At 35.7% G+C, this 105,203-nt stretch overlaps 5 protein-coding genes across 14 annotated transcripts; 3 read left to right on the plus strand and 2 right to left on the minus strand.

Moving 5' to 3' along the window:
• Positions 1-305: 305 nt before the first annotated feature.
• On the minus strand, positions 306-1,449 carry LOC110384031 (huntingtin-interacting protein K). The gene is made up of 3 exons (XM_021345060.3): positions 1,124-1,449; positions 754-861; positions 306-486 (listed from the first exon to the last, which is right to left on the minus strand). The coding sequence occupies exons 1-3, from the start codon at positions 1,280-1,282 to the stop codon at positions 391-393; spliced, it is 363 nt and encodes a 120-aa protein (XP_021200735.1). The 5' UTR covers positions 1,283-1,449; the 3' UTR covers positions 306-390.
• A 614-nt stretch (positions 1,450-2,063) lies between these two features.
• On the plus strand, positions 2,064-54,126 carry Rdx (roadkill). 8 transcript variants are annotated; one of them, XM_064037348.1, is made up of 9 exons: positions 2,064-2,243; positions 17,178-17,211; positions 29,845-29,880; positions 44,035-44,213; positions 46,710-47,047; positions 48,519-48,760; positions 49,899-50,077; positions 51,829-51,971; positions 52,448-54,126. In XM_064037348.1, the coding sequence occupies exons 4-9, from the start codon at positions 44,211-44,213 to the stop codon at positions 52,599-52,601; spliced, it is 1,059 nt and encodes a 352-aa protein (XP_063893418.1). In that variant the 5' UTR covers positions 2,064-2,243; positions 17,178-17,211; positions 29,845-29,880; positions 44,035-44,210; the 3' UTR covers positions 52,602-54,126. The 8 variants fall into 8 exon arrangements, with proteins under 8 accessions (XP_063893418.1, XP_049694840.1, XP_021200535.1 ...); XM_049838883.2 differs by having other exon boundaries at positions 44,035-44,203; XM_049838881.2 differs by lacking the exon at positions 2,064-2,243 and adding an exon at positions 2,483-2,663 and having other exon boundaries at positions 44,035-44,203.
• Positions 38,757-63,411, minus strand: LOC110384041 (odorant receptor 13a). 2 transcript variants are annotated; one of them, XM_064037350.1, is made up of 9 exons: positions 63,263-63,411; positions 61,464-61,712; positions 60,745-61,013; positions 60,306-60,507; positions 58,683-58,782; positions 58,256-58,360; positions 57,070-57,231; positions 56,810-56,866; positions 38,757-38,766 (listed from the first exon to the last, which is right to left on the minus strand). In XM_064037350.1, the coding sequence occupies exons 1-8, from the start codon at positions 63,409-63,411 to the stop codon at positions 56,813-56,815; spliced, it is 1,290 nt and encodes a 429-aa protein (XP_063893420.1). In that variant the 3' UTR covers positions 38,757-38,766; positions 56,810-56,812. The 2 variants fall into 2 exon arrangements, with proteins under 2 accessions (XP_063893420.1, XP_063893419.1); XM_064037349.1 differs by lacking the exon at positions 38,757-38,766 and having other exon boundaries at positions 56,804-56,866.
• Positions 54,875-56,672, plus strand: LOC110384042 (uncharacterized protein). 2 transcript variants are annotated; one of them, XM_021345088.3, is made up of 3 exons: positions 54,875-55,139; positions 55,467-55,650; positions 55,985-56,672. In XM_021345088.3, the coding sequence occupies exons 1-3, from the start codon at positions 54,975-54,977 to the stop codon at positions 56,110-56,112; spliced, it is 477 nt and encodes a 158-aa protein (XP_021200763.3). In that variant the 5' UTR covers positions 54,875-54,974; the 3' UTR covers positions 56,113-56,672. The 2 variants fall into 2 exon arrangements, with proteins under 2 accessions (XP_021200763.3, XP_021200764.2); XM_021345089.3 differs by having other exon boundaries at positions 54,999-55,139; positions 55,472-55,650.
• A 1,278-nt stretch (positions 63,412-64,689) lies between the features above and the next one.
• Positions 64,690-88,279, plus strand: LOC110383985 (probable cytochrome P450 304a1). Its single transcript, XM_049838654.2, has 9 exons — positions 64,690-64,912; positions 66,952-67,200; positions 70,946-71,118; positions 71,928-72,200; positions 74,563-74,680; positions 77,515-77,695; positions 81,916-82,033; positions 82,373-82,514; positions 86,563-88,279. Exons 1-9 carry the CDS (start codon positions 64,819-64,821, stop codon positions 86,745-86,747), a joined length of 1,533 nt encoding a protein of 510 aa, XP_049694611.2. The 5' UTR covers positions 64,690-64,818; the 3' UTR covers positions 86,748-88,279.
• Positions 88,280-105,203: the final 16,924 nt, after the last annotated feature.

The raw sequence follows: 105,203 nt of genomic DNA on the forward strand, positions 1-105,203 counted from the left end.
ATGTTTCTGATGCTCAAATAAAGCAGTCAACAATAATGAAATACAGAAACCCTGCATAATTTAAGAGAACTACAGAGCCAAAACGATTGCGTCCAACTATTTTTCTCAATCAAGAGGTTTTAGCCCCAGAATTCTTGCAAATGAAGCTTATAAATAGCCCTAAGAGGCAAAATTGCATAATGAAATCTGCCTTTGCAGTTACAGCCTTTTTATCGTCCCACTGCTGGGCACAGGCCTCCTCTCACACAGAGAAGGATTGAGCATTAATCTGCCTTTGACTGATAGATAAAAATAACAATCCATAATCTTTGGATAGAAAATTCTATTCACATAAGTTCAGACAGTTGTTTGTTTATGAACATAAACTTATAAATTAGTATAATATTCATGTTAGTTTGTGAGGGTTGTCAGTGCTGCTACCACATCTCCCCGATGTTCCCTTAGAGTTCTTTCTGCTAATGTTCTGGAAATCTCCATCTCTTTTACCTGGAAGTTATAAAGTTTTATGTTTATACGTTTTTGTCAAGCAATGCAGTGCAATAAATTGATGTAGTAGTGTGTATTTAGTTTTACTAGTACCAATGACTTGCATTTGTGAGTTTAGAATTCATAATTTAATAGAATGTCTCTGGAAAAATAATTTCCTACAGTTTCAGTCTACAGCCATTTCAAAAGGAAGTTGTGTTGATACCAGTTTAGACAAACTATGATATGATAACTTTGTTAGTGTTTTTAACAATTCTGCAAACTTACAATTAATTCTATGTCATCCTTTTTCACTGAAACTTTTTGTAGTTCCTTTTCCTTTTCTAGACGCTCAGCAGCCTCCTTGTTTCTCCTGTCGCCTATTAATGACAGGGCCTGAAATCAAATTGTTTTCTGTGAGAAATTTATTAGTTGTACTTATCAAACCAGTCCAATGAATCACAAATTTCAAGCAACGCATTTCTTTCGTAAGTAATAGTTATTTTTGAATATCGAATTTAAAGAACACACTAGCAGATTTTATGAGTTCCAAACTCAAGAGCACTGTACTGTAGTGATAACCTCAATAGAACAGACAACTACTCGATGAAAAAGTAACCTTCTACGCACGTACCAATGCTAACAGTTAGATGCTTACCCCAGATATGTCCTGGGAGGATATCTCCTTCTCTTCGGCATAGTCCGTAACTTTCTCTAAGTCTGCTACTCCACTATCATGTTTGGCAGTCTTCTTCTGAGTTTTATCTTTATCGTGCTGGATATCATCAGTATCCCCGTTAATTTCTTCGTCGGCCATCCTGTCCTTTATATATACTTATACTATAACAGGAATTCTACTTGAAATTAATTATTTCTACACAAATTTCAACTAAATAAGCATTTTACAGACAAACAAAACTGTCATGTAAATCGAAAACGAAAATGAGATTGTATTATTTTGAGGTTATTTCGTTCGGAAACTTGAACTCCAACAGCAGCAAGCAGAATGTTGCGATTCTCTTTGGTTTCATCGTGATTCATTCTATTTATAAAATCGATGGTTGGTACAGGATAAAATAAAAAACAAAGTGGGATATACTGCATTAAATAACTGAATGTTATTTTATAGTATGCCGCTTTATTGATTACCTACTCCTTTTTGTTTATCAAATAGGATACAACAATTAGAAACTGAAGGAAAAATACACTGCCATAAATAATTTATTCCATACAAATGCATGGCAGGAAGAGAAGTACGCTTGCCACGAATGTCGAGATTAATCACTATATAGATTTTTGCTACAAATAACGAAATAAATAAAAAATACTTCCGAACGAAAACCATAGAGATTATTATTGTCGTGATGATTTCCACGTTTAATTATTTAGCCGATGTTTATTTTAATTTGGATCCTTATCTACCAAGACTTTAACACAGACAAACATTTTAATTGCTTTCAAAACTTTATGTTTGTCAAATTCATCTAATCTAAAAACTGAAAATTATCCTGTAGATAATATCTGTACAAAAATACATTTTGATATTGCTATTCACCCTATTTATAAATATTTATTTGACTTGAATGACACTCTTGACACTTTGACAGCTTATGCTGTGCATTGCGTTACCCCTTCCATACTACTGTATATTTCTTCTTCTTTTGTTTTTAATTCCTTAATTTTTAAGGTAGAACGTAATTTAAAACAATTTTTCTTTTGAGTTTATAATTTTAAGTGTTTGGTTACCCTCAAAAGTGCAGCGAAAACGGCAGGAATTGGTAAGTGTGTAATTTTAGATTTCGCGAATTGTCAAACTATTAATGGTATTTCGCCCTTGACGTATGATTTTTTATAAATTTTTACGCAGAAACGAGCCTAATCTTTAACATTTGATTCAAAATTAAATACATAGATTGCGATTCGTTCCATAAACCATTGTTTGGTATTTCAATGTGACGTCAAGGCAATATGGAGAACGTTTTCATTTGCTCGCGATAGCTCGTGTCTATTTCATACACCATAGCCTTTCTAGTAATTTCACGCGAGGCTATATCGTTACGCTGATACAATACATGTAAAAAGGAATTACTGTGTGTTATTTTGACTTCAAACATTAGTTGTGTGAGTGAAGTGACCTTGAACCATGGTGTTTTGAGTGTAGATTTTGCCATGTGTTAACAAGCTTATGAACTACCCAGGTAACTACGTATAATGTTGTTACAAAGTCTCTAATAACTGTGATAAAGTTTATAATTTTCTCAAAACAGTACTTTGTTGAGGAATCTTTTGACTAACATGGGTACCCATAATAAGGAAAGATCCCTCTATTGTTCTGGGTAGAAAGGTTTATGACTGTGTTTTATATGTTCATGCTTTGCTTGGCTACTTCATTCTAATTGGGTTTCTATGTAACAATACAAACATTTTAAGTCATGAGATTCTGTTTCAGAGTAATAAAGTCAAATGCAATCATAAAAGTAACTACAGTTAATTTAATTTTTAATTTCAACGCTAAGTAAATAGATAGCACTAATATTAGAAATAATGGTGGTATTTAAATATTATACTAGTCTCTATTATCCATATAGACTTTTTCAGAGAAGGATAATACTTTAATAATGGTTCTGCAGTGTTCTTCAGACATCTCAAAGCTAACTGTGGATTTAATATCTGCTAAAACATAATGCACAAATTAATCCTTGGACATAAATTGAGATTGCATTTCATTTTAGTACTTGAAATTAATAAAAAATTAAAATGGATCATAAAATGGGCAGACTTATCGCTATAAGCGCTCTCAGGCAGAAACTTGCTGTTTACTGCAGTTTCTCCCACATCCTAAGAGACTATCCGGGTATATAAAATACCAAATACTAGGTATATAAAATAGAGGATTAAACATAGCCAAAGATCCTAGTTATTTCTGCAATTTATTTCCCAATTTAAGATTAATGTGCCTGGCAAGCTTAGTAGAATCTAATATAAGTACTTGTATAAATAATATTCATAACAATGTAGGTGGTTCAGCAATGAGGCACATTTTGCAGTTGTGTGCAAGGCACATTGTACCTTTTTTTCAGAAAGTCAAAAACGGTATGAACATTGTTTGACCATAGATTTTATATGAAAGGTAAAGACATTACCAAGAATCTTGGTAAGCGCTTTATATGTATAAAGACAAAAAAATATGAAATCTTCCTCAGTTACAATTATTTTCAGCGATCATAACAAATTAAGGTCAGCTTTTAATAAATAAAAATAGACTATTCAGCCTAATGTAACCATCAACCTACATAGATCCCAGTACAATAGTGTTCATGTGGCAATGTCTGATTGCTCCACCCTGACCAATTTTCATGTGTCTTTTATCATTGTTTGTACTCAAGAAGTCTTGACACTATTCCGCATTTTCCTTGACCCAGCTCCTGGTGCAGTCATATATACATTTTAATGTTGGCTACACTGCATCTGATTGTATACTATGAATGATTTAATCCTTCCATGACATATATTGAATTGCAATTATTTTTCTGCATTAAATTTAACTGCACTGATTTTGAATTTACTCAATAAAGTTTACCGATTCCCCGCAAGTATCAACAAGTAAAATAATTCTACACCTATGTATTATTTTACTATGATTTCATTAATTTTTTTTTTTTTTATTGTAAATGATATATAATACATATTCAATAGTTATATGTAATACTGTTTACTTTGATATCAAATAAGCATTTGATAGAGATGGCTGTGCTAGTTAATCATAATTTCCTGTAGCTATTCTAATTCTCTGTCAATAGATGCATATCTATTGTTGTATCTTAACAAGAATGCCACAGGGTTCATTACTTGGTCTCATTCTTTATTATTATGAAATTATAATATAAAAATTGTTATTTCATGTTTACTTATTATTTTCATTGTAACAGTAGTAAATACTAGTGTTATTTTTTAATGATTTACATGCGATGTGATAAACGCATTAAAATTATCAAAAACAAAAATTAAGGTTGAATAAATGCCCTACCAAGTAGCAAATATTTTTTTTTTGTTGCTACTACAAAAAAAAATAATGATAATTATAATGATAAAATAATGATACTATCTTGAACACTTCTTCTTGATATAATTTAATATGGCTGACAGGTGTAAAGTATGAAAATCACCAAACTAATCTATCAAAAGTTAATAGCTTCGAGGAAAATATAGACATAAATAAAATCATTGTACAAGTAGCCACATAAGCTGGTGATACAGATATTTTTCTACCATTTTTCCTGTGACGTCGTTAGGAGGGAAATTATTATTATTTATCCTTGTTGGAAGTTTCCGTTCCATGTTATCGTTATGCAAATATTTAGGCAAAGAGCTAGTATGAGGATATTGTTGAATAAAAAGGTTCACCTCATTAATTTATTTAATCTATAGATTTTTAAATAAGCATTCTTCAGCTTATTATACTATTAGTGTATAGTGTACTAATTAGGTACTTAATGAAGAATTTGTTTGCTTGAACGCGCATATGACAGGAACTACGAGTTCGATCTTAAAAATCATTCGGTGTTAGATATCCCACATTTCGAGGAAGGCTATAGGCTAATTGTTGTCCATGTGCGTGAAGTAGTACCCACGAGACGTAATAATTAAAGCCGCTGCTGGCAGAAACCATTCGCCTATAAATGTGATCCTTGTGCCTAGCTACGGTATTATTAATTTATAGTTCGTTCAACAGATGGCGCTCCTTTTTGGTAATATAAAAAAAAATACACGAACTCAATGATAGGTAAAGTTCCCTGTGACATGGCAATTTATTTGTTGGTCGAGTGTCATCAGAATTTAACACAAACGCAATTTTTTTTTGGTAATTTTGAAATCTACGAAATAGGTACTTATTTGGGAAATTAAGCAAACAAATGTCCTCCTTTGGTTCGTCGTTACGCAAAGACCTCCTTAGGGAACTACTCCTAAAGACTACTATACTATAAGTAGCTTGTAGGTATGTTATTTTGATAATATATATAACTTATAGGCCTACATAATCTCATCAAAATCTGTTACTGCAACTAAAATACATCCGTTTTTACATCTACTAGTAGAAAGTAAAACGTCCAACTTTATTCCGATGCGGAAGCGACAACTGTTTAGCAGACAGGGGCACATTCAATGCCGTGGCTTCTAAACCATTACTCATACAATTTTACCGAGAAATGCGTGATGTGCTGCTGACTTTGTAATTTCGTTTTTAGGTCACAAAAGTAGTACATGTGTTTGTTATCAATATCGTTCACGAATGCCGCTTCATTAGCATTTTTTTTTAAATTATATGAGACTCTTCTAAACGGCAATACGTCATCATCCAAAGAGTACGCAGGATCATACATCTTTTGTACGAAGAATGATATCACTTATCTTTTGTACATATATTTTAAAAGGTCGGGTACATAACTTCATATTTCCTTAGAATTTCCCCCAAACAGCTGCAGTTAGGGACTGCCTTTATTATCGCTAGAAGATTAATTAGATCGTCCTCCCTTATAATCCGCTTACATCTCAGACGTCCCCTCTGCATATTCTCTAAACGAGATTAACAATTAAAATCGTGCATCAAACAGAACTAACGAAACTGAAAAAAATCTGCTAACACCTGTCCCAGGAATTCAAGGTGTTTTTAATGGCCATCAACGTGAACACAACAGGTGCGTTGTTGGCACAGAATGGGTAAAAAAAAGGTCTAATGGTTTACCAATCATCTGAATATTTCGGGATTGGGCCATTTAAAAAGCGGAATTTTGTCTATAGCTAACGCTAAATACTATAACCGGACTATTTTTAGAAATGTATTCAGGGAAAATCTCGAATTGCTAAAATGATATCTGAACAAAAGCTCAGTAGCTGTTTTGCAACATCATTCGATTGTCTCGATTGCCGCTAGATGGCGCTAAACAAAATACAAGCGCACGCATAAAATACTTTTTTGATACAAATTGACCTCGCTCCTTATCCTGGTTGATTAAAAATCGGTTATAGCTTTCCATATTTTTGGTTGGCCTGATTTTTTATCATATCCGCTGAATACGGGAAAATATATTGAAACAATGTAATTACTTACCTTGACACAATTTGGTTACCAATTGAGGAAATCACTGTATGGTTTCAGCTTTTCGGTACATCAGCTTATTTTTTACATACAGTATCATTTTAATTTTATTACATTAACAAGCTTGTTTGTCTAAGCGTAGTTAAGTAGCGAAATAATTAGAACGGCCTCGGTCCATGAGTTTACTCATAAATTAAAAATAACGGTAAAAATACCATAGCGTTTTGTTAGTTAGGGTGTTGAAAAGTAACGGTCAACTTGGGACTAATAATAATATGCATACCTTTTCTAAGAAACTGTATAAATCTTCCTACACTAGTTATCTTCTCACGAGAATTGTGTACCTAATTACTATGCACTGCTTCTGGACGAATTTACATAAGTATATTTAAAAGAATAATATACAACACAGAACTAATATAAAATATAAAATGTTTTTACACCTTTTCTTGTAATATTGTGAGTGATCTTTGGTAGTCCGCTATGTTAATACCTAGAATTTAAATTAAATGTATAAAGGCGAAGTTAAATACCGATTAAAATCATTAACTGACAGATTGATATTTAAAAATATTATTTTCACAATGCCAGTCTTCGCCTGTAAATGGCAGGATACCAAAAAAAAATATATTCAAAAGACGGTGTTTTTGTTGACAGTCCTGCACGTGTCTTTATATTACATGTAAAGGTCTAAAACATAAATAGCTGTCGACAGTACAAAGAACTTTGGAACAAAACAACAAAATACTGTTGCAATGACAACAGACAAACAAGAAGTCAAATTGCAGTTTATTGACCCCAACTTCTATATAACTACAAATAAATATGCTAACTGCGACTTTTATGAGTGGTAAGTGGGGACGTAGGGCATACCAGGGATGGTTGGATCAATCCCGAAGCCGGGATGAGTGTCTCGGTATTTTTCCATTAAGGAATTCTCAGTAACTGAACTGAGTTTGGATCTGTGCCCGTTGCAGAACAATTTCAGTTCTTCTCTTCGCCTATCTTACCTGGTGAAATGTAAATCTGCACTTCATGGATTCAGCGTTTCAGGCAAGTAACAAAAGAAACGTAGCTAAACTTCAGTAGGTAATAAATTGGCTTACAGAAATTCTGAAATGGATTTCGGGAGTTTGAAGGTGATATGAATAACCTCGCCATAACCTTGGTCCTAAAAGCATAATAATTTGATACACTATTAGCTTTATATACTTTCTAAATATCAAATTATACCTGAGTTAAGTTTCTTAGAATAACAATTTATTGAACCAATTTGCCAGTTACCTTTAACAAAATAATCACTTGAACGGATCTAAAATATCAGATAAGTCACAACACGTAGATACAGTTCATTCAAAGTCGATTAAAAAGAAACTCACAATGTAAAAACCTTGTGTTCTCAAGTAAAATAAATAGCCTCAGATATTTATTCACGTTCTATAAACTTGAAAAGTGCTCAATGAATTTATCGTTAAATCCCGTGCCTACCGAAATATTTTTCTGTAACCTTGTTACAGTAAGCTGAATCCATAGACTGATTGTACGACTAGTCGGCCACATCCGTAATGAGGTGACCTTGTATTCTGTATCTCCAAGGACTTTCCCGCTAGAAGGATATTTTCGGGGCTACCGGCCTTGGGTAACTTTTGTCTCAAGGACTTGACGCTCCAAATGATAAATGACATCATTTCAGTTTCTAGGTCGGTTCACCCACTACCCTGAATACAGAATTTTGGTGTCACGCCCAAAAGTCATAATTATAACTAGATTTTGTAAATATCACACATATTTTTTTTATTTTTCTGGTTCCACCGCAACTGGGCATTCCTCAAAATCTAATTTCTAATAACATTCGTCACGTACCTAAATAGTATTCAGGACGGGAATTAAATAATTTGTTTTGACTAAGTTTTCTCGGCAACTAACAAAACTTGTAAAAAAAAAATTCTAGTAAAGGCTAAAATTGAATAAGTAAACTGATTAACTCGTAAGATTATAACAAAGACATTGACGTAGAAATTATGTTCAAAAGTCGGTATAACGTACAATGGTAATAAATAATTATTAAAATTAAAATACAATGTAAAATTGTTACGTAAAAGTGGCAAGCTAACGTGCTTAATGTTATTTAATAAATCATTACGTTGTAATTGCACTTTATTAAGTCAACAAAGAAGCACCTGAGCTTGAATAAATACAACAGATACTTGAACCTCCATTTTGATTGTAAAGGCGTCGACTGACTGGTGTCATTTTCTGCCAAATGTTACATTACATGGTACTAAGTAAGTGAATGCTCGAGTCTGCCTGCCGTGCCGCGCTACTTGCTGTAACACACCAACCTAACAACACCCGTTGCGAATGTTACGTTATATCCAAATGAAACAGGTCAGTGGCCACCTTAAAACTGTGCTTAAACATTACGTTACAAAACAGTTGAAGCTTTCAACAGCCTCATGTCATGATTACCTACTTTTCTTAGTTGAAAATACTAGAAACTTTATGCAAATAAATTCTTGTCGTGTGGGAAGAACCTTTATATTCTCAAACTCTCGAATATGCTGTTAAAACAAAAGATTTTAGGACGAAAACAAGTTGGTTATACGTGCTTACGTCAATATAGATCATTTCCTGAAATTGTGTTAAAATGATGAACAATATTTACTTATTACGTACAAAGTAATTAGATACTTACAAAGTGTTGGGTCACACGGTCATGGAGTAGGTTTGTGGTTTCATATGTATTTATGTGTATGAAGCAAAGGAAAATAGGGCGGCGATCGTTGTCTTCGTTTACAGAGTTCCTATTTGCCGCTCCCATAGAAACTGCGCCACTTATTCACTTACGTATGAATAATGACCTGTATTTTTATCTGCATCCAATCGGTCCACTTCAAGAAGACCTGGATAAAAACGGTCTCTTATGAAAATAAGTTCCTGATTTAAACGACAAAAAAGAACAGAAGATTTACATTAATTTGTGTATAATATTACATAACTAAAAACCAGAAATAATAATTAACATGATAATAAGTAACTATCCTTGTCACAGACATAAAGGCTAAACGTAAATCATAAGTTTTAAATATTGATTCAATATCAATTCGTGACGGCAGATGACCCTGTAGAGCGTTCATGTATAACAGATAACAATGTTAAAACAATACTTCCTTGTATACTTAACTGGTACTCGTAAATACCATTAAGTATTTAGTACCTTATTGTTGAAGCGGTCCGTGGCAAACTACCACAGCGTTAGTACTGATAGATAACTTATCTATCACGTTAGCTATCGCGTTGTTCATCGCTTTACCTCGATCTAATTCGGTACAACGGCACTACATATCTAATAGATGTTTTTAGTTTTTAGGGTTATCATTCGACTAGCGGTTAACTGAGACGTCATTTTAACTGTAAAATTTTAGCGCGACGCTAACTTAACCTGAAAGACAAATGATGCTTACGAAACAGTTAGCAACTTTTAACTATTGTCTAAAGTCAGCTCATGCTGCGCTTTCTGGATTGTCATAGAGCGTAATTGCGCTTCACTTCCTACACATTTCTCATAAGAAGTGTAAAATGTATTTGTCAATTTTACTGTTTTCAACGGTTTTCCCCATAACAACAATGAATGCGCAAACACCATACGCCAGAGGCATGCGGCAAATTACAAACAACGCATATCTACAATTATTGATTTCACAGATCTAAACTTTTTTTATGAGAAATATTATTTTTGCTCATGGCACGTGTGTTAAAACAATAGTATTTGATGTTATTAATAAATAGAATAGGTCTTCAAAAATGTTGGATACGCACCACGTACTTCCTGTATGAATATGCCGTTGATATCTGCTCGTATTTGAACTTACAAAGTTGTGGTTATTCTAACCGGTAGTTGGGACGTTGTAAAACGGACTTTATCCTTATGTGTATCGAGTCGTTAGTGTATTGTTGAGTGTATGGTGCGAGAGGGGTCAGTATTCCGCGGTTAACTCGTCCGCCGGGAGGGCGTCGACCTCGGATTGCACGCGGACCAGGCTCTGGACACTTGCATTGTCCCATCAACTCGCATCGCAATAGGCCTACATATAAGTACATGTACAATGACATCAAAAAACTCTTTACAGATTTTAAAGCTTTGCTTTGGCTTCCGAGAAAAAATGCTCGAACAATAAACCAAATATTTCCTTTACTGTTCATGGTAGATGCTTTGAGAAATAACTCCATATGAGTAATATGGCCAGACATATTCACAGTTCCCCTAATTGAGAATATGAATAAATTCCTATGAATTCAGATAACACCACATGCGACACCACATTAGGGATTGATTACTCAACCGAGTTAATACCGGTGAGTGCGAGCAGGACAGTGGAAACGCATCGAGAATCGAGATAGGCGTGGTAATTAAACATTAGTTAATTCGGTTATATCGGGTGAATCATGGCTAGTGTTGTATGAGTAGTGCAAATCAGGTTATCGATTGGTAGTGTTAGCGACACAGGCCGGGCATCGACCCTCGTGACTGCAAGGCATGGCACTCGTACTGAAGAGCATCGTGACCCAAGGAGGAGCGATGATGCCTGTCTGGAAAGCATAAACAACTTCGAAGGTTTTACTGAAGTATTCATTGTGGCGACGTGCATTCACAACTATCTTTTGATTCAAATGAGGATTGGATTACAAAGCATTTTGCAGTGTTCTAGGATTGTTTGTGTGGTTCTGAAGCGGCCTTAAAATCTGGATATAGGTAAACGGAATTGCAAAATAAAAATAACCTTTTGATGTTCAATCACAAAGCATGTAGGGCTATCCTGAAAAGGCTTGGTAAAATTTTCACTTTAACATTTAATTTAATTCCGCTTTTCGCTTTATTAATCTTCCTACATTTCTACAAAAATGTACATGATTAAACGAATAATCTGCTTTGCTGTGTAACCGCTTCCATAATATTGCTTAATGATTCCTCGATAAACGATAACCACTTCCGATTCGATTTTAATTATGTAAAGTATTCTCTGGAAAACTGTAGTACTACGTCGTTCAAAATTTATGAGACCACAACCACGGTAAACAAACTTCATTGAAAATTGAATACCTTTGTTACTGATAGAGTTCACTTCAACGAAGCGCTTGAAAAGAGCTGAAACCGACTAAATAAGTAAGCGAGCATGCAGCTAGTAGGTAGTCATGCAAAAAGTAGAACCTAGAAATTTGTTATCTAACACGTTTGACGTAGCGGGGACCTCAAAATACAACGAGAGGTCGGAAGGGAGGGGGCTGGGTCACGAATTTTACGGGTCCGGGTGCTCTCGACCCCAACCGAGTTGGTGTAAGTGTGCCAGCGATGTATGTAGGTTAACATCAGACGCGCTCGATACGCCACCGCTGCTGCCGCCGATGTCGACCACATAACCTAGATCAGGGTGCGGAGAGAACGCTTATGAAATCTGGCGCACGTTGACTGCATAAATGAATAGCCACTTTATATGTCCGTTTGAGTTAATTTGATACGCCATTAATGTATTACTGTTACTGTTGTTGCATTTACGATCGTGACGACCTGACACGTGCATAATTTATTCATTCTCACAGAATCTGTTCATAATTTATTTTATTAACATGGATTTCGTTGGTTGAGATTCCAAACCTCATTTTGCAAATTCTGTTAAAATGAATATTATAAATGTATCGAGAACTGAATTCATCGATCTCATAAGTCATCCATCATCAACTCATTTTCAATTTACGAAATAACTTTAAAATCAACTGAACCGCTTTTTGTGTGATGAGTTTTATTTGGTAACACTTTTTCTGTGCCAGCAGTGTACCAGTCAAATTATGTCACATTCTCCTTGTGTTGGTGAAACGCAAATTGCAAAAGTCGTGGCTAGGCGCACTACGTATGCTTACGGTACAAATGAAATTCAAACCCGCCACATTCACACGAATTCATCTTGAAGAGAATTTAGTCAACCTTCAAATAATTTCGTGGTATTAATCTCTACATCTTCTTCGCACAGATTTGCAATAGAAATTAGGACAAACTTTGAACAACATCGTCATAACGAACTAATTCTTAACACTACAATTAGACTTACACTATTAGCTGATGATCTATGCACTAATTCATTGGCAGCGTTATGTAACTTTCAATTATCTTCTAAATACACTTTTGAAAGTTGTCACGATCATCGATCACAGTCAGTAGAAATTCTTTTCATGGCTAACTTTCAATAGTTTTACTAAAAAGTATACAAACGAAAGTTTTTACATGGTTAATTTTATTTTAGCAATCTCTTGAATGCCTGTTTTTATGTTTCGGTAGTAATCGAATGCGCTGCATGAAAGTTGACAAAATGCTTTTTTATTTTGATGAAAGTCTGTTTTTAGGTTCTTTCTAGACGAATCTGAATTGGTTGATAGTTAAAACTATTCTGCGCGAGTTTGTAATTTAACCGATTTCACCACGCCTTTACGCTTCAAGCGCTTTATTTTTGATACTGGGACAGGGGGATAGGTGTGGCAGAAATAAACGACCTATATAAGCTTTATTTTATGATTGAAATAATAAAGTGTGGGCGAAGGGTGTGCTCGTCAGGCACAGGAATGCGTGCGAGCTGTGCTCAGTGCAGCTGGTCCGCTTCTGTCTCGATACGGCCAATTGTGCGCGCCGATTTCAAAACGAAAGTACCGCGCATCTAGGACGGTGAACGTATTTCTCGCTGAGATCTCTTGCAATTTACCAGCGAGGTAGGCACTTTGTCAGAGAATGCGGCATAGCCAGATTGTTAGATATTCATAACTTGCAACATATTACAACTAATCAACAGCATTAGAAACTTGCAAAACAAGCTAGTTTCTAATCTAGTACGTTTGTTTATTTAATGTGTGAGCTTTTAGCCTTATCGATGGACCAGTTAGCCGACCCTAGAGACAATCGTGATAACTACCTGCTCTATCCCCGTTTCGAACGAGTTTGGTAAACATTTCTAAAGTCGGCTGTTACTGTGGCAATATTTACACTTGGAAGGCGCTACGATTTATATTATTAAATATACGGACTGAGTTGCCACTTCCTTATCGCACTAACAATTAATTGAATACATGATACCTATATAATAAGAATAATAACATCTGATATGCATTGAGCAATAATCTCAATGAAAAGCTCAAAGAAACGGAACGGCGAGTTAGCATATAACTTGACCGAAATATTCGTGGCACAGTCAGTGGCCTTTGTCAGGCTTAGCCAATCAACTGGACTGTGTAGGCTGAAGCAGTTAACATGAAGTATACTGTAGCCACTAGCGGAAACTATGCTAAGGTCCGTACCGATTTCTGTAGGGTCATTTATTCAAATGTTATTGCATACTTCTGTGTCAGTGGTATAGGTGGGAGCTTTTTAGTTTCACAAACACAATCTGTTTGGATACGCTTTTTGAAACTTTCGATAATGCTGTTGTTTTCTTTATTTTCAGAACAGTAGCCTGTAACAAGCAGAAGAAAGTTTATCAGATTATGAAAGGGAACTATATTTTTTGTCACCAAAATTTATATTTGTCATCAAATTGTATCACCTAATAAATAGATCTATCGCCACGAAATATTTTCGTTCTCAGATAAACAAAGAGTGTTCCCAGGTATGAATTACCAAATTATTGTCAATATAATGTGTAAAATATGAGATGGATTACCAATAAAACTGTAGTGCATTACATGAATATAAACTTCGTTCTTATAATAATAGTTTTATTACTGAAATAATAGCTTGGTGCTCAAAATGGTAGATCTGTCACCAAATAAATCGATTAATCGATCCCTGACTGCGACTCCTTTTTATTTGTTATTTTGTCACCAATACAGTAGTTACATTTTATTTCGTTCAGTTATTAAAATAATGTATTCGTTACCAATTTAATACATCAGTTTATAATTTTAATGAAAATATGTTCAAAGGGAAGAGGAAGGGAAGGGAGACAAATTGGCGCGCTTTCGGGCCTCAACGAATGGGTTGTAGGTTGGTTGTAGGTACGATCATACGATGCAAGCATATTATCGGATTAGCCATAGGCGTAAAGGTGGCCAACCCCCCACCAGAAGCAAAAAAAATACTTATCGGCCAGAAAAAAAAAGAAACCAAACCAGCGCTGATTATACAGTGATTGTTATTTTTAACAATAAATATTGATTATTTTGACTTTAATTAAGTGTTTTATTTACTATTCAGCTAGAAATTTAATTTAAATATATTTATACTACCTGTGGAAATTAAGACCCTTGGGGGAGGCACATGACCAGTTAAGTAGTAGACTCTTTTGGTTGAAAGGATGATGACGACCACCCTACATTTTTAGACCTTCATGAAATTTTCTAGTGATATAATATATGATTTATTGGTGATCTCTTTAAATTAGTTTGCTTAAAAACTATTAGGACAAACCTATTATAATACATAAAAAACCATTTATTTGGTACTTGAGCCCATATCTCCATGATTTTCGGTAATTTATTGTGGAATTGATTTTATATTGTTTGGTGACTACATTTGGTGACAAACCTACTATTTTGAGGGCAAACCCTATTATTTAAGAAACACAAAATGAATTAAATTGGTGACAGCTTAAATCATACCCATTATGAAATGGTTTCGTTTAAGTTTCTGTAGATATGTGCGTATTTTAGAAGGGTGTTATGAAAGTCGAATGGGGCGTGAAATCGCTGTATCGTTCGGTTACACGGCAGTGTACAGCGACTCGCGGTTATATCACACGAGATATCGTAACTTTTGTTCCATGTTCTAGTAGAAAGTGCACGAGCCTCTCGCCTTTCTTATACTATTTATTACCTAGGCATTAGATCGGTACATTTAAGAGTTTATTGCGCTAGAACACCTGAATGTTCGATAATCATGATTTATGCAGATTCAGTTGAATTTATATGGAGTGTAATCACTGCACTTAGTGCAATTTACACTGTATAGAAACATAACAGCATAATTTATGTAACACTAGATTAAATTATAATTTATACCTAATAAACCTCAAGTTTATCAAGTTGTAAGAAATAAAACTTATTTTAATATAAAAATATAAATGTCAAAAAATTTTTTTTAGTACTAGGTCAGTCAGAACAGTCTAGTCCTATTCATTAGATTTTTTTTTCAATAAGAGCGCAATGGCTTGCCTTACACAGTGAACAGAAATAGTATTCTTTATGACGTAGTTAAGTAAATAATTGTTACATTAATTAATAAGCCGATAGTTGCGCCATCATATTGAAGTTTTTATGTCATAAATCCATAGAGTCCATTATTGACAATCACAACACATCTTACACCGATGAGTTAATGAGTCTTTGTGATATACGAGTGTACTAGACGTGCGTTCTCTCAACCTACTTCTTGAATGCCGCCATCTTGTAAACAGAAGTCGACTCTATTTTAGAGGATATAAAGATTAAAACATTATATATTCACTAACGTTCTCAATCCTACATTTAGGAACTGCTTCTGATGTGCCATCGCATTTTAAACCTTGCGATGACGCGTCAAGGTGTATAATTATACGAGGCTGAGTGTTTGAACACTGTACATGTTCCATTCAACCATGAACTCCTTTGAGGAGCGTCCCGCGTTGAGACCTCAATTTTTTAACTCTCTCACTTATTGGTCAATCGGCGTGACATTTGTATGGCATGGTATTACTATTATGTGCCTATAAAATGGTTATTGCAAAAATACCTTTACTCATCATGTGTACACTGAGTTTCTATTTAGCATTTTGAATTTTAAGAACTGGTTTTACAGGGTTTTGTGGAAATCCGCACAAGCTATTTTACTTCCACCTATATTTTTGTACATAGTTTGTATATGTTCGAATTTGTTTACTAAAACGACATTAAATATTAAGAGCCAAAATACTTTGTCATCTACATGTACTAATAAACAAATAATCCATGTTTTGAATTATTATTTATCATTGTAACACATTTTATACTGACACACGCATCCGTCCGTCTGTAAAAGCAAACAGTGTCAAGGCGGCTTATATTGATTTCAAGCTTGTAATGAGTACAAAATGACTACACAATTGATTTCATTATTGTATATCATTCTCTTTTGATCTCAACGATAGTGTGAACTATAAATATTAAATAAATTAATTATAAAGAATGACTAATGTGCCATGGAGATCTGTATTTACAATTTCGATGGTTTATTGACGGATACAAATAGGCGTGAGAGAAATATCGCATTACCTCCATTCACCTCCAGCATAAGGTGTAGAATTTGAGATTGCTAAAATCGATTCCTGCTGTGAAATCCTGGCTTTAAACTAGACGATGCATTTTCTTGTACCTTATTTATGTGTTTTGGTACGGAATAAAACTTTTAGTACTTGCCACGTTCAGACGTTGAAGTATCTACTTATTTAAAGCTATTGGCAGCAGCAGCAAAAGTTGTCTTAACCGTAGATTACAATCTTCAATTACCTTATAACCATTAGGCTTATCCAATTTCACTGAACGCTTCCAGCTAGAAACTATTAATATCGTTAGAAACATTAAGTTCGTGTCAAATAAATCTAAATTCGAAACGTTTTCGTTACAGATACTTCTGCGGGGGCCGTAGAGCGTATTACACTGTAAGTACAAATATCTTTAACATATGCGTACCTTAATATCTGAGATGCGTTCATGTTTACCGAACGTAGCACCTCGTCCGCAGTGTCAGTGGTTGTGCAAGCGCATTGTAAAGTTGATTGCTCAATCAGATGCATCTTGTTTCGTGTAGCCATGCGTGAGAGTCGAATTTCCCAATAGTTAGATGTGTAGAGAAGTCGAGTGCTTGTCGCGGCGGTTTCCCAATAGAAAGTCCTCAGATGCAGGAAGCGCAGCAGTGCAGCGCACGTGCATTTGTTCGGCCGCGGCGCCTGGTGGGGCGCCGGGCGATGCACTTTCATGCTGGTGACGTCATACCTTACCTTTCGTCAGCGTCACACCGCAGCTCGTAAGAGCGGTTACGCAATGGACGCACGCCACTCAACTTTCCAATTTCGACAACGCGCTATTGTGTAGCGCTTTCAAATTTTACTATACCATCGCCCGCTTGAGCGGCGCTTTCTTGCATTTCTCTCTCTTTTTAATCACGACTGAAAAATGCTCTAAACTCGGTGCGCGAGCGCAATGTAGAGATGCACTTTCACTGTTGCGTTCCGCCTCTCGTCTCTAATAAATAATATGTTATTAAATTATTAAGATTTTGCTGCAGTAGGTATTCTAATGAATTGGAGACCAATTAAATACTTTCTTAAAGTAAATTGATGTTACGAGATGAATTTGAACGATATGGTATTCTCAATTTATATTTTTAGAAAATATTTATCTACGTAATAAAGATGTAGCTTGATAGTATCTGATTTAACAATTGACAATTTAAATAAATACAAAGCGTAATTGGCACACCGTGAAACTGTGAACTAAATGCAAAGGTAACAACGACCATATTGTAGGATTTTCACCTAGACGAGATAGCGAGCTTTCCACGCAGCGAGAGTCGAGTTGAGAGTGAACCACTGCTCTCTCCTTACCTTAATATCGCATACATATTAATAAAAACATTTAGAACGAAAACATTACATATCGATAAACAACGCGGTAGGTATATAACATCGTTCATGAACTTAGTGCTCTCTATAAAATACTTATTTCTCAATGGCCTCCTTTCGTTTGAATGTAGGTTATGAACTAAAAATTGAATTTCCATATTAATCAACATGATTATTCATTACTTAAAATCGATTATCAAATATGTGGATCACGCAAAATGACATTAATATAGAGTACATCACGTCATCAGGGTTAACTGGATTATGAGGCAACTATTAAAATTTCACTTTTCAGCATTAAAAAGTTTAGTAAAAATATTCACCCTTTTTTTGGAGTGAGTGCGATAGAAACGAAAGGTCAACTCGTATTGTAAATGAGAAAGTTAATCGTGGAAAGTGCGATCTGTAGCACCTGGTGCAGTTTCTAAAAAGAATATTATGTCGGTATCGGGGAGCCTTTCGCCCCGCTGTGCGGTTTCAGTTGTTCGTCATCCTTATCTAATCCGATAAGCCTTTCAAAAGGTAATAACTAGGTAAAAGGTTTTCATAGGTTAAAGCCCTAGCTTTACTAACCCATTATCGTTTTCGCCCTTCATAAATTAAATCTGCATTGACGCAGAGTGCATCGAATTAAATGTTAACTGAACAACAAAAGAGTGATTGATAAAAATAAAATGCCACTTGATTCAATAAAGGAAAGTCAATTCAATTATCGGCGTAATATCGTTTATTTGCTCTTTGCATATGTGTCATTTGTCGCTAAGAGGACGTGCAAACTTGGCGATAAAGATATATAAAATTAAAATATCCTCAATAAAAACTATAGTATAATTAACGGAATTTTTTACAGATCTGTTTACTTACATGGAAATTGGTAGGTATTAAAAACTAAATCGGGTAAATTCCCAGTATTCAATGAATAAGAGAGATACCTAGTAATAAAATACAGTTTCTCAGCTTAATGATCAAAGGTACAGAGCAATGTATCAATACTTTCGCTTTGGATGTTTAGTTTTATTATTCATAGTGCTTGTACATGATTTTGTAATCGTAAGTGTTATAGGGTTGTCATTTATTTTCAAATTCCCGTAACTTCGAGTATTTTTTTACATAATTAACTTTTCTGTAGCACTTGGTGATCAATTATATGGACTAACGAATACCACACAACCGAATATTATGCAAATTGTAGATACGTGCTATGCACTATAACCATGAGAAGCCAAAATTAGAAAATTGAATTAAATTAAAATGCTTCATAATAATTACAAATCATTTTTAAGTTTTTCTCTTCATCAATAATTTAACTATGATAAAAATATTATAATCGTTTCAATATTTCCTAAAACTTTTTCTACTATTGACAAAAACTTGATTTGAGATTGATTCATGGACATCATATTTTTCTCAATCGTCAACTCAATTGATAGATATGTCACGTATCCAATCAAGGCCTTATTTTACGCCAAATATAATAATTTGTAAACTGCCAACTCAAGACCGATTTTCTGGGTCTTGCACTTAGATTTTATTTTCCAATGAAATTGTCATATTGCTGGTATATTTTTTGACTTGATAATAATTTATTTTTTATAAAAAAATCTCGTCAAGCCATGCCTTCAAATGTGTACTTTCTGGAAGTTAAACAAAGTAAGTCTAGCCTATAAACCCTTCACCATTTTGTTTTGACTGTCGTTTTTATTATTTTTTGTTCTTTATCAGACACCTTCTACGCCTCTTTTGCACATACACTTTCATTTTGTTTTCTTTTTTTGCATGTCCCTGCCGAATAACCTACGTATCTGTCTGTTTTTATTCTCCATGAAAATTATATCCACATGAAAAGCGTCTATTATAAAATTGTAAATGCTGCAAATCCCAAAGAGGTATTTACTAAAATTCGCAACACAACACTATAATGTGAACTAACAAGAACATAATGAACCCAACTTATCCCGAATAATTTCTAAGAAACACAACACCTAAACGATTCAATTCAAACAAAGGAACAAATAATGTGAGCAGGTAAGGTGGGTTGTGGCATCCGAGGCCGAGGGCTTTTTCCCTTCGGGAGGTTAACCCTGAAGGCTCGCTTCAAGGTCGACGAGTGTTTGAGACGCCTTTGAGGGCGAGATGACTCGATGACTTTGACTAACCCTTGCGGTCATATTATTTATATATTCTGTTGTGGCAGCCAATGCACGCGTTATTGCTGCAGCTAACCTCCCGGCCTTACCAATCGTCGTCTTTCATTCGCATATCTCTCTAACATACCCACATTATTTATGCTCTCTGGCGATTCAATTTAAATTTGTTTTTTCTTTGGGCTCAAATTCAACGCTTTGAAGAGCAACGAATGAGACTAATCAATGCGTTGTCCCCAAAGTCAAAAGAGCAAAATTTTATAAACAAAGGTTGACTAAGTTTAAGCAGAATTTATTTATGTGGTGTTTTATGTATGAGAACATATAACAATTAAGCCATCTGAATTTGCGCGTTATTAATATCTACTTCAAACGTGGCTGAAACATGGATGAGCCTTAATTAATCAGTCATTCTAAAAAAATCGCTAGAAACTAAATATACTTCAACCTCGACATTAAAAGTTATAGACCCTTTCACAAAGTAACCGGGCGAAGTAAAACTAAGTGAAACTTTTAGTGTAGCATTACTTTCTGTTTTGTCGGGCCAATATTACACGTGATCTTTATTCAGAAAATTAAGTTTATGTAAAATAAATATTAATCGAACTACTTTCATGGGTATAAAACCATTATCATTTGAATGTAATTCACATGCATTTGTTTGCCGGTCGAACAGGGCGGCTCAAGGCTCTACTCGGGGGCAACAACTTCTCCCTACGTGCACTGAACAAAGCTGCAGTCAATATTCAAGCTTGATATCTCATTGTTCTGCTGTTATTTACAATTTATTATTATTTACACTTTGAGACTTATTTATCATAATGTGCTGCTTCTGGATTCTTTGTTATTTTCATTCAAAGACAATCACCTTAATCTGCATCAAATTTTCATATCATTAGCTCAAATAATAATCTATAAGTAATTCAAAAATCCATTGTCATACTGGTTATGTCTGCAGCGGATGCCAAAGTTGAACTTCGTAATCTCACATCCGTCAAAAAGCCGTGTTAAGCACATGGGCAGGCTAAAGCTTTCACCAATACAATGGAGACTGAACGGAGAAAGGGTCTGTGGTGCGCAGCTGTCCCGCGGGCGCCCGTTGTCGGGCGCTCCGCCCTCGCTGACCCCGCGCCTCCGCTCCGCTCTCCGCGAGCGGCGAGAGAAGCGCTCACATTCACATTACAGTCGACTCCCCGAGTCGCGGCATTTGAGAGTCCAGTAGAGTCACGGCAGTCGCCCGTCATTCGTCGAGCGCAGCGTACGTCTGTCACGTCACCGCGCGCAACTTACCAGCCATGTGGTGAAGTGAAACTGTCAAACGTGATACACTTTCGCATACCGGTGTTATTCGGTTTTAGTGGACTATTGCACTTTTTATTTATAATTGACTTGTGGTTGTTTGTGATAACGAAGTGGTGCAACTATTTTGGAAAATTGGATTATACGAACGTATAATGGCCTTAGCCAGGTGAGCTATTTTGGTTGTTGGAGTCAACGCGGAACTAGTTTATTTTATCATGTTCATCGAAGGACTTTTCGTCGGTTTGGTCGTTACATGATTTAGAACACTCACGTGTACGGTCACCAGTTTGCAGATGGGCAAGCGACGTATTTGGTTGAATGATGTATTGAGCCTTGACACTGATGAATTAAATATTCTCAGGTATGCTTTCATGATCTCCTTAGTTACAAAATTGTGTTGTTTTCATTTAGTACTTACTATCTCTACAATGGGCGAAAGTTGCTTTGCCCCGCACGCGCATTTAACTTTCCTTGTTGTGTAAGCTGAACGTCAAACGACAGGTAGAGGGAGCAACTTAGAAATCGAGTCACTTTTACTGCAACCATTATCATTAGTAATAATGAGTATTTTCTAAATCGTTTTATTTATTGCAGTAACAAAATTATTGAAAATCAAACATTGGCCTGTCATTACTGCAGCCCCTCGAGCGCGTTCAGTTTATGGTGTTTCGATGTTATCTTTTATTCCTTGGCACCCTCATTCGTCACGGTTACCCCAAACAGTCGAACCCCACCGTTGCCTGCTTGTCGCCGTGTTTTATTTGGAACGTTGTACGCTTCCAAGCAACGTTGTTTGAAAATCGATGCAATTATTTACACTATAACGAAATCTACAATAATGTCCTCATCTACAGGATCCATTCCTATCTTTGTATGATTTGGTAATCCTTTTTAAGCTGAAGCAGCTCTTTGTTTATATGGATCTTTGCAACAGATGACCAAATGATTTGGGTGTGTTATTTTACCTGTTTTATTTATAAATGACCCCAAACAAGATCTGTTCCAAAGATAATATATAACAACGTTGCTATAATACAGTGTCATAACGCATGGGTTCGTTTCTTTCCTTTAGCAGGTAGTCAGCCAACCGAGGCCGGAAAGCGCTCACCTTCTGATGTTCCAATAGCCTTTTTTTTATTCATTGATGTTTCTTTTTTGTGAAAGCAAATGTAACGCTCTAGCTTTTGTTAAGATTGTAAAGAAATTGAAATTCAGCTCTGCGAGTTTCTGTTCTAATGTAATTTCTTTAATTATGTCTAGTCTCCCCCAAAATATTGTGATATCTAAAACCATCAAGTTATTATCTCACTATGTGGACAGCTGTCGCGCTAAAAAGAAACGTGTTAATTTCATAAACACAAACTTTCATGACCAATTCCTCAATAACACCATAATACTTCATGCGCTAATGAAATTAGCGTATAAAACACAATACGTTATAAATCGAAGTCCTACAATGTACGCTATATGTATAAGTAAGAAGTCTTTATAGCGTTATAATAACATTAAAATTCGTCGCAACCATCTTAAGTCTCCCCCAAATCGTGGCGTCTATACAAAGTTAGACTTGTATCTTGGGCAGAAAATAAAGATTTGCGGAGATGCTCCTCGGAGCGGGTCGACGACCTTCTCCGCACAGAATGCACGGAAGAGCATACAAGTGTGGATAGATGCCTTCGTCTCGACCCTCTTTACTCTTATTTGTAACGAACACCTCGGAGCCCTCCTCGCACCCCATATTATATTTATAACCATCCTCTTAAACTTCAATTTAAATCACATTGACTTATCGCGGTCTTCAGTAATCCCTCTACCCTGTTAAAATTTTGCTTTGCTTATGTTGGTATTCGAATACTGAGTTGGATATAAAAACTTTCATTTTGATCATTCTTTGGCCCTTCCTGACAAATAATTACTTTTATGGTCTCAGAAATCTCCATATTCATATACAATCCAATATTGATACCAAACATTATCGTACATGTTAGCGAAATTAACATATTTAGCATACAAGCAGTGGCTGTAGTAATGTAATTGGTTATCAGAGTATGTCTTGTATACGCCAACTAATAGGTTGCTTAATTTAATATTAATTGATATAGAAGTCGATAGCAATATGTATAGATACCGAATCATGACCAGTCACCTCAAAATTCGCTTAAATTGTATAATGCGACAACCATTACCAATGTAACTTATGCTAGCGCATTAACCAGTGAACTGGCTCAAGTTACGATATCATTGTTGTATAGAACGTGAAGTATAGTCTAACAATCTAGTATGATTGTTTGAATAAATTGGGCGAGGTTATTTCGCAAGAATGTATCAATTTAGTCCGAGGGCCGGTGAGCGTTTACAAAGCGAAAGATTGCGGCCGAGCCCGCACTCGGTGCTCCTGTTTCGTTGACAGCGGAATGCGATAACTAACTGGGTTTGCAGCACTGGCGCTGAATTTTGGTTACGATAACGCCAGGTTAAACAGAACTGTCCGTTACCCGAATAGAAATGGCGTTACGCTCAAATTATGAAACGTAAATTGTGAAGAATCTACTCATTGAAAAGATAAGCTTGTTAGCTCTCTGGCTGTAATCCAACTTGTTTTACTGTCTTGTACATAGTGTTGTTTATGAAATGATTTACGGTATATTGTATAACTTTTGACGTAGTCACGTGTACAGCTGTACTTATTCGGCAAAAAAGAAGGTTATTTACCTGACAGAATACAAATGTTTATCGGTATTAGTTTCTTAATTTTAAAGTGTCATTGCCATATCATTGACAGTCTGGAGTAAATCATGCAAAGGTGATATCAGTTTAACTTAGGTTTCGATCCTGCGCCCTCAAATCAACCTAAAGAATCTTAGAAACTTGCCTTAAATAGCAATTTGTGACCAAAAGATGGTTGACTACCAAAGAATTATGTTTTAAAAATGAGTTTCGTACTGGAGCCACGCCTAGTTACATAATGATGTTGATATAAATAGCAAATTTATTGATACAGCGATTACATACGTATTCAAAGTCTTCCTTATTATCGTGATGTATATTACACAAGGTCAAGGCTATCAAATATACACGGCTGAATCTTGTTTGGGAAATCAAATTTATTCTTTTCCGTTTTTATGCCATCGTACGAATTTTACGGGGGCAAACATAGAACATTTCCGTTATTAATCTTGTTTTATACTCGGATTATCTTCTCAAAAGTCTGGTCAGGGATCTAGAAAAGGTTTACTACGTACTATATGGCACGAAGCTATAGAGATAAATGATACATTCTTAAGCCAATAAGCAAAACTTCAGCATACTAAAAGCCCAATATTGATGAATAAAATGGAAATAGAGCAGATACCCAAACATTATAAAGAATATCTACTATCCAAATAACTTTGAGGGGGAAAATTGTCGTAACGAAATTCATGACATTTTAATGAATTGCTAACAGTTCCTAGAATGGCGATAACCCTTATTTGCCTCTTACAACACCCACGAAAATGATGAGGCCATATTTGTTGTAGATGCTACGGCAAGAGATTCTATTGTTAACTGGTGTTTCTCTTTTGGAGAGAATGGCTGTAATTTGTTTTGTGGCCATTTCTCAGGTGAAACCTCATAATTTGAATATAGCGTCTTTGTCGATGGAAAGTACGCTGCGTCTTTCGTCGGCACGGTGCGTCGCGCTCCTCTTTGTACGATGATCTCGATAGTTTCACCAACATACGACTTTGAACAGCTCACTGCTCAGATTTCTTTTAATATCGCTCATGTTATGCTATGTTAGCTATGTGGTATTGTATTATTGGCTGGTACTATATTGGACTTGTTGACTTTATTTATGATAATCTAGAGATCATTATTATAAAATATGTGCTGTTAAATAGAGCAAAGGCGTATTTATAAAATGTCTTCATTCAGTTGTTTTAATAACATGAATCATCATGCTCTCTCTCTCCTATATTGTTGTTACGTCTCTTTAATTTAACGGCCTGGAAACCTCAGAAGATTGTTAGGTGAATAGTGTCGCAACTCCACCGTAACTCTCGACCGATGTCATTACTCACCTGAAAGTGGTTCATGAAACTATGACAAGACCCACTCACGTAAGATCTAAATTATGTGCCCACGCTGCTCTACATCGCTTTCGAAGCCTATTAGTTTCATGCATAATATAAAACAATGCACAGTTATAGTAATTGATCATTTGTGTGTGACCAAAAAAACATTGTTAAAATGTTACATGAATAAGAAGAGACTATGGATGAAATGAGGACAATTCGCCAAGTAGATGTCAATAATGAAGTATCAGGTATATAGCTGTTATTTATTATTTTATCCGTTGCCGATTTAGAGCACAGTAGCGTGAGGCGTTAATTTGCCGAGGGAGCAATTCGGAACGGGGACATCGCGCGCTCTCCAACTTTGTCGAAGAGCCGCGCGCGTTGACCCATTTTGTGCGTAAAGCGGTATGGTGCGTAGAGGAATCGATGATATAGCAACCGAATCTCGAGGCCTTCGCCGCTTTACTGATGAGTTTGGATCTGTGTCAGGGTCCTCCCCCGCTCGACGTCCCTACGCCTTCTGCGCCTCGGCCTCCCTCCGGTAGGCAGCCCCTGCCTCGGTTGACCCGTAAAACTCTAGTGTTTGCGTTATACTTTCCGTGGGGCCCTTTAATGATTTGGGGTCATTCGGAGTACCATTAAGCGTACCTGCGAAAATGTACGATAATGTTTTTGAGAGATTTGCTTGTCCCACATTTTTGTACTGCGTGTTAAAAATCTGGTTGTCATGAGTACCTCATAAACAGTAACATAATAGAACAAAGACAGTGATATAATCCTCCTATATAAGTAGGTGTAACGGCGCGAATGTTGCGTTAGTATTGTTTAACTATACATAAATTGTTTTTGAGAAGCTTGAGCTAACAAAACTGAGGTCACTTATTTTGGGGCGACGTATATACTTGACCAAGTTTTTGTTATTCATAATTCTACCATAAAATACATGGTACAATCAGTTCAAAAGGCCTTAAATCTGCACGTGACCGTTTATTTTCTTTTTCATTAAATTGTTATATAATAGTTTGAAATCAATTAGTAATCATTGATATAATTGAATAAAAATAAAAGGCTTTATTACCAAACATTCTGAGATTGTTAGAGTCATGGTTCAATAACTCGATCGAGTCTAAATAGAAGCAGTGTAGTGCACTCAATGAAACAGCTTCGGGTTAGCGATGGAGTGGTGATCGACCTTTGCAGCTCCGTCACCTTCGTAGCAGCCGCCAGCGTTGGCATTGTCGCCTCGACGCCAATAGGAAGCAACGCGGCCGCAGATCGCTATTGGGCTTAAGGCCATTTTCAATGCACCATCTTTTACCTTGTGCCCCTTACTGTGTAGAATGACCCGAAATCAACTTCGGCGGTTGTAGAGCGCGACGAAGATCATCATGTTGTATCTCGATTTATCGCCCAATATAAAACAAGTTAATTGTAACCCGTTTTATCATCGAAGACCCCATTTATTTAAAGTACTGTCTGCTTATTATCACGTGTGCAGATATAGCATTGGTTCTGTTAAAGCCAAAGCGCCATGTAAACGATTGCCCTACAAAATAAAGCCGTATAATACACACGTAGGCCTTGCCCAATTTTTTTCAAATGCCACTCTTTTACCATGTAGGTCAAATGCATTACGATGTCAAAATTGACCCGGTTCTTTTTGTGCTTAGAAGAAGGTTTTTTGAAAGTCTTGAAAATGTGATATAACGTTTTGGGAATAAGTTAATGAAAGTTGTATGTTGTTTAAAAAAAAACTTATGCTATTATTCGCACCTGCGCCAATTTGTAGCTCTCAGACATATGGTGATTAACGATTTGTTAAGATGTAGGAAAGTAGAACGGGGGCATCAATTTGAAGGTCGAACACATCTGAATATTTTTTGTGCACGGTATAATTCAGCGTTTACATTATAACAAATAGATGGAATACAAACAATGTGACACAGGCATTTTTTGGCATAATGAAGGTCATAGAATTTTAGGAGCGACACCAAAATTTTCTTTGTATTTTTGCAAATATCCGTTACCTTGCAATATCCTCATTCTGATAGACATAGAGGATAAGTATATTTTTTTCTAACTTGGATTAATGAGTAATCGTATCACGTGTTAAAATGTATCTGGAATACACCACGTGCATATATGACTCATAGATAATTTCAAAATTATGATAAAAATTATAATATGACTGTGTAGAAGTAAAATCAGAGGTGTTTATTTAAAAGCGCCTTTTCGTAATTGACGGACGGTTTATATCGTTTTTGTCTAGTGTTTCTTAATATACACACGGTGCGCATACGAAGACTGAAAGTGTACGTCCGCCTGGCTGTGTGCGCGGCCTCAACCGAGTTTTGTCGATGCTTTCTCGAGCGGCGAACCGGGTCGCGTTCTCGATGCCCCGTGCTGAGCTGCCTCGCACCAACTGCTGCCAGAGTCTCGCCGAGCTTGACACACGCACACACTGACACCCGACCATCTACATGCACACCTACATCTAACCGAGATGTATTGTGTCAGGGCTAGTAAATAATTTTAATAAACGTGCTGAGCGAGAGCTCGCAATAAGAATAATTCAACCTACCATAGATAGTTTGTGCAGCACAATAAAGTACTTGGTAAATTGCAAAAAGGAGGGCACAGCTGCATTTGCATATTTTAAGGTTAAAGGTAAAGATAGAGTTTACCTGTAGGTGCTGATAGATTGCTATTGTATGCTGTAAGATATGAGATGAATATATTTAATATCTGATGTGTTTTATAAATTAGACATAATAAATAACTAGCGTTTTATTCAAGAGATTCTGTAAGATGACCCTGCTTGTGTAATAGCTTGTATTTGCTAAACAAACCACAAGGTTTCAGTTTGTATTCCGGGTCGGCGTATCATGTGTAGACTTACCGACGCTCAGCCGGCCTTGTCTTCTCCTTGCCGATATTTAATCCCATTGGATTCAATTTAATTCTGCCCCATTACACTATTTCAGTATCTAGTAAGGAGCTGAAAGAATTACCATTTCATCTTGAGATACAGCCAACATTTCCTGGTTATCAAAAAACAAAACAAGACAGGTTTAACATAAAAATTAAGTAAATATCCGTTAAACCACATAATCATGTATATCAGATTCTAAATGACCATCAAAATGTTAGATAAAATTAAAGGCAATCGGCAGTGACGACCCTCGCTGGTGTAGGAAGTAGGGTCATGCAATTTATATTAGGCTGAAGTCAAGGTCTCGCCAATCATTTTGGCCATCTAGTAATTCATAGGACAATAAAACTTGAGGCCAAATTATTTCAGCCTTCTTTGTCACTTTATAATGAGACGAAAGGACTCGGCGCGCTTCCTGGTAAACTCATTTGTCAAGTAGAACAAATTGTTGAAGCAAGCGTCAATAAAATTAATTCTAATCTTTATTATCTATTTGCGATTGCATATTCATGGCAAAACAATGTAGAACTCGTAGGGCCGAGGTGGCACAGTTTCTTGTTAGAGTTATAAATCAATCTGTCCTAGTTAGATTAGCGTCTGCATGTGGTGCGGCGTCGTCCATGTCTTCGCTTTCCAAAGCGATGTTGCCAAATACTCGATGGTGTATGGTGGCTGGCGGGGCGACCGCGGTCCGTGTATCGGTTTCGTTTCCCATTTGCCTGCCTTTGCGTGCGTTCTTACATAACCGGCTTCGCAAACTCCTGCTCACGTCACTCTTTGTATTTAAAACGTGTTAAGTGTCGTTGTAATCATTTCAAAATGATTTCCCCGAGAACTTGTAACTTTCACGCTTTGTTTGGAACTGGTGTTGGGTTGGAAGCGGTTTTTTGCAATATGTGGACAAATCATTTGAGTATATGCACTGATATTAACTTGAATAGCTTTAACAATATTAAAAACAATATTGATTAATTAGCACCCAAATATAAATAAGCATTGTGGGCTTACAACGGAACGGTGGCAAGTAAAACCGCTTCAGTGTTCATATGCGAGGCATTCTGTTTGATTCAGAATTGGCCGTTCGTCCTCGGCCTCGCTCGACGCTTCCGCCTTACAGCTTATCCTCGCCCGTTGTGCCCATGATAATCTTTTGTAGTATGAGCCTTGATCCTAGGTCTCTTCCAAAGTCACCCGTCTATTTATTACTATAACAATATTGTCATTTCCTTTCTAGGTATAATCAGCAAACCGCGCGCTCCTCTTCGTTGAAGTACGTAATAATTTTTAAGTCATTTATTTATCTTAACAACTCTGATAATTTGGGTATTAAACGTATTTAACATCTAACATTTAATTTTAAAATAACGTACCTCAAAAGTTGGGCTGTGTATCTAATTTTAAAATCTTACAACTAGCCTTCAATTGTATAATCGTTACAACAAATGTGCAGTCTGAAAAAACTATCAAGTAAAGTTTCTTTTTCATTTGCAATTTCCATGTGAACAGTTTCAATAATAACGTTGGTTTTATTGTGCCACGTGCAAACAGGTAGGCGTGAGTGCGTCTACGTCACAGCCCAGCCTATGAAGGTCATGACGTAACGACGAAGTCTCACCATTATTCAGTTTGTCGATCCATCGCTCGATTCCTCACGAGGCCAAACGTTCTATTACTCGACAGCAGAGGTTATGCGCGCTTTTATAATTCTGTCTCGTTTCCTTAACTTCAAGACCGTCGGCGGGCGGCAGTGGCTCCCGACATTAAAGCCTAATAGTCGCTGATTTACAACCAGGAAATGTATAGTGGCCACGAGTCGCGACATAGTGACACTAAGCCAATATCAGCTTGTTATTGTAGTTAGACGATTCCGCTATTCGATACGTCGTCATATACAAAGTATGGTGTGAATTAAGCTAAAATATAACATTACTAGCTTTTGCCCGCAACTTCGTTCGCGTGGAATAGTGACTACCAGCAGATTTTTGATTTGACCAATAGATGGCGCTATATGTCCGGAATAATTTTTTTTTTATTTTTTTTTTTGTATTAAAAACTATCCTATGTCCTTTCTCAAGTTTCAAACTATGTCTGTACCAAATTTCACACAAATCGGTTCAGTAGTTTAGGCGTGAAGAAAAGACAGACAGACAGACAGAAAGACAGACAGACAGACAGACAGACAGACATACAGACAGAGTTACTTTCGCATTTATAATATTAGTTTGGATATATAATATTATATTCCCTAGCTGATAAGTTTCGTAATAATTGTGTGTAAGAAGCGCTCGTGATACCGCTCTGGAAGGCCGCCAAGTCTTTACTGACGCTGCTCTCTGGAGAGGGTCCGGAATCTTATATAAACACTAGAGATTTAGAGTAAATTGTAGGTGCTTACATTCTTTGCAAATACTCTATTGTTTAAAATTATTTGAACAACCGTTAACTTTATTACTAATTTATGACTCCTTAAAATCATTGTAAATAATGTTTTTGCAGAGAGAATCCTTGCTAAATGACAAAGGTAGGTAGGTGTTTTCACAGCTGAAATTTTTCAACGTTCCATTTGTATAAACATAGTAAATAACATTTTGCGTTAGAACCACTTCAAATGTACCAATCTAGAGTAGTTTATTGATTACATCGCGGAAATCGTCTACGTATAGACTTATCCGATAAAGATTGAAAAACGATGCTTATATTCTTGGTGGAATAAAATTAAATTATTGGTGACTTTCATTGATTAATTTTATCTTTCAATGTCAAAACGATAAAGCCTTGTTCAAACAAGCCCGATACCGCCTCTTGGCACACAATATCAGTATTTGTCTTTGCAGAACTAAACAAATTTTACTTGCGAAGTTTTGTTAGCCAAATTACATATTTATTGCAGTTGGCTGTTGATCTTGCAAAAATGTGGTTAACGTACATTATCTTTTCGTAATCATTATGTCCATAAGATTTGTGTTTGGGGTTTATTGTGATTCGCTGTTTTTTTGGGCAATCCCATTTTCTCGTCCGTTGCGGTTTTGGGTCCATGTATTGCTTTTATAGGGGTTCTTTATGAGGGTTTAAATTAAATTGGCCAATTGTTCTGTTCATAGGGTTATCTGACGGCATTCGATACGTTTCGATAATATTGTGGACTGATTGCACAACTGTTAGATATCTAAAGGTACAGCTCACCACATAACTGTCTATGTATCGCGCTTGATCGCGGAAGGCTTAACGTTTTACACTATAGTAATTAAAACTTGTTGTGTAGGCACTGAGTACATACATCTTTGTAAACACTTACATAGTTTTTTATGGCAATAATTACACATACTACGATGTTTTATAGTATCACCATCATCTATTGTGATAACCTTAACTATAGGATTCATTTTCCGGGTATCGTTATCTGTATACGAACTATTTATTTCCTTATTCTTATCAAAATATAACAAAATACAACGAGTAATGGTCGATTTAACAATTTAGCTGGGTATTTTAATAGTGAAAAATATGAAATTATTCGAGAAAACTCGTGCGTGCTACGACTTGCCTATTGAAGTGACATGACGTAGCCCGTAGCCGCGTAGCAACAGAACATTTCTCTTGTGCCTAAACTGCCAAGAAGTATAAATGATACGCAATTATCGAGCTCTACTTGCGGCATATTCCATAATTGTCATGTTGCCACATGCATTTGCACACGTACTACCATCATCTATTGAGATGACGTCGCGCCGTAGCACGGTCACCTTGCGCGTCCTCGCACATCGCGGACAAATAAAGGTGGTGAGCATTTAGTTCCGCGTTCGCGTGCACGCTCCAACTGCGAAATATTTTAATTATGTAATACCGCTTCACATCTCACTACAATACTATAATAATCGTTACACCTTCCAAACACATTTGTCATACATTTTTAAACCTAATGACCGTCTCCGTTTATCGCATAGACCTGCCTGTTTGTTTGTTTTATCATCACAAAGACGTTATAATGTTATTGTCTCCAAGTTTACAAAATCGGTTCTTAAATGCGTCTACAATATTATACATTTCATTATGAGTGTAGTCAACAAAGGCGAATAATAACAAATAATGCGAGGCGCGACCGCGGGAGTTGTACCAACATTGAACTAGCAGTTACATTTTACAGTGGCACTTATTGCTTAGGGAATAAGAATCATTTTCACGACAGCTAATATTATAGTTGTTTCTAGTGTCTCTTCAACCCCTCTGACTATTGATGCTGCAGAGTATAGCTATCCCTTTCCAGCTCCATCTTCCATTTCTGCCCCACGTAGCGGCGGAGATAACCGGACGAAATTGAAGTAATATTTTATGGAGTTATACTTTGTAGAACATGCACTTCCACAAGTCATTTGTCGTCGCCGCTTGAAGAGGTTTACTTTCCCATATCGCGCGTTATATTACACGAGCCTCGCTTGCAAAAGCGCTTTAGGGTTGCGTTGCATGCGACAAATTAAATACTTTTTCATTCGCACTTAACAATGCCTCGTTAGTTAGCGTAAAACAATAAAGTACTTATACAAATGTGAAAGAACATACATGTTTTCGAGTTGTCCTTACAAAGTTAGTTGAACAGTTCATTGACAATGGTTTAAAGTGAAAGTCACGCTACCATTTCGATTGGCAGTAACATTGCTAAAAGGTTATAATGTTTCAGTCACAGTAAACTAATTACGTGTCAATAAAATATGGTAGTTATTCGCTGAAGTCGGGTGGCGGCGGTTTTATTGTTATATTTACAACGGCTACAAGACGATGACGGGTACCGCAACCTTGAATACATCATGTGTTTGATTATTCCACGCGTCACGCTATTCGAGCTGTTTCCATCTGCATTGTATGCCATAACTCAGCTATTTTTGATACATTTTTCCGCGAACCAATTATTGATTTGAAGCAATTGCGTTTTGCTCGGAACAAAAATTTCAAGTGATCTCGACGATTGCAGTCAGTGATTTTCTATGTTTCAAATCGTTGCTATATTTTCACATACGTATAAGTATTTTCTTCTGTAAAGAGGTCGAGTGTTACAAACATATATAAAGCTAAGTTAACGTTTACAAACACCTCTACTCAAATACACCACATAATTATTTATGTAGCTAATAATATAGACATAAACAATTACTTTACATATATCACGGACTCGTAAAGAATAATAATGCCGGTTTATCTTCCATCGTTGCATCGTTTGAAATGGCTTATTTACGAGCTTATCCACCGCAGACGGCTTTGAGTTGCCTGACCACAACGTCACTGAAAATTTAGGACAAGAACGGTTTAGTGCACACATTGTTTTACCTATAATTTGATAAACATATTCAAATAAAAAATGTAGGTCTGCACGTGTGGACAAAGGATGCTTTTCATTGTCCGCGGGGACTTACTCAACACCAAATTACTCACACTACCTCCGCTGCTGAATTTAGGCTTTGTCATTTGGAACACTAGGTTTGTTGTATATAAGTAACCTCGACATCTGTACTTGTTGCGTCACCACCGGACATGATACAATACCTCTATTATTAAAATGTCACATCACAGAGAATCGCTTACTCGCTTTGTGTACAAGACGGAGCGACCTCGCCTCCACTTAAACCGTCTTCAGTTCGCAGACGAGTCTTCTGTAGGAAAACTGGCACGAAATCAATAGACGTAGTGCATGATACGCCCCTTCCTGGCTCCTACACTACGTAGATACAGTACTAATAAAATCATTCTAGGAATTAAAGCCCTGTATAAACACTGTTGTTATGTGAGTCATTTATATAGACGCGATAATTTTTCCTGTTTACCTAATGTGGAACGTGTAACTATAACGTAATATATTTTTTTAACACCATACATTCTATGTTTATTGCAAATAGTTTCCCATTGTTACATTGTCTTAGCAAGCGATTGCAAGTGTGCAATACATAAGGAGGGCGATATCGTAGGACTATTTGCTCGCTGTAAACACGCCGTCCTTCAGATCCCAGTCGAGGACCCTATAATGTCGGGTCGTCCTCAGGGCGTCTGAGTCACAACACGCAGTCATCGTTAAGAGGGCATTGCTCACTTGGTTACTCCCCCCTTGGCACGCCCGCTGCATCAGCGAACCACCGCATGAAAAATAAAACCAGTCATATGCGTATCACTGTATTCATTGTTCTATCGTCCTTATTCCGATTCCATTGTCTCGACAAGCGTCCGCCATTATTAATATTGATTGCAAATTTATGGTTGTGTAGCCTTATTGTAAGCCTTTTCAGGGTTTAACATATATAGGACAAATAGCTACAACTAATTGTAAATAACATTGTGCCTAATGGCCACGGAAAACCGCAACAGTTGTTGTTTAAGCTAAATAAAATTTAATTTTAACGCAACCTTAATTCTATATTACCATATTCCCACTGAATATTATTTATGCTCATAAATCAGAAATAATATCGAAAATTTAATTGCGTATGAAAATGAAAACGCTGCTACTGCGCTGTGATTGTATATTGCAATATTTCTTTGTTATGCTAATAACAAGCTTTCACATGACCGTACCGTATTTGAAATACGTAGATGATTACATAGATAGAGGTATTTATCTCTTAATGTAAACTCAGCGGCCGTGACACAACAGAAATTGATGTAAATGTGTCGAACGTCACTGCTAAGGTAGCAATAATTCAGTCGACTAAATGCAACAAAGTCCCCGTTTTTATGGCACCTACTTACGGCTTGAGATTTACCAACCGATCCCAATAATGTAGTGAAACGACGTCGGGAGGACTTAAATATAGAAGAGGATGCGAGCTGGTCGGGTGACATCTATAATAAGACCACGGGAGACCGATGATACGTACTACGTAGATTGCTCAACATTTCACGGGTTGTTGACTTCTTAATTCCATATCAAAGTTATTTATTTTTAACTGTAATTTACTAAATTTTATATACCCAGCATCTCAATATCTTATGCCAAAACCTGCGCTTAATTGTCATTGTAGATCAAAATATTGGTTTGTCATTTTTGGTTTTATTTAAATAATGAATTTATTAACTAAACTCCGCCAAAGCGGTTTTTGATATTATGACTATGTAAATTCCATAAAATTGAATTATTAAATGCCACTAAGACATGTGATCTGGTATTTGTTCATATTTGAGAGAATAATAGTAACTCACATTAAATCAATTGATTAAAAATAGTTTAAAAAAAAACATCCAGCTCATCATCATAAATCGTTTAAATTACATTTTGTTAGAAATAAATCCGTCTTGACAAAAACGCTATCGTTTACGATTCATAATAGTTTTTTTGTGTCGTTAGCAAGGTGGTCCCATCCGTGGGTGGTCTACCGCAAGGGCCTGCGACCACACCGCAACCTCACCATCAATATCCTACAAATCAACGTGAAATCCTACTCGTCTTACACCATGTGTCACGTGAGCGAGATTATGGTCCCAGTTAAATGTAGGCCAAAAGTAATAGATGAGTTGATATGATGATTCACCTATTGTTAATCGTCATAGGAGCGGTTTACTGAAGCTGAATGTAGGTCGGTCGGGCCGCTCCATTTGCCACAGTGGCAAATTGTTGATCGACCTCGGAGTGATCGTTGCGCGTACGATATCTTATCTACAGCCCAGCGGTATGAAAACTTATCCACCTAGTTAAAGTTGTCATGGAACAAATATTTAATTTGACTACATTGTAATGTTTTGTTAACACATTTAAACATTTGATTTCATATTTGTCGATTTCATCAGCCTTCTGATAGGGCGTTTTGCAACTCTGATTAGGATATAGATAATGGAATTTGGTAAAAAGAGAATCCATAACTTCATAAAAACAATATTGTTTATAATATGTTAAAAATATTTGTCATCTTTAACATCCGTAGTGAAGACTCGGCTCTCGACAGTCGACAGTTTCTGGGTCGTGCCGATTAATTCACTTAGCCTACTTTTATTTAGTGCTGTGACACTTTTTTATGTTTGACATACTTCGTTTGATTGCTCGAATGCAGACCAGAACTGTCCATTTCATTCCAGCTCTTCCTATGTAGGTTCAGCAATTGCCCTGTTTCTTTGTACTCAAATTCTGCTCTAATACTCTTAGTTAGTCATAAATGCGAATATCTGGAACAGGGTATGTTTGTTGAATATTCCTGTCGAACAGCAAACCAACTTGTTTGGTTACATGGAATTTACAATGGAATGATTATGCAGAGTTTCCTAGAAGCTGAGAGCATCTATCAAGCCAGTATTCAGTGGTATGCGTTCAGGAATAACAATGTACGTGATGAACGATGAAAGGCCGATGTCACGATAAACTGGGGGCTCGATTCAGGAAATTAAAGACCAGAACTGCGTTTCTAAAAACCGTAATAAAAAAGAGTCATTGCTAACTCACATTGTTTACACTTTTCTCTTCGTTCCAATTGAAAGAGGATGGAAATCAACTGTTGCTTTTATTTGGAAACCGAATCCAAAAGTAGTGTTTAATTTATAATACAAGCAGAAAAGAAAGTGTGTATGTACGGCACGTTGATTTCACGGTGCAAACAATAGCGGTGAGTACAATTCTCTATAAAATTACTGACCAAAATCAAACAAGTTCCTACTTTGAATAGATGTCGCAATTCATATCATCTGAAATTAAATCCTCTCCAAATTGAGTCCAGCTGACAAAATAAGTATCAGGTTAACTGGCGTGATACGATTATACGTTCACAAAAAGCGACCGCACGCGGACTGTGAACGGATGCAGTGCGGTGATGAAACTGACACAGATTCTAACGCGTATTTGGTAATCGAAATACAGTTCGTGAAAGTCTCGCAGGACGGTCAAATCTCGCACATTGTAAGTGTCCCACTTTGACATACTCTCGACATTTTGACGGCACCGAAACCCAAAAGCCGAAAGATACAAACGTGTAACTCTTCTTTCGCCGGGTCGTCATTGTTCAGCAACCGTCCTCGGTGCGTATAGGAGGTATGGGATTAAAAGAAATAATATACTAATTTGATATTGAAATATTTATTCTATACTTTAAATTGTACTTGGAAGCAATACGTCCGTCTAACAAGATCCCGTGACGCAGTGTGTGTAGAGTTAAATAAACAGTAGATTGTTCAGATAGAACAAAGAACAATGTTATCGAAAGTTAGGGGTATTAGTTTTTGCTTTATATAATCCAACACGCCCCCTCAAAAATTAATCCCTAACTTTTAGTCATTCGTTAGTTTACTATACAGTATCTAGTCTACAATTCAACATTACAAAGTGAATACCAACTTATAAATACGACGTAACATATTATACTTCCAAGTAAGGTCTGGGACAACTGTACAATAATGGTCCAACATTTGCTGCACAGGATCAGGGAAAACCCAGAAAAACCTGATCAGACCATTTCATAATGAAATTGTACTTAAATTAAAACTTATTCTATACCCAATCCTTTTCTCAGTCTTATAAAAGACACGACTGGTAAAGGTTTTGTCAACAAGTCTGCCAACTGGTTACCTGTGGAAATATAATTTAATTTTATTACATTTTTCTCAACTTGTTCTCTAGAGAAATGATATTTTATATCTATGTGTTTGGACCTTTTATGACTTGTTGGATTATTAGCTATGCTAATACATCCGTTATTATCTTCATATAAAATAATGGGCTTATTAATTTTAAGTTTATGCTTTCTGCCAGAGACTTAAGCCATAATGCTTCTTTAACAGCTTCATATAAAGCCATATATTCGATTCAGTAGACGAGACCGCTACTGATGTTTGTCTCTTTGTACACCATGTAATTGTATTTTGATCAAATAATTTAAACACATATCCAGTAGTGCTTTTCCTATCATTACAATCGTGGCCACCCCAATCTGAGTCGACATATCCACTTAGGATGTTATTGTAATTATTTCTTGTATATGTTAACTTCAAATCAATTGTGCCTTTGATATATCTTAAAACTCGCTTTAAGCATAACCACAATTCTTTATTGTTCTTATTTGTGTACCGACTTAAAATATTTACGCATGTACTTAAGTCCGGACGCGTACAAAGCATAATGTACATTAAACAACCGATCAGGTGACGGCATGGTGCGTCACACTTCTTATCAGCGTTAAGAGCTTCATAGTTTAATTTAAGCTCCATCGGTGTGTTTATAGGATTGCAATCACTCATATTAAATTTATTCAAAACGGTTTTAATGTAAGCACTTTGGTCTAAAGTAATTTTATCATGGTGTCTCTCTATTTTAATGCCCAAAATAATTTGATATCGTGTAAGTCGGTCATTTCGAATTTAGTCATTAAATATGCTTTGAAATTATTCATTGTTTGCAAATCTGCACATGCTATAACTAAATCATCGACGTACAAGATTACGTAAATATTTTAGAAATGTCTCCTTTACCTTTCATATATATACACCTATCTACTGGGGAGTTCTGAAAACCTATTTCTTTGAGACATTGTTCAAATGTTTCGTACCAACATCTAGCTGATTGTTTTAAGCCATAAAGAGCTTTGTTTAATTTGCATACGTAATTATCTTTACATTTTACACCTTCAGGAACTTTCATGTAGATTTCTTCCTTTAGTGTACCATTTAGAAATGCTGTTTTACATCCATATGATGAATCAGTAAATTATATTGATTTGCGTAGCTAATTAAGAATCTAAAGCTTGCTATTCTAGCAACTGGTGCAAATGTTTCATTATAATCACTAAGATATTCTTGACTGAAACCTCTAGCGACAAGACGTGCCTTATATCTTGAAGGTTGACCTGAAACGTCATTTTTAATAGTGAATATCCATTTACAGTCTACAATATTTTTATTTAATGGTTTTGGTACTAATGTCCATGTATTATTTTTCTTAAGAGAATTGAGTTCTTCTCTGACTGCTTTTTCCCACTGATTCCTATCGTTCAGAGATTTAATTTCATTTAATGATTTTGGTATATTACTTGTGATGGATAACGCACTATAGACATCATAGTCATTTTCATTATATGATTTACGCGAACATGTTTTCAGTCTTTCACTTCTTCGTAAATTTAAAAATTCATCAGGTTTATCCTGATTTTTGTGTTTCAAACTACTCTCAGATTCATTTTCAGGTTCATTCGGTATTTCATGACTACCGATTTTTCGAATTTTACTTGTACTGCATTCATCAGATTGAGAGCTATCTGATTTAGGGCCAGAACTATGAGACTTATAAGACACTGATTTTGTTACGGAGTCATTATCAGTTTCGTCTTGGGAATATGTATTATTACTCCGTTCAGGTCGTAATGAAGGCCTAGATTCGATAAAATTAGTCTCATCAATTACAACGTCCCTTACAGTTTCATATTTTTCGAATTCTGTATTCCAAACTTTATAACCATTGGGTTCATAACCTACCAGTATTCCTTTCCACGACCTATTGTCAAATTTGTTTTACTGGTTTTATTATGAACATATACAGTTGAACCGAAAACTCTGAGATTTTTAACGCTTGGTTTCCTATCATGCCACATCTCGTATGGTGTCTTTGATTGACTTAAAGCTTTCGTAGGCGTAATATTTATTAAATAAACTGCAGTTAAAACTGCATTTCCCAAAAACGTTTTGATGCTTTAGTGCCATTTAACATAGCACGAGCTTTTTCTGTTATTGTGCGAACCATACGTTCTGCAACACCATTTAACTGTGGGGTCCTAGGAACTGTTAAATGATAGCTTATGCCTCTTCTCTACAGTAGTTTTTCATTTCGGTGGATAAGTATTCACCACCGTTATCACTATAAAGATTTACTACTTTGAAATTGAATTTAGCCTCACTTTTAGCGACATAGTCTTTAAAAGCTGTAAACACTTCTGATTTGTAAGTTAACATATACACCACACAATAATGTGTGTATTCATCAACAAATAAAACAAAATAATTTCTGTTATCTATTGTTGGAGGTGTTATAGGACCACAAACATCTGAATGCACAATAAACAGAGGGCGTTTAATGTAACTTTTGTCTTTAACTTTATTAAAAGGCAGGCGAGTCTGCTTCCCATTTATGCATGCTTCACACAACTTATCATTTGGAGTTACGGTATTTATTTCATCTAAGTCATCAATCATATTATGACATTTTAACTGCAGGAATTTAGTTTTACTTATATGTCCTAGGCGTTGATGCCATAATTCATATTTATTTTCATTAACATAACATGCTTGGGAAGCGGATTCCCTTTATTACTGGTATTTTAAACTCTAGAACTATAAGATTATTCAATGTCTTACCTTTCATGATGATTTTACCTTCCTTTGTAATTTGTGTGCCTTTGTCATCAAATATTATGGTGAATCCTGCTTGCTGCATCTTTGATACCGATATTAAATTATATGGTACTTCGGCACAGAACAATACATTTGTAAGTATTCCTTGCACTCCTGTTTGACTGATAAGATTTATGTTTCCCCTTTTAGTTGCTGAAATAAATGTATTGTTTTAGCTACTGAAATTTTAAAGGAGGATTTAAACATTCAAACGATGTGAAGAGATCATCTCTATTTGTGATGTGATCAGACGCTCCTGAATCTAATAGGAATTTAATTGTCGAGTGGTCTTTTTCATAATGGTATGCGCTTGTCATGAACGCAAATCCTGAAAAAGAAGAATTCGAGGTCGTTCCTCTTGCAGGGCAATAGTTTGGACTTGTCTTGTCCTTTCTGGGGCATTGTTTTGTATATTTGTCTGTCTTTTGAAATAGAAACAATCCTGTTTCTTGTGTCCTTTGCGTCCACAGTAATGACATTTCACAAATTTTGTTTGTTTGTTTTCTTGAATGTTGTATTCTTCAAATAGTTTTGTTTTGTGCGATTGTATCTGTTTTATTATATTTTTCTTCAACATGGAGTATCTTTAAACTGGTATCACGACTCTCGTTTTTTAATTTTACTTCGTGATCTAATAGTCTAGTTTTTACAAAACCGAGAGTGATATTTTCTTCAGATAGTGTCTCAATTGCAGTGATAACGCCATCATATGTATTCGGGAGAGTAAGTAATAAATGAGCTACTTTGTCCGTTTCCTCTAATTTAGCTCCAGCAGCTGATAATTCTGTCAGCAGATCGTCAAATGTTGAGAAGTGTTTGATCAAGGGTATATCGGCTTTTAATTTTAATCCCAATAATTGTTTTCTCAGCGCTAATTGAGTTGCTACACTTTTCCTTTCATAGATCGCGTCAAAATGTTTAAAAACTGCTTGAGCAGTCCCATTTTCATTAATATAATTAAGATATGAGTCCGCCAAATATTCGACTATAATACTTTTGGCTGCCTTATTATTCTTTTCCCACTCAGCGGATCGCGTTCCAGGAATTTCTTCGTCAATAACACTGAGCAAGTTTAACTCTGAAAGCAGTGTACGAATTCTAAATTTCCATACACTGTACTTTTCTCCATTAAAAGGCTTAATGTTTCTTTTCACTTTTTCCATTGTCACAACTTTATTTTTATTTACAACTATGCACTTTACTGTCACTACGCACTACTGAATGTTCTCACTACTAAATGTCCTTTTTCGCACTGGGCCCATAACCTATAGGAGGTATGGGATTAAAAGAAATAATATACTAATTTGATATTGAAATATTTATTCTATACTTTAAATTGTACTTGGAAGCAATACGTCCGTCTAACAAGATCCCGTGACGCAGTGTGTGTAGAGTTAAATAAACAGTAGATTGTTCAGATAGAACAAAGAACAATGTTATCGAAAGTTAGGGGTATTAGTTTTTGCTTTATATAATCCAACAGTGCGCACGTACCGGTACATACATTTATAAAGTGTATAATGTATTGTGTTCGCGTCCCAGATTTGGGAAGCGAAACTACGATCGTTGATTGGCGTATTACGACGTTGCTACATTTTCGCCTTGCATTCAATTCTATGAGAATTTGCAGGTATTGCTTATCGGCCACTAGGTCACTCGTTAGCGTATTGTATTTGTTACATTTGGCTATCTACGCAATGTACTAAAATACTACAGCTTTTTATCAGTCTTAGAAATTACTAGAACACCAACCCGTTTTATTCTCTGATCTGCCACACAATGTATTGGAATTTGCGGTTATAAATTAAACAAGTCAATATTCTGCTGTGAATACTGAAGCATCTTAAGTGTCTAAAGTGTGTGACATTAAAATCTCATAAATGTTGACTGTAAAGGTATTCTGTCTATAACTTAAGTTTTACAGAGCTATATCGTACATAACAATTACCTTCAACAGTGTAATGCATATCTACTAGTTCTGCTGTGCCTAGCCTAGGTGATGATACAATCTTAACAAATGCTGAATCGATCACCAAACGAAGCCTAAATGCCAAATTTCAAATTAATGACATCATTAAGCTTGTCCTCTTTGACTTACCGGTTTCTTGTTTTAGTCTATTTAGTTATATTATTCACGTTGCATCATCAATGTCTTATTATTTCGTGTGTAAAGGTAGATCATACATCACTGACCTAGAGGAAAACGGAGTATGTTTTGATGTTATCATGCATTTAGATTTTAGGACTAAACAAACCGCTTTGTCGACTTCTTTGTTTGCTATTTAACAATCACGTAGTTATCATTCAGTAACAAGCTCATTATAGACATTGCTTATTGACGATCACATTAAGATAATAAACATATTAAATATCATACTGTTAACTTCCTTGTCGCTTTAAATTCTAATAAACGTCATCTATTATAAATCTGTCTCATTATTTATTACTGTTCTGCCAACCCTGAAGCCGTTTAATGATATGGATCTCGTTAATTTACAATTGTAGCATTATTAAGTGGTTCATGCCAGCTATTTAATTGCTAAACTAATTAGGCTGGACATATACTCAGGCATTCCGCGGCCGGAATACTAACATGAGCAGACCAAATCATTTGTTTCTGTACGTAATTGCAGCTATTGTGTTCGAAAGTATGTATTTTCATTTGTATGGGAAAAGTTGGCAGAATTGCTATCCGTGTACCGTCTCTCCTCCCTCTTTATAGAATCGATTTTCACCTTCGTATTTATGGTCTGGCATTTCTGTGTCGCATTTATAGTCCTTATAGACTAGCGTGTTATAGGAGTCTACAAAAGGAATACCATCATATTGTTTATCATGCTAGTAATCAGCATAAGCTTCTTTCATATTTTGCCCTTTGTAGAGATTATTTCTAATCATTATTACCTACTTTCCCCAAGCAGTTTCTCTAGTTCTATTTGACATACTGTAACGAAAATAATTTTTAGCGTCTCTTACGTCCTGAAACCTTCTGTATCAAATGTCTTTTGTTCGAGGAATTTTCTCGTTTAGTATAAGCTGTGTGCAGTTGGGTGCAAGTAGACTTATGTGTGGCTATGTATTGTTGCAGGCTCGGGTCAGGCAGCGAGTGCGGCGGTGGAGGGTCGGGCGGCGGCGCGGCCGCTCCGCAGTCGGCGCGCGTCTCCTCCAACGGCGCCGGCGGGATGGCGGTGAGCCGCGTGCCCAGCCCGCTGCACGACGGCAACACGCCCGTCGCGGAAAACTGGTGCTTCACACAGGTAATGTATGGTATCTATCGAACCTACACCTTCACGTCATCCATACGCGAGTATTCTCACTGGCTGAGTAATGTTTATCTTTAGTCCACATGTGGATCAAATGGAAAGTCCCATTGGGCGGGTGAAGTAGGTATTATGGCAAAACAAAATAAGCTTTAACCAACCAAAACCTGAAGGGCGACATGAATGGCAAGGGCAATCCAATGCCAACTAAGCTTAGCTGTAATCGGAAAACGGGCCTTACCTATTCCAGTCACGCAAAACAGAAAAACAACCTTATATAACAAATGTGTCAAATAAACGTCTGAAACGCACACATGGATTTGTTAGTATGAATACTCGTCATCTGTTGGTGTGGGGCGAATAGCGATAATAATTGTTTACCAAGGCCGTTATCGGTGAACTTGAAATATGTTGCGCGCATATGCATATATGTAGTGTTAACGTGTACATACATATTTAAAGCTACTAGGAAGAGCAGTGCACGTGTCCGCTGTTCAAACTACAGAGGTGACTCGTGCGTCACGTTGCGCCGCTATACTATACCTATTGCTCGTCGCGGCATGCGTCTCGCGGCATGTCACCGATTCACAGATGTATTAAAATTAAAATTCCCACTTCTCAGACGTCTCCGATAAAACGTTGACGTGATAACTTAGCAATGCCAAGGGAAACATCCAGTAACGTCATACTCAGCATATTCTCACACGTTACATAATGTTCGTTTGTTCGTACAGACGTCAATAAAAAGCATTAGTAACAGTATAGTCTGCAGCGATAAGAGTCTAGCTATGCGATGAAGTTTTGTTTCTGTATTGAGTAGGTATCACTATGAAAATGCTATTTTCCCCTCGGACGAACTTTAAAGTAATTGGAACGACCGTTGTGCGACATAGACACACCGATCTGGTATTACCTTTTTTGATACTTTTTGTCCAAAAAATCTATTTAGTCTGCTGTAACGGTTATTTTTTGCTCACTTTGTGCGAGGCTGCCGCACGTACATTTATTAAGATCTGTCTCAAGTCTTAATCTTTAGGAATCGTTCTTCTTTATGTATTTGTGCCGTTATTTAACGGTGTCGACATAAAAGTTCGTAACGTTAACGTAGTAATGAATGTCAGATGTAGACAGTATGTATTGCATCGATCCTTGTTAAAGAAACAGCTGTGCTTCCGTTTGGGATTGTGTAGGCAGGATCAGTAGTGAGTTGGACACGTGTTAACGCTCGGCGCTTCTGCTTCTCTGCTCGATACACGTGCCGCCCGCCGATAATCACGTTCTTCATTAGTACTCGGAAACGCGTCAACAATAAACCTCGCATGTTATCGCTTCAATTAGAGCTCCCTTTGAAGTGAGCCATACACAAACGACGATACTATGAAACCATTATGTACCTATTGTAAATCAGTTTACTTCGAAACGCCTATTAAAATTATGCTGCAGTTAACTTGCATTTCAATAAACTAAGGAGTTACAACACGGATATCGCTTTTAACAATGTAGTTGTTATAAATATACTTTTGTGGTCACAGCATCATTTGACTTTAAAACACTGTCCACGTTCCTGATTTGTCATGATGATTTTAAATAAAGCCCACATATTTTCCTCCATATTGTTATTAAAACAAAACATGTTTCTCTAGAGCTGGTTTTATAAAGAGCACACATATAAGGCTTTTATGTGGCGGTAGAATCTGCAAACGGATGTTATCTATGTGTCCGCGAATGCGCGGGGACCGGGGATGATGCGGGCGGCCTTGGCGCGGGTCGGCGACCGGGCGAAGACCCCAGCAGCACCGCAAGCCAAGCAACGGTCGAGGGCAACGACCAGCGGCGGCCAGGTTGCGCCCGCCACTTGTGCGCCTATCCTCCTGGCCGACGTGGCCCAAGTGTCCACCCGTGCTCAGGGCCCCCGACAATGCGCCGATCACGTTCACCTCACCGCACCACGCTAATTATATTCTTATCGACGAATTATAATCGCAAACGCTCACAAACCTACCATAAGCTTACACAATAGCTACCAAAACTGTATTATGGGCTCCGTCATTACCTGAAACCGCCGTCAAAGATGGTCGAACTCAATAATAAAATAAATACAACAGACGACATCCTAACCTTGAATCATGAATGAAATAATGAGTGTTGTTGATTTTGTTCATGAAAATTTAACTCGCCATAAATAAGTCGTTAAACTGCTTGTTTGTTTTTCATGGTGGATGTCAGCAAGGCAATTAAGGACAATGCACAAGCACTAAGCTGTATAGTTAGAGGTCCGTCCCGAGGAAGATTTATTGTCACCCAACAGGGACACCTTGTGAAAGTGTCCGCTCCCTTCACTGACTGATTTATACCCCTAAATTATTTTAGCTTTGTTCAGTCACGTGATAAAAGCCGGGATTTAAGACAGTCGCTACTAGATTTATTCTTCTCGTAAATCGGCCATATCCGCCTTTTATTATCTATTTGAATATTAAACTAATTATTTTTTTCTTTGTTTCAGGTCAAAGTGGTTAAGTTCAGTTACATGTGGACAATAAACAATTTTAGTTTCTGTAGAGAAGAAATGGGTGAAGTGTTAAAATCATCGACTTTTTCCGCTGGTGCTAGTGACAAGTTAAAGTGGTGTCTTCGTGTTAATCCTAAAGGACTCGATGAAGAGAGCAAAGACTATTTATCGTTATACTTATTATTAGTGTCGTGTAATAAATCAGAAGTGCGGGCAAAATTCAAATTCTCAATATTAAATGCAAAACGGGAAGAAACTAAAGCGATGGAGTCACAGCGCGCCTACAGATTTGTACAAGGCAAAGATTGGGGGTTCAAAAAATTTATCAGAAGGTGAGTCAGATTTTTTTTTTCTCCAACGAAATTCGAACTAACCATGTCTGACCTTTTTGGTGCAGTTGACAGTTGATATCATCCCTTGAAAACTGACAGCCGTCAACTCCACAAAAGACGCGGTGGCACTATAGTTGTTTTATAAATTGATATGTGAATGTTATTTATTTGGAGCAGTACAATCGCATAACCATGTTCAGTAGTATTACAAAATAAATGCAGTATTTATTACGGTTAAGAACAACCTAATAATAATAACGTCTAAAGGACGAAAAATCACAGTGGATTTTGTAGAAAGCCGTTTTGTGTAGCGTACGGTAAGGTTGGGGGCGGACCCCACATAATGCAGTCACGTAATTTTATTCCGTACTGCTGAAAATGTGGGCTTCTCGCGAGGGCTATAAACACCACGTTAAGTAGGCCTCTGGCAACACACGTGTAATCTTTGTTGCTACAGCCGCTACCGAACGGCCGGGAATTATCGAGGGTCTTGTTTTATTGGCCGTCAAGTAAACCAACCCCTTTGGAAGTCACGCGTACAATGTATCCGGCGTGCAGGCACAAAATTATTCACTATTTACGGCATATTCCATACTATCTAAAGTATAAATCTGTTAAAAAACAGACTTATGTTACTAAGATGCTTAACCTCAAAAAGTAAGGTATCCTACACAAATTAAGCACACTGACAATCCGATTAGTAATGTCTGCTTATTGAAGCATTTTTACCTGGCATACATTCTTGGAAACGAGCCTAGATTGATACAATTGGTTCGGAAACCCTTTTTGGGTCAAGGTGTCTGCGATGTTCATTAATCTAATTCTAACTATTGTATCACTACCTGTTGCCCGCTAGCTTGTCCGTGACCGTTTTATATTTTGCCTTAATCCCAATTTAACTTTTTTTGCGTGAAGAAACCTCCATTTAAAATAATTGATACCTTATAAATATTCGAATAGCCACTGATAATTCTCAAAATATGATCTTAAATATGAAGAGTATCCGTTATTCGGGATCAGTATTCCGTGGCCAACATAAAAGGGAGCGAGCGCCATTAACGACCGGCTTCGGGCCAAATCTACCACTGCGGTGATGCGAATACCACAAGGTTTACTCGTACTTTACCAAGTGGTAACGTTTTTACGACACCGTAAAAATGAGAACAAGAACGTTTGCCCATAAATCAGTTACCTTAGCATCAATTTTATTCTGCGTAAGGTTTATTATTCAGATTTTTAAGACGCTTACGTTCACGCTGAGTTTTGCTACAAAAGAATTTCTCATTACGGGGTCGCTCGGTCCCTACAAAATTGGGAATATTTGGAGCTTTCCTTGTCAATTTTCGCTGCGGTTTCATAAGTATTTTTGCTAGGTGTTTGTGTAGAACCCATGGCAACGATTTGATATAAGAATTTGTGACTAAATTGTTAAAAAGACCTTGGTATTAATAGCACATTTCTCCATTTCCAGAGACTTCCTATTAGACGAAGCGAACGGCCTCCTACCTGAAGACAAACTGACGATATTCTGTGAAGTGTCAGTTGTAGCAGACAGTATCAACATTAGCGGTCAAAGCAACGTGGTACAGTTCAAAGTGCCAGAGTGTCGGCTATCCGACGACCTGGGCGCGCTATTCGACAACGAAAGGTTTTCTGACGTCACCTTAGCAGTAGGAGGAAGGGAATTCCAGGCGCATAAAGCCATATTAGCAGGTAATTTTCACATGAAATCTAACTACTCTCAACTGTCGCAGTTATTGATTATCTTCTTATCAGTTGCGTAAATTCTTTGGACGTGTTTCGCCAGCGATTGTTCAGCGTGAATGATAGATTGGGATCGGATGTACCACGTAATACAATTTAAGTTTATCTTTGAGATGTTTGCCTGATATTAAATCGACAAGTTGTGTAAGCAACGTATTCTTTTCTTCTTGCATCACGCTTGAACTGTAGATCTTAATTGACTTTTCCATGCGAGTGTTTTAGGCCAAGGAGAGGACATCATCTATTTTTGTACCGAAACCCCCCTATAGTTTCCTTGTACCAAATACAAGTGGAAACATCGTGCGCAAGCTCATTAGACATAAAATATAACGGGCATTAATGCTCTGGTTCCATTTTATTTTATATGTTATTAATAATAATTAATATTCATGCGCCAAATAGTATGTAATGTTTTTTTCCTCTATGACATAAGTCTATGGTCAAACGAGACCACGGCTTACTAATGAGCCACAATGACTCTAATAATAATTATAGATATCATAAATATGTTTACAATTTAATTGGGTTTTCCCAGTCCATAGCTATTGTACTCTTCTGACAAACATTAGCGTTAAAAACAATTTTAATATAAATAAATTAGAATTGCAATAGGTTTTTTGGAATCTAGATCACAAGATTATTATAATTGAGTTTGAAATTAAATTCTTTTATGTAGGTTGAGATAACAGTATAGCAAAGCTGGCCAATGGGATTTCCGTTATGTTTCCCTTTGTATCAAATTTAATTTATAATTTTTGAGCTGACATCGATAGCAAGTTTTTAATAACTGACTATTAATATCTTATCTGCTATGAACCAAAATACCTACCTGACCGGCCGTTTTATCTGAAACACTCATGTAAAAATTGCCAAATTAATCATCAGTTTCTGAAGTGAATGGTAAATTTTTAGTCACAATATATAGTTTATCCTTACCGTTTTCTAAATTACCATATAAAGTCTCTTTAACTGACAAGTATCTCCCAGATCAGTACCTACATATATTTTTGTCACCCTGATATTAAAGCTAGCGCTGATATTAAAGCTATATTTCATTATTAACAAATATTTCATCTCCTCTTTCCAGCGAGAAGTCCAGTATTTGCAGCGATGTTTGAACACGAAATGGAAGAAAGGAAAAGGAATCGAGTGGACATCACGGACGTGGACCACGAGGTTTTGAGAGAAATGCTACGTTTTATATACACGGGCCGGGCGCCCAACCTAGACAAGATGGCTGATGACCTTTTAGCAGCTGCTGATAAGGTAAAAATATAATACAAATAATTAGTTTTTGCTGGGAAGTCCCAGTTACAAACATGTTTAGTTATACTTATGTATTTGTCGCTAGAGTCTTTTTTGCATCATTTGGGCTTCCCAGAAAAACACAGGAAGTTGTGAGGGCGTTATTAGGGGCAGTCCCATGAGATATTTGACGTTCGAAAAGTGCTCTCTACCAGCCTATTTTAGAAAGAATGAATTTAAATATTTTGTATGTTGAATTGAGCTTAAAATCAACAGTCAAAAAGTTCCTTGTTCTTACCAAGTATGTCGTAATGGGACGTTTTGATCGTATGATGGATGGCTTATACTAACTTATTTGAAAAGAACATTTCATAAATTATTAATTATATGGACTATGAAAAGGTGTCATGAGTTCTTAAGAAAGGAAGTATATGGCAGCCATTTAATTCAAATGTTATTAAGACATTTTATGGACAAAAGATATACAGCCTTACTTATAAAATAATAAGTTATACTTAAGAGATGTTTAAGAAAAAATCTTACTTATAAACGTGGCTGAAATAAATCATTTTCTTAGCAATGTCTTAAATGAGCTGTCAAATTAAGTAGCCTCACACCCTTGTTTAACCCGCTAATTATCAAAATGGCTGGATTCTTACCAGCTGATTTTTCATTTCCGGTTTATTGACAGCTCAACTTTTTAATTTTATATTTTACGGATGCCATTGTTGCCATTACACAACGTTTTGATGACAAATATTTTTTTAAGCTACCAACATTCCGGTAGTGTTGAGAAATTAGTATGTTTTTATGTCATTATCTGTTCATTACTTAAGACATGCTTAAGCAACGTTTATAGGTCAAAATAATTTAATCACTACTTAAGGCTTTAAGTAGTAATTACTTAAAACAATGCTTAGAAGATGATTTGTTGATTTTTATAAGTAAGGCTGATAAAATATAAAGGCAGTTTAACAAGTTATAAGTCATATAAAGGGTTGTAGTTCAAAAACTTTTCTTCGTTCTTCAATCATCGTATCTAAGCCAGCAGAGAGAATTTCATATCTAAATATAAAAAAGTAATTAGATTTAATCGCTTCAATCGGAATCGCAGTACTACTTAAAGAGACGTATTTAATAATGCCATTTATCCATCACGCGATACCGATAAAAACTTGACCATAGATAATAAGATAGCCACGTGCATAGAAATTGATATACAGATTACATTTACACGAAGAGTCTCGAAGCCAACGTGACACCGTCTATGGTGCGAATCTGCTACCAATAGCCATTATAATGAAAAGAGTATTGTGTGAAATTAAATCGTATTGAGTATAAACTTCCTTGTTTCATATTCATATTATGAGTTTCTCCTTTATGGACAAAAGTTTGTGGTTTATTATTTGATTAATTTTGTAATAAATACTCGGTTCAAATCCGGGTGACTTTTTTGTGGGGATCATTATGTTAGTCAAAGACACATTGCGTCGTCTATAAATGAAAGGTGTCTATTGCTAGTAGAAAAAGTTCCCGACGGCCATGGGTGAAACCACTGGCAGAAGCTAGTTGACTTATAAATTGCATAAGTATCATTTATTTATAAAAAAAGTAAGATTGTAATGTGATGTGTCACAATGATTACGTGATAACTCCACCGAATTCTGGCGTCAGCTAGTATGACCTCATCTATTAATAATTCAGGGACGCTTTAATATTTTTTTGTTGTAATAATATCGTGTTATTAATCATATGTTTTTGTTTATTTCCAGTACGCACTCGAGCGGTTAAAAGTAATGTGTGAAGAGGCGTTATGCCTCAGCCTATCGGTGGAGACGGCGGCGGACACCCTCATATTGGCGGACCTGCATTCTGCAGACCAGCTTAAGGCGCAAACCATCGATTTTATTAATACGTGAGTAGCATTTTCTTTGCTGCTGGATTTCTATGAGTTACCGCGACCCTGGTACATGAAGTGCTTAAGAAGGAACATCGAGGTTTTAGTCAGTAAGAGTCTGACACTCTCTCACGCTGCACCCACAGCATTTGTTAGCCAACAATAAAAAAGTTACGTATTCTCTTCAAAGATACTAAACGGAATATTTTTCTGTTGACTGTTGTGTTAAATGGCGTCAACCGCATACCTACTCAAAATCATGTTGTTTTCTATAAGTGAATTGGAACTGTTTCAAGTCATACAAATCTTCCATTGCGTATAATTTCTCAAACAAACAAACTGCACATCTTAAAAGAGTGAATACCGGTTCCATTAGAAACCATTGTAAAATTCAAATAACTTAACTTGTCAGAAGTCAGTCACTTGATGCCTTGCGCATGCGCAGCAGTGTTTTTTTTAATTAGTGATTAAATGTACTTGTTTTTTGTGTTTAGGAGTCACGCGACGGACGTGATGGACACGGCGGGCTGGAAGAACATGATCTCGTCGCACCCGCACCTGATCGCCGAGGCGTTCCGCGCGCTGGCCACGCAGCAGCAGCAGATCCCGCCCATCGGGCCGCCGCGCAAGCGCGTGAAGCAGGCCTAGTGCGGCCCGCCGCCGCCCCCCATACCAAAGACACGGCCGCCGCCACCGCCGGACTCTCTGTGAGTGGCCCGTGGATGTGTTGCGTGGATCCACGGATTCAAACCTTCGTTTTACTATGATTGATCTCAAGACGATATTCGATCCTAATGTTTTTTTGTCTCTCGCGGTTATAGTGTACCGCTTTTAATAATTACTTTTAATGTGTATGTTACGGAGAGCTGGACGCTTTTTGCGCGTTGATGTAGTTTCGGATGTAGGCTTCGGGTTAAATATTTTATGTATGTCGTTTTTGTGAACATTCTCTTGCAGCTATGTATGTAAATTATTACTATGTATTAATATGATGCTCGTGTCTAAAACAACTATCCATGTCATATAAATTTATCGTTATATTATTATGATTGTAACATTCATTGGCTAACATAATGGCGTAAATTAAAAAAATAGCAATGTACAGAATACAAAATAAATTGAAATAATCGAAATCGATTATTAAGCCACAATGCAAACATATTTGAATTGGAATATCTTGGTGTTTCGTGTTCCCATAGAAATTACAAAAACATTAATGTTAGACATTGTATAACGTAGGCCTTTTGAAAATATTTTGAAGTAGAGTGGTAATTGAATGCAATAAAGTTATGTATGTAGCGGGGCTTTGTACAAAATTGTTAGTCTTATCACACTTTACTATATAATACTGAGAGGAGATGAGTAACACATCACATGGTCGCTGGTGATTGCTCGGGAGGCAATGAGTATAACAATTGTGTGCAAAGCTTTGATAACATGTAGACGCTGTAGGGGACTCGAGTGATTGTATAAGTCTATTGAAATTGTTGGTATTGTATATAGATGAGCTACGATCCCACCATTAAAATATTTCTAAGTACTAACCCTTAAGTGGTATCACGGATGACACCATTAATTTTTTATCGTATCTGTAGGATGTTATTCCAATGACATATTGTGATTTTTCTATCATATTTCCATAGGTTTAAAATACACGAACGCTTTTTGTTTTGTTTCATATGTAGATGATCACTGGAATAATTTAAATTTTAATGTATTATTATTGTTGTTGGTTTCGCTTCATCAATTGTACATTACGTGTCATGTCCAAATGTCGGCGTCTAGTGTCGCCAGTCATTTTGCTCACTTCATTAACTTTTAAAATTAATATGATTCTAAATTACAAATTGATAAATGTTATTTATTAGTATTATTATCATTTTTTTCATTTTCTACTATGACAACTTAGCAGATTTTATAATGAAATGTATTTCTTTAACTTTATAAAATGATGGACCTACCCATAAGTACCTATTGTAATATTTACTCAATAGAAGTATGTAATATACCGCGGCCAATAAATAATAATATTTAATACCATTTTATACCCACTTCCCATTTTACCACAGCTGACAGCTGTTATCATGTAATTGAATATTACAAAATGTCAAAAATAACTGTGATTTTCGAAATTGTCAGTAAGTTGAGCAAATAAATGAAATGATGATGAAAATACATTTTTATTTACACTGAAAAAGAGAACAGGTCCTGTCTGGAACAGCATAAGAATGGCAGTCCTCATGGGTGGTCAGAACCCATCTGACAACCAGTCTTTCCAAGGGGCATCGGGTTAGGAAGGTTAGATAAATCAATCGGTTATCCCACATTAAAAACTGGTACTTACCGACTCTGCTGTATCTGGTGGACTGCAAGCTAACCCCAACATGGTAGAGTTCAAATTTTAATAATATCATCTGTAAAGAATTCTTCAATACGTCAGGAGAAAAAAAAAATGGTATGAAGTCAGATGCAAAGTATGACACCAAAAAAAAAATTCTAATTTGCGAGGCAGGGGAATGATAAGGGCGGTGTGAATTGGAGTCGCTGGAGACCTTTCGTTCCACCTTGCATACACAACATTACACCCATCGATATTTATGTACTAGTTAGAATATAAATATCTCAATGACTACACCTATTAATTATATTAGCCGCTAAGGGTATAGCTCCGTATTTTAGATCTATCAGGCGGTAGGATAGATTCATTCATAGAGATTCATTCCTTGAGAACACTCCATGTGCTTCGATTACATCAAGACCAAAATAAAAAAAAATATTCTTCAACACACTTCGGTATATTTGGGCATCGCCAATATCCATGTAAAAGAGACGATATACATGCATGTACTCTGTGGGCATCACTACTTCCGCTTTCTCTATGTCCAGTTTTATTGTTCGGTTGGTCAAACTTCATAAATGTCACACTATCTAAACTGTCATTGTCAGTGTCACTGCCTCCAAAGTTTTACTATTTCATCACGTAATTCTTAAAATAAGTATTTGCTAAAATTGGAAATTCCAATGATTATAGGAAAAGTACTGTCTAGAAATAAAAGATTGTTATTAAGATCTAAATCAATAACAACACAAATAACATGTCTATCTTCAAAACCAACGGCTTCAGAAGTTCTCACAGCATATTTGACCCAATGTAAAGAACCTCCTTGGACCTCATACTTTGTGAAGGTAATATCAACTACTAAAGCATCCTATCGATTCAAGTACTGAAGTAAAAATTACCTTTTTCCAATTCGATGAATGAATATTACAAACCTAGTTCATCTGCAGAATACAAAATGCATTCCAGGCATGATAGGATAATGTCTTGGTCATTTGTTATACATATTATTGCCAACCGAACCTAAATTATAAGCATTGCATAGCTTTTCACTAACTACTTACATTTGGTAACTTATTTATCCATACTTTGGCAATAACTCATCATACATCTACTTCATTGGTTACATTTTCATATAAGTAGCTTTACTATATTCCTGGCTTCATTTTTTTCAGTACAGTAGTGTAAAGAATGATCAATATGGAATGTCAAATTTCAACTGGAAGGTTGGTAGTTCCAACTATCAGATATTGAGAACTGGCTGTTTTCCTTACATCAAGTACCATTGTTCGAAGAAAGCAGCCGAAGATTTGTCAACATCGGACAAGTTCATGAGAGCCATTAAAGTTGTTAATTTAGGTATGTATTACATAGTTCTTTTATATTATTTTTTTCCAATAGTATAAGGTAGAAGAGTTTCATTTCTTTGAATACACGGTCAGCACAAGTCACACAAAATATTGGGTAGAATTAAATATTAATTCACTATTAGATCGCTCATTTCTCGGGTAAGCATATAGGCTATTTACTTTGATACACACTTGGCACAGTTGAAACCACTGAGTAAAGCTAACTTAGATATACCTTTTCCAGCTCATAAAGCTTGAATGAACAATTCAATAACATTAAAAAATATATTACATACTCGAAGTGTTCTATGTTTTTTAAATGAATATTTATTGTTGATTTCCAGGTATACCATGTTTGCTGTACGGCCTGGCAGCTACACAACTTATAAGACACGAAGAAATAGTACATACTTCTAAGGGGCCGGTCACAATATACTTTCTAATACCAGAAGATAAGGGATCTAGATACTAATGAGATAGTTGGCCTGAAATATGCCAAATGATTGAAAGCTGTCACACTCGCTATAAGCTTGTGTTATAATGCTTGTTTTCAAATAAAATGAGCAACATTATTTAAACATAGTTACGTTACTATCAATTATAAATGGTAAAAAAATCCTTTATAACCAGATTATATTCAATATATTTTTTCTAACTTCAGATTTAATAAACAATCTATCCATTGTTTTACAATTAAAGATTGAATTTGCGAAACAAAGAATAAATCGGTTATTAAAGTCCACATTAAATAGACAAAAACAGTGCAAATAGTCTATGTTTACAAAACACTAAAACATGACCCTTCTTAGTAGTTGGGTAAAAACATGTTATTGTATGTAATCATTATTTATTTTGTACATCAGGGGCATTATGTTTATGTGATAGATAATTTATAATAGATAAACAATTGTTTTTTGTTAGAACTCACATTTTTATTGTGTTTTGTTTTTTAGAGTATTTTATTTCTTTAGTAATTAGTAAAGTTGGATAATTTGTTGATAGTTAAAATGTGAATAAATAACGATATTACTACACATTCTTTTCATTTAACAGAAAAACTTACGACCAGTGAAACTTCTAAAATAACATTAACATATTATTTTGCGTCAATTACAAAACCCGTGAAAGAACATGTGCAATTAAATACTATTCGGCGCTAGTCCAATTTTAAATTATTTGCTGTACTGTCGCAGCATGTTGAAATACGAGTATGCGGAGCTCATAGTCTGAAAAAAAGTAAATTGCATTCAGAACCAAGTAATAGATCTTAACCCTTGCTTAAATTAAATGAAGAAACCAACACAAGCACTCAGTTTTTTTTTATTTGTACCACTTTCGGCATCAGATCATGTCTATGAATGTATGTATGTAATTAACTCTTTGCATGAAATAAAAACACATCAATAGTATTCGAATCGTAAACACTTACGGAGGAGAAAGTCTCAAGCTGCACGCTGGGCAAACCAGTGAACTTGATGGTGACAGGCTTCTGTGCTCTCAGGATTATGATGAGGATATCATTGCGGATCATCAGGCCCAGTGGGGTCTCGTGCCAGCCGCACGTCCAGCCCGCGTCTCCGACTTCAAATGCCTTGAAAACATTAATGGAATTAAAATTAAAGCCATAAACTGCTGCATAGTTTAATATGAGGCTTCCAAGAATAGGTACGTACCTATATGTAAGTAGATTATAGGAAGTCGATTCTGATCGGAATTATTTCTAGATTGAAAACTTCGGTAACCTATAGGTATTGGTAGGTATAAAATGTTGACATTGAATTTATTTCGTCAATTTTAAATGCATAGGCAGTTACTTAGCATTCATTAATTATTTAGAACGACTTATTTAGATTGACTTAGGTCATGAAAGAAATTACATTCTAATTCGAAATGCCGCAATAAGTATGTTCCAATTCTAATCTAGGTAAACCTAATAAATAAATTATAAAACGTGACTAGGAACTGCCACGATTAGGTACAAGACTTAGGTAAAGATTTTATCGACACGGCTTTGTGTCTTAAAGCCGGGCAAAGTAGGTATTTATTAACGTCAAAATAAAGCTACATTTTCCTTCGTGATTAAATCTTTCTCTTACCCAACGTGGGTTTATGCAGCTGGGTCTTTCATGTTTTTGATACACTAATAACTTAGTACGAAAGTCGAAATGAAAAGGAATATCATCAGACCCGTAATGTACTGGGCACCACTGGCTCTCGCATTCCCTACTTCTGATTTCCGGATCCCGACGAAACCCAAACACAAAGTGTTTAACACGCTTATTTCCTACTATGGGTGCTTACATAAAGAAACAGGTTTCCGGTACAGACCAATCTGTACATATCAGTACAGTATTGACTCGTATAAAGAAACAGGTGAATCTGTCCTTAAAGACAATTAAAATTAAACCCGTATTGCACGGTCCAGGTAGTCGTCACCGACAAGTACCTAACAACATGTTTCTTTATAAGTCAGAGAATAGGATTATAGTGAAACATTATACCTGCGCTGATCGGTATCTACCCGTACAGATTTGTCTGTACCGGAAACCTGTTTCTTTATGTAAGCACCCTAATTCACCATAAACACTGAATTCTCGAGGTTCCCGTAAACCTACCTTGTTTCTAATCATGGTGCCTAGATGGCAAGGTATCCAAAGTTGCAAGCATGCAGCAATGCCTAACAGGCAAAACAGGATATCTACTTTACCATTGTCGAGTTTCTGGAATGAAAAAAATATTCATAATTTTATAAATTATATTGCAGCTTATGCACTGAGTACCTGCTTACCTACACAGTAAAATTTTATGATTAACCTTCAATCTTTTGACGGTATAAATTACCCACTTATTACAAAATTAGTTTTTCCTCAATTTTGAAATATAGGTAGTAATATGTCTAATCTACCCTCTAACTAATCTACCCTCAGCCAAAAACTTGACAAGTTCACAATTTGTTCAGTACTATTTCACATAGTAACGAGTGGCAACAATAAGTACTTAGGTCTTGCAGTATTTGCTATTTTTTTGGTAATGTGGACTCACCTCTGCAATCTGGTACGCTATCAGGCATATCGCGAGAGAACTGAAGGAGACCTGGTAAACCAGAGGTGGACCGTAAACAGAGGACACCGTACTCACAGCCCTGAAAATGAAGCTTTCACTTCAAAATGTACCTAGGTTCTCAGGGGAAATTATGAAATTTACCGCTATTGTGTGTGTAACGGGGAATGGGACAATAAAGGCCCCCAAAAACACTGTTGTATTGTAGGTAATTTATCAGAATTTGATAGATAGATACCTAGGTACTTTATTTGGTAAGTACCCACACCAATTTTTCTTTTTTTAACACGTGAATGATCACAGATTTGAATCAGACTTTTGTAATCACGTGTAGCTAAGGAATTAAGTGGGTATTGTATTTCATTGTGACGTGATTTATATCTATTAGGGGTTAAAGTATGAAATTGCCGTTTTATTCTAGTAGGTTTTTGAATTGCCATAGAGTCTTCATGGTTTGAGGTTTTCGAATGGAACTTTTTTCACGTGATTTCTGTGATGTTCTTCTTTTAAAAAATGTGAAACATTTGATTATCGATGTTCAATTGTTTTTGTTATTCAACTTAAACAAGAAAGATGGATACTGCGAAAATTTGAGTAATTTTTGAATATGAGTTCCGACGCGGGATTGAACGGCAGAAACAGCCCGCAATATCAATGCTGCATTTGAAGAGGTGTCTGCTAAAGAACGCGCCGTGCGATTTTGGATTAAACGCTTTCGTGGTGGAAACTTCGACTTGAAGAACGAGCCATGAGAAAGACCGCCTGACAGGTGATTAACGAGAAATTAAGAGAGACGGTGAACGCCGATCCTAGTCAAACTACCCAGATACCCAGCCGAACACCGAATAATGTTGAAAAATTAGCAGTAAAACAGCCACGACTCATGAATCGACCTTCACCGCTATTGCTCCATGACAACGCGAGGCCTCATACAGCAAAATAAACCGTTTTAACTCTTCAGGAACTGCAGTTGGAAACTATTCGTCTTCCTCCATATTCGCCAGACCTTGCTCTAACGGACGACCATTTTTTTTGTGATTTGGACAATTATCTACGTCACAAGAAGTTTCTTCCCAGGAGGCAGAACAAAATTCTTTCACACTGTTTGTGCAGTCTAGATCCTCAGAGTTCTATCGTAAAGGCATAAATGACCTTCTTATTAGATGACCGCAATGTATAGATAATAATGGCAACTATTTTGATTAAATAAGTTTGTTAAAAATTTAAAAAAAATACAATTTAGGTTTTCAGTACAAATCGGCAATTTCATACTTTAACCCCTATTATTTAATCCTGTTAATTATCTATCAGTAGACTACTGCAGTGCATATTGCAATATTGCTTACTTATACACCGGAATGAATAATGTAGAAAAAAAATAGAGGACAGCGTGGTATAGGCATGTGATGAGAAGATGTGAAACGCATGTTGCAAACAATGGTTAAGTATATAGGATGGAGAGGCAGAGGTAGACCGAGGAAAATATGAATCTGCCTGAATGCTAGGATTTTAGTATGATTTCGAACAGAGAGAAATGGAAGAAAAAACATAATATTGCACCACAGATAACTTGGGAACAGGGCAGGAACCAGACTCTTCACTTACTTAAAGACAGAAAGATGCCATCTCACAATTTTTGCTATCCTCGCGTTTAGGATTAGTTGTGTTTCTCTTCTGCGTGGGTCATGTCGAGGGAGTAAAGCCACGGACTCGTCCAGACCCTCGAATATCACGCTGAAGTCTATTATAATCATGTTCATTATTGTGTAGTAATGCAGTAAGATGTGTAGTAGCGTGTAGATGTATACTGAAAATAAGATTATTTCTGTACGTGTGTAATCAACTGTTTTTCACCATAAAAAGTTCTAATTTAGTTTTGCGTGATCGAGATCCGAACTTGCAACATATTGCTAACTTGGTAGAATCAATTTATCATTCAAACCATATATCTAGTTATAAGACTCACTTATAAGCCTCCCAGAAAGGTTGCTATTATCTACATGGTTACAACGTTCTTCCTACAACATAATATAGCAGAACTCACCACAAAAAGTTTGTACAAAACAAAAGATCAGCGTTGATTCGATGACCAAAAAGATTTCATAATTAGGTGTCCTATACGGGTCATCGTTTGGCAGCCACATCGGGAACTGAAGAGGTCTGACTGTGTTTTCATCAATTGTCGCAAAGAGGCTCTGGTAAAGCAACCCAACCAGTGGAATAATAACGTATAGACCTCCCACGAAGCAGACAAAAATGAACCAAGCGTAACATAATTGCCAAATGAGGAGTTGCCCTTCTAGGAACGGTTTTCTGCAAAAAAATGGTAACTTCGTCAGAAAATGAAATTAAAACTTAGAGAAAAACAAACATTATCTTAATTGTCGTAATTAAGTTCTTACAATATTTGCCGCTCTATCTTTTTTGACCTGTGTGAACTCTGCCAACAATTAGTGATTTAAGGTCTTGTACTCATTACACTATATTTTATCACTAAGACAAATTAATTGTTTCGGGAGCCTCTTTGAAAAAATGAACATTTTTCTAATCAGTTTTTATGTTATCTTGGCTTTGACTTACGCGTGTAGTGCCTAAGTATTAAATAATCTGTGCTTTGAATTTCTCGACCAGTTGCTATGCTATACTTACCTAACTACCGACATAGTTAGTTGTTACCACCTTAGCGACTACACGCTCCTCACATAAATATCGTTAAAATTAATCAATTAAACGAAAACGGTAAAGAAACATATGCAGTTTTACCTGTATCTATCTCCCAAACTACACACATATATAAAATCCTCGTTCATAGTGACAACGATATCATAAATCTTGTTAGTATTGACGACAATGCTGACGTACACCATGGGTATGCAGCCCAGGATCACCCAGTAGCAGAAACATTCTGTAGCGAAGGAGTAGTCCTTGACGGTGACTCCGCGCCAGATGAATATCTCTTCTAAAGTCATGGCGACGATTGACAGTTGGATGCAAATGCAGGGCCATATGAATCTGTAGATATTAATTAAGCAATATTAAGGATTAAATAAAAGCAGAAATAGGTACATAAATCTCAATTTTAGATCTTTTGAGTATAAAGAGTCCTCATCAGCCTAGCTTTCTCCCACTGCAAGGTAAGTTTGGAATCCAGTCGTACTGGATATTTTAGATCTGAATAACGATCCCAATCGGCAATATGATAAAAGGCTTAATAAAGAGAAACTGCGTAAAATAAAAAGTGTGAGACAGAAAAATATAATTCCGTCCAAATCACATGATTTTTTTACATTCTTCATTATCTTAAAATATATTGGTATGCTCCATTAGTGCAGAGACTAATTTACTTCTGAGAAGTCGATCAATTAATTTTCTGATTTTATCAACATCATTGTGTAATGAAAATGATTGATTGGTAATCAATCATCATCGTGAGTTGTAAATTAAGATTTCGTAGGTCGCATTTACAACGGTCAAGATTATTTGGTGAGGTAGGTACCTACCGTTTTTTTGGAAAGCCGACGTTACTGATGACGCAAAGATGCGCAAATGTAGGTACCTATGGGTACTTGGTACTTACTTATATGTCGGAAGTGACCATTTAAATTTATCGCAATGACACGCAGAGCCGGAATTTGCGAACCAATTTTGATAAAATTATTGATGCACATTGCTTTTATTTGAACATTGTAATATTTGGAAAATATATATATGTAAATATTTCATTATTATTTCCATTTATCAAGAAATCAAAGCAGACATAAATAAACAAGCTGATACATAACCAGAACACAAATAAATAAGGACATTTAGGGTTAAATGGAATAATAAATAAATTAATGTAGCTAATTTGTATCTACATTTGTAAATATTTCATATCAAACCAAAGTTGCTAGTCATTAAATGGGTTAAATAAACTCAATATCTAGGCCTGAGAGACATGCAAGATTTTACATATAAATAGATACTAGGTACTTCATATTTTCTGATGCAATTTTGCAAATTGCATTGAAAATGAACCAAGGCAAGTTGTTGCAACCCTTGCGTAGTTTGATATTGTCCAAACTATATCCAATTCCATATCCTGATTGAAGTTAAAAGTTTCAGGTATAAATAGTTTTGAGGACAGCTGGGTCCACCCCAGCTGTTGTAATCTCTAAAACTTTAGATAAATTATGGAATCAGGCATTATTTTGCGGAAATCCATGACATAACATGTTAGGATAATAGAATCTAAAACTTTATTAATTCATTTGTTTTATGTATCCCTATCCCTACTAATATTATAAATGCGAAAGTAATTCTGTCTGTCTGTCTGTCTGTTACGCTTTCACGTCTTAACCACTGAACTGATTTTAATAAAATTTTGGTACAGAGATAGAGTTGTCCTTGAGAAAGAACATAGGATAGTTTTTATCCCGGACCTTTGAAGAATTCCCTTGGAAACGCGATATAACCGAACTCTACGCGGGCGAAGCCGCGGGCGGAAGCTAGTAACAAATGTATTATAGTTTTAATTTTACATAACTAAGTTTAGTCAAAATATTATCATGATTTGAACAGACCTGAGTAAAGAGCGTCTATTTGTAAAGAAAACTCCTTTGACGGCGAGTAAAATTCGCAGCTGTGGGTGAAAATTATACAGGTTGATGTCCGGCCGGTCGAAATCAAAAGTTTTCTTTAGAAGAAAATCCTCTAAGATTTGTAGACGCATTTTACGCGTATCTTTCACGAAACAAGATGTAGAATTATTCAGAAACCATAATATGAAGGAACTATAGGGTAAGAAAAAGAAGTAAGTATCTACTTGGGTACCTTATTTTGCATAATGAGTAACAATTTTATTAATTAGCCAGTTGGTCGCAATTGAACGCAATTTGCAACGAATGCACAAATTATCCGGTAGTTAGCAAGTATGGGACTTCGGTTATTAAGTTAATTACATATTCTTATTTTCTAGCAATAATTGAGCTTTTCTTAAAATACCTTGAATAAGGTACAGGGTGCGTAAGGTAAGGCAAGCGTGGAGATTAATGCTCAATCCTTCTCCGTGTGAGAGGAGGCCTGTGCCCAGCAATGGGACGATAAAAAGGCTGTAACATTAACAGTAAGGTACAGGGTGATACTACTGGTAGATACTTGAAATCCCGATCTTGTAATTTAATAGATGCAGCGTAGCCTTCCATCTATCCATATATTATATCCTTCGTAGGCAACCAACGCAAATGGTACGATGGAGGTGGTAAAGCCTGGTAGAGAGACGTAGAGAAAAGATGGAGGGACTACAGACAAAATTGGTAGGAGCACTTGAAAGATCGGAAGATGTAGAGGTGAAATAGAGAGGCCTTCACCCAGAAGTGGGGCAGGTCAAGCTAGTAACAAAAAAAAAGTTAATTATGAATAGAATTGGGTGATGTTATCTGACCTACTTGCCGATTACTTTGAACTCATATGGCGTCATACCAAGTAGTTATTTTGCTAAATACTATAAAGAAAAGAAATTACATATTTTACCTATAGAAAATGAATTATCAAGCCAAAGGCAAGACATTCTAAAGGTAAAATGCTGTTAGCCGTTACTATCATACGTATTAACCCTTAACACAATGACTTAGTCACACATCATTTACAATGACTTACCTTAAACATTTATCTTTAAGAAAGCATCAGGAATTCTCAAAATATCTGAAGATAGTGTTCAACAACGTGATTTCCACATAGCAATTGTTAACATATGTTAATTGATCGTTAAATAAGATTACCAAATAATTAATGATATCATAAATTAATCAGAAGCATCATAACAACACACGATTCAACTTTGCTTATCGACCAACTAAAGTGGACCTATCAAAGAGGCGCTGGTCGTTGTGAAATACGTTCACGATAAAGGGCCTTTAGTACAAATAAATGTAGTTCCTAACTTGGTCGCGGGTCAAGTTAAATTAGTCAGTGTATATTTATCTCCGAGCTTGGTACTTATGTATAGAACCTCGGGATGTTGGTGTTTTTATGCAGTGTGTGATCGGAGCCCTCAGTTGACACAGGCTTTGTAATTAAGTGCCATCAGTAATTTAAAAAAAGATATTTTTTATTTTTATTTTCTCGTGAAGTGGCCACGATGATTGCTGCAATAGTTCTCACAGCTGTTATAGCTTTCTTAATTGTTCATACTTATAAGAATGCGTACCAAAGGCCGCCCAATTTTCCTCCAGGTAAGATTTTTTTGTAGATTATTAATCAACGGTTTCCTTTCAATTTTATCAGTCATTGGTACGCTGCAATAAAATTATACTTAGGCAGTTATTTTCGGAAACTCTTTTTCTGCGTAAATATTTTTACTATTTTATTTAAATAACATTTAATTTTATTTAAATAACTCCAAAAGATTTATAAATGAATACAAAAGGAAAAATTGCAACTGTATACAAAAAAATCCGCATCGCTGACTACGGGGATCGTGCGTTTTCGGAAACCGGTTTAAATTATTTTTAAATTAGGTATGAAGATTTTTGATTGATGACTTGCGATATAATTCTGGGTAAGGAACCATTGGGAGTCACAATAATGGAAGTGACCGACCTTTATGGTAATTTTTACCTACATTATTTCATTATGATAAGTACCTACATAATATATCTAGGTAATTGTGATTTCATTATTATCTACCTACTGGAAACATCTGCAACTTTCACAATCATCAAATCGGAATTACTTAGGTGCTCACCAATTTAGCAGATTTCTTATTTATGACTTATTTCAGGCTACTTTTGATTAGGACAAAATTCCGCGGCCCTTGTTAAATTGTCTTCATCATCATCATCATCAGCCTATCGCAGTCCACTGCTGGACATAGGCCTCTCCAAGTGCACGCCACTGAGATCGATTTAATTGTCTTCTTACTCTCCCATAATTTCACGCCAATATATTCTATCAGGCATACATTTCAAGTCCAACCTACAGTTACATACGGAACTTTACCTCAATGAGTACAAAAACGCAGATTTACGCGATTTTCTCGAAAGGAAAGCCTTTGCACTCAGATGCCTCAGTCTCCATAACGCTAGAAACCTGTTAAAGTATTTATAAGATACACAGATTTCCCGCAGAAAAATAGAGTTTTCTTGACTGCCTACTGTGTAGGAATAGCCATGTATAGCTTTAGGTACTTTTATAGTAAATGTAGATTTCTCTAACTTTAGCAGGATCCAAATTTGTTTAACCTAATTAAGGGAATCCTAGTGTAGGATCTAGAGCGTAACCTATATTGTATTAATACTGGCAATAAACGATTTTTCATTTTTCAATCGAATCTGGCTTAGGTACAGCCTTCGGCACTAACGCTGTTATAAAACTTACCTATATTTGGTAGAAACTCAACCTTTTCCAGAAGGAACAAAATGGTTTTTAGTCCGTAAATCGGAAAGTCTCGAAAGATTTTATTTTATTCTCTGATAAGACGTTGGCGCTCTGGTGATGATAATAGGCTACTTAATTTACATTAATTTTAAAAAGTTAAAATAAACATACAACTAAAACTAATAAATTGCATCAAAAAATTGCTCCTCGTCGCTGTCGCTTAATTTATATTTCATGAAGCGGATACGTGAAATAATTTCCTCAGGACACGTGTAAAAGCCAGTGGCATAGATATATCGTAAAGTTCATACAGGATTATTATTAAAAGAGAGATAACGACAAAAAATAACGTACGCGAACTTAATTCACGTTTTTTGATAAACAAAAGAACAGAGATTGCGGACGACGTACGATGGAAGTCTCGTGTTTCGAAATGTGTAAATTATCGCACGTGCGGGGTGTGTTATGATTTTATTATCTAAAAGTATTCCTAATTTGGTTATTTTAGGCTTACGTATTTCAGCTTTGTGAATAGGTATGAATATTATTTAATGCATACCTAGATAATGTTATGTATTTCTCTGGTCTAGATTTCTGTTGAGCTTTTAGATAACAAAATTGCACCTCTATTGGCGATAAATATTATTGTATTCTGCGGGTAGTTGGGTGGAAAAGCTCCTATTTCAGGGCGATATGGTAGAATTTTATTATAAACTGAACAAAACCCGAGTTTAAAATGATATAACGGACATCAATCAAACTTCATGACCGCATTCATCCCTTTATAAGGAACCAAGTAGGTTAAGTAACCGTTAATTTCGAAATTCAAAAAACAAAATTTCGTTTCAAGATTTCGTCTGCCGTACTTACTAACATACATATATTTTGTTCCCAGGTCCCCCAAGTTTGCCAATATACGGAGCTTTCTGGATCGTCCTAGCTCACGACTACAATGACTTAGCATCAGCGTTCCGTAAGCTTGGAGAGAAATACAAGACGAAGATATTAGGCCTGTTCATGGGACCAGTTCCTACGATAGTGCTGAACGATCCTCACCTGATCAAGGAAATGCTGAACCGTGAGGAGTTTGACGGCAGAATGGACATTATTCTGTTCAGATTGAGATCTTTTTGGAAGAAACTTGGTGAGTAATAATGTCATGTATTAGCCTAGCCTTAGGTATGCTCTCTAGTGTGTCTGGGTTTCTGAGTGTTCGTTTTCTCTAATACACTTAGATCAATAGTTTTGCTCTGGCACGTTTATTCCAAGACACCCTTTTCTTTTTAGTTGTATACCTATTTATTTACCGCGATATTTTTCTCCTTACGGTTTGCTATTCTAGGGAATGGGTATTACAACTGTGTCTTTTAAGTTATAGGTTCGTACCTATATACTTTTGTATTAATTATGGAAAACCATAACAAACAAGCTGATTGCGTAAGGAATAAGTATCTACACGCGTATAATAATAAAAATATTGTTTAGATCATGTCGCAGTATGCTAAACGTAATTGTCTTCATACAATTTTAATCATAGAGCTTTCTGGTTTTTAATTGAATGTTACATAATGTGTCATACAAAGTAATAGAATAATGTATTGCTATTTAAATCTGTTTACAAACAAGTATGTTGCCATAATAGTAAACTCGTTATAGGTACCATAATATTAGTCTACAAGGCACATTATAGTTATCGGCACGGATAATGAGCTCTCGGCGGAAGAGTGGGGATCGCTTTGCGCACCAATAAATCACTTCTGCGTAGGTGAAGGTCAGGGCTCAATATCCTTGCCGATGATTATACGAGACTAAGTAGGTACTAAGTAAGTTCTAGGTTCTATGGACCTATTGATATTTAGGTATTTCTATGGATATTTAGGCAAAAATGAGTGACTCAATGGTGCATTGCAGGTATTTTGAATACCTATTATTTTAATCGGATTTCATAACTCATTTGAGCAGATTAGCTGCCAATTTATTAGTATGATAAATATAATTAGCTTGTTGATTTGTCCTTCGTTCATTATTCTTGGTCCTTTGACCGCTACTCAAAATTTTATTAATCGAAATTAGATAAGCTCGATTAAAACCCTTTTATGTTGATTCTTGCTACTAATTCTATTCGGTCCTTTCAACTAGAAACAACACTCCTGGGTCGTTCGGATATTGAGAAAAGTTTAAATGAAAAAAAAAAGTATTTCAACATTTTGTTACGAGCATAAGTACTTAACTTTAAACTGCATACGTCAAAGCTTAGTTTTGTTTTTTATTGCGAAACGTAATCGCGTAGTAGACTACCCGTCAGTTGCACAAAGCTTCATTACATTTATTGCTCACACTTTTTATCTTGTTGACAAAGAAAGAGTCAGCAATAGATTTAAAAATCTTTAACTTTAATGGTGTTTTGTGCAACTGACGGTATGACTTACAGAAAATTTTAGCTACCTATTAATTGCGTTTTAGCGAAATATTGCCGCGACTACTACTTATCTGTTATATGTGCCCTGTTATTTCAACTAACTCCTCCCAGGCTTGTCTATAGAAGCAGTACTTGCGTTTTCAAATCACTATTTCTCACTAGCAGCTAGACTGACGAGTTTTACATGTATAGCTTTTAGAAAAGGTGACTTTTAATTAAGTAGATAAGATTTTGTTATATCTTGTGCTTAAATGCATATTAGTCTTCATATCATATTGCAATCAATCTACAATTTGTGCCAGTCATTAAAGAATGTTGATCTCTCAAAAGAAAATTTATTATAAAAAGTTCCTTAAAAAAGCACTGGCTTTAGGATTATTAAACAAGGTTTACACTATGCTATTGGTACAAAGTTGTTAAGTACAAGTTATAACAATATCTAAGTGTTAATTTATCATTGATGTAGTAAGTATATGACATTCGTGAAGAAACTACAGAGATGTAAGATATTCATATCATTATCGTGTTAGTGTTAAACATACAAAGACTCAGAACAGTTAACTTTTAGACACCTTTCACTTGCTTGCATCAAAGAGATTTATGCTAGTATACCTACATATTCATATGATTAATGTCTTTGACTGGCACTCATGCACACCATGTATGTATTTTAGCAATGTAAACCAGGCTTTAAATATTTCGATGATATGTTGAAGATCTCGCCTATTCAAAGTATTTGAATTATTTTGAAAAGCTTAATATAGATGTCGATTGAATTTATTTATTGATAACGATCAATTAATTTCTGCCAATATTATCATTGATTGTTATCAGTGCATAAATATTTACAGACAGGTGTAACAGAGTCGTAAATATGAGATCACCATAAATTAAAATACATCAGTAATGACGTATTTTCATAATGTTACATAAGAATCGTTTAATACCGGGATTCCGAAGGCATGATAAACTCTAGGTCCCGTGAAGTCCCGACTGTCACAGAACATCTTTGGCAGTCGTTACGGGTAGTCAGAAGCTAGTAAGCCTGACAGCTAGTCTTACCTAGGGATATTGGGTTGCCCAGCGTAACTGGGTTAAGGAGGACAGATACTTAGGCAGTCGTTCCTTGTAAAACACTAGTACTCAGCTGCATCCGAATAGACTGGAAGCCGACCCCAACAGGAAAGTTGGGAAAAGGCTATACGGTGATGACATATGAATCGTTTGTAGACGTAGTACGCGCCAGTTAACCAGACTTCTCAAGTAGGTAACTTGTCAAATAGGTACCAAAGGATAGTTCCTGGTTTACATTAGAAGTTGTATTATTAGTTATATTCAGGAAGTGACTTCCTTCTTGCTAATTAAGTATCCACAACTGATGCTGTTTATTGCTGATGCAATTAGCAATATAAGATAATATTGCAATGTTTTGAGTTAGGCATGCACAAGACTTCCTGGTGAATCTTACAACAAAAGCTGCTGAGAATTTTAAAAGTTTCAATAAATTGATGTCACCAAATGCAATAATTTATTGTCAATTTTCAAAATGGATACTTAGTATCTGATTAAGGGTTCAGATGTCAAGGAACAATTAAAATACCTACTAGATCTGACTCTCGTCGGATTTTACCTAGTGGTTACGTGAATGGGCGATCCACCATACCATAACGAGTTCCTCTGTTTCGGAAGCGATGCTTAATTGTAGGCAGTCATTACGGGTAGTCAGATACCGAAAAGTCTGACCACAAGTTTTCCCAAGAGATATGAACTTGATAGACTACCTATAGCTAGTCGCTCCATGTAAAACTTTGGAACAAAGCTGTATCGAGAAGTAAATTATCACTTTACAATATTAATTGTTACGCTTTACAAAGTCAATCAGTTATCTAAAGGGACTTTGATTTTCCTCAAGACACTACATAAATTGGTATTATTCAATTCAAGTCTAGTCTAGAACTTTATTACGTAAACAAAGACATACGCAATAGTTGTATGCAACAGCTTATATTATAATACTATGTAATAACATAATAGTTTAAATCACACTTCGTTACTTTTATGTGCGTAATAGCAAACTTAATAATTCATGTCAACAGTTATTGAATATTCAAGTATATCTTTGTCTATTAATAGGTACGTTTATGGAGAAACGACAGAAATTTTATGAAATGTAACAGCCAGAATGTCCTTGCGTTTTCAGTCATATTTCGGAAACCCTATAAACCCTAGATTTTCAAGTGAATCTGTAAATATACTTACAGAGACTTGAACCATTTAACTATAATCGAACTACTTTCACTAGTCAAAAACGTCGATTTGACCAGTGGGGTGCAAGTGGATACGAATGGCTATCCTTATAGCTAAATGGTGCATTTGGCATTTGACCTTTTGATCTATAGATATTTTTGCAAATAGCCCGAATATATTATTGCGTATAAGTATTCTAAATTCGAAAACGTCTTGTCATCAGGCATATTCTTCACTGATGGCTACTTCTGGCACGTGCAGCGAAGATTCTCTCTGCGCTACCTCAGAGACTACGGCTTCGGCAGACGAGACGATACCCTGGAGTCAGTTGTGGCCGGAGAAGTTAAGGAAATGCTGGACCTGAGACTTAGTGGACCTAAATACCCTGCTGAACATGTAAGTCGCAGGAATTTTTTATAGAAACTTTTTCTCTCGAACCTGCTTTCCGCCAAGGATGATGATAAAAACTTTTTCTCTCGAACCTGCTTTCCGCGAAGGATGACTGAAACATCTGGACACATAAAAAAATTTAACTTCTTGTTAAATGCGTTTGTTATTACAAGCAAAAAAAATTATATTAGAAATGTTGATTGAATTTACTGGTTTAATTTTACTCCAATAACAAGCAAAATCTAAAGGGTCCCCTGATTTTTTTGGGGCCCTGGGACCTGGTACCACCCTCAATCCGGACCTGGTACTACTTAGTCCTAATGATACCGTTATCATTTGGTAACCTAGTTACCTAGAACAAGTAGCAATCATTGTTATCAATCAAGTTTAAACTGAATGAGGTCACGAACTAAGAACTGACCTACTTAAACAACAAAATGTTTGTTTATATCATTTTTTGGTACTTTTCTTGTAGAAATTATGCTTATTCTTTCGTGAGATTTCGCTCCTATGCTTCGGGTGAGGTACTTCATATACTCATTTCTTTGTGAAAAAACGAGAAAACAATGCACTATATGCACTATAGGCACTCTTGCCGTCAAAAACCAACGAACGGACTATAAAAAAGGCATAAAACATTCGACCACTGTTCTATTTTTACAGAAACATGTAGGTACACAACAAATCATAAGTTCAAAAGTAACATACCAATAAGATAGTATTCCGCACTCACTCATATCACTGTCAACATCCGTCAGCTCATATACCCCAACAATTGACGCTTTATTTAAAACCCAACCTCTACTTACTTCCAGGAAATCGTCAAGGGTGACTTAGTGCAAATGCCATACTTCTTCTCCGTTCCCTTCATCAATGGAATGGTCCAAGTCTTATCTAGAAGCACCCTGCCAAGGTCGGAGTACCATGCCCTTTGGGCCCTTTCGAAAGGCACCGTGATGTTCCAAAGAAGTTCCAATGATATGGGAGGAGCCTTGTCCCTTACACCTTGGCTCAAAGATGTGCTGCCCAACTTCAGTGGGTACAACTCTCTGGTGAAGGGCAATCAGTTTCTGCTGGATTTCTACTCGGTACGTATAGAGTTCCTTATCTATGTATAATTGCTGATCTGAACGGTTCCTCATGCGATTTCCTCATCCTGCGGTAAAAAGGTTCCACGTGTCGTTTGTAGTCCGGACTGTCGTTTGCAAATCTGGAAATAGAGCCTATTTAATTTATGTAACTTAATAAAGCTAAGAAAAGTCAGATAGGTCGCAGAATTTTGAGAAAAAACAGTAGACAGTTCTTGATAAAGTTTTGTAGCATCTAGAGAAATGGCTAGACAGATGATTCATCCTAGCCTTGAATAAAAGGGTTTACCTTTTGTAGGTTGTTGACTCATCCAGTTTTTGTTCTTGGTAAACATCGTAGTCTTAAGTCAGCGACACTGTTGACCTTTGTAAGACGTCAATAACGTATTGACATCACAACTTATTCTTGGGAATTCACAGGTCAAAAACACTTTATTTTAGTTTTGAATTTTAATTGCAAAAAATAATCGTTTAGACTTTTGACTGGAAGCGAAATACCTAATATTGTATTTTTGGTTAGACGGTTTTTGAGAAGGCTACACCCAAAATATTAAAATAGATTTTAAAAATTGATCATCCCTATTCTACCTGGGTAGTCTTTTCAATATGGGATATTATAAATTGCATATCAAATAAATAATCGCCTATCAATTAATACTCATCATTTATATTCTTTTTTACATCAAATAACTTAGTTCACTACAAATAAACTAAATGTTTAACAACACTCAAACTGCAGATAATTCGAAATTATACATCAATATGACATTGCTTTTTTTATTATAATGCAATACACTTAAATTTATTCTTGTACAAAAATACTACATACATAGCATTAATACTGACTGCACAGCAAATTTTCCATATTTCATAGCAAAATAACTATCCCAGTCGCATATTAACCAGTAAGTACAACAAAACCTGTTCATCATATTTGTCTTAATTTTCAAGAAGCCATGCTCGACAAATTAAATGATTATTATAACAAAAAAATCCTGTCACATTGCATTATTTCTAAAAACAGAACAAATTAACTGAAAAAGGTTCGCGGCTTCGCGCGCTTTTTCGTCACTGGAGTGCAGAGTGGCGCGAGTGAGTAAGATAGAGTTCAATTAAAAAATATTGTATTAAAAATTGAAGCTAGTAACGAAAACAAATCGCTGCAAAACCGACTCCACGTAGTCTTGTCTGCCCTACCCCTAGAGTGCAATTCAAAACCGCGTAGGCGCGGAGGGGCGAGGCGGCCTGCGAGCTGAGGAGCAGGTAATTTTAACGCTCGCCAACGCGGTTGAGGCTGGCCGGCTCGGCCGGCCAGTAAGCCGAAGCTGCGGTGGTGAGCGTGAAAATCATCTGCGACGATAAGCTCGCATTTGACCGCCGGAGCCACAAAGCGCCGGAGCCGTGACAGAAGTGATGCTTGCTGCATGTTGCATGCTTACTTCCATGTTGCATGCCTGGTTACATGCTGCATGCCTGCTTTCATGCTTCAGGCTTGTTTGCATGCTTCTTACAGGAAAATAAAAATTCCAAAACTATGCCAAAAGATGATTCTGACTATAAACATTCTGAAATATGATATTATAGTAGTAGCCTTTTAATGACTACTTATATGAAATGTATGCCAAAAGGAAATACTGACAATGACTGACAATGCACCAGCCCTATTTTTTTAAAGAACTATAGTATGTATATGCAAGCATATCATCGGACTTGCGATCCGACTCAAGTACGTGGCGCCAGCTGCAGAAGCTAAAAATGTTGCCTATTATTATTAGGGCAAAAAAGGAAACGTGTACGCCCCGCGAAAGCAAGACGCGCTTTAATAATTCAATAAATTACAATTTTGTATTTAATTTTATATTTTTTTGCTGGTCTCATTATGCCGTAATTAATAAATAATAAGATGACTGAGACAAATAAAATGCTGTTTCATTCTGAAAAACTGCTGTAAATAATATAAAAATAGAAGCTATATTTAAAAGAAAAAGAGTTAACATGTATAATGTGCATTAAGATTATTAGCTGTGCATTGATGAAAAAGCTTTTGCTTTAGGAAAAATCGCTGTACGCTGCGAAAATAAATTGTAGTGTGTTTAGTGATATTTTGAGTTGAATATTTTGCTGTGCAATCAGTAATTTTGATGGGAATTCGGAATCTTATTGCATAGAAAAAGGATATTTTTTGATTTGCGTTTAAATACTACCCTTTCAATATTAACTCATATTACCGAAACCTACTAGTAGATACATACAAGTAAAAACCGAGACCAAAGGAGCAGAAGATTCGTAGACCTTCGAGGTATTCCTCTTAACCCTTAATCACCTTTGCCATGTGAAACTAATTAAGGATATATTTTTTCAGAAACTAGTGAACGATACGATGGATACGCACGACGAGACGTATGACCGCCACTTCTTGGACATGTACCTCACCAGGATGAAGGAAGAAATGAGACAGAAGGGACGCAGCACTTATTCAGGTAAACATCATCTTCCGCCTAACTAATATTAAATGTGAGAGCAAACCCTGTCTGACCGGCTTTCACGCCAAAATTTGTGATTCGCTTAAAATTTTTGCTACATAGGTACATTTAGTCTAGAGGCTGAGGAAGTAGGTAGGTATATACGCTACCCCTCCCTCGCTATAGACAGTTTTTAATGTAATTTACTATCCCGCAATGAAAAGTAGGTTTTAGAAGCTCATGGACATTTAATGCAAGTCCGATTTTATACAAGCCAGCAACAAAATAAATAAATCGAATGAAACAACTAATATCGTATGGATAATCCTATTGTTATTTCCAGGTGGGCTTAAGTGTTTAATTATCTTAATTAAGATTTGATAGCATTTTGATGTTTGTCACGCTAAGGAGGGTAATTAATTATGAGGACAACAAGACAATTTTATAAGTCATCAGAGCTTGCAAAATTAACCTTATCACACTGATGTGTAAAATAATTTATTTATTCCCTTTTTTGTGTCAAATCATCAAATGACCCACCTGCTGTGTGTGCAGCGTGAGAGACTCTGCTCTCTGTGACTCTTACCGACTAAATCCCACTATATTCCTTCTGGAGCCCTTCATATGCCAGGACCGCGGTAACTCTTTCGAATAATCCCGAAGCCCTCATATTCTACTCTAGCTTTATCAGGAATAGACCTTATAAGACCAGAAATTTCTCAGTATTATTGCTGTTTTGTTCTTGCTTGTCATTCCGACACATTCTATATTTATTTTTATTAGGTACGACTGTTTACTCACTTAAGTTGTTTATTAAAAATCCTTGGCCTTAGGTTAAGCTCGAAGACAGATCAAAGAACATAAGTATGTAATTACAAGGAAATTGCTTACGTATTGAACTATATCATGACAGATGACAGAGTTCATTGCTCGTCGCATATTATTGCAAATAGTAGTTGCAATATTTATAATGTTCCGATAATTTTGTTTTGTCTCTAGCGCGTCCTAGATATGCGGCTGTCTATTTTAATGGACTAGATAATACATGTTACTTTGTTGGGAAATACATATTTTTACAATTCTGAGAGGATGAATTAGCTAATAGGCAAGCGAAGAAGAGGTTTAATACCTGTTTTTCGCATTTAAAAAAAAAAGGATTTATATTTTATATTGGCTTTAGTATTTTTTGATTAGCTTTAGTAGGAGAAGGTAGAAGATACCTAAGTACTCATCTATCAGCTTATTTTCAATAAACGGTACTCCGACAGAGAACGTCATGCACTACGAGTATGAGGGACGAATTTCCCACTTAGTTGACCTATAGGTCTTTAATTATGTAGGTACCTACTTGCTTATAGTCAGATGATAAGGTTCTCAAGAACTGTTCATTGAGAAATATTGATTTATGCGGTAAATTGTAATGATTGATGCTTTTCCTGTGACCTTATTTTTCACCTTGGAGATAACAAAATAATGATTAATTAGGTATAAAAATTAAAGGACATTGTTTCACGATACTAGCGCCTGGATGTTATTTATCTATATCCGTTCAATATTCACAAGAAAAAAATACTTATTGAAAAAAATACGATAATTTATACAGTTGAGATTATTTCCAATTTGTGTACCGATAATTTGACAATAGATATATTTTGTATAACGGATGTGCAAAGTGCGTTTTTGATAAATGCTTTAATACCTAAAAAAAAAATTGAAGTAGGTATAGCGGACTATGACCCAAATATTTAGACACATTTAAAGAGAGATAAAATAACAATTTGATGAAACAGCCCTAATTAAATTAAACTATTACATTATTTTGTGCACTTCTTTGAATTTCCATAGAGCGTATAATTATTTTAAAAATCATGTACTATCTCTGACGCAGACGATTCGGTAATTCGAATTTAAATAAGGAACTTTAATAAATCTAACCAAAGTTTATATTATTTTAATAATCTCTCTTATCATTGAATGCATAGATTTATGCGAAAAATCTGTCTTCTTTTGATTTTTATAACATCAATGAGTATTTATCTCGTAAATTAATTTAAATTAATTAGATCGACATTTATTAAGTATGTAATTAAATATTACACCTGTTTCTACTATTTTTATCCGGGGACCTTGATTGTTTGTTGCTACGTGATAAGAATGAATATTTTCTCACACTAGCAATTTTGCTGATTATTTTTCCGACCCAAATATCGACCAATAGAATTGCACCATTCGACGTCACGTGGTACAACCTACATGGTATTATACTGATAATTTTTTGAATATTTTCTCTGGTCGTTGCTATGTCAAACTGACAGGTTGTGGCCGACATTTGGGACGGAAAAATAATCCCCCGAATACCACACGAGCTTCAAAATTCTGGCATTTCCTCAAGGTTCTGCAACAAAAGTCGTCAAGTTTTCCAGGAAAAATCACTCGCGCTTCGCGCTCGTGATTTTTTAACCTGAAAAACTTGACTCCTTCATTTGTTTGCAACGAACCTATCGGGAAATACCCGATAATTTTGAAGCTCTTGTGGTATTATAAGTGAAAATCCTTATTTATACTTCGCTATTTTTGGACTTAAAGTTCTCCACATACCAACCGTTTTGTTTAACGCATGTTGCCGAATTTATGAAGGTAACGCATTAACTGTACTGATTGCTCTATCAGACACGAAATAAAAAAAGTACAAATGAAATCACAGTATTTAGGATAACCCCGCATAATACCAGGCACAATAGGATAAATTCACTAAGAAATCACAAATTAAGCTAATATGAAATCAAGCCCATTTCTCCTATCAATGTGTGACTTACTTTATTTCTAGTTTTGACCTTGATTTTTTTTTCCAGTGGACCAGTTGCTACTGACGTGCACAGACTACACATTCCCCGCGGCGTCTGCCGTACAGTTTGTCCTGGCAATGCTGGTGGAAAGACTACTGTTGCAGCCGGAGATTCAGGACAAAATACATGAAGAAATAGACCGCGTGGTTGGCAGGGATCGGCTGCCTAACCTTGATGATAGAAGAAAGTATGTAGTTGTCTGTCTACTTACCTATCCTCATCATTCTTATCAGCAGCATGCCTTCCCACTTATTATGCTTCTTTGTCTGGCCTTAAGTAAGATATTTACTATAATGGCCTAGTGAGTAGTACCTAACGTAGATAGTTCCGTAAGGTAGGTACCTGCGTGAGTACGTGAATATCTATTCTTTATAAGAAGGTTTTATAAAGATATAATTTTGGCTAGTTTTGGTTAAAATATGGTAAGCACCATTTACATAATATCTATATAGGTACAGTTTCTGCACGACCCTAATAACCCTATTACTATAGCGATAGGGTATCAAGTTTGAAAGCCTTCACAAAAGTAAATAGTAGAGCTTGCATAGGACATAATGCAGCTTATTTCTTATCTACAGAAATATCGTTTACCTCGTAGTTAAACAATAACAATCGTTGCATGAAGGATATCTTCTAATTAAAATTTTATTTTTTCCTAGTGGTGCAGGATAACAGCATTTATTTATTTATGTGATAATTATGTCCTAACTATCTGTTTACGTCAAGAAATACTATATCATATATGACATTTAATATGATATTTCAGTCTAAAACTGACTACTGGTCAATAAATTATGTCGTTTAAGAGATAACTTATACTTAAAAATACGTAAATGTCAGTTCCTCTTACTTGAAGATAAGGACTTGAGGATTATGTTAAATATCATGTTCTTTTTGACATTTAACATAATCTTGGAATACATTTCAATTGATACGTTTACGCCATCAAAAAATAAGGTTTGTGTAAAACCTCATAAAAAAAACTTGCTGAAAAGATTTTAAAATGTTAATGTCCATTTATTCAACAATTTAGTGCCCATTATATCATTTCGAAGCCTCTACTATGCAGATGATTCTATAATAAACCTAAGGAAATACATAAAATTCTATAATAAAGATTATTTACTGATTTCTGCATTAAATTCAGTAAATCTATACTTACTAATCATTCTTTTATTCAAAATTATTAAAAAGGAAACTTTTGTCTATGGATATAACTCGTTGGTTTTTGTACTGTGTACCGTAGACACCGAAACCGATTGTAGGGTCCACTATCTCTCGGTAACGTAGGCTGTCTATATTTTATCCGGGTACGGGAAGAAGTTTCCCCTTTGACGCAGCTGCAACCGCAAAAGTTTATTCTTTTCAAAATTCAGTGCATTTTCAGTACAATCACTTGCACTTTTCAGTGCATGCTGACGACAATTAGGTCACAGAACTTATCGTTTTACAATACCCTTATCTATATACCGACGCCTACAACTTACTAATAATAGTATTGCGATAGGTCGCATATATCTTAGGTACCTATTGCTTGCAATCAAAATATATCAGTTGCAGTGTCCCAGTTTTTTCGCGACTTCTCCGCACCTGTCTATGTATTCAAGGACAGACAGACCATCGCGATAATCCATAATTCAGGTCGAGTAGGTACCTACCTAGTTTGTATCTTTATCTATAGGTACCTAAAACAAAAGAATTAGCAAGTGATTATTGAGATAGGTCTTAATAAACAACAAAAATATGTTGTTTTACAAAAAATACTGGGCGGAAATAAACAAAGTTGAAAGAACATCTGTTGTAGCATGAATAATGCATTAAAAACAATAAAACGGTCTTATCAAAGCAAATTACATATTTGCATTCTATTTTAGATAATCTCTAATTTGTGAACTTTTTATTACTATTCATGAATCAAGATTAAGATTTGTTGGACTTTAAGACTCATAAAAATGCTCCTTGTAAATTCCTCGTAAATCTATTATGAACGCTTCAAAACTAGTGCAATTTTCACTCGAGCATTTGTTATATTCATATTCAGCACACGCTCTAAAAAAACGAATCAAAGGTTGCATCCGATAAAAAGCAAAAACATGACCTTCCTTCAGGAGCCGGGAAAAAATAGGGAGCAATGCACCAGATATTTCATGGCATTTACAAGTCTCATTGTTAAATTGTCCCTATGTCTGGGTACTGTTAGAATTGTAAACGTGATTGCGTGCCGAATTTTTTGCCCCTACTATCAAACCATCATTTGTGTCTTTCTTTTTTAACTTTAATCGCGATGGCATAGAACAGTTAGGTAGGTACGGTTTTTGTCGCTTCATAGGCTTGGGAACTATTTTATCAAGTATTACAAGAATAGACGGGCAACGTAACGATGACCTAACGATTAAAAAAATATTCTTAAGAAAAGCTTTTTTGAACTTTTTTGAAACTTGACGCCAAGATGCTGCACGACGTTTTTTGAAAAATTCTGCACAAAGAGTACCTACTTATTTAGAGAATTGACTTTACGTTTTGAACAATAGTTTTAAATCTGCTTCATCGGCTTTCGCCTTAGTAGCCGTTTCGTAAACTATGGTTTCGGTCTGACACGAAAGAAGTAAACAGAAGCTAAAGCAAAATTCTGATATGAGCTTCTCTTTAATTCGGGGCTGAAATAAAACCCCGTAAAGCAATAATTAAAAGAGGTATTATAAAGCAAATCAAGGTCTTGTAAACCAGGTTATCAGGAACAGCGCTAAAATTAATCCTAATCTCAGTCAAGGTGACAAGACAATACTAACCTATCATAACATACTGCCAATTGTTTTCGTAACATTGATAACAATGTAGGTGACGATAAGATAGGCGACGTAGGAAATCAATCAATGATTACCTACTTGAGGTATTGGCAAAACTGCATGAAATCTTTATACTAGATACCTACTAACATATCGGACGTGCCTTCAAATGTCAAGTGAATCGTGACAGGCTTGGAACTTGACGTTCATTTGTTTTTTTTTTACTGTTTCGCGGTATTTTTTTCTTTCTTTTTTTACCACGGCTATGTTTGTAATTCGAGAGGTAAGAAATAAGTTTTTCAACATAGTGATTATTATTGTGTAATATGTAATTTAATATGTTAAAATTAGCATTTGTTTATCCTGTTTAGAATTTGTTTATTATTTGAAATGATAAGTACTCTTAATTTCATTTATCTTATGCCGAATCTTTTTCCTGATATTTTAATTAATTCACGATGCATATGCATGAAGTAATAAATAACGTATCCAGGTGCCTACCTCACCTAATATGTATCTATATTCTATATAATAAGTACCTACAAAGTAATTTTGGGACAATTATGCCAAACTACGAATTGCTGAGTTATTCAAATCCACATTTCATATAAGGGTCTTGTGTTTTTAGTATCGATTGTGAACTTCAGGAAAAATCTCTATATTTTATCGCCTAAAGCGCCTAGCGTTTCTGTGTCACTAAAACTCATAAACATGCGTAATCTCATATCAAAAATTAAAAGTCGCGCGCGCTTTGGTTCCAAACCCTTTAAAATTATTCCATTAATATTTTCCCGTTTTATTTTCTTCCTAATGGATACCTAATCATATCTCGATTAACGCAAAAGTGATGAATGTCGAGCCTCCATTAAATAAAGCTGATGGCGCGAAGTATTAACGGCTTTTCAACCAGCTATTACGGTAGTAAAACCGCTATACTTTGTACCATAGACAGTTACTTTCTGGCCTGTAAGTACTGGCCATCACGAAAAACGCTTGTCGTTGTGGAAAACGGATCAGTGGTTTTGTAAAAAGAACGTTTCGTTTCGAATGACTTTAAAATTTCAAAAGGCTTCGAATTTGTATTTTGTTGCCATAGGTGTCGGATAGTCAAAATATGGTAGAATGTGGAAAATACTGGAAGCTATTGCAAAATCTTTTTTCGGTAAACTCGTTTGGCAATTTTCCTAACCTTTTTTGAGGTTCAGTCTAAGTACTGATACTTCTTGTACTAAGTATGTAGTTATGCAAATTCAATCACTTCGTTAATAGGTGGACATTGTAAAAGAAGTCGTACTAATAGGTACGACTATCCGTTTGGTCACGCAACATGAACCACTTAAGTGCATAGGATTACCTAGGTACTTAGTACTACTTATAGAGATTATTTACCTAACCAAGTAAACATTACATGTAATGTTGATTGTGTAAGTTTTACGTAAGTAATGCACTATTTCATGATATCTAACCTAACTATAGTTTTAACAGGTTTTCATTTCAAACTAGAGATGCGGTAACAGTATCAAGTTTTTTTGCAATGTCGCTGTCAATTTCTGTCATCTTCCATGCGCAATATGTACCTAACTCTAATGGACATAATACAGAAATTAATTCTTTGTTACAGTATGCCGTATCTGGAGGCGTGCATCCGCGAGACTATGCGGTACGACACCACGGTACCGCTAGGGGTGCCACACCGAGCTATGAAGGACACCACGTTAGGAGGATACAATGTACCAGAGGTGAGCACAATAACAGCCTATATTAGTTTTAAGACTCCCCTAATGTGAACCAATGCCTGGTCTTCAGGATGCCGCATCCAAATTGTGCTTGCCGTATGCAGATCGTCACTTCAACTTTCATTGGCTCTTTGTGGTAATGGTCAGTTCAACCGAATGAATTGTATGGCATCAGTCAGAGAATACGATACGATGCGATTTTTTATTAATAGCAACGTCCCTAGATAAGCTTAAAAAAACTGGCTCGCTCTCTGTTACATAGGACCTAAACAAACCTCTATCCAGGAAAATCTACAGTGGAAATTATAAAATTAATGACAAAAATGCAATGCTTAATTCCAGGGCACCATGATGAGTTTCAACCTGACTATGTTGCACATGGACAAGGAAATTTGGGGCGACCCAGAAAACTTCCGCCCTGAGCGCTTCATCAAGGATGGCCAGTTGGACGTCGCCAGTGACAAATCATTGCCATTTGGAGCAGGTAAATATATCACAACATTATTTACGTTAAACTAATTTATTTAGAGATTCAGATTATCATAATACATGCAAATATAAAGTAGATCTTTGTTAGGTTAGGTTCTACGTCAAAGTTGATGCAAGCTCGAAATAGCTGCTAAAATGCAGTGACCAGTGGTCAGTTTTATTCTGACATACTGCTTTAATTTGCATATAAATAGTTTTCAAGATTTACCCGATGCATTTGCCTGTATCCGTGACCTAACCACGTTCGAGATAAAATTTTAATGTTTTTGCAAATGAGCCTGGTTCCTACGTTCTTACATCTTGCTTCAGCGTTACGTGAAGGCCGTCAGGAAGAATGACAACCAATGACATTGAGTATTTATTAAGACATGTTTTTATTTTGTGCACAAATTAATATAAGGATAGGTCAGCGAGATAAATAAAAAATGCTATTTTTGTACTCTTGTTTAGCCATATGGAGACTCAATGTTTAGGCTGTAATGGAAAAATAAAGGTTTAATTGGGGCCATTTATCGATACTTGATCAATCATAGGTTACTACACATTGCAGAATAAAGTATGCCACAGTAAAAACATTTTTTTTTATTCTATAAAAATCTATGGAATCTTAGAAATAAAAAATAATGGTTATTGGGCATAGACATTTTTTATTTAGTTTTCAGGTTTTAGGGTGAAAATCAAATCTACTTATTTTATAAAATACATCTATAGTAGGTACCTAGCTTTAGGTGGATATCGAAATTCATAATAATACTCAATTATTTACAAAATGATTTTGTTTTTAATTTTACACTAAATTAATGACACATGTTCTAGGTTCTTACTTCGTAAATGGAAACATATTTTTGATGTGTTGTCAATTTTGTACGGATGTGACGTAGGTATTCAAAATGGTGACGTTTCTAGAGAAATGTCAATGCCGATGTTATCGTTCACATTCACTGATAATAACGTAGAAATCTAACCTCAAAATTTTTCAAGATTTGGGAGGTGTAATATTACATAACGGTTACTGTTTTTTATAAAGCCCTGAGTACCTACTTATATTTTTATTATTCAATATAGAAATTATATTATGATTGTTGACTATTGAGGTATAGTCAAGAGCGTATAGATAATGTAGGAAAAGAAACGCTAGACCTTTAAATAGATATAGTTTGGTTGGGAGGTGCATTCTGTACCTATGGCAGGTAATTGAAGAACATACTAAGATAAATTAATTAATAAAGCATCCTTCTGTGGCCATTCAAATTTATTATATTTTTACTACATTAAGTAAAACAATTGATAATTTATTGCTTTCTTTAATTATTTATGAGTGTGCAGCTGATTCAACTTTGTCAATTGCTTGATAGTTTACCTAATAAATATATAAAATACCTACTGCTTGCTGCGTGCTTAGGTATAAGTAAGACACTTATACCTAAGCACTTAGCGACAACATTATATTTACTTTAATTTCAACATAACTGCCAATTCCATATGTTCCTCAATGCCAGTAATGCAACATAACTGAATAAGTGGCACGTTTAACGAGTGACTAGGTAAGAACTAGGTACATTCAAAGTCTAAAGGCCTGCACAGACATACGCATATCGGATTATAAAATTAATACATAGGTACCTACAAAAGAGATTAACGGCGGGCAACGCCATGCGTGACAGACACGCGTTGAATTACAGTTTCATATTTCAGCATTTTTTCGTCTGTAATTAATAAACATTGTTAGAGAGAGTTAGAATATGAAACGCACCATCTTAATTCACTTTTGTATTTCTAGTGTTCAAGTTTTCTAATTCGTGACTCAGATTGTTATGAACTTTCACTAACTCATACCTACTAGTCTGAAACAAGGAATCGAGACTAAGTAGTAGGTAAACCTGGTAATTTTTTTGTCTAATTACGAAGAAATCAGTGCTAAATATAAAGTTATTTAGAGCTCATTAGCACAAACACACCTATAGGTCTAAATCTAGAAATACAAAAATGTTCCATACAAGTGAACCTATTTCGCAAAAACTACATGTGTGCCCATCGATATATATGTACTACGTACTAGATAGAACGTTCCGAACAAAAAGCTTACCACACTGAACTGCAGTGCAGACTATGCAGTGCCCAAAATGGCAAATCAGAGCGATTTTGACGCCTGCGTCAGATGGATGTCTATGAAACGACAATTATAAAATAGAAAATACATATCAAGGTATAAACTTACACATATAAACTATTCGAGAGTCAAGTTAGTAAAATTACACGCTGTTCATGCTATTACAACGCTTGTATATCATACTTTTCATTTATAATTCAATTTTACAAATATGCATTAATTTGTTCCCGCCCGCCATCTTAAATTATGGATTAAGAAAATCGTGCAGAAACAGATGTGCCATAAAACTGGCAGTAGGTAAAATATCAATGAAAACAGACTTCACTTTGTCATGGTATGTTCTTACTTTCAAGAAAAAATAATTAAATTCGCGAAAATTTGTGATAGATAAATGTGTGCCCTCTTAAGAAAAAAAACATCGTAATTAATATTAAAAACTCTAAAAATAAGTTCCTGGTTTTAATATATTACATGATTTTGCATTCAATTAGATATAAATAAACTTTTTGATATATTACATGATTTTGAATTCACTTAGATATAAACTTTTTGAGTAATGAAAAATGTAGGCAAAATACGAGCGACACTTCAGCAATTAACATCAATGAGGATGACTACATGTCACAATACGTCAACGAGATGTCAACAGACGACATAAGCGGGTAAATTATTTGTATGGATGTTCTTGTCTATCGCTAGAATATATGTCAATGTGTGTGCCATGGTAAGCGGCACCTACTTATACCTACATACCTTTCTATTGTTACGGTTAAAAAGTGATAGCAAAAAACCTTGCTTGCACCTTGGTGCCTCTAGGTACAAGAGTATTCTTACATATATTATAGCTGTTGCTTTTAGACATCCTTACAGGACCAAACTTACAGGAAGGTACTACTCTCTTTCATTTATGGAAATAATTTTCCAAATCGGTCCAGGCGTCTTCGGAAAATCGATTATGAAAAAGCACCTTTTTGGCAGTATGTTAAAAGGTAGAGACGAATCTGTAAGCGTTCGTTTTACAACCGGCGTAACTTATAGTCTATAGCAAACATAGTATAAAATCTGAAACACCCTAACAAGAACATAAAATGCAGGTCTACATATAAGTGCAGTCGTTTATAAACCTGTCAAAGTATGTTACGTTGTGCAATATGATTTAGCTGTAGCTTAGTTGTAACTTAGTTTTCGATGTGAAACGGTTGAAAAATTACTACAAAGTAGTTTATGGCTTGAGTAACGTTTACACCTTAATAAGGGGTATAAATTTTCCAGACAAAGTTTCATTGATTTCACTTTTATAATTAGCTGCAGAATGTTTTTTTTTCTGTAAAGTAGGTGTCGGATCTCCCGACTGTCATTTGTTTTAAAACCAGATTTGAGGATTGGTTTTATGTAGGTAATCAAGATACCAAATCTCTCATTAACTACCTATCGAGGAGATGAGAAAACTGCATAAGATTGTACGAGTCGAGTACCTACATTGAAAAAACAATAGAAAGAAGTCTATTATGCATTACTTAAGTTTCATAATATTTATTTCTTATTGCTAGATACATACAGATAATTAATTATCAGTCTTAAGTCAAATCTAACACTAATCAAGACGAATCCGTGGAAATATTTTCCTGATTATTTCATGTTATCATACCTTACCTACTACTACTTACTGAAATAGGTCAGAATTAAATCCTAGATACTAATAGAAAACCGATAGTTTATCACGAATTAATTATGTAAAGCGTCTAATCCTGTAGATATACCTAGGTACTTAACTATTTTATTACTTAATTTTAATAGAGTAAAATAGCTATAGATACATGCCTACTTCAAAATGTACCTAGGTATTGACTAGTAGATGATAAACATAGCATAGTACGGTAATGTATTATTTTTATGAAATATTTACTTATTTATTTATTAACTTTGTCCCCAGGCCGAAGACTATGTGCAGGGGAGACCTATGCACGTCAAACCATGTTCCAAGTGTTCGCCGGCTTCATGCAAGCATTCCATGTGACCACTGCCGATGGAAAACCTCTCCTCAAACCTGCCCGCAGGATACAGGGCATCATCACCACCATCCCCGAGTTCTGGGTCAAAGTCAACGTCAGAAAATGAATGCAGCCTCTTTTGTTGAATGGAAAATGTGTTTGATCTCTTTTTTTACCAGCTGCAACTTAGTCTATGCTTCTATTAAAAAAAATCTTAAGTGACACGTAAATGTATAGTATGTATACGAATGGGCTTGTAGCCATTTACATTTTAAGATATTAGTGATTATTTGCGTGGGCTTGATACAAGATTAATTCTGTATTGTTAAATTATGCGTATCGTGGATATATTTTTGACAAAATGACATTGATATGGCCTCTGTAGTTTACCTTGACAGGGCGACCCATTCAGAGGCGCAACTAGATTTCTTTAAGCATTATTTTTTGCCTTGCATGGAGAGATAATATTTAATCTTTGCATGTGACACGTAAAATTTAGTACTTAGTTCTAAAGTCAGAGAACCTGAATGTTTAATGATCTTCTGTTTGAACATGTAGCCGTGTGCCACATAAGTTTAAAGGTTAATTACTTTGCGTGCTTGTCTCACTAAACGACCATTATTTGACTACAAGTATCTTACATTGGTAAAAACGTAGCCTATTAGAACTTTTGCAAAAACCAAGGACGAGTTGGCTACTTTTTATTAGGTATACAATTTACATTTTTTGCCTGGTTATGTCATCAAATCGGTGAAGGGTGGTTTTATATTACTCCCAGAATTACTTGATATCGCCAAGGACAGGTATGCAATCATTCAGTGTCGTGAAAACGACGAAACACCTAACGATTTACGACAGTTGAAAATTCAATAAATTATTTTGTTGCAAACATAGTGAAGAAAGATGGCTGTTAACATAATGAATTGGTCATAAACATGCATCGTTAGTTGCGAAGAAAACTGTTATTTGCAAGAAGGGTAACCGAGGTACAGAGTAGTGAACTAGTCTCGCCAATAATTGGGATAATTGTCAATAACTCAATAAAATCCATCGAATAGGATGTATTGTCTCAATTTTTCTGTGTAGCAGTTGAAATTAGCAAAGATTTTAGGCACGAAGTTTTAGGAAGGTTTAGAAAATACGTGTCCGAGCAAAGTCAGACGAATGGTTTCTCTACTGACAAGCAAATATTTCAATAGCCTTATTGTTTCTGTTCAACTGTATGCATTTCCTCCATAAAGCTACCTATCTTTGTATTACGAGATACACAAAGGCCACTATGTAAACATGTTTGGATAAAATGGTCAACGTCCATACTTTGTTTATATTTACCTACTTATATATGACACATGGACTTAAACGTCACGTTCTCGTCAATGTCAGAACCATGTTCTTATTTTAAATTATGTTTTATTGTTTAATTTTATAAAGTACCTATTTTGTTGTTTTCCTCGTATCAAGCCACCAGATTTTGCATTTAGAATTTAATGATGATATTAATAGAAATATGTTTAAAATATTGACGCTCAGTCTCTTAAAATAAGTAATTTAGCTATTTTTGCTTCGCTAATTGCACAAAACCTGCTTTTAGTTTTGTAGCTAGTAAATAAGCAAACAATTACTGTGTATTTACCTTAAAATAAAAGATACATAATTATTTTCTTGGTTTTTATTTAAGGACACAACAGTCATAGCAAGAAGAAAACGGCTACCTACTTCTTGGAGTAAGATGCTTTGGAAAGGGAAATTCCTAAGTTTTAAATTAAATTGCTGGACTATGAAGCAAGCTGTTGCTTATTGATAATTTAAATACGGAAAAAAGGTTTTATATGATTTATGTTCTATTATATTGATATTTATAGCTAGGCAATTAAAGAAGCTATTAACAAGAACATTGGAGGACATTACCTACCTCAGATTAGAAGACTAATTAAAGTAGTTTAGTTACAGCCTATTTATCGTCCCACTGCTGGGCACAGGCCTCCTCTCACACGGAGAAGGATTGAGCATTAAAGTGATTTAAAGTAGATCCCAAGGTTTTTTGTTTAGTTTAATTTTAACATATCACTGCAGTGTTCAGAATTAAAAAAAGATAGATTATATAGCTTGTTACGTATTGAAGTTTGTGACATCACTTTTGGAAATCGGATCACAATCGGATACTGTACCTTTAGCAAGTCCGAGCCTGTTGAGAGATATAATGCGTAGCGAGTGATGCATCAAGAACTACCTGTTCACACTTATATCATATGGTAAGTATGTACTTAAAGATATTATATTAGAGCTGTTATATTAGCCAAACGATTTGTTAATACTCGTGTCATAAAAATAGCTGAACCATTGTAAAAGTCCTTCTATTAATCAGTGTCAGAATCTTGTTTGACTTGACCACTTGACACGCAAGTCTCATGCGTAAGAGTGTACACAACCATAGGTACTTAAAATCATTAATCGATCGAGGTTTCCAGATGAGAGGTAACTGCCGTATTTGAAATTCGTTACGTAGTAACTATTATAGTAATCTGTGACTTCGTCATAGTGTTTCGGCAGTCGCTACGATTCCTGTAGGTACCTTACGAGGCAGCATGGAATAAGTACCTATATCTTTATAAAAACCATGACATTACAAAAGACGCGATAGTAAGCTTAACAGACCGAAGCAATCAGTGTGCGTCATCCAAAATTAGAGTCATCAATCATGATATGCCACCAGAACTAGTCAGCTCTGAAATCTGAATAATTTTCTATAAAGTTACAAGTTATTACTGATTTTTTTAAACATAATTTATGTAGCCAAAAAGTCATCAACTCACAGTAAGAAAATATACATGTAGATTTTGGGATGTTTTAGAAAATTTTGGGGAAAATGATCAGCAAGAGATATCTTTATTAACACAGAGTTAGTAAAAAAGAAAAAAAAATGCATATCAGACGTGCCCTACGGACGTCTGAAATGTCTTTTTAAAGATTTTTGTTAGGTATTTTGAACATCACGTAGGCGACATTACCTATCTCAGATAATGGTAATTATTCTATCGATAGGTCTACAGGCGCTAGGCTTTTCACGTAGTCACTGATATCTATTAGTGTTGTTATCTTCCTTTATACATTATTTTGTATTAGGTGTGTGTGTACACGTGCAAACGTTTAAGGATATATGCATTACCTAAGTGATGTATTCGTTAAGTACGTAATTAATTTGCATCAGAAGATAACAAAAAGATTTATGATAACAGACGGTCAGCTGACTTGAAGGTTTTTTGAACGAAAATAAGCCAAAATAAAATATTTTATCGTTGCCTTTCAGGATTTTCCTTTCCTCTCGTTTTAGGATTTAAATCGAATATTAGTTCAGATAAGTAGGTAGGTAACCTATAGATTTTATTAGGTTCTTCGGGTTTTAGAAAAAAATGATGTTAACTGAAAAATTTCAAATTTAAATTATTCAGTAAACATCAAGTTGCGTTATCGCAGAAATATAGATAAAATGTAGGTAGGTAATTTCTTTGCATTGTCATCGAACCCTGGCCTTGAAGATAAGCTACCTACGGGGTGATGTTTCAATTTATGTTTGTAAACACAATCGACACACTTTCAAGCGAAGTTTTCATTTCAGCAGGTAAGCTGCTATTGGTCTTAACAATATCATTGACTCAAAAAGTTAACAAGCAAGCTGCTTTAACGTGGACGATGCAGAAGTATGAGCAAGGTGACAAAACAGTTTTAGGTGCATCTACCTTCGGATGATTTCGGTAAGCTACGGTCAATTTCTTCAGATCATGTTAGGAGGGAAGTACCGCTGACTATCTCATAATATGGTTAATAATAATAGCCTATGTAAAGTTTATCGACATACATTGATAAGCAAGATTATAAAACATTGATATTTCTCTGTCAGACCGACCTATGATTGATCAGGTTACGCAATACTCGAGAAATACACGTGTTTGGTTTTTAATTAATTCCTGTACTAATTCATAAATGAAATAATTAATTGTTGGAGTTTTTTGCACCCCTTCTTCCTAGCAATAACACAGGTAATGGTGAAGGGTGCTTTTGGAGGCTGTCTTTTATAAATGTTTGACATTTGAGTTTGAATAAGGCACATGTCATGCATTATTTTACATGTCCTTAAACAGTACCTACAGTACAGTTGCAGTTGTACTAGCGTACCTAGATGTTTTTATACATTGAACTGCTTTATGCGATAGGTACCTCTACCTAGTCAGCAACAGAAAACAAGTGTCTACTTATCTAAACAGACCCAAATAACGATTTAATAACTCCGCAGGGGATTATTATATTGATTAGAAATAATCACTTAGAAAATTTTGGCTAGCAACAGCAATTTACCGCAATTATGCAAGCCTACCTAATTAAGCATACCTACTTAATTATTATAATCCTTGAATGACGTTTATTAAACATTAACCTGAGTATCGATTGAAATTCAATTTCTGAATTTATATTTTGTATCCTCGTTCCAGAATGTTTTCGGATTAAATTTTAATTATTCCATTAAGTAAATAATGTTCCAATCAGTTGATATTTGAATGCCAATGCATAATTTAATTATAGATACCTACCTACTTTTAAAACGGAAGTGCCCACACACTTTCCGTCGCTTGCGCAGGAAATAGTGTAGAGATTAATTAATACAATTACCGTTTTATAAATATCATACAAGTATAGAAATGTTTTATTTTAGTAGGTAATAAGATATAAGTACACACCACGTAGGTAACTTTAATAATTTATATCGATTGATCTTGTGGTTTAGGCTGTTCGATATATTAAACTTAGTCATAAGGAAAAGCTTAATAAGGCTTAGTTCTGGTTTATTTACAGCAATTAATTTTGTCTACGTAAAAGTGGGAATTTTAGAATTTTGTAGATAAATGACATCCGCTGTTAGCGTTTTATCAAATCTACATTGAAGACGAAATTAATGCTAAGTAGGTAACTATTGTTTATAATATTTTGTATATGGATAAGTATTAATAAAAAATTGGTTTCAGTACCAAATTTTTTGCAAACGATTTTACCAACTAGGCAAGTAGATAGATACCTACTTCATTCTTTTCACTCCTTATAGGTATAGACATACCTATAACATTATCTAAAGATGTAGGTATTTTGCCTGGTCAAAATCCACATTAAACTAACATTACTCTATGTACTGTGATTTCTTTAATGTTTGTGAGTATAATTATTTTACTTCAACAAAGTGTTAATTTTATAGTTAGTTTCATAGTTCGAGCATAATCTTAATGTTTGTTCATTGACGTTTACTGATAACGGGCGTTAAGTTGCTTCGTAGTTATTAATTATCTTGACAGTTCATCCAGACTTTTCTAGATGTCAAATGCCAATAGTCACAGGTCAATCTTAATACAATGAAGTTCTGTGAATTGTATGTATTTCTTTAGTTTTCCATCTAGTAGTAGTACCTACTCACAATGATAACTTAAAATAATAGATAATGCAATACATCTATATATACCTAATAATGCACCTAAGCATTTGAAATGAGCTTGATACATTTTAGGAGCTTGGAAAAAACGTCAGTCAAATATTATCTTTGGGGGATAGCGGTGACTTTTTACCATTCCGTAGAGAGAAGGCATTAGTAAATTCATTGTCATCACCGGCCATTTATTGACTCACGGATTGGCTTTTCTAAGACTTAAAATTGTGCATGCAGGAGTGGTGTTTTCCTTCTAAGTTATACGCTTTTACGATAAATTTAGAAGTTACATACCTACAATAGCCAAGCTTGGAATCAAAACCGCACTCCCATACTTGAGACCACGACTTAGTCAACATTACTCAATTGATCAGCACGTCTGGCCACCTCGCCTCCTTGTTGACCCCTGTCAGTATCCCCTCGCTCAGTTAAACGAGCTCAATGTATTCAATTTACCACGGCATCACCCTCTGTGTAAGGATTCTTAGGACCAGCGTGAATTGGTCCACAGTTTCCATTTATTAATTACGCATGTCAGACGCAGCTCAGTCTTCTAAACAATTTTACAGGGAAACAAATGAGCTTATAGATAAAATAGTATTGTTGTACCAAAAATCGGTAAACAATTAGACGTATAAGATAATATCTTATTTTTATCCCCTTTTAATTCTGTTAAACACGAAAATGAACTTTGGGTCGCTAAACCGTCAAGCAAATCCCCATTCATGCCTGGTTGATCAAGATTTTTGGCAACTTGATTATACATATACCTACAATAAGGGATCAGTCTGATCAAAATATCCCAAGAAACATCCTATAACTTCGTCACAATCGTCAGAAATTCAAACGTCACGTCATAATATTGACGATTAATCCGATTAGCCGATTATGATCTGCTAGCAATACCTAAATATTATTTGTTTTTCAATCTGTAAGGCTTTATTCATTAGATAGGCAGGTAGTTTGTGTTTTTATTGATTAATTTTAATAAAATAAGACTAAGTAAAATATTTAGCCAGCACACCCAAGATTAGGACCAAAATAAACTTACGTACGACGTAAATAAAGATAATATGAAAAAACATAAAAACATACCTACAAGTTTACGTTAAGTAAGGCAAATAAACAATTTATGTGTCAACATGGACAACTTACGTCTAATTTATTCAATAATATTTATTTAGCGACTGCCTCTCTTATCTTATGAAAATAGGTGGCCTATCTTATCGGAAAATCTAGTAGGTAGGCATCTTTATCTGCCATTAACACTGCAAGTCTGGGTGAGACTAGTGCTATTGATTCCGGGAGTTGTTTCGGTACCTGCACCGAATCGGTCGTGAGGAGGCGCCCGGGTGTCACCATTGTGCGGACAGCCCCGGGGACACGGTGGACCACACAGTCCAGGTGTGCCCCGCATGGGAGGGGCACCGCCGGGTCCTCGTCGAAGCTTTGGGCGGCGGCGACCTCTCGCGTCCGACCCTGGTTCAGGCCATGGTCCGGGGCTAGAGGGAATGGGATGCCGTCGCCTCCTTCTGCGAAACGGTCATGCTCGAGAAGAAGGAGGCGGAACGCCAGAGAGTTCGCACCTCTCATCCCGGCCGTCGCGCTGGACCAGGTAGACACCATGGGCGCCGGGTGTCGCGAGATGACTCCCGGCCACCGTAGGCGTGGGTCTGTGGACGGTGAGTTCGGGTGGCTCATCGTCCCTCTGTCTACTTAGACGACAGACCCGTGTCGACGGCGCGCGTTGATCCACGCGCTCCTCAAAGAGATGTCAGCAACCCCAGCGGGGCCCAGCAGGGCCAAGGCCTGCCGGGGCTGCGGGTTGTTCGAAAGAGATACCGCGGCCCTGGTACATAAAAGGCCTATGACGGAACACGACGGTTTTTAGTCAGTAAGAGTCTGACACTCCCTCTCCGCTGCTAATCCACAGCGGAAGGGGTCATTTGATGATTTTTGACGTCGTTAAAAAAAAAAAGTTTGTACCTACTACTTCGCTATTTAATTCTTAATTCTATGGTCAGAAGACTTTCATTTCAAGAATGAACATGTCGATTTTAAAGATAAATGGATAGGTAGGTATGTTATTTAAAACATTCATTCAACTGATAAAACTTATTATCATAGAAATTGTTAATTAATAACCCAAAGGAACAAAGAAATACTAAATTATCTGCGAAAATGTGACGTCAGAAACATCTGCATCATTTTACGATAGATGATGTGATTCGTCGGTATCGCAGCTGTATGCTTGGAGATTATAAGCATGTACATAAACAAAATGATAACTATGTGATTAATCGTATACTAACAACTTTATTAACTTATTGTTGATGCTAACGATTTCTGTAATAATAATAATTCACGAATTAATGAAAACATTAATTGCAACACTAAAATACAATAATCGCAGGTATGTAATAAAATCTATTTTGGTCGAGTCGAGTCAAGAATCTAAAAGATCCTTCACCTCCACCATTCAATCAGATAACCAATTCATATAAACTGGATTCGATATAATTATAAACAACCAAATTAAACTAGTAGGTTAATAAACAAGTTTAGCACCAAATTGTTGTGGTAGTCACTATTAAAATTTGTTGTAAGCTCCATTCAGAACCAGTAAAATAACAATAGTATGAATTATGTATGGACAAATAAATATTTAAACTAAATTGCGTTTAATGTAGTTTTTGATGCCCCGCATCCAAGACTTAATATTTATAGCAGAAACGTAAAACATGTATGGAAATGACCTGTAAGTCACGTTAGGACCACGTGTTCTATAGATTTTAAATGTAATTTCCATAAGTTTTTTTCTACATAGTTATTCTAGCCTATATGATTGAAGAAATACATCTCGGCTAATGCAGCGGGGTGATTGAGACCTACTGGCTTTGTTTTCACTCATCGTCTGTCATGTCATTAACTCTCTCAATTCCTGGATTACTAATGATATGTGCATTGAAAGGTTACTATCGTTGGATCAGTGCACTTACCTACGTTTTCTTAAATTGGTATGGTACATGATACATACATATCCTGGTTTAATCTCACTACACTACACTCAAAATCTTTTATAACGACATTGAAGGGACTACTCAAATTTAGTCATAAAAACCGATAGTTCTAATAACCAGTGACAGGTATAGCATATAAAATTCAATCAGGTCCTATGATTTTGGTCAATTTAACCGGTATGTTGTTCTAACTAAACGATTTCACCATAAACGGTTTTGACTGTAAGTAGGTACTTGCAACTGATTTGACTGATTAATTCGGAATAGTCCTACAACCGTATTATTGCCATACAAATTGTACTATTTTACCCACTGGAAGTTGTTATACATGAGCTAACGTATCTAATTAATAATTATCGATTTATTTGAAGGGATATTATAAATTGCATATCAAATAAATAATTGCCTATCAATAAATACTCATCATTTATATTCTTTTTTACATCAAATAACTTACTTCACTACAAATAAACTAAATGTCTAACAAAACTCAAACTGCAAATAATTCGAAATTATACATCAATATGACATTACTTTTTTCTTATAATGCAATACAGTTAAATTTATTCTTGTACAAAAATACTACATGCAAGCATTAAATACTAACTGCACAGCAAATTTTCCATATTTCATAGCAAAATAACTATCCCAGTCGCATATTAACCAGTAAGTACAACAAAACCTGTTCATCATATTTGTCTTAATTTTCAAGAAGCCATGCTCGGCAAATTTTATGATAATTATAACAAAAAAATCCTGTCACATTGCATTATTTCTAAAAACAGAACAAATTAACTGAAAAATTGAAGCTAGTAACGAAAACGAATCGCTGCAAAACCGACTCCACGTAGTCTTGTTTGCCCTACCCCAGAGTGCAATTCAAAACCGCGTAGGCGCGGAGGGCGAGGCGGCCTGCGAGCTGAGGCGCAGGTTTTAACGCTCGCCGACGCGGCTGAGGCTGGCCGGCTCTGCCGGCCAGTAAGCCGAAGCTGCGGTGGTGAGCGTGAAAACCATCTGCGACGATAAGCTCGCATGGGACCGCCGGAGCCCCGCAGCGCCGGAGCCGTGGCAGAAGCCATGCTGCCATGCATTGCTGCATGTTGCATGCTTACTTCCATGTTGCATGCCTGCTTACATGCTGCATGCCTGCTTGCATGCTTCAGGCTTGTTTGCATGCTTCTTACAGGAAAATGAAAATTCCAAAACTATGCCAAAAGATGATTCTGACTATAAACATTCTGAAATATGATAGTTCTGCCTTTTAATGACTACTTATATGAAGTGTATGCCAAAAGGAAGTATTGACAATGACTAAAAAGTGCCTATTGGGCAAACAAGGAAGCGTGGACGCTTATTAATAATTCAATATATTACAATTTTGTATTTAATTTTATATTTTTTTGCTGATCTCATTATGTGGTAATTAATAAATAATAAGATGACTGTGACTAATAAAATGCTGTTTTATTCAGAAAAACTGCTGTAAATAATATAAAAATAGAAGCTATATTTAAAAGAAAAAGAGTTAACATGTTTGATGTGCATTAAGATTGTTAGCTGTGCATTGATGAAAAAGCTTTTGCTTTAGGAAAAATCGCTGTACGCTGCGAAAATAAATTGTAGTGTGTTTAGTGATATTTTGAGTTGAATATTTTGCTGTGCAATCAGTAATTTTGATGGGAATTCGGAATCTTATTGCATAGAAAAAGGATATTTTTTGATTTGCGTTTAAATACTACCCTTATTTGAATAAATTATCATTTAAATTCGTAATTTATTCACATTTTCGGTTTTATTTTTATACAATCAGCTCGGAGTACGCATTTATTTATTAAATAGATAATGAATGACCATGTCACGACAGGATGTTGGCTAAACGATACGCAATCGAAATATGCCTACTTGATTTTTTCTTGGGCGGATTTTGTACCTATGTAACTGTTTTTTCGTTTGCTCTGTTAATTCTCATTTTCCAAAATTCTGTCCTTACCGTCATAATATGCTAATTTATTATAATTCTTGGCTTTATAATTAGCCTAAACCTTAGTCAATAAAACTTGTTGTTTATATTCAGGTAACGTCGACCGGGCACCTCGGTTCTATGAACTGTGGTCATTGTGATTGTCATAAAAGTACGAGACAATATGGCTAATGGCCGATATTTATTTAAAAAGGTAGGTACTAATTATTATTTAAATCCCGATAGGTATGTGTTTTGGAATTGCAGACAAGTGCATATTTTTCACTGATAGTTTTAACTATTTGTGGAACAGACAATACCCCAATTATCTCCGCAGTTTTAAGATAAACACTTTAAAACTAAATTCTTTCGAGAAGATAAGCAAGTGGAGCGTACGTATTTTTTTTTGAAACAACAAAATAAGCTGACCGAAATTATCAAATGACGGGTCAAAGAGCAATTTCTCAGATGACTGGTCATTAGCTCATCAGGAACACATCATAAGCATCCTGTTCCACGTTATCGTTTATACATATGTCCTTCTGTTTCTACGTGGGGCGTCCGGACCTGTTCTGAGAATTAGCAATTCCGTACATTAGGTAACTACCTATGTTGTTTCAAATGCCATCAATTTGTTTCAAATCGTAGCCCTCAAATTATGGGTTCCTTCGGCAAAACATCTTTAGAATCTTGCAAAAAATTACTCATGCCTGAAGCATTGGGCATTCTCCCTAAAAGTCCCACATTTACGCGTCTTTTGAAGGTAAAGCCTTCAGTATCTTGACATAAGGCTGCTGGCACTAACCCACTTACTCTATCTAGAATGTAGCACAGACCCATTTATGATATTTACTATTGGTTCCCTATACGTAGGGCTGCCATCCGTCCGGGTTTCCCCGGATTTGTCCTCGTTTGGAGGCCGTCCGGGGGACGTCCGGGCGGGGTTTCAAGAAGTGTCCGGGGAAAACCCGGACATTTTTCTTACGAGTTGAATTACAATCGACACACAGGCTGCAGAAGTCGAAGTGTCCCAAAACTCAAAAATTTTCGCGCTCGCTTCGCTCGCGGCTTCCTTTCTTGCCACTATCTTTTTTTACGTTTAGCTACTTTAATATCCCAATATTCAAAAAATTTTGCTTCTTCACTTTGCGGATTTTTTTTATTATACAATTTTAGGTGCTTTAGTGACCCAAAACTCAAAAATTTTCGGCGACTTCACTTTACGGTTGTTTGTATTTTTCAACATTTTTTTGTCTAACCTATCAAAAAGGTAGCGCCGTTTTAAGTCCTATTACTAACAAGAAGCTAACTCCTAGTTTCCATATGAGCTTTCTTATTTATGACCTTCGAAATATTAAGTCATAATCTTTCAATACTAGGTACATACTACTTGAGCTAGATATGGCCCTGACGTTCCATGTAAGGAAGCACCTCATTGAATTTAAGTATATACATAATAGTAGTAGGTAATAGTAATATTAAAAACTAGGTCTTCTTTTGTTAAAAAAAAATTCGGACTCGTCCGGGGTAAAAATGCGATTTACGCCAAATGTCCGGGTTTTTTTTAATATTTGTCCGGGTTTGGCGAAATTCGAAATGGCAGCCCTACCTATACGTATAGCTAGGAGGCACCCTTACCCTAACTGCTGCAGCAGACAGCTATTAGGTGATTACGTCAAGAGGAACACTTGTAACAATTTCCTTCTTGACCGTTTATTTTAGCGGTCACTGTGACTCATGTCCACGATGCATGATATTGTAGACTAGTTGTTCATGAAACTGTAAAATAATTTCGTGCAATAATTTGGTGACAAGGAAATATTTTTTCCTTGTGTTAATTTAGCTACATACGATTTACCTGTGTAGGTACATTGAGATTTAAGTGAGATTACTAAGGCGATCATCACAGTATGTCACCTTTGGAGGTTGCGGGTGTTACAGCTAATAATTATATAGCATTTATAGAAACTAAGTGTATGATTGTAGTACACAAGTAACATAATTTAATGTGGACTAACTTCAAGGTAAAGTGAACAATGAGGAGACTTTATTACCAATTAGATTTTACATATGCACCGATAATTGTTCTATTTTATTTTTTGGATACCATCACTATCAGCATAAACGATAACAATAATAATTAAAAAACTTCGATATGTGCGCGTGAAACTAAGGCCAAAGTTGAATGTTATCAAAAACGTATTAAAAAACAGCCAAAATTTAGATAAACTAGATAATTTCCGTCTGGAAACTCACTGAAAAAGAATACGTGAGTGCAATAATCAAATTATCTATAAGTAGGCTTATCTGGGCTAATAGTATGTTTACATGTATTATATTTATTTATGCTAGAAAAAAAATCGTACAGCGCGAAACTAGGAGCTAAAAATATGTCTTCAAAAATAGGAAAAAATCTGAAAGAAATTGGGTGGATTTTGGCCGATATATTTTATCTTACACACATGCATTCCGTAATAGCTTATTAAGATAACACATTTTAAGACAGGTAGCGGTAACCAATGCGAGGTGTTGTTCCAAATCGTTTTTTCAGCGGCTATCGGATTGGCTAATAATGCTTAATTAACTTATCTAATGTGAAATCTAATTCGGCCTATTATATTTATCAGGTGCGCCATTTTAATCCACGTTAATCTGCTCGTATGTGCTTTGTAATCCATGTTTTTACGCATTAATCATATATAAGCTTGGTGTTACAATACTGAAGCGCTTTCAACAAGTTACTTTGTTGAAAAAGTTGGGACTATGCCAACTTAGGACACAAAAAACGGGAGATAAAAAATGCGGAAAGCGCTAAATCCAGTCTTCATTTACATTAAGGCCATAACCTGTCTAGGAACCAGTACATACGAGTAGGAACTTGATGCGATGCTAAATATAGATGTGGAATAATAATAGCGTGTGACAAAAAACTAGTAGGTATACAATCTATTACATAATTGACCTACTGACGATGTCGAATGCCAAACACGTGCTCAATTACACTTGTAATACCACGTGTATTAAAGGTATTAATATTGTTGATACAAATCGTATTAAAAGACAAGCGAAAATGTTACTATAAAAAGTTTATTTCACGATCGGGATCATTTTCACACAACAAACGTGTTTATAAATAATCAGGCACTTGACGAACACATGCGGAATTGAATATCTATTAATTATTATACTTATTAATTATCATCTTACAATTAATTGCTTGGAGAATACCACAATAGAAAAGTGTTATATAATTAACTTACAAACTAAGCAGATTATTACAAATTGAGCCATCATAAGATATTTTTTGATCATTTTTTTACAACCAGTTAAAATATCAATTGACTAAGTCTACAAGGGGAGTATGCTGACTCTCGATATTTAATGATTCATCACTGGGCTTGATAAGAGTTAACAAGCAATACAAATGAATGCACCTATCCCCTTATACATCACATTTAAATTCTCATTAACTAATTACATGCAAAAATACCTGATTCCATACAAGTTCGTAAATACATGCCATTACAAAATATCATCACGGTATATCTTACCTAGAATATAATTTAAGAGACTAGCTCTAATTATACTTAATTGACAAAGCTTTGACAGAAATTACAGTTCAGTTTCATAGCATAGCACCTGAGCAATACTTGTTACTAAGCATACATACATACATGATAAACTAGACACAAGAACATGAGACAATACATTGTGTTCAAAATTATTTCAATTAAATACGAAATAATGCTATAACGTATCACATCTGTTGCAAACAGTGACATACATTCACATTTGTATTTAATTATTTCGCCACTTTTATCAATTATCACAAAGGCACATCTGCTAATTTGCTTCGATTATCACAAGTAAACACATTTTATCCTTCAAATCCAATTCATCCATCTTCTAAGTGTTTTTCCACATTTTCCGGCTTGCCATTCAACTCTACCAGTTCTGCCGGATTTTTATGTTTCTCTGACTTATACGCACCCGGCCCTATTAGTGACAAACTAACTGGTAAAAATATTAAACCATTAAATAAACCAAATAATATAACTAAGAGGAATATCTTAAAGAAAGATTGGAATGTGTATGCCTTCGACATACTGAGTAGAGATAGTGAGAGGAATGTGGAGCCTCCGCCTAGCAACACAGCAGATCCAATAGACGTGACAGTTTTAAAGGCTCGTTCAGAGTTAGAACCTTCAGTCAATGTTAAGAATGTGTGACCTACATGAGCGGCATAATCTACGCACAAACCTGTCGCGAGCTCTAGACCTATACAGCACACAATATCAACAGTCATGCCCCACCTTTGCATGCAACCTAGCACATTTAGAATAGTTAACAGTACACAAATAAATATCCACAGACACATTTGTAGATTAGTTATCAAAATAACAGTGCAAACCATTACACAAAGTAGTGCGAGCTCTATGTTCCTTTCGACTTCGACAGCTATGATTTCATCTGTGACCCAATTCGCGAATACCTTTGACCAGACACTTCGATAACCATCACCACTTGTTATATTTGTGGACTTTACAATATTCTTAACATGATTCATTGCCGGAATATATTCGTCAGGACCTCCGAATTTCGCAAAATTAAACATCATTGTAGAAGCTTTAATTTTAGTGGCTGGAATGCCGCACTCGAAGTGATCATCAAATTTAAAATTTACTTGAAATCTGCCGCCGAGAGGGCTGTACAAAAATCGTGACAAGTGTTTATTAAATTCTAAGTCTGTCAATGCCGATGCGTTTTTAATAAGATCTCGATCGTAATTTTGTAAGACATATTGATGAAAGTGGTCCACCCAGGTGACCATATCGTAAATGTACGTTTCATTCTTTAATTCTTGTATCATTTCATGTAGTCGGATGAATTCTTTGTTATAATTCATCTCGCCTAAAAACACCATGGCCATGTTGCCTTCTTCTGGATAATAATAATCATGAGCATTTAGAAAATCTTTGAAATACGTGTCGTCAGGAATAAACCACTTCGGGTCAAACCTCTGTTCTAAGTTAAGGATGGCCTGTATACTGAAACCAGTTATAATAACTGTAAACAGAAGAACTATAGTTTTGCCAGGAATCGTAAAAACAACCCGTCTATAAAACTCTTCCAACCAATTTTGGAATATAGTTTTATTTGTGGATGTTTTAATTTCCTTTTTATGTTGATAACAAAACAAAATACCATTGCGGTTATCCTGAATTCTTCTTAAATCTAATGTAAATACTGCTACATAAAATGTAACTGAATAGCAAAATATGAAAAAGACGCCTATAGCGGCATAGATACAAAAGGACTTTAACGACGGAAGTATCGTAATAGCACCAATAAGGAGAGCGACAATGTCCGTGAATGACGTAATTACAATAGATACGCCGGCGTGTTTCAGCATGAGACCTACTTTAACTGGTAAACTCTTTTTAGATGCCGACTCACCTAAATTGTTCCAACAAGCATTCATCACAAACATGTCATCTATTCCAAGACCCATCAGAAGAAATGGCAGAGAAGAATGAATTGGACCAAATGATATACCAAGAACAGAGCACCAGCCTACAGCACTTATGTAGGCCAGTCCTACACACAACAGCCCAACACTACCCAATGTTAATCTTATTTCCAACCAATTAAATCGAGACAGAGCAAATTGTATGTAGAAAAACATTAACATAATACCTAAAAATAATTTATCTAATTCATCAAACATTGCTTTGCCACTGATGTCTGCAAAGCTTCTTCCAGCTTCATAGAACAATTTAATGTTAGTAAAATTATGATTAATTGACTCCATTGCATCTAAAAATTCGTTTTCCCACATAGCAAGTGGGATAGAGACCCAGTCTTCAGTACCAACTAGATTACCCACCTCATTAACATCAACACTTGACATATTTACATGTGTGAACCATGTCAGCATGACTGAACCAGCAGATACTATGTTACCATGCTCATCATATTTCATTTCTCCAAACAACTTTGTGTAATCAAAAGGATGCCCAGTTGTAGGATTAGTTTTGATCTTGTTAATTTTTTCTACAATATCTTGTCTAGTGGCCTGTTCTATGTCTTCCTGCTTGTTCTTCCATAAATCCAGAATGTTGGTCCGGTAACAAGTATATTGGAAACTTTCTAAAAAGTCACAATAAAATTCATCATTGACCCAAAGTGTTGGGTCTGAAAAATCACTATCACTGTTAGCACTTGAGTTAGAATGGCTGTTGGTTTCAGGCATTATGTCCAGGGATCTTTTGTCTCTGCCTGAACTATAGAAGTTGACAATAGGAACTTTATAACACAATTCTTTCATGGTGTATACTTGATCATTATATTTTATTTGAATTTCATTAACTCTTCTTGTGATATTGTTTATTGCAGATAAAACTTTAGGATCAAGGACATTATCAGAAGTAATTATGACTTTTTGAAGTCTGAAGCCGGTCCCAAAGGTATCAATGTACCAGTTTGTATCATAATAAAAATCTGACTCTGGAGGTACCCATAGGTTCATAGGGTTCTTCTCTATGTGAAATCTGAATAGTCCAATGCAGCTGAACAGCACAAAACTTAATGTTATGATGACTGTCTTCCATGGATTCTTAGCCACAAGCACTCCAAGATTGAAGAATATTCCTTCTACCAAGTGAACTGATTTTGAGGATACAGCTTCCCATAGCTGTTGGGGTGATTTGAAACTGCTTGATTTAGACATGTCTTTGATCTAAATTCACACGTTGTTAAAATAATTTAACTTTAAATATTTAAAGTTTTGACATAATTACACGCGATTTTATCTTCACAATTTAAACGCGGTTATTAGAATAACAATTATAATGTACTGGTTAAAGCGTACGACATTCGAGCTACGTACGTTTAGGGAGGCGGCGACCGTCCGCCGCTCACCGCTCGACTGATATATTTATCTGCGGCTACGCGCCGAGAGACGCAATTATCCAATTTTTCATTTGATAAATGCCACTACTATTGACCGCAAACATGGCCTACACACCGACACCCAGTGAGTATTCGCTAGCTCTGTACGTCCTTATCAGTGTTAATCACGCTAACGTTGATTAATTATTCAGTGTTATTTATTTTAACGCAATCGTATGCCTAATGTTGGTGTTCTCGCAACTAAAATTGCCGGGAAAATATGAGACTAAATAGGCAATTGAATATGATACATACCGTACGTTTTCTTGAGAAAATAATGAATTTACCTACATATTTTTTAATAATGTGGAGGACAAGTAAATCTATTGCGTTGTGATAATTTGATGGTAAACGAACAATTTATTCTTTCGTTGTTTCGTCACACACGCCGAGTTCATCACCCTCTTCCTTTGTTTGCTATCTGTCAATGTCAACTGTCTGTCAATGTCATTATTACTTTCACGAACACTGTCAGTTAAAGACCATAGATTTAGAAGAAATGGACTGGTCTAAGGCGCTCCCTAGACAGTCAACATAATTGCGCAATAATACGTTTCAAATATTGTGCAGTTAAATGTTCGTTAAAATCATTGCGCAATCTTCAGTAAATATTAACCCTTAAGTAAGCTTGGAATGGCACCCATGTATTGCGGTGAAGCGGTCGACAACCTTGGACACCATGGTCTGTTGCTCGGCTCAAAACTCAAAACTTATTTATTTTTGTGAATATGGGTACATCTGGATCATATATTACTTAACAAAAGAGCATTGACGTATCTTGCCATAAGGTTTGCAAAATTAAACTGTTAAATATAAAAAGTAGATGAATATATAAAGCAATTTTGATAAAATTACTGCATGCTATTATATAACTTATAAAAAATCTCATCATTTTTCTGAGCATTAAATACACTAAATTAAAGACAATAAATACGGCCGATCAGCATTAAAGACATTACCTTATTCTTAGACAAAGAGCATTGCTATGCAAAATGCAACCAGTCTTCTGGCCACGTTTTCGTAGGGCAGTGTAGGTACTACTTCCACGCCTAATCGGCCCAATAACATTCACATGTTCTTTCATACATATTTCATATTTTGAGTTTGTGCAAGAAACATAACAATATTGTGGATACTGAATATTGAGTAATTACATTGATCGAATCACTCATTTCCTTGAGTGGT

This window comes from Helicoverpa armigera, chromosome 12 (genome assembly GCF_030705265.1).
Source record: "Helicoverpa armigera isolate CAAS_96S chromosome 12, ASM3070526v1, whole genome shotgun sequence".
Lineage (NCBI taxonomy): Eukaryota > Metazoa > Arthropoda > Insecta > Lepidoptera > Noctuidae > Helicoverpa > Helicoverpa armigera.

Coding starts and splice junctions, on each gene's coding strand:
- LOC110384031 (XM_021345060.3), bottom strand. CDS start 1,282: ATGGCCGACGAAGAAATTAACGGGGATACTGATGATATCCAGCACGAT. Junction 862..1,123: donor CCTCCCAGGACATATCTGGG/GTAAGCATCTAA, acceptor ATTTGATTTCAG/GCCCTGTCATTAATAGGCGA. Junction 487..753: donor AGGATGACATAGAATTAATT/GTAAGTTTGCAG, acceptor TATAACTTCCAG/GTAAAAGAGATGGAGATTTC.
- Rdx (XM_049838880.2), top strand. CDS start 21,914: ATGGGCAAGCGACGTATTTGGTTGAATGATGTATTGAGCCTTGACACT. Junction 29,881..44,034: donor GCGCGCTCCTCTTCGTTGAA/GTACGTAATAAT, acceptor GTATTGTTGCAG/GCTCGGGTCAGGCAGCGAGT. Junction 50,078..51,828: donor TTTTAGCAGCTGCTGATAAG/GTAAAAATATAA, acceptor GTTTATTTCCAG/TACGCACTCGAGCGGTTAAA.
- LOC110384042 (XM_021345088.3), top strand. CDS start 54,975: ATGATTATAGGAAAAGTACTGTCTAGAAATAAAAGATTGTTATTAAGA. Junction 55,140..55,466: donor GGACCTCATACTTTGTGAAG/GTAATATCAACT, acceptor CATTTTTTTCAG/TACAGTAGTGTAAAGAATGA. Junction 55,651..55,984: donor CATTAAAGTTGTTAATTTAG/GTATGTATTACA, acceptor GTTGATTTCCAG/GTATACCATGTTTGCTGTAC.
- LOC110384041 (XM_064037350.1), bottom strand. CDS start 63,411: ATGCGTCTACAAATCTTAGAGGATTTTCTTCTAAAGAAAACTTTTGAT. Junction 60,508..60,744: donor TTTTGTACAAACTTTTTGTG/GTGAGTTCTGCT, acceptor TCTTATTTTCAG/TATACATCTACACGCTACTA. Junction 58,361..58,682: donor TAGCGTACCAGATTGCAGAG/GTGAGTCCACAT, acceptor TTTTCATTCCAG/AAACTCGACAATGGTAAAGT.
- LOC110383985 (XM_049838654.2), top strand. CDS start 64,819: ATGATTGCTGCAATAGTTCTCACAGCTGTTATAGCTTTCTTAATTGTT. Junction 74,681..77,514: donor GGGACGCAGCACTTATTCAG/GTAAACATCATC, acceptor TTTTTTTTCCAG/TGGACCAGTTGCTACTGACG. Junction 77,696..81,915: donor AACCTTGATGATAGAAGAAA/GTATGTAGTTGT, acceptor TCTTTGTTACAG/TATGCCGTATCTGGAGGCGT.